The sequence below is a fragment of the Carassius auratus genome, chromosome 43 (genome assembly GCF_003368295.1).
Source record: "Carassius auratus strain Wakin chromosome 43, ASM336829v1, whole genome shotgun sequence".
NCBI lineage: Eukaryota > Metazoa > Chordata > Actinopteri > Cypriniformes > Cyprinidae > Carassius > Carassius auratus.
In genome coordinates, this window is record NC_039285.1 from 4,584,733 (window position 1) to 4,728,911 (window position 144,179).

Sequence of the window (144,179 nt, forward strand, 5' to 3'; positions counted from 1 at the left end):
AGAATGTTAGAACATCAAGCATTTGTTCATATAACCCTGAAACTGTTGTTCATAACTTTGAGAGAACCTTGCCAGAACTTTAGGGAATGTCTTGAGGTTGTTCCTTGTTAGCTGGGGTGATGGGAAACACAGAGGTGCAGTTGTTTTAATATTTATTCTTAATTTATTATTTATTTTGGTGTTGTTCGCAAAGCTTAACATCAAGTTTTGTGGTGCCATTTAAAATGCTTTGTAAATTCCAATTCAACTAGGAAAGAAAGAAAGAAAGAAAGAAAGAAAGAAAGAAAGAAAGAAAGAAAGAAAGAAAGAAAGAAAGAAAGAAGTTGATGTTGGCTTGAGAAAATCTTGTTTTGAAACATTTGTCAGGAAAATCTTAAAAAGTTTTGAGAAGTCCCAATGTTTGAACATTTTAGACCTTATGTGCAAACAAATAACAGATATAGATGACTTGACGGTGCTAAAGATCCAAACCTTGGTTTTCATTTCATATTCAAAAGTGGGTGTTTAAAGAACACACACACACACACACACACAAAATGATATATATACATATATATACTGTATCATAAATACTATTTAACAAGTGGACCTCGGCATAAAAAGCTTAAATAAAAAAAATTAAAGTATGATATGAGATGACCTTATAATCTTATGGTACAGGTTATAATCAGGGCTTCACCCCACAGCAGAGCTAAAGTGCTGTCTCGTTTCCTTCTGTCTCACCCCCCCCCCCCCCCCAAAAAAAAAAACCAGTGGTATCCAAACAGTGGGCAGTCAGTCGATCAGCTCCTTAACACACACTCTGACTTTAACCTCATCCACAAACTGTTATTGGCATGTTTCCATACAGTTCTCCCACACAAAACTCGAGTCATTTTTCAGTTTAGTCATTACATTGCTCCCTCTTTACTAGTTATTTAAGATGTGTATGTGTATATTAACACTCTATGATGTACTTTCGAAAATGCTCATTTTAAATTGTGTGCTTGTGGTGGCTTCAGCCAAGCATTTTTGTTGTTGTAAAGTCATTTTCCAGCAGCTCCGGAGGGATTATATGGCATTTGTGGCCCAGGTGATCAAATTTTCTTTTTCTTTTTTTTATTGGAATAACTATGATTATAGTTATATTATTATTGTTGTTGTTTTATACTACTAATTTTTTTATTATTATTATCATTATTTATTATTAATAATAAGATTTCTTTATTTATTTGTATTTATTTAAATAGTTTTTTTATATATATATATATATAGTTATTATCCCACTTGTGTATCCCAAGTTCTCATCAGAATGAACAAGGATCAGTATTTCTCCGTCCCATTCCCAGTGGGCCTGTTGGTGTCACTGCAAGGCTCATTGACCACTCCGTGCACAGATGCACACATAACACAACCTCCCCTGCATCTCGTTATATCTGGCTGTGGTGTGATTGAAACAGAAGTGGGGCCGTGTCAGGGCCCCTATCACCATGTAACTGAATTTTTCTGTGTTTCTGGAAGCTGACCAAAGTGGTAGAAAGAAGGTAAATAGACAAAGCTTTGGTCTTCCGTACACACAAATCGAGGACTTGCTGCTGTTTGTGGAAAGCTAAGCAAAGATTGTCGCAAGGCACTTGTCTGGACTGAAAAAAAAAGTACTGTTGAGCATTTCCTTTTTCGATGTATGTGTGTACACAAACATAATTCAGAGTGTAAAGGGTTTGCGTTCACATAAGGAGACGTGCAGACAAACAGAAGTCAGGGTTGAGCAGAAGTCTGACTGTCTGCTTCAGACAGTACGCTGTAGGAATGAGTTCCGACTTCCTCCCACCCACCACGTCTCTACATGTTCAATTTGGCGACCGTTGCTTAGTGACAGTGTGCCGCTGGCCCCCTGCTATGTGGTTTTTGTGTCTTCGCCGAGTTGAGTCTACAGATCTCCAGACTCATGATAGGGAGCTGAAAAAAGTAGCCGTCTGTAATCTATCTAAGGTTATTTTGTGATTCAGATATACTGCTTTGAAAGCAGTCGAGCGTTAAATTGCTTTCCTCTGGGAGCAGGTCGTATTGAAGGGTGACAAAGCAGAGAGATTTCTCTCTATCACTTCTCCTTTCTGTATTGCCCTTTCTCTAGTCCTCTTCCTCTCTGTCTCTCCATCTCTCTCTCTCTCTCTCTCAGCTCTCTCTCTCTCCTAAATGTGTTAAAAGAGAGAGAGAGAGAGAGAGAGAGAGAGAGAGAGAGAGAGCTGTTCTTTGAGAGCTCATCGCAATGGCAGATATGCTGTAATTAGGACGGGTAATTGCAGGCGCAGTATGGTGGGTCATGGGGGACACAATGAGCTCTCAAAGGTCATAATAAAGGTGGGGGAGTGGGTCATCACGGAAAGATGGGAACCACTCTCGTTTCTCAAAATGAGACTCGTGGAGGAGTAATGGAGTGTGAGCCCGATGAGAGAAAATGACATAAATACAGATAGCTACATGCAATCAGAAAGCACACGCTCATACGCTGCCTGTCTAGTAAGAGGTAATAGAAAAGTAAAAGTGATAGAGCAGAAGTGAAAGTGAACAGTCTGTCAGTACAATATATAGTGTAATAGCTAATTGGACGGATAAGCTGAACGAATAAAGAAATCAAATTATTTTGTTTTAACAACTTCTTTAAATTGTAGGTTGTTAAACTCAAAGCTAAAGCTTTAAAGAATAATTAAATCATATAATTAAGCTAAAGTAGAAATAAAACTAAAAGTACAATTATTCAATTATATAGTGTATAATTAAATCAACCATATTATGTTATGTCATGTTATTTTGTGTAAACGTATGTTCAAGTGTAATGCTGTCTTACTTCTGAATACATTTTAAGATATACTTATGTATTTATTTTTGTATATAAATATTAATTTATATGTACAAATACACTCCTGTTCAAAATATTTTGTTCAGTTATTTTTTTTTCAGTCTCTTTACTTATTGTAAAAGCTGTAATACTGAAATATTATTACAGTTTAAAATAAGTTTTTCTATTTTAAAATATCTTAAAATTTAATTTATTATTGTGATGGTAGAGCTGAATTTTCAGCAGCCGTAACACCAATCTTCAGGAAATATTTCTGATTTTTTTATGGAAACTGTGTTTGTGTGTGTGTGTCTTTACTGTCACTTTTGATCCTTTCTTAATAAAAGTATTAATTTCTAAAACAAAATAATAAAGAAAATAAATAAAGAAAATATGAGTGACCTCAAATGTTTTGTGGTTGTGTGTATTAGGATACATTGATTTCTTTCTATTTTCATTTTCTGTCCTTTTTTTTATTATTGAATAAATTTTATGAATGCTAGTGTACACATATCATAATATCTCTTAAAATTAGCACTTTAAAAGCAACTATTTCAAAAACTAAAAACTAAAAGTTAGTAACTTATTCTTAGTTAGTAGTTATTCTTATATATACTTATATACTTCCCAACACTATTCTTTTTTTTTTTTTTTTTTTTTTATGTTGAGTGGTCTGATTGCTTTAGGAGCCACATATTAATATGTAGGGATATATGGACTTGTATAAACCTGCTTGGATAGTATGATTGAATACAAGATCAGAGAATATACTGATATTACAGCAATAATCAACAAAAGAAATGTCTCTGTATCATATTCAGTCTCATTGATAATTCTTTAAGTTGCCAATTAAATCTTTGACATTCGTGTAGAGAGTATGAAACCACCAACACTGAAAAATGAGAGGAAAGTAGAGCAAATAAAGGGCTACAGGAGAAGAAATATTCAGCTATACTTGTTTTAGGCATGCAGAGGCAGAATGTAGTTGGTGTCTCTTGGGGTTTTTAGGCTAAGCTGCTCCCCCTTTCCCCTTACATAGCCTGTAGTGATTTCATAGAGCTGTAGTGCTGCATGTGTTCTTCCCCTAAGAGCTCTTGAAACTCTCCAAGAAAAGCAGAGCTCAGTCCGGAGAACTGTAAATATCGAGCTTACTAGGCGATCCTACTGATTCACCGTCAGAATGCGTTCGGCTGGAATAACAGCAAAAGAGTAACAGAAGGGGAAACAAGGTCTCCAGCGGTGTGCTGTGGTCCCCAAGCTAGATTTCAGTCTAAAACAATCAAACGAAATGAAAGGCAAATGACAAAGACTTGCCTGGTGTCATTTAAGACTTTATTTAAGACATTGAGAGTGATAGACTATATTTTCAGTTGTAATGGAAAGTTTAATTGTCTTGGCATTAGGGTTAGAAAGTATCATGTCATCTTGTTAAGGAGCCAGTGTTCATTCTGGAGTGACCTTCATCTGGGCCGAACGATGGCAGGCGGATAAAAGACTGATTCACAATGGTGATGGGAACAACATCATGCACATCTGGGTAATCACCAGTATTCAGCACTAAAACAATTTAGACTACAAATCCATCCTGGATGGAAGTGGTTAGGAGGATGACATCTACTGTTTGACAGTAGATGCTTCAGAGAATATTATAGAAAAAAGATGTTCTAGATGTTAATCAATAAATGAGACAACTACAAAGCTTAGTTTAATTTAGATGGCTAAATCTTTATTTCACAATGGGAATGTTTGTTACATCCAGAACATTTATTTTTGTATTGGGTAACATTAGGACTAAAGGTGCAACATCCATGTATTGACTTTGTGGTAAAATAAGATGAATCCATAAGACAGAGAGAACCTTTTCTCTGAGCAAGAGGAACATCCCATTCCTTAATGGTTTCCCGATGCTATTGATATGCAAACAACATGTCTTTTTTCAACTGCCCTTGTAAGGAGGGCACATTTTTCTTCCTTGAGGCTCAAGTACCTAACTGTACGTGTGCAATGTTGTGGAGATGTTTTCTATTCATTCTCTATGGGGACTGTTGGAGTAGAGCAGACAGTAAGAGCATCAAAAAGTGCAAACTTTGTTTTTAAAAAATGTTTTGCCATCACAGGAATAAATAACATCATTGAGTGCAGAAAAACAGGAAATAGGTATTTTAAATTATAATCATAACTTGCAATGTTTTTATTTATATATAAATATATGTCATATTTAAATATACAAGTATTTGTAATGTACATTGTGTATATTTCACGTGGTCGTACACTACACTGAAGACAACGATTTAAGAAGATTGAGCAGATTTGCAGTACATGCAGATCTTAATTTAGATTTGTGCTGAAGATTATTGGTTCAGAGTGCACATCAAAGTTCTGTTCTTTTTATCGGGTAATTGTAATGAGAATATGTTTTGTTTTGCCCAGTGCTCATGACAGTAGATCAGCTTTCACGCTGCGAATGGACACCTAATGGACTGGGGACTAGAATAAAGCCAGTCTGGGATCCATGGGCTTTTCTCTTTCCCAGCATGACCAGTCTGAATGAGATTCATTTGAGGAAACAGAAGACGTTTTTATGTATCTCCTCCATTTTAATGAGGGGTCCCTTAAGAAACAGATGGCACATTAGTGGAGACAAACTCTCGCTGACATTGGTGGATTTCAAACAGACAACACCACTTGGCTCGAGTGCTGTGGTGCTCTCTGTGCAGATAATATATGCTACATATTGTTTCATGACAACACTGGAATTTCCCCTTTTTTTATTAAATGGACACAGCCTTTTCTGACCCTCGAGCAGGAGTGGAATATGAATGTGAAGAGGAGAATTTACAGCTGGCTCTGACTCTTTGCTTTGTAGCGCCAGCAGTAAAGATGCTGACTGGTTTGCTTTGAGCCCCACTTTACGTTAACCCTCAAAGGTGCATCGAAAATGTGCACATGCATGGTTTCTTTCAGAAAACTTACTCCATTTGCAGAAGTGCACATTTTTACATGTATGTCAAAAATTGTATATGCTCACCATTTTCACATTATCAGAGTTAAATGTATTATATCATTCTTTTTAGTTTGACCTCCACTATTAATTTGGCTTATTTAGCTTATATTGCAACATGCAAGTAAGCTATTTTCTTCCAAGAAAACTTCATTATCCACTATAAGTTAACAATTATTTTATTTCAATTGATGAAAGAAACTTAAATATCATATTTTTTCATGATATGATATTTAAAGTTCTTTTTACTTTTTGCATTTAATCATAGAAATATATTCCGATTGTTAATGCAGCTTTGTTACGCAATGCATGATACTATTCTAGCTTAAACCTGCATTGTTTCCTTACCCTTCGCACCTAAATGGAGTATGACAGCTGTGTGTGGTTTGTCAGGCAAGAGCGCAGCCCGAGTTGGTGCGTATATAATGAGGGTAATTAGCAAGATGAGCAGTGACATGTTTAGCGGATGCTCTGCGGTTGGTGTGCGAACACTTGAATGTGGAGTACAGTGAGTTGCCCCCAGCTGTGGCAAGGGAGCTCAATCAGTGAAATCACTCTTGGACCTATTGTACTATTTCATCCATTTCCAATGAGTCAGCCACATTTACTAATGCCATCCTATATAAAAATCTCCCACTTGCTTATGAAATTCTCCCCATTACGACCACATAATTTCTAATCAGGGACCTCCAAGAGGATGTTTCCCACACAAAATTGAAATAATATTTCTTGTGTTTTAAAAAGCTACTAAATGTCGCAACGGTGTAGCCGTCGAGGACGAGGATTGGAAATATTGATGAAGCTGACTCTGGTTGTACATATGTGCTCGGTTGGCAAATGAGCCAGAAGAATTGTGCTGAACTGTAACAAACTGAACCATGATTGCTATTCCGCACAGCATCTGTTATGCGCTCTGCTGATTGTAGTAATTTGTGATGGAGTAACCAGGAGATTTGGTTGTAAAGCACCCTGCACAGGTGCATGTCCCGTATCAGGAGGCATGCGAAATAGATCAACCGCAGACCAACACAGCTGTGGCATCCTCTAGATTCCTCCTCTAGAGCCTCCACAGCTGGTTTAGTCAAGAACAACTTTATCTCCGAGCAGAGTGAGGGAAACTTGTTCTGAAGAGCACTGATGCGAATGTTTTATGGGAAGATTTGCTTGGGGCCTGAATTCTAAATGTAAGCGCATTAGGTCACTGGAATAGCCACATAAAGAAATGAACAAATAAGTTTAAGGTTATGGTGATTCTGCTTTTTCATGCTCTACTGAGACCCTATTGATTTTCAAAGAGCATTTTTTATAGTCTCTTGCAGTCTTGCAGGCAGGCGGCAACGCTACAACCTGTGCATCAGAAAACACTTTATGCATTTTGCTGAAGAGTGAGTGTTGTCCATTTCAGTGTAGCATTTCATACTGCTGGTTCTCAGCTGGTGGGTCAAGGGTCTCTTCTTTCGGGGTTGCAGTTAACAGGGATAAAATGCAACTGGTCATGTAAATTTGCATTGTTTGTAAAGCAAACTACAGACATATATGTAATTATTTTTAGTTTATTATTACTGTATGTAATTTCACACACACACACACACACACACACACATATAACATTACAGTAACATAACAGTTTAATAATAATATATATGCATCTAAAGGGCTACTACTACTACTACTACTACTACTAATATAATATTTTAAGAAATATTACTGTGATTAAAATAACTGTTTTCTGTTTTAATATATATTAAATTTGATACCATATGTAAAATTGTATGCCATATGTGCATATTATTAATAGTATTATAATACATGTATATTGTTAAACTGTTATTAAGATTTTTGTAGTAAATGTTTCCACATTAGCTTACATCCAAAGGTCCTTTCCAATGCTCAAGGACCCACTGACAAGAAGTAACTGGCATTTTAATCATGTCTATTCCTATCTGTATACACAGCCACACACTTTGTCATTCATATCCACCCCTCACGTCAAGGTAAACTTCTGTTCTGATATGAGAGGGGCTCGGACACTGAATGCTTTTTAAGGTGCAGAGAGGCGCTCTGCTCATTCTGCCCCAGCCGGAGTTCATGAACGATGCGAGGACGAGTTGGCTGGTACTGGATTAAAGATTGTATCGCCATCAGAGGGAAAGCATAAAGATGATTGGCCAGATAGCCAATGATGCCTTTGCAGCCAGAGAACAGTTTATAATGGAGCAAAAGAACGTGTGAGCACAGGAACAAGGTTGGTAACTGATACGTTCCTGCATTCAGAAATGTCAGGTCTATTCATGCCCACTCAGATTTCTGAGTCGAATGAATATATCTTTGGAGCACCACTTTTTTTTTTTCGAAACTGCTTTTAGCAATACAACAATTGGATTCAGTGACTGTCATGTCAACTGAAATTTAGCTTGGTTTAGTAAGTAAGAAATAATTCATATTTAAGGATATAAACTTATGAAATCATGTTGTTTATTTTATTGTATTCTCTTGGCATTATATGCATGGGATTCAGTGTCTGTCAGTGTTTATTAATTTTATTTTGGTGTTGTCTTATCTTGGCCATTGATGACTGCCAATGGTACCTCCTTAAAAAAAAACTTCCTGCAGTTTCTTGTTTTTAATGTCAGTTCAAAGGTACAGTAATATGCTTTTTTGTCTTTAATGGTTATTCTTAATCTTATAAAATATTTTAACCTTAAATTATTCACAATCAAATGGGGCACCTTTTGCCATTTTACAGCCATTTGAAAGTGCTAACTGATTGGGCCTTTCACTGTTGATGTCAAGGACTGGACATTATCATATGCACTCCTTCTCAGAAAGGTGGAGATGAGATGTGAGAAGGAAATAAGGGTTGAAATGGCACATCTGCACAGAGGAGGCCTGCCAGATCCTTTTAGCCTGGCACTTGTCCTTCTCACACTACGCTGATGTAGTTGTCACCAGAGGAAACAGTGCTGTAAGGCAAGCGTGTGTGTGTGTGTGTGTTCTCTCGGAGCAGTTTTGAGTGAATGGCTGTACAAGTTGATCAGCTTCAGTGAAGTGGCATGCACAGTAGTTCCATGCTGTTCCATTGTTGTTGTCAGTTGATCTGTTGGCATTGATATATCTTTTCAATCCTCAAAAATCAAAGCCATTTCAGGAAGAGGCTCATCATGCTTTAAAAGTTAGCTTTATGATTAGTAATTTTATCACCCAGCAATTTTCTGTCTCGTTCTTTGTGCTTGTTGAGTGGAAACTGGCCATTAAAAAGAGCCCCAGTCATTGTAGCTTGCAGATGTTAGGAATAACAGAGCAAATTAATCCACAAATCAGTGCAATCATGTAATCCACTCACTATGTTAATCAATCTCTATTTTCCTTGGAAAGGGAATTTATAGGAAGGGTCATTAAATGGCTCAGAGCAACTGACCAGTTTTAGTGTGTGTGTGTTTGTGGTCCATCACTGACAGTTTCACCATAGTTTATACCAGTCAAAGCAATTTTCATAGATAGATATATGTGCGTTTATATAGCCAGTCGAGTTTCCAATTATTCATAATAGTTGTAGCACACGTGTTTAACCTTATCTTTTTTCAACTAAATTTCATTAGATTTAGACTTTGGACACACACACACACACACACACACACACACACAAACAAACAAAACCTAAAAAGGATGTTTATTAGAATATTTCTGATTTACAAGATAATAACAAAAAGTTACTGAGTGCACTTTTAATATTCTTGTACTGCTTAGTATTATTATCATTGCAAAATGTAAACTCTATTTTAAAAGTTGGATATCTGCAAATGTACAGTAAATAGTGTAAGGCATGAAGATATTAAGATATTATAAACATTAACATTATGGTTTTCTGAAAAGCTGCTTTGAAACTATTTGTATTGTAAAAACTTTACAAATAAATTTGACTTGACTTGGTTTACATGCTTGTCAGAATACAGAAAAATTAATCTTACCATTCCCTATCTCCATACAATTTAGAACAAGTTCCATTTTTAGTTATTTGAATTGGAAATAATTTTGAATGCTTCTGGTTATTTCCCCCCTCAATCAAACAACATTTTTAGATGAAATTTTAAGTGCAGGAGTGCAATTTTGCTTTGCCAAATAACTGCTTTTAAAAAAACATCATCCTAGAAAGATATCCTCAATATGTGACTGCAATAGATTGATAGTAAGTACCAAATCAAATGCAAATCATAGTGCATTTGCAATTACACAAGAGCTCAAAGTTGATGAAATGTTCAAATTAATATTTGAATACTGCTTTAAAAAAAATTTGAATGAATATGTTCTTTCTTATGTGGATTTTATAAATGTTCTTTATGCTTAACAAAACTTCATTTATTTGATAAAAATACAGTGAAAACAATAATATTGTGAATATATATATATTATTCCTGTGAGGGCAAAACTGAATATTCAGCCACCATTTATCCAGTCTTAAGTGTTACATGATCCTTCAGAAATAATATGCTGATTTGTTTCTCAGTTATTATCTATTATTAGTGGTGCTTCATTATTATTTATACTGGTTGTTATTATTATTATCAATGTTGAACTATTTCTGCTGCTCAGTATTTTTGTGAAAACACGATTCTTTTAAAGTTGAAAAGATAATTTTAAACATAAATGTCTTAACTGTCACTTTTGATCAATTTAATGCAAATAAATGTATTAACATGAACACATCACATTTTAAAATAGAAAAAATATATATTTTAAACTGTAATACTATTTCAAAATGTTACTGTTTTTGTTTTTTACTGTATTTTTTGTATCACTACAGCATTGGTGAGCAGACGAGTTTTTAATCCTTAATTATTCCAAACCTTTGACTCTAAGTGTATATTTTATAGCAAGCAAGTACAGTGTATAAAAAAGAGCCTTGTCATTTTAAAAAGCCTTTCACAGAGCCTTTCTTCATATATCTATAGCAGTATACATGTACTACTAATGTATTTCAAGACCAAGCATTGTGTATAATATTAAAGTGTGAGGCTGCTCTTTACGTACAGTAACAGTTGCAAGGGATTCCCTGAGCTTTCCTGGGGAGCAAAGATTTGATAGATGCGAACACTTCTCACAGCTTTGTCTGTTCTCTCCACTAAAAACAACAAGTAGTTGGGCTACAGATGCACAAGCACTTACTAACAAGCACTCAAACAGCAAGTCTTTCACGATTGAGGCATTTGTTGCCCTTACTAGATGAGGGAACCGGATAAGGTAGACGACTTACATTTGTTCATGCAGGCATGATGCCCGACAGTTAATGGAGCTCATAATGGCCAGAACATGTTTGGAAGAGCATCTAATGAGGAAGCGCATTAGGTATTAATAGTATTTTAAAGGCCTTGGGAGAGGGATCAGGAGGGATAGACAAGCCTTCCCTATTGGATACCAGACGAGAACTGAGGCACATTTTAGGTTAATGTAAAATTACGAAAGAGTATGAAGTGTAATTACAGTAAAAGTAAATATTAGATGTGGCTTTTGTGCATTCCAGATTAAATGTTTTTGATTTGACCAGATTTATCTTAATGCCACAGAACACACAAAATCGAATTGATTTTTCATTATCATTCCGAAATGAAATCTACCTTTTAAGGTGGATTCATCTAAATCCAGATTAATCAAGACAGCAGAAGCCGTGTTTCTCTCAGAAAAGTGACACAGTCAGTGGTCTCTTTTAGTCTTCCATACTGCCTACATCCTTTGAAGCTGCATTAGCTTTTACCCAAGATACTGGAGTTTTTTTTATTTTTTATATAGCAGCTGGAGTGGTGGGTCGAGGTCATAGGTTTGGTTCTTTCTTTGCTGTAGAATGGGAAGTAGGTTTTCTGGATACATCTCCCTTTTTTACTTCCCACATGGCTCAAAGGATGCTGGGAAATGATTAAAGACAGGATTCAGATGAAAGTGTTCACTGAAGGTAATGGACTGTACACTAGCTGCACTATGGGATGTGCTTTAGAGCAGTTTTTGTTTTGTTTGATGTTAATGGAATGTTTCATAATGGTTAAATGTATAAAGCACGGTTGTGGCGGTCAGAATTTCATTAGGAACGTTTTTTTTTTTAAAGTTAAACAAATAAATAAATAAATTTGTGTAACTGTATTTTTCGTTCCTTTTCTAAATGTTTTTGAAAACTTCTCTTATATTCACCAAGACTGCATTCATTTTTTTATGAAAAAAATGAAAAATATTAATATTGTGAATATTATAACAACTTATTTTTCCATTTGAATCTATTTTAAAATTTAATTCATTTTCTTCAGCCTTTACTTGAGTCTTCTGTGTCACATGACCCTCCAGAACTCATGCTGAAATTCTGATTTGGTGCTTATGAAACATTTCTTACTATTATTGTTGAAACCATTTGTACTGCTTAATATTTATTTCAGATTATTAAGTGTAATTTCCCCACTTCAAAAAATGAAAAGAAAGAAAGAAAGAACACGATGTTGGATTTTGCCTTTCACACCTGAAAGTTTTTTTTTTATATATATAAATCTTGCATCAGTTTTTCATGCTCATGCACCCAAGGACTATCAAAAGTATATAATTCTTCAACTTTTACATTTCATCCCCCTATCTTTTCATCTGGGCATTCCTCATTTTTTTAGATGTGCGGCGCGGTGTCAAATTTATCATGGAGACCAGCTTTGAAATGAACAAAATCACAAACAAATGAAAGTAGGGATCGATTGCAAGTGTCTACCAGAATGATGAACTGGCACTTCTGTGAAAAATCAATGGCTTCTCTGTCCACAGGTCTCACATTATGCTTGTGACGTGTGAGCTCTCGTTGGCCTTAGTTACCCTGACATCTTTTCTCAAATTATGAATTTTAAATACTATTTTGCCTGGTCTTATATTTCTCTTTCAATCTCAAATGCATGGCAGTTTGATTTGTGCAGAAAGCCCCTGGCAGTAATAGCACATAGGATAAGCCGTATAAGTTAGTGCAGCTGGATGTATTTACAGTCATATTGACTTTGCCTGCCTTTATCTGTCTTGCTTTTGTTGCACATGCTTATTGACTGCTTGTCTTAGAATTCTATTGATCTGCTATATATGTTGCATCTCTGTAGGCAAGCCTTTATTAACAGAATCCATAAAACAGACACGTGGCATTCCCACAGTGTGCAGAATTTTCATATCATTCATAATTTATGTGTAACCTTCTAACCTTCAACCTAAATATAACATGAATACGTTATTGACTTCATTATAGATTAACATGGTTGTTAATTCTGTGTACTAATGTGATTGCACCTGAAATGAAAGACACATTATGGTCATTTATTTTAAAAACATCTTGACAGCATGCACTTTGAGTTTATGGATGAGACTTTGTAAGAGACAAAAGAAAGGGTCAATGTGGTTTGAGGCTGACAAATAATGATTATGAGAAGATAGCAGCAGATAACATCTTTTTTGCTGCACTTTAGTAAAGTTCAGTCTTCAGTCTTTTTATTTTATTTTCTCCTTTCCAAAGAAAATCAGTCTTAAGTTCCAATTTGACAGCAGACCTATCTCTGTATTTGTGTGTGTGTGCGAACACAAGATAATTGATAGAGAGAGAGTGAGAGTCTGTAGTGACGGTTTGCCTGTCAGTTATGTGAGAAAGAGGGAAATCTTTGACAGTTTGAGAAAGTTCCTTCAGTTTCATCAGTGGTGGGAGAGCATGCTGTCATAAGGAAATCTGCAGGCTGAAACAGGTATCCATCACAGAGAAAGAAAGAAGAGTGAGACGTGTGAAAATGCTATTTCCTATCTAAAACAATAGCAGAGGACACAAGGAAGGATTCTCTGTTCATCTGTAATCTTTCAAACATCCTTCCATTATAGAGTTTGCAGCAAACAAAATTGGAAAAGGAAACATAGTTCTCTTTATAGCAGATATGCAGTCTTGGTTTTGTCATAAAAGCAGTCCAGTCCCTGAATTGCTAACCTGAAAACTGGAACTCAGAACAGAGCTTTAACAAACAAAAATGATTAGAAATACTTGGCTTAGTCTGAAGCAGAACTGAGGAGTACCAATGCATTTACTCTGCTGATTTAACTACATTTTTCAGTAGAGTGACAGTATCTCAGATATTTTCAAAATAGTGAAACTTTTCCAGTAACAAGCTACATTTTCCAACAAGCAGCAATGTAGAGCACTGGCTCCTTTTTTTCTTTTCTTTTTTTTTCACATTGTACTGTAGGCTGCATAGCCATTCAGTGTGTAGTCCTAAAACATGAAACATAATTTGTTCAGCTCTGGTTACAATTACAAATGATTTTGCTCATTTACAGAGATAGTCCACGCAGAAAATGAAAATGTATTCACGTCATTCCAAACCTGTATGACGTTCTTTCTTATGTAGAAAACAAAAGAAGACGGCTTGAAGAATCTCAGTATTTAATTATTTAATTATAGTAAGTGCTTGTGTGTGTGTGTGCGTGCGTGCGTACGTGCCTGTGTGTGTGTGTGTGTGTGTGTGCATGTTTTTGTGACATATCAGGACACAACTTTGTATGATGACATGGGTGTGACACAGGTATTACAAGGAGGGTGACTTATGAGGACATAACCCATGTCCCCATTTTTCAATAAGGGTTGGTATAGGGCCATAGAATATAAAGTTTGTACAGTATAAAAACCATTACACCTATGGAATGTCCCCACTTTTCACAAAAACAAACGTGTGTGTGTGTGTGTGATGAGTTTGTTTCTTCATTGGAACAGATTTGGAGAAATTTTGCATTACAACCTTACTAGCTCACCAATGGAATCTCTACAATGAATGGGTGCCATCAGAATGAGAGTCCAAACAGGTGGTAAAAGCGTCACAATAGTCCACAAGTAATCTACACGATCCAGTGTGTGTTTGTGAGAAACTAATTTGTTTAATAAGCATATATATATTTCAATACTGTTTTGGATTGTTTACACTTGTAAATTATGTTTTATCTGTGCATATTTTTATCCTGATAAGATGAGACAATCGTATTTAGGAGGAAGCTAAATTTTGAAGTTACAAATTTTTTAATGATGGATTTACTTTGGATTTACTAACATGCAACTTTTAACTTCAAAAGACATTTATTAATGAACTGGAGTCATTTGGATTACTTTGTGGAATGATGTTTTTATGAGCTGTTTTGACTCTTATTCTGACGGCACCCATTCACTGCAGTGGATCCACTGGCGAGAAAGTGATTTAACACTCAAAATTTTCTCCAAATTTGTTCTGATGCAGAAAATCATCTATATCTCGGATGGTCTGAGGTTTGGGAAATTTCCGTTTTAGTGGGGTTAAACCACATTTGTTAGTAGCCTATTGTGTTGCCAACATAACTTTCAAAATAGTAGCTTGACTGTAGTCAAACTTGTTTCTTGGTTGTAGTTTACCTCTGGTCTGTAGATGCAAACATCCTACATTGAATAGTGCATCATGACAAACCTGTAGATGTGTGAATCCGGAATTGCAAAATTACACAGGTATCAGGAGAACTAAATGCTGTAAAAACTCTAAACTTATTGTATGCTATGAGCAATTATACTGTAAAAATTATTATAGAGCTTTTTTTTTTTTCTTTTTCTTTTCAAGGTTGCAGTTTATCTTAGTCGGCTGAAAATAATAAAACAATCACCCTCTAGGGCAATGTAAACAGAGAGCTCATAAAAAATTGCAAAGTGATTTAAACTATCCAGCTTCCCGAAAAAAGAATGGATAGGATTATATTGTCCTTACACTGGGCAAATATCCATATGGATTTACAAATTTCCTGAAGCAAGGTCCAAAGCTGAATGTCTTTACTTTTGATCAGTTTAATGCATCCTTGCTGAATTAAATTATTAATTTCTTTAAAAAATTGTGTATTTCATTCTAAACTGAAAAGCACTAATAAAACATAGGTTAGTGCTAGAGAAAATGGATTCCTTCAATATTTATATATTTTTTTCTACTTAGCATATCACATCACTAATAACTCTATTTAAATCAATTGTGTGGTGTTGAGTCTTCTGAATGGCTCTTCATATCAACTTACATACAAGTCAAATATTCATAATTTCATTTATTCAATAGCCATTATGTGTTTTTTATTAATCACTTAGAAAGGAATAGACTAATTCAGAACATACTTAGGAAATAAGACACACTGTAAATTGTGGCTTAATGATCAGCACCATGGACAGCTCCCTGCTGTCTCATAGTTTTTTTTTATTATTATTATAATAGGTTTTACTGATATAATACATCATTATAAGCTCACACACACTGAAGTATAAATATCTATAGTATCCACCAATTCCCTTAGGAAAAATAAATAAGCATTATTTTCTCCTTTGTCTTAAAAATATGTGTTACTTCACATCATTATCACATTTTCAAGTTCAGCTAGTATGTCCTAGCTAGTGGGAAGGCGCTGTACATTTACCTAGATGAGCTATCATTGTTTAAAATGACAGCTCTCTTTGTATGCTGTTTTTCATAATTTGGCTCATCTGTGGAGCCAGCAGTAGCACTTTAAATGAGGAACTCTGACCGTGCAGCTCAGGGTTATATGAGCCTGTCTGCAATCAGCTCCACAACCTTATTTCGCAGTGCTGGCACACATTTACATTCACCGTCGCTATTGTATAGAATCCTTGAATCTTTATTTTAGTCGACATATGTTGTTGTGTTTTTCTGCTAATTTGTGCAACTATTCTTTTTGAGATCAAACCCTGAAGGTCGTGCTGAGTATGTTTCTTTTCTGATTTGCATGTAGGAATACAGCATGTGAGGTTTATATAGCGAGCGAGATATTGTAGCGAGCTTATATAGAGATTTATATAAAGATCAAAAGACCACAGATAATTTTTACTAGAAAAATACATGAACTTTGTTACAAAACAAATTGTTCTGCCTTGCAGCTTGCTGCACACAATGGAAGTTATTAGACAGCATCCAAAATGACATTGAACCTCATAAGTGACTTAATATGAGTGGTTTATTTATTTATTTTTATTTAGTTTTTGCTGGGATCATCAAAATGCAATGAGCTGATGCAATGTGATGACCTGAAGGGTGAATGTGATATTGTGCCTGTAACCCTTGACTCTGTTGTGTGTGTCCAGACTTCATTCAAGAAATATAGATGACTTGATTTGCTGTCATCCTGATGAATGTGATTCTGTAACCTCATATATTTTTTCTGTAAAACAGAGTTTTGCTTATAAGCTCTACATATGGTTGGTTATCGGTTATAAAAATGTATTTGTCAATATAGATGCATAATCCAGTTCTTATTGGAATTTTTGGAACCACATTTTATCACATTCTTGTTCATGAATGCAAATGAACTAGTTTCCATCACTGGTTTGGTAATATATGTGCATAATGATGGCAGGTCCACTTTCATCTCAGCACATGAAGCCCACAGCTGCTCAGCTTATTAGCTCATTGAATTAGACCAATCATGAGCCAAATGGAGGAAAGACCGGACACAGTATCATGCAATGCTTATAAATCAGTCTTACATGCTAATGTAACATGGCGATTTTAGCTCTTCTTATTTGCCAGTTGATCCTTTTCACAGACATTTAGGGTAAGATTTACTGAAGAAAAGAGGTAAAATTGGCGATGGTCTTTAAGGCAGGAAACTAATTTAGTTGCAGTGGAGGAATGCAGCTCCTTTAAAAAGGAGGCCAGCTTTCTTTAAGGTGTTTTATCTCAAGTCCTTTGCGGGCGGGCTGCGACCGACAGAGCAAGCGGTCATCAGAAAGGGTTGTAGTGCTTCTCCCGACTCTCTGCATGCCTGGTGCCGACTAAAGCCACCCTTTTGTCTCACCACTGACTGAGAACACACCATTAACAGAGCCACAGCTCGACAAGAAAAAATGAAGAGAGCTATTTTCTGTGGCCTCGAGTGCCAGGCTGAATAATGAGCAGACATTCTTTCTCTCTTTCCCCCTCCATGGATTCACTCCTCCTTGTGAAGACCCAGTCAGAGAAGAATGTTTCTATCTCTTCCCCCCTTTTTTTCTTCTCACTCTCTCTTCCATTGCCCTGATCTGTGACTTATTTTCCTATAAAACCAGGGCAGGAACAGACTGTGTGTGCACATCACATTCAAGATCTTTGAGAGGTGAATTAGATAAATGTCTAGTGTTGTCTGATTTATGGATTTGAGGATCAGATTTTTTCATCCAGAAAGTCACACACATTAATACTGAAATCAAAGCAGGTGTCTTACAAAATTAGAGACTTGTTTAGTGTATTGTTTTGTATTCTAATGGGAAACAAAGGTCAAACAATTTGCTTTAATGTCTCAAGTGTTTCTCATAGTAAGCTAAATATTAAATGGAAATGGAGTTTTAAAGAAATCTCACTCCGGTGTGCCTCAGATTTAGAAGGCATTTCAAAAACATCTCAGATACCAAAGTCTGCATTAAAAAAAGTTGAAATAACTTGTACTGCCAACTTGATTATACAGTGTTCACTTGCTGCTGTACATTTTTGAGTTGAAGTGGGTGGAAATAATAATTCATTTTAATTAAAATGGCAGTTTTTTTATTATCAGCTATAATATGACAAATCATTTTCATAATGGTATCTGCCCGAGTTTTAATATCAGTGAATCCTTATTTGCCTTCATAATGAATGTCAACAATTGAATCATCCTAAGGCATATATGGAGAAACAGAGAAGTTGATACTTCAAATGAAGTGAAAGATTTAAATTAAGTGAATGAGCAATATTATTATCCTCTGGGTGTATTAATGGAGTCTAGCGAGTATATAAGCACTTCAAAGGTTACAACACACATGTCTACGCGCACAAAGACACTAAGAGAAAGAAAAGGGCATTAGTCAGATCCTATATTCTCAAAGTGGCCATGTTCCCTGCAGACACCTCCTCCCCTACCTTTGAGTGCTAATAAAATGATGTGAGGACCCGTCTGCTGTGCAGGCAGCATGAATTCACAGCCAGAGAGCAGCCAATGAACCGCAATGGGTGTTTTTTCCTCACTGTGTTCGTATTAGATTGCGTGTACAGATGTCTGAGTGTGTTCAAATGTGAATTTGCTTTTGTGTCTGTTACTTTTGAATGCAACTGTTCATCTCTTTCTCTTGTGTAAACATGTTGTTTGTGTTAATATTTTCTCCGAATGAGTTGGGATATGAGTGTGCACACATGAGGGGAAGGCAACTGCGGCAGTAAAAGTTCAGCTGGCTGTTAGCTTGGGCATGGGGTTTGTGATATATGGTTATGGCCATTCATTGAGAGCCAGTTAGGCCTCCTCTGTCTTTGAGCATTATGGAATCCCATAATGCACTACTCTCCAGAGCACCCACGGCTGCCTCCTCCAATGAATTAAGAACAGGAAATAGAATTCTGAACGGGAGGATTTGGTAGCTCATGTTTACTCACTCGTCACAGCAACAGTAAATGAGCAACGTTCTTCTCTTCTTTTTGTTTCACATAGATAACAAGCCATTTTCTATGGATCCACTGATCGTCATCTCCTCAAACCAAAAGGCTCGTTCCTACAAGCACATCTGAGTCCTGCAAGCAGGTAATTTGTGTTTCAATTTCATTTTTGTCCTTGCTTTTTCGTTCTTTTGAATTGGAGTCCAAACTTGTTCGCATTTGCTGTTAATCACACCACAACCTTCCTGCTTTAATCTGCCATTGTGCTTTACAAAAGGAGGGGTGAGAAGAGAACAGAAGATCTGCTGTTATGCAGAATCAAGCACAGGCTTTTATCCTTTCAAACGCCAGCAACAATTGTAAGACAGTCTGACCTCTTTTCTGATGCTGATTAGTGTGGTATTTGAGCTGACATTAAACATGGTGCAGTAATTATGCTAAAAGGTAACAGAGAGGTAAATGCAGCGAACAGAGGCTCTTCATTCTGATTCACTTTATAAACTCCACGGTCGGGTTAAGTGGTGGACTTTACAGATATGCAGCGGTTTCCAGATAAGGTATTAAAATTAAAGTAAGAAATCTCTGTCTATAGCAGCCTTTAACTAGTCCATAAAAGCAGTTTTGTAAGAACTAGTTTTTCTTTTTTTCTTTTGAGGGACCCTTTGGCAATCCTGGTCCAGACAAGGCATCAAAGAATTAACTCCATGTAAGAACTCCAAATTCTCAAATAACCTTCAGTTTGAATAGGCTTTACACTTCTAGACATTAACAGTCCATTTTCATGAGATGCATTATTCCAGTATACTTTCAGTGAACAAAGACAGATTTCAAAACATACAGCAGGCTCCAAATGAGAACGAGCTGTGGTGGGCTAATGAATGATAGGCGCTTGAAACTGCGAAGAAGATGGTACAGATGTACAGCTGGCAGAGGCAAACACCGACGTGAGTGAACATTAAAGATTCATTCAAACAGCTGTTCCTTATCCAGGACAGCACGATCCACCACCATGTGCTCTGATTCTGTAACAGAAGAGTGCAGGAAGTGAAAATTTGACTGAAGCTCAGGGTATTACACAAGCCGCAGAGTCAGCCGAGAGATCTGTCTGCACACTGTCTTCGGTGATTGAAGGGTTTACCTCATACTGAAAAACATTAAATCCATGGATTGAGAGTTGAAAACTATGACAGCGGCATTTCAGGATTTTGTTCTTGAATCTGACACACAGTAAAGCTCGGGCTAAAAAAGTTAAGAGTGAACTGAGGATGAACAGACAGACCATATCTGTGTCTCTTTTCCTCTTCCTGGTTTATAGTTTGATTATTTAACCAGATATTTACTTTGGAAAAAGTCCCGTAAAATACAGCTCCTTAATTATCATTATCAAGTCACTCTTAGGACTAATTCTCTGATGCCTTTTGTTGTAAATGCTCAGGAATGTTTTTTTTTTTTTTTAAATAGGTGCTTTTCTTCAGTAATTCACCAGTCAGTATCAGTTGCCTTATGTAAGTGGTCTTGGCTTCATTTAGGTGTGTATAGGGTGTTTTACGTGGCAAACTGTAACCACAAGTTCTCAGTTCATTGTTAGTGGGAGAAAGACGACAGAACAGAGGCGGGACTGAAAGCTTGCCAATCCAGCAAACATAGAGATACAAGGTATAAAAGAAAGAAGTTTCGAAGAATGTGTCAGTGTTTTTTTTATCCATTTAAAGGGGGGGTGAAATGCTCGTTTTCACTCAATATCCTGTTAATCTTGAGTACCTATAGAGTAGTACTGCATCCTTCATAACTCAAAAAGTCTTTATTTTTATTATATTTATAAGAGAAAGATAGTCCCGGAAAAACACGAGCGCCTGGAGGCGTGACGTGTGGGCGGAGCTAAAGAATCACGAGCACCAGTAGGCTTTTGCGTTGAGAGCATGTGGAAGCTGTGACACAGATCCAGAGGCTGAAATTTAACAAGAGCAGCATCAGCAAAGGCGTCTCTATGTGGTATGTACTGAAACGGTATATATTTGCTTAGCGGTTTTGGAAAATGACTAAGTTCCACTTTATGTCGTCTTTTTTTTTTTTTTTTTAAGCTGTACATGTGGAAAGTGCAGTTTGATGACAACATCGCATGTTGTTTACTTGATGTGCTTACACGCTGATAGCTAAGTTAACAACACAGAGATATTTGAAGCAGTTTTACTCACCGCATGCGGTTCCAACACACGATCGTGACCCTTTTTCGTTGGGACTGCATTATCCTTAAGAAATAAACGATGTGCTATCCGAAATGCAGGGAACAAACAAAAACACTTGCGCAACTCCGTTGACGCACTGTAAAAATAAACTCCATCCACTGGTCCCTTAATGCTGTTTCTCTTTTGGTAATCTGTGCAGGGTTGTCTTGCCCTGGCAACCAAAAACACACTTCTTTTGTGACTTTTCGCGATGCTCTCGCTCTGATCAGGCTGTGCTCAGCCTCTCAGTGCTCTGCTATACGGGAGCGCACTTAGGACCCATATAAGGAAATTCCGCTCCATCTAACGTCACACAGAGCCATACTCTAAAAAAACTTTCCGAAACTTGTGACAAACCGGAAGAGGTTTTTTTGGAACAAAAATACTCCTTCAAACCTACAACTTAATTTTTGAAACTATGTCCATGTTTAGCATGGGAATCCAACTCTTTAACAGTGTAAAAAACTCAGTATGCATGAAATAGCATTTCACCCCCCCTTTAATGTTTTCTCTTAGAATTACATCATACAGGTTTAGAAGGATATGAGGGTCATATGACATACTTTTCCTTTAATATCATGACTGAATCTGTTGTGTGTTGGATATTTTAGCTGAAATTGTTCTCAAATATACTGACAGAAATACTTTTTTAAAGCTTTTTTCATCGATTTATTAATTATAGCAGCTATACCAATCACATTTTCTTCAGAGTGGTTGAAAAGTACAAGCTAACTTGAAAAAAGCAAACAGTCCACAATGAATGTTCCTCTCCTTATTATTTTTTTATAACAAATCAAACAGTTTTTATGTGGTTATTTCAGAGAAGTTTAAGATTGCTCAAGTGCCTTATGAGGCATTCACTACAATGAATGAGCAAGCAATTTGCAGAGAAAGCTTTTAAAATGAATCATCTCATCCTCATCTTTTCAAAATCATGTCATTAAATTATTTTTTTTCTTCTGTTAAACGCAAAAGGAGACATTTAGCACAATGCTTAGATTACTGGTTTGAATGAAATGAATGCTCCCAAATTAAATGTTATTCATTTTGTATTGTTATTTTCAATGAAAATCCTGCCTTCTGCCCTTTTGAACAACACGAGGGTGAGTAGATGATGGCATTTAAGTTTTTGTGTGATCTGTTCCTAATAATGGTCCTGCAAAGTAACATTTACTCTCACAAAATTACAAAATGACAAATTCAGCATTGCAAATCTTCTGAAACAATATGCCCCTTTTTGCCAACATATAACTGACTTGCTGATGGCTTTTTCTCAGACTTTACCGGATATAATAATTTCATGGAAGAAATATGTTGTCCTTTATCCCTAGACCTTTGTGAAACACAACACAAAACACAAAACACATACCTCCCTTGCATAATCTCAGCTACACAAAATAATCAGCCAAACAGAAGAGCTACTCCCGCTGGAAATCACGGTAATAAGCCCACCGTCCCCTTTCGAAATAACAGCTGGTTATGTTTTTCTAATGGAGAAGCGCCATCACAAGCCATCACTTCTCGTTCATCAGCAGCTGTTAGCTGTGACTGGAGGTGCTGAGAGAAATCGGCATTATATTTGTGCGCTGTGTGCAGATCCAGATCTTCTAGAGATGAGAGCTGTATAGAGTTAAGGCCATGACCCTGCAGAAATGATGCCCTTGTCTCGTCACCCTCACACCTGGATTTTGAGGTGAGGGCAAGGGGTCTTGGTTGGTTAATAGTGACAACTCTCATGCTGATGATTCTGAGGTGATATGTGTGATTCACACCATCTGCCGAGGGGTCAGTCTGCCCAGACAGGGCCTGTTTGAAACATGAACGTGTGTCTCCATGTGTCAGGACGAGCGCTTGCTTCCCTCAGGCTAATTTGAGACTGGAAGACAGACAGACATTCCCTTCTGCCTTTTTGCTCTGTGCAGCCCAGACAATAATATATGTTGTTTTGTTTTTATTTTTGTCTTCAGCAGAGACGATTTCTTACATGTCACTGATTGCGTTAAAGGGATAGTTCACCAAAAAAGGAAAATGATTTCATCATCTATTCACCCTAATAGTGCCAAACATTACTTATTTTTTTCTTCTTTTTTTTTTTTGTCTGCGGAGAAGAAAAGATGATATTTTGAAGAAGTGCTTTTGTCCAATAAGTGTTGTTTTGTTAAAAAACAATAGTAATTGTGACTTTCTTTCTTGGAATTGTGGGGAGAAAAGTACTTCGGTACCAAGTCTGTACTAAAAAAATTAAAATGTTAAGGTACCAGGTTTATTTAAGTACCAGTGGTAACGAGTTGCACTATTCGAAAGGTGCGCAGATGCGCTTTCTTCTTAAATGAAGAACTGAACTGAGACATGGCGAGATCAAAAGGAGTAAACACACCAAACTAACAAAACACATTAAAGACATAGCCATAACATCATAACTGACCGCCATAAATAGATTTTCCAAAAGCGCTTTGCCTTCATTGAACAGACATGAGTACTGCACCTACCTTTATCAAAGTCGAAAACCAGTGCAGTTGTTTTTATATCACTGCATTTCTGAAGGAAGCCGGCTGTCTTCAAAATTTTTTATTTCATCTTGCTGTATTGCCCGAGTAGCATTTGTGAGCGCTGGCTCAGGCTTATGTGATTAAAGTCGTTACCAGGGAAACTTCTCTCACTTGCTCTACAAGCGCCTCCTGCTGGCAGAGAATTAATTTGCATATATGCAGACACCAATATTGTGCAAGGCATTTTGTAATATGCATGTTTTTGTGTTTTGCTTTGATACGGAAACTGGTACAGAGAACCGTGGATTTTCATCGGTATTGGTACCGAATACTGAAATTTTGGTACCGCAACAGCACTACTCACAACTCCTCTTTGGCTTATTTGAGAAGCTGCAAGGTGTCTGTCTGCAAAATTACAATTTGGACAAAAGCAAATTTGTTTTAGTGTTTATCGATGGAGTGTTCGTGAAGTCAAGCCAGAGTAGCCCGTTCTCATAAATGATTACATTGTTAGCATTTCGTACGGTTTAATGTAATGCAATGCAAGGATCCAAATGATGCTCCTTCAGCTCTCACACAACTGCGTAGGCCAGAGCTAAAACAAACTCCATCCCACTATAGACCAGTTTTAGCGCAAACATTCTAACAAGAGCTTTGTCTGACCTCGTTCCCCTGTTGTTTTGCAGCAAGTTTGACTCAGCTCTGCTGATGTCATCGAGTTTTCCTCAAACAATGAGGCACGGAGAAGACAGGAGGAGACAGCAGAGAAACAAAGAAATCCAACGTGGCATCATTTCACTTTTCAAACCGATGAGCCTTGCTCACTGCCCTCTGCTTGGAAAGAGTCAGAGAAAGAGCGAGATTAATGTAGATCATCTGTCATCACCTGGCAGCAGATCAAAGGATCTCATTGGCAGACAGCATTCGAAAATCCACTGGAGCTTCTTTTTGAGCTGTAGAGGCAGTTTCTCATGCACTGGGTATTGGCTTTAGGGAGAAAGGGGGAGTGGTGTGAAATGGCACTAGCATTTCTTGGAAAATTAAAAGCAAAAAGCAAGTGATGTTGAGACACACTTGTGTTTTGAGACATCAGGGAATACATTTTGTGGCGCGCCGAATGTAGATCCCAGAGCAGGGGATTTGGGCAGAATTTGAGTGTGGTACAAGGGTAGGGAAAAGAAGGAGAGAAAATCGTATTCTTCAGAAGAGCGAGAGAGAGACTCTTGTTCTTTGTTGCGAGAGCTGCACCCCAAGGCTTGTTGCTGTGCTGATGGAGAGGAAGCCGGTCCCTGTGTTGTTGTGTTGTGCTGCTGCATTTTCACTCCTTTTTTGTCTTGTTATGCATTTATTTTACACCTTCTTCTCTTCATTCACCTTGCGATGAGAATTGCTATTTCCAGGTCACAATTAAAAGTGTGTTTCACAGCTCAGTGAATCTTTTTACATGCAGGTATTTAACATAATTGCCAATTAAGAAATCAGCTTTGGTATCCTTAAATGTTTGATTTTAAGAACTAATTCTATACTTAAATATGGTAGCATTAGGTATACAACTGTTACAGTAAACTATTTCTGTTTGCATATGGTAAGAAATTCCCAGCAGGAGTAGTTACCCCAGAAATCTCCTTTACTGTGGCTCAGAATTCAAATTTGGCTTTGAGAATGTGACATTTGGTTATGAAACCAAATGATGTCCTTGGTGTCCAACCTGCATCACAGATTTGTTTTAAGAAGTAATTTTACTAGTGACTAGGTTTAAGTTTAAGTCCTTGCAAAACTACCAAAACTGTCTTTTTGTCTGGCTGTTTATTAATACTTATTAAACACATATTAATGCATTATTCTGCATGACCATATTCAAGATCCTTTAATCCTACTCCATGCCTAAGCTTAAAGGGGTCATATGATGCTGTTTTTTTTTTTTTAAGTTCATTTGTTTTGTGTATTTGTTGTAACAGAATATGTTGACATAAAAACACACATTCTTTTTCAAATACTGTACATTATTGTAGGTCTTCTACACCCCGACTCTCTCAAACACATCGTTTTCTACAGTCCCTCCTTCTGACAAGCACAGTCTGCTCTGATTGGCCAACTGACCCATTGCATTGTGATTGGCCCGAACACCTCAAGCACTCGTCAGAAATGTAACGCCCCTTTCCATAATCACAAGCTTTATCTTTCAAAATAAATGTAAAGACAGTTAATAATGTACTTACTTTTTCCATCATTTCAAGCCTGAAAGGGGAACAGAGTGGCGTGACAGACACAGTGATGAAGCTTGTATGTGTTTGCAGTAAACAAGCCACGGACAGTTAAGACAGCTAACTCAGTCTCTCTCTCTCTCTTACTCTCTCTCTCACACACACACAAACACGCACACAAACACACACACACACACACACACACACAGTGTAAAACTCCACATTTGAACAGTCAATAGCAAATACTTAAACTACTAACAAAACAGACTTACAATGGCTTATTCAGAAGCTCCAGATTGTCGTAGCAAAGTCAAAATGACCTCTTCTCCTAGGTTCACGAAAGGGTCGACCATAAAATACATTTCTGTTCTGTTTTTAACAACTACCTTACTAACTATTCATAAACAGCAAATTAGGAGTTTATTGAGGCAAAAGCCATAGTTAATAGTTAATAGTGAGAAATGGTCCCAAACTAAAGTATGACCATATATTAAATAATAATAATAATAATAATAATAATAATAATAATAATAGAGCAATATTTTATAAATAAATCAATAAATAGTTTGTCATGACATGAGGGTTAATAATGACATAATTAATTAGATTTTGTGGTGAATTGCTTCTTTATTTTATTTTATTTTATTTTTGTTTCTTTCAAACATAGTTGCTTAATGTGTTTACATTTACATTTACATTTAATCATTTAGCAGACGCTTTTATCCAAAGCGACTTACAAATGAGAACAATAGAAGCAGTCAGGTCAACAAGAGAACAACAACAGAATACAAGTGCCATGACAAGTCTCAGTCTAGTATAGAACGCATGTTTATTGCACAAATTGAGCCATCACAGAGGAAACACTGTTTGAAGTTATCTGGCCTAACCTTAAACTGACATTCAAATCTGTATTCTGGAAAATGCATACACCTGAGCAGAAAGAGTGCCTTGTATGATGTGACTGCACCCTGTCTCACCTCTATTTGCAAAAGTAATTATGGCAAACCACCGAGCGATGGCACCCTGGATTGAAGAGAAAGCAGCCAATAAAGGTCATGAAAAAAACACATCTCTCTCGTTATGTTGGAGAGGATACATTTTCCAGTGGAGTGCTGATGTGCAATGCCAGGAATACTCCTTTACCTCAGAGGTCCCCACCAAATGCTGTTCCTCTGCACAAAACCCCAAAATTCCCCTGAGATGAGACATGACATGAAGTGAGCCAGAGCTTCAGCGAGGATCATGGGGTGAGAGGAAGGTTGCTGAGACATTGTGGAAAGAGCATGGAAGCAAGTGAGAGGTGAGAAAGGGAAAGGCTGAAAGTGTAAGAGTAAGACTGTGTGTATTTCTGTGTGTATTAGAGGTGAGAAAAGAGGCAAACTGTCAGGTTTGGTGGTGCAAAAGCTGTATGGGTATGTGCAGCAATGAAACGAGTAGCCCTACAAATTATAATAATGATTGTTTAATCAGAACAGTGATTAAATTTAGATGAGTTAATATTGAGTTTCCAACATTAATTTTATTACTTGATTAAAACAGTTTTTCTCAACCCTTGGGGTCCACAGAGACCTAGTGTTCTGTGGTTTGATTTGCAATGTGTCTCTCATTTTTTTGGGAAAGTGTCTTGGGGTCTCATTTTGAAGGCCCAACAAGGTGTCACTCATACTAAATGGAGGGAGCATGCACTTGTAAGGGCTTTGTGAGGTAAGGGAGTGTGGTTGCAGTGGCAGCCTTGAAAGCCTGTGTCAGAGCCTTAAATTTGAAATCTGGCGACAACTGTGGAGTAAATCAGGAGAGGTGTGACGTGGGTCCTCTTTGACTGATTGAAGACTAGACATGCTGCTGTGTTCTGGATCATCTGTAAAGGCTTAGTCATGCTGAATGGAGGGATGACCAATAGAGATCAGCATATATTAGATGTGTTTATATTTTAAATTGACCACTTGAGGTGTCCAAAAATGTCATGTCATAAAATACTAATACTTTTATGCATATGCATTATGACATATGTCAAAATGCAGCATAACTGACCATGTAGCCAAATGTGTTGAGTAAATAGTGGGATGTTTTCCCACAGGTTTTGTGGTAAAATTGGATCTGATTTGCTTCAAATTGGCTTCATGATATAAATAAGCATATTCTGTTTTGCAGAAGCTTAATTATAATTGTATAATTCTAAAAAATAAACATTAAAAATAAAATAGTTGAGAATCATTTGATTAAAGTACTCTTATACAATGTAACATGAATAGATTTGTCTGTATTAAAAATGACTGAATAATTTCATGAAAGTTACAATTTGCCTTTTATTAGGCAAAAAACATTTTCTTTTCTTTGAGTTGATCATTTTAGAAGAGGATTCTGGTTTTGCTAGGCTTCAGCACACAGTCACAGTGAGTCTGTCTCTACTCTGACCTCTGGCATCTACTGGATGTTGACCTTCAGAGTGTGCAAGCTGCCCAAAACCATCCGGCTGCCGGCTGGCCCCTTCCCAAGGAGACTCGATCCAACGGATTATCCACCCAAGCTCCAGCACCGGCCAGCCCTTCAGATGCAATGACTGGGGGAAAAAAACAGCCTTTTCTTGCTAAGGGCCAGTTTTAGGGATTGATCGTTTAAATGAAGTGCTCCTGGGGGTGAGCCTTTGGAAAGTAGGGCTCATAGACAAATCTAGCGAACTGCTTTAATATGAAACTGGAGGTTCTGGAATACATCAATTAAACTGTAGTTTTACACTAACCAATAAAGCGATAGTTAACCCTAAAATGAAAATCATCATCTTTTTCTGACTTTAACCTTGTTGTTTCAAACCTGTATGAATTTATTTTTTGGAAAACAAAAGGAGATATTTTAGGTGTCAGTGTTGTTTTAGAGCCTTCTGACTTTCCCTGTGATCAAAAACTGTTTAGATATTCTTCAAAATGTTTTTTATATTCTGCAGAAGAAAGAAAGTCAAACAAGTTTGAAACTAAAAGAGGGTGAGTAAATGATGACAATACAAAGTTAAACTGTCCCTTTAAAGATGCTTACAGTATTTTGTGGGAATAAATAAAAGCCTACAAAACATGTCTAGATAGATTTGCTAAATTTATTCAGATTGGGAGGGAAATTGTTTTTTAATTGGTTTTCAACAAAATATTAATATTTAATTAAGATTAAATGTATTTAGTAATGAGCTTCCCAGACCACACTAAAACACAAAAGCCTATCAGTCTATAAATTATATCAATTACAACCTCAAAATTTGCATTTCAAAATCTGTTTGTTTTCAATAGCACATTTAAAATCTTCCTCAGATGTGCAAAGCAGTAGAAGGTAATAGATTCTGAAGTATATCTAATTAAGATAATGAGAGTTTTGATCTCCTATGTCAGAAAGTGCAACTCTGCAGTACAACTATATACATAAAAATAAAATAAAAACCAGCCAATCCATCTCCCCATGAAAACAACTCCCTGTGCAGCTCTTTTACCAAACCTTTAATTAAGTTTATTCAGGGAAAGTGAGAAAAGTTTGTTTCAGAGAAAGAGGTCATGACTACATATCCTCTTCATATTAATTTGACCTCTCTTTTTTATATCCATCTCAGAGAGCGCTGCTACTGGACAATGAATATACAATAGCACCCACTCACACACTGCACTGTCCTTCATGGATTATAAACAGATGGTAGAAATTCATTTACATTTGTATTGACAAGAGATTTCTCCAATTTAATCACCTTATTTTCTCATTTGTACTGTAGCTCTCCTCAAAGTCAGCCTACTTTTCACAGAATTTTCTTTTCTTCCAAGCTGGCCCATTTCCATTTAAATTGAATAGGACACACATCTTAATGTGACAGATATTTTTTTTAATGGCTGTGATGGCTTGAACAATTCTCAGCATCATTGGGAGCTCAGAAGAAATGCTGGTTCCACTTTTTTTTTTTTTTCAGTGAGCAGAATTAGAATTTCTCATTTATGTAATCATATGTTTGCCTTAAAGTGTCTTGGAACTCAAGCGTGGAAGTTTTGAGTGTAATGTCCATCAGAACCATTAAAGTGTGTAACTTCTGAATCATTAGCATAGCCAGGAGACTGTTTCCAAGCAGGTTTACCTTGAACATACACCCTGTCTTCTATTGGTCAAATCAAACAGATAGCCCCACCCCAAACTCATGCCATTGGTTCATCCACGGTAGCTATGTTGCCTGTAGTGTTTACACTTTTTATGGTACATGAATCTACAAATGGCTTATTTAGAGTTATCTGCAAATGAACTGGCAGATAAAATCACAATGTTGGAAAAGAATTACACATTTAGCTTCAACCGTGAACTTAAAACACTCATCAACCATTTAAAAAAACATTACAAGCTTTTTTTTCATAATAGTCACAGTAGAAAGCCCGGAATTCCTTGGACACCTTGATGTTTAATGTAACTTTCATGTTTGCCCATTAATATATTAATACATATGCTGACATGCATTATGCATGTTAGTTTTTCCAGCCAAGCCATTAGATACATAACTAATTTATTTACCATTCAATATAGTGAAATAATATTAACATTTAAAACAACTGTTTTATATTTTAAAATGTCATTTATTCCTCTGATGACAAAGCTGAATTCTCAGCAGCCATTACACCAGTCTTCAGTGTCATATGATCCTTCAGAAATAATTCTTATATGTGTATATTTGAAATTTAAATAATTTGTATTTCTTTTAAAATATACTGATGCGACGAAAAGGCAGTCATGACCCCCTGTTCGAGGTGTTCCAAGTGTACATTCACAAATAGTCGGGATTCACTAGACTGGACCTCCAAGTATGACCGGGACCCTCCACATGTGTTTTTGAGGGTGACAGAACTTTCATCGTTCCTAAATGTGGCAAAATTAGTCAGAGGGAGAAAAAGGAAGCTGCCTAGCTTTTGAAGAATTAATAAGGCTGTCTCATTTGCACAGTGTCTGAGACAGCCTCTGAAAGTCCCATTTTTACATTTTCTTGACAGTGCCTTTGATGAGCGCTGATAATGTACAGCAGCTCCCAGGGAGCTCACATCTTATAATAAAGAGTTTGGCGGCGGAGACGAACTATGCTGATCCAAGCTATGCATTATTATTTGTCTTCCAAGCAGAAAAGCAGCTCACATTTATGCCTCCCACTATTTATACACTGTTATTAAGGCTGAACGTTATCCGATTGTTCATGTGCCAGCCTATAAGCAAATACTGCTTTTGTTCTCCCAGAACGGTTTACATAAGCGATGGTATTTAACGCCTGTTTGGTATCTGGCTTATACATTTAAGATTCACCATATTAGCTGTTTTCTGTGACAGCTTCTGTGCAGCCGTTTTAGAAAAACATCCTAAGTGCCTTTCCTTAAGCGAGTGTTGGGAGATGAGCGATCACCTCTTTTAAGAGTAGCAGGTCAATAAAGATGGAGTTTAAAGGGGTTTTCTGCCTTTTGTGATTGGCTTTTTCTCCATCCACGTGTATCAGATGGCTTCACGTTGACTAGGTAGGCCTGTGACCCATTTTTGAAACACAGCCTTAAGCTATGCTATGCATAGATAACGTACAGTATGTTCTCACCTAGGTTACTAAAAGCAAGACAGTGAAGAGGACAGAGTTTGAAAAAGGAGTAAAATCATAAAGGCTGGTCATTCATAGCTGGTGGTCAGGGATTAGTGTCTCTGCTGGTAGATGCAGTAACTACACCATCATGGCTTGCCTGTTAATGGCTGTTCAGAAGTATTTTGACTTGATTTTTTATTTTGCAGCAACATATGTATTTAATTATATTATATTAGATGTTTTACCAGTGAAAGATAAATCAGAAGAATAGTTCAACCAAATTGTTCGCACTCAAGTCATATATATATACCTTGATCAAGTACACAAGTCAGAAAACCAAGATGGACATTGTTAGTAATATTCAGTAGAACTCTGAATGTCTTACTTGAGAATGGAAATGGAACAAATGGAATATACCATAAATGTTCACTTGCTTCTTCGGGTGTTTCTACAGATCAATGCAAAATATGTATTTCTGCCCCCTACTGGACTGGAATGTGAAACACTACGCAGTGAACAAGAAAGCTTTATCGGTTGTACATTAATTCACTGTATTACTGATTTTACTGTAAAAATTGTTTAACTTTTTTTTTTATTATTATTTAACCAAAACTTTCCTGAAACTGAGTACTTTTTTGATACATTTGGTCACTTTATTAGCATTTTGCATTTGAATATATATTAAACATTATCAAAGATTGCTTTATTGTGGCTGAATTGATGATTAAGTATACCTCAAAAATTGCTCTGTTTTTTTGTTTCCCATTTGCGTCATTGATCAGTTGCCATTGAGATTAATGAAAAATGTTAACAGATAGTTTTCTCCATGTAAAAAATGCTGTCCTTCAGAGCACATAAACAATATACACTTTGGAAATGCTAGGTATGTGATGTTCATTTATGTATTTCAACAGGACACAATACCAGTCAAAAGCTTTTGAACAGTAAGATTTTTCATGGTTTTGTAATGAATTGAACTTCTGCTCACCAATTCTGCATTTATTTGATCCAAAATACATAAAGTTGCATTTGCTAAAGCAGTAATATTGTGAAATATTTTTACTTTTTAAAAGAACTGCTTTCTATTTGAGTAAATTTTAAAATTGAATCGATTCCTGTGATCAAAGCTAAATTTTCAGCATTATTACTCCAGTCTTACTCCAGGTAAATAAATACAATAATCATGTTAAAAATGATGCTGTTCTTCTGAACTTTATAATCATCCAAAAAAAAAAAGAAACTGAAAAATTATTCATCAGCTCTTTTCAACATTAATAATTATAAGTAGCAAATCTGAATATTTGAATGATTTCTGAAGGATCGTGTGACTGGAATAATGATGCTAAAAATTCAGCTTTGATTATTCCTAATAAACTGTTTAACTGCACTCGCAAGTGAATCTCAAGTAATTTTGTGGGATAATTAGATATATATTAAATAAACTACAAACATAAAAATTAGGGCCGGGACTCGATTAAAAAAAGTAATCTAATTAATTAGGGGCTTTGTAATTAATTAATCTAAATTAATCGCATTTTAATCGCATATAAATATTTGACCTGAGAACAGTGAGAAGTAATTTTTTTTCACATGGATTTATAGTATACCATTGAATAATGACTGAATACATAAGCTTAAGCAACAAAATATTGTTTATTTTTGTTCAACCAAGTCTAGCAGACCAGTGCAATTTTTTGCCATGAAGTGTAGCAATAGCATATTTAGAAACAATTTAGAAATAGTACATTTCAGAAATTCAGGAAGCTTATAGGTGCTGGAACCTTCTGTAAAGTGTTTTTTTTTTTTAAGTAAAACACAATACTGTCAATTACATTCAGAACATTGGAAACACTGACTATTAGAAAATATCTCTCTGTTGCTTCAGAGGCCATAACATACTAAGTCCAGCTCTCAACAACCTTGGCCAAAACAATAAAGAGTTCAACATAAACTGTTGCACCAACAAAATAATACATAGTTCAACATAAAGTGTAAAGTCCACGCTAGCTGCTATATGTTTTGCGTTGAGGTGATCCTTGAGGCTCGATGTGCTGCTGCGGTGATATGCGAACGCTAGTTGGTGCTCCAGTATAATCGGTCCCGCCGAAACTCATCCAGTGAGAAACGTTCCGCGGTGCAAAAATAAGTTATTAAAAATGCGGGATTTTTTTTTTCCTGTAATTAATTAATCTTAGTTAACGCATTATTTTTTGTGTAATTAATTAATCTCAATTAACGCGTTAAAGTCCCGGCCCTAATAAAAATATATACATTTATTTTGTCCTCACATGCTTTCTTGTAACTCTTCCCTCTCAGTCACACACCTGACTGAAAGGCTCATTATGCAGCTCATTATGCAGTCCTTTGTCTTCTCAGGTGTAAATCACACTAATATTCATGGTCATTCACATCTACTCGCATATGCCCTTTAGAAACAAAAAGTGTCTTAGAAATTTTTAAAATCAATCATTGATGAACAAATGTCTTGTGAACAAATGTACTGTATGTGTTTTATGACTTCAGTGATTCAAATTGTTCTCAAAAACAAAATCATGTACATACATGCTATTTACATATTATTGTAGCCCAGTTTGTACTGAATACAGTGTTTTTTGAATTTTAGCCATGTATATGTTTATAAGCAACTGAAAAAAGCACAAAAGCCAGGGCATGTCAAAATTTCTCAAAGGGTTTAGCAGTTTGGATGATTGGGATAGGATATTTTCCTCAAAACTGGCTGGTGTTCTGTAAGTGGAGGTAAATGATCAACTTAACTATATCAGTGTAATACAGGGGTGAACATATTCAGAGAAACAGGTTTTCACCACTATTGGGGGTTGAAATGAATTTTCATTCAACGTTCTTATGCTTCTCAGGCAAAGAGCTAAAAATAAATTTGAGTCTTTGTGGAGAGGGGGAGTTGGAAATGAATTTCAAATGCAACAGTAGTAGGAAAGTGTGTGTGTGTGTTCAGATCTCACATTTCTCTTTCAGACGATGAGCTTTGGATCCATCCACAGAGTGTTTGGTACAGACAGCTAGCATTTCATACAATCTGCATTTTCTGTCTTGCTAAGATTGTGTCTTTCATTCGGCAACCTGTCTATTCCTCTCCATTTCTTATCTATACCGTTCCTGGCTTTTGCTGGGTTATATTTCACTAATGTTGTTTTCCTGAAGTCCTTGACAAACATTGGTTTATTTCCCAACAGAGACTGCAGTTCACACCCCTTCCCCTTGTCAAAGTATCATCATTGCTTCAACGTCTCTCCCATGGCTTTTGAATTCTAAAAACTGGCATTTAAAGCAACAAAATCTCTTGGACTTCAGATATTGTACTGTACAGATGGCCATTACTCCAATTAGCATGCTAAATGCTCACATGAACTGACAACTTCTCTCCACGCTAAGAGTGCCCAGTGTGGCATTCAGTCTCCCCATGCAATCATCACAACTGCTCTTTGATGTAGCTAAAGGGATCAACAGTGTGATGCAAGGACTCTTTTTGAACCAGCACTTTCCTGGAGTGCTAATGAAACAGCAGGTCTGCTCCACCCCGCTGAACCCTCGATTGGAGCTCTTTTTGTACATTTCTGGGGCTGTGGTGGAATCTAAACCGAAGTGACACAGGGCCTAATGGAGATATGGAGGAACAGGCTTTCACAGGGAGAGGGAAACATTTGAATAGGTAGATTGACAGGCGGTGAGCTCTGCGGAGATGGAAAGTGTGTGTAGTTCTTTTGTGGTGGCGAGGGTCATGAGTAAAGTGTTGCAGCGTCGGCAGGATGACAGCATTTAGAAGTGACACACTGTCAAGTGTTTTGCTACATCTACGTGGCGAGAGCAAACACAGCTGGCACCTTGTGCAGGATGCTAATGCCTGGAAGTGCGAGGCCTTTTGTTCCCAATGTTTGTTTTTATTTGGATGGCATGTTTGACTTGAACATTAAATGGCAGGACAGAATTGCAACCACTTTTACTACTGAATTCACAAACAGGCATCGTAGAACACGCATAAAGCTTTCTACATTAATTTCATGTAGCATGACGTTTTTGTCACACAGTACCTTTTGAGCTCTATAACTTTCATGTGGGAAATAAGTAGAGCGTTCATGTAAAAAATATGAAAATGCTTGTTTTGATGCTTGAAGGAAGTTTTTATATAAACATGTATGACTTTCTCTCAATCTTAAACGAAAGTTACCTTGCATGGAAATTAATTCTAAAATACTGTAGAGATGCACCATGAATGGACATTTTTCATAATGCCTTTTTAAAATGTCTGTATGAAATCATATATTTTTCTGCAAGGATATTTTTTTTTCTTACAGTAAGTATAGAATTTGAGTATCGGATAATTTTAATTTCAGACATCGGGTTTTTTGGCTGTAAGCTGGTCAGAGAAGTTGGTAAGAGAAGACTAACATGATTTTCGTGTTTACGAATTATGTATATTATATCAAGACATAGGCTGTATGATGAGAACATAAAAGGTACTGCAAGTCAGGAATCACTCCTATAGATTGCAGTTTTGCCTGAAGGAATGGCCACAATTTTTATCTTGCTTGTAATAAAAACATCATGCAGTTATTTATTTATCTAGAAAGCTGGGACCCCAGCCAAAGCCATTAGGAATCATGAAAGCATTGCTGATTTATTAAATTTTTTTATTTGTTTAATTTCCACTCATTTAACATTTGGTTATTGATTCCCACAGAGCAGTGTAATACAAACCAATCACTTTATGCCACATAATCAGTTCTCCTCTGAGATTAATTATAGTGGATGTCCTGATTAATTAAGCATGAAAAGGAAGAATGGTTGTTTGGAAGCAACAATTCAAGGTCAATTGTTTGAAATAATTGTGCTGAGAATGACCCAGTGATCCTTAAAGAAACTTGGGGTAAAAATGAGATATTGTTGTTACAACAACGATTCTTGCAGATTTGTGTTCCTAGAACTCAGCGAGTAAAGCATTGTGTTGTCAAAGCCACAGTCACTGGTTAAATTCCCAGGGAAGTTACATGCTGAGACAAAATAGGTTTGGAAATACAAAACTGTTAGGACGCAACAAAAATGCATATATGATGCACAAGACTTAATATTTCTTAAAATGACAGGGTAGTACCTCTGAATGGTGAAACTCACATAAACTTTCCTGTTTCTTCTGTTGTTTTTGCTTTTTTTTCAATTTCAAAGCCATGCCAGGAAAGTGCACTATTAAGAACAGAATGGTGAATGACTTTTAAAGTCCTACTAAATTCCTGAATTCAAGTTGAGGGAGCAAAAGGAAGCGGAATTTCAATTCAAATTCAAACTTAGATTTAAATTCCAATCAAGTACTGTAGTTTAACCCATTTTTAAACCTTGTATGTCAAGACAGAATTTCTCAACCAAGGTATAGCAACTCCCCAAATGCCAGATTTCTTTGAACTGGAATTCAGTAAATCCCTTTCCTGTCATTCCATTTCAACTTCCTGTCAGTATGGCCACTGTAATTCAAATTCACACTCATAAACTGAAATGGAGCTAGCTCAATTCTGAATTTTGCCCAAGCGTGGCTCATGCAATTTCGTCATCCCATTTTTGATGTGCTACACCCTAATGGCAGACACAAATGCATTCATAAAATCCGCCACAGAATGACAAGTCTGCCACAGTGAAGCATGGGTCATTTAGATTTACAAAGCATAGCTAAATACGATCACTGTTTGCAGCGAGCATGTGTACTCATGCGCTTCTGTGTATTGTCCCTGTGTGACAGACACTGTGTGAGAGGGCATAGACAAGTCAATGCTCAACACTCTTATCAGTCCAGCTGCCACCAAATAATATTTTAATTTAAATGACAAAATCCATTACCCGAACCCGGGGCTCTAGTGAGAGCATTTAATGGCCCAATTAAATTCAACTGCCTAGTATCTATTGAGCAATTAACCTTTGATAAACCAATTAATGTTTAGCGTTTGATGACAGAAGTTGGACCTGGAAGAGTCATATTGGAGTTTGATGGAACAACTCCCAGTCTAAGATTAGCTTAGCGCAGCTATAAAATTGTCAGAAGCCCTTGTTTCCTGCTATATTGATTCTTTTGTGCTGAGACATCGCTCAGCTTTGCAGATGAAAAAGGGGAAATTACCAGAAAGATTGCGGGAGAACAGAGGAGCTGTCAGTTATTATAAAGCCGAGTTCGATGAATTATTGATAGCAGTGTGAACATGTCTCCAGACACTGCTTGATTATTTCCTACATGATGTGCAAGTGCTAGTTTCCTTTGATGTTTGTTGCTTCATTGTCTCTGGCAACTTCCTCTCAAAGATGCCACCTCTCAGGTCACTATGGAGACTGTCACCACACAAACATAGGCAGACGTGCTGAAAAACTAGCTCTCCAGCTGCCATCCTTTAATGTGGTCGTTGTGGCTATAAAATAAGTATAAACACGTCAAGAGGATTTACCACCTGTCTGGAGGGCTAGATAATGTGCGTTTTCTGAGATCATAGGGGATCTCGACAGAGGAAACGGTTTGATATCTGTTCTTGCTATCATGATTCGGTTGAATGTTGTCATCACAGGCGCACCGCGGGTCATAGTCGCCCTGTCCTTTATCATCAGTAATGTGACTCAGACAAACCGGACAGTCCCTTATCCCATTCGCCATTAGCAAAGCTCCATTCGTGAATTTATCTTCTCTTAGTCTCCAACAATATCATTTTCCCAGGCTTGACAGCCCTCAAGCCTCCCGAATGCAATAATAAAGAATTGATTATATTCTTTATGGAGCGCAGAGGGCCCAAATGTGTTTTGTGTTCCTTCTCCTATAAGCTGTAATGAAAAAGGGAAAAAAAGACAGGAGAGTTGATGAATGTTTGGATTGCGAATAGTTTGCAGGAGCTTTACATTACCACCGAATACCATCAGTCTTTACGCTGAAATATCTTCAGTGACAGACACCAAGACACTAGGCTTGCAGATGGTGGATTTTGTCACTTATCGATAAAAACAGAATAGGAAAAACTGTAGGTAGTCTATGTGCTGCACTGTAGCACATAATGAATTGAGAGTCTGGCTGAAAATGTGTTTTTGTGGAAGGACTCTCACGTAAGTTTTAATTTCCTGCTTTCCCCACGTTTGCCATTAGCATCTGAGACGATACAAGCGTTTAATGAAAAACACCCCACTCCCTCCTCCAGACTAAACTGTCATGGCAAAAAATAATGAAGCACACAAAGCACTAGGAAACTAATAAACCTCGTATTTCTTCTGACATCAACATGAAATCATATGAAAATAATACTTGCAAGAAAAGACTCTGGTCGTAATGCCACCTCCGTATTGTATTTCAAGATGAGATGGTTGAAAATAAAAACCCGGATACAGTGAGGTGTTGATGGGTCTCTATTATCCTTGAAATGAGCTTAATTTTGCGGGACATTTTATCAGACCTATTGAACAAGGGCTGTCATGTGCGTCAGCCACCTCAGTGCTTTAAGATGACATATCATCACTTAAATCATTAGGGGTGAGATTTGAGGAGGTGGTGTGAATTATGATATTTTGCCAGTTCCTCATAATCATCACACACTAGAACATCTGTCATCAAAGCCTATCCCACGAAAACCCATAAACCATATTAATAATTTATGCCTGTTCATTTTTAATAATCCATCAGTCCTTGAGAACGAATTGAGAAACCTGATTTGAATTTAGTGAGGTGCGATAAATTCAAACAGACTGGGGTATGATATATGTTTTGAGATCTTGTTAATTTAAAGGTAATCCTTCATGCAGAGCAGATGTTGTGTAGAATCAATAGGCGGTGAGCGTCAAGATGTTGATTGATGTGCATTTGAATTAATTCAATTATGGAATGATTCAGAGACAACAATGCAGTTCCATGTTGTCATAGCAAATAAAATTAACGAGCTTTCAGTGGACGTCATCACGGCATGTTCTGTCAAATGATTACCTCACATTTACGTAAATATAACTAACAGCACCACTCTGCAAATTCAGGGTGAGAAAGCCGTATGAAAACATGAGGGGAAATGAAATCAGCCACTATAAAAAAAAAGAGTATAAGATGGATGTTACTGTCAGCAATATTTGATATTTACACAATTAGATTATGTTTTTGAGACTAAATGCAAATTCCTGGTGTGCCAACATGCAACAGCTAACATCTTTGCAATCTGGCAGGCTGTCCTGCTTAGGGAATGCTTTTCTGAGCTGTTTAAATCTACCATGTCCTGTTTGGCCAGAAACTCATTATGGGCTACCATCTGCAAGTGATGAACAAAATCCAGATTTTAATCTCCTGGCACCCTCCATTAGTCCTATGGGATGGAGAAAGAGTTTAGAAAGACCAAGCTGTGTAATGTGGCTTTAGATCTTTTGTACCAAAGAGATGGCATGTTTGCATTATGCATTCTGATACCAGTAGCGTCCGACACCATAAATGACAAATTCTGCCCATGTAAGGTTTTTAAGAACAAGCTGGAAGCTGTGAAGTCATTTCTTATATGGGCCTGCATGCATCATCATCTGCTTCCTGACTGAAGACTCAAATCCAGAGATAATTTCCCAAGCATATATTTTCATTGGTCAGTTTTGGCAACTTGTGTGATATGATTGTATGCTTTTTGTCCCCTTGGATGGTTGTGCTTAGCTGGTGGAACTCGTGGGATTGGACTGCAGAGAAGGACTGGAGGGGAGGATTCCCCTCAGCAGATAAGCAGGATTTGTGTCTGGGAAACTGGAGATTGCAGGCATGTCTCTCTGAGAATTACTACAGCCACTGAATGCAGCCCCTACTCAAACCGTTGTACAGATCTCACAATAGTGGTGTTATCACAGACATTAGCTTTTAGAATTTGTTTATAATTTATCATTTAAATCTACAATTTAAATGGTTTAATTTGTAGAATTTATAGTGGAATATATATTTTACTAGGAAATTCAGATAAAAGATTTATCATCATAAAATAGAAAATCAAAAAACTGTCCTTGTTGTGGAAAGCAAAAGAATATGGTGTAAGAGGGTATTGATGCATGCATAAGATTTCATGTTTTGATTATTATTATTTTTTCATCGTTCCATGGACTTCTGAGGATACTGCAGTGAATTATAGCAATTATTTGTCTATATATATATATATATATATATATATATATATATATATATATATATATATATATATATATATATATATTTATATATATATATATATATATATATTTATATATATATATATTTATATATATAGATAGATAGATAGATAGATAGATAGATAGATAGATAGATAGATAGATAGATAGATAGATAGATAGATTGTGTGTTTCGCCCTTGTTGACCAAAAAAATAAAATAAATAAATAAATACACCCTTGGTCAACAGACATTTTCAGATGAGATTGCAACTGTTTGGAAACACACATGAATCGGCCACCTGTGCAATAGAGGGCAGGCATCTCTTGATATCTTCTAACCAGCTGAATGGAGTTTGCTGAGGCCTTTTTTTTACATTGAGCAGAGTTGTCTTTAGGCAGAGAGGATGTGACAGGGTGCATTAACTTGATATGTCTCTGTTCTGAAGGATTAAATGGGTATTCTTATACATTAGCCTTGAGCTAAATGGCCATCAACCCTCTCACATATTGTTCAGTCCGCACTGTCAGCGTCAGTCAACACTAACTCTACACCCGGTTAACCATTCATGGTTTTTTTCTCGAAGGATTAAAAAAAGAAACAGCTTTCCAAACTGTAAATCGATCATGCCTTGTGAGCGGTAAGACCATATCAGATGCTAAGGGGGGCAACCGGATCGATCCCTTTCCCTCCGCTCGACGAAAACAGGGAGACACAAATCTAAATTGAAGTCCCGGGTGATTTACCAAAGGGGGAAAGAAAATGAAACACTGCAGATGTCAGGGGGAACACGGAGATATAATTCAATTACCTAAGTGTGGAATGACATTTGATTTAATCTGAACTATTAATGCCAGTGAGGTCAAGCCAAAAGAAAGGGCACTTGTCTAGTTAGTCGCAATTAGAGTGTAAATCTCAAATGTCTGTAAAGCGGCGGGGAAATGTCATTTGCGGAATAACTGGCTAATAACGTGGTTCCCCTCACCTTTGAGTAACCAGGCGGCGCGGAGTGAATCTAAATCATGCAAGACTAACAGTAGAGTCATTTGAGAAATTTGTCCGCCTTTTGTCATGGTTGGATAAGAATTAGTGGGAGCACTCGATGAGTCGGTACAGAACGCCAAGCACCCACTAATCCGTGCGAACAAACACTGGGAATTAGGAATCTTGGCAAGAGCTTAGAGAGATGCTATAAGCGCATTGTCATGTCGTTCCCCTTTCACCTAATCATCCGTGTCACTTCAGGCATCTTAAAGTGGCACATCGCTTATAACATCTCAGTTAGAATTAAGATTTATGTTCTGGATGATGCGCTGCAGCTAAATTATACCGCAACTGCATCCTACAAAATACCAGTGGATGTTCGGATAACTATACATAAGATAAGCGGTCCGATAGTTTATTGAATACGCAGCTGTATGTTCTGCAAACCAGAACCTGTATTAGGCAGTTTTATTTGCAGGCATCAGGCTCCATCAGACACGCTTTTACTGTCACCTCAAAGGGGGCTCCATGCATGTAATTGTCTACTATTTTAAGTGACTGCCCACTGGGTGGTGCAGAGAGTGAAATGAGAAGAAGTTTGGAGTCGTCAGGCTCCTACAGCGCTGACGGTGCTGCTGTGACTGATATTGTGTGTTATCCTTCTGTCCAGAATAAAAACTTTTCTCCCTCCTGCTTGCACACAAAAAAACAGACTAACATTCCCCCAAATGCCAGATCTGTCACAAGTTATACCAAACTAATTGTGACTAGAAATCCTTTTATGTTAGTTAAAATTGGCTGTAAAAGAACAGATTCAAGATTTTTATTCCTCACATACACATATTATATAGAGCATATATAAAGAACAGTGAAATGTGAGTCAGGTCTGCTCCATGGACAGTGCAATTATTAAAGAATACAACACGGATGATAATATACATAAATGTAGGTATGAAAGAATGAAATAAAAGTGAACAATAAAAATATAAGAATAAAATACAAAAAATACTGTAGAATTAAATATAGAATAGAAAATAATGTGATTTGTCTGCCTTATTTTTAATGCCAGTGTGTTACAAATGTGTTATTGTTGTAAACGTACAATTCTGTGTTAAAACAACATCATTGCTCTGTGCATTGCTTGTCATTCTTTTTAACCTATTTGAGACTATGGTGATGTAATTATACTTTTTATATCTCCTCAGCCTGATTTCATATTGGCATATTTGAAAATGCATGACCACAATCCATGATATATGGAAGATAGAAAAGCCTATAGAAAATTGTATATTCTCTGGATGCAAATAACAATAGCTGCACTGCAAATCTCCAGTATTTTTCCTTTGATGTTCCAATCTGTAAATCCCGTCATTAAGCATTGATTCATGCCATGAATCATAGTGACAATACACAGCCACATCCACCCTCTCTTAAGGCTGGGAGGCGTTATGAGAGTGCACACAAGGGGAAATGGAGGTCATTCCCACTCATCCTGAACACGTTCACAATGCGTTCACAATCTATTCCAGAAATAAAGCACCAAGACAAAGTAAAAGCCACTGTTACAGTATGTACCACCTGTGAGGGCAAGTAGCAAAGCTGTCAGTCAGTGAGGCAGTTTAGAGATTCAGCCTTACGGTTTTCACAGGGCTGAAAGGGGGCTTTATAGACAACACTGGGTAAGAAGAGCACCAGGTATTGTGAAAAGTAAAAAGAAATAGTACAGTGACATCTGGCACTTATTAAATAAATACACAGTTCATGTGAAAATGTTTTGAATCAATTACAGAAGTACAGACCAGATAACTAATATACCCATGTGCTTGCATAGTTTATTTATATATAATCTTTATTTAATGACAAACAATATATTCAGAATCATAATTCAAAGGTACAGACAGTGTAATGTTTCACAATACATCTATGTGCTTTCATTACTCTTGTCATGAAGTATGAAGAAGTAAAATCACAGTCTGTACTGATCATCCATAAACATGAATAAACATGATCTGATTTGCATTAATGAAGTGTGAAGCATGAGTGTACTGAAGAAATGCTCAAATAAATAACAACACGTTGTTTAAAATTAATGTTCTAGTAGTCATTTAGCCAAATTAATTATGTGATAATAGATTACAACACTTCACTGCATTACTTAATAGTTTTGTTTTTAAATTCACCATTTATTATCCACGCATAAACAGATGGGACTTGTTTCGAATGTCAGATTAAAGGAATAGTTTTCCCCAAAAATAAAATTAATCTGTGTCATTATTTATTCACCTTTAAAAGCAATGACATTTGACGACTGCTGAAAAGCTAGTTGATTTAAAAGCTAGTGAATTATGACTTACACTTGACAGACCTTGCCTCTGTTGCAATTTCATGAAAGAAACAAAAGAAGCATGGATGTTCTACATAAAATAGCTGCAAATGGGTTGAAGACATGAGATTGAATAAATAATGACACGATTTTCTCTTTTTTTGGATGAACTCTTCTTTTAATAGGACCAATCAATAATCAATGCCTTCTATCAAAATCATTTTCCTCTCTATAAATGGAGGTTAAAGACACTTCATCAGTTTAAGCACTAGATTTAAGCACTACATTGTATGGGTCATAAAGGAAATAAACTGGACTGGGCTTTACTAATGACTGCTGTTTAGTCCATCTATTCATCATTCCTCTGGGTGGCTGTTGATTGTAGGGTGAACAAGAGCATTCAAGAAAATGTGATGAAATAATGCCATGAGTGATGGCCTGATTGACTATAATTATTCCCAGGATGAGCCCTCCACATCATGTTGTCGTCGCCTCATGATCTCCTGTAGTTCTGAATCCCCACTACCTCTCTGAGAAAAAGAAAGACATTCATGCCCGCTTTTGGACTGCATTTGAATGTTTAATCTGCAGAAATTCAGAAATTTAATCAGTACAAATTCAGTTCTGTGACAGACCTCTATCTGTGCTTTCTGCACACTGATCTGACTGAAGACACGGGAACCTTCCTCTCCGGACACAGTTTTAAGCTCATCCTTACTGAGTGAAAATAGTTGAGCCCCGTTCAGAATACCAAGACATTCCACCACTCTGGAATGTGAAGACATTAATAGATCATATGAACAGCTGATAATAACTGTGGAACACACTACACTATTTATATTTATATACACATACACTTATTTATCTAATACACATACTTAGCGTACACTTACATTTTTTGCACATAATATACATGTACATACATAAATGCTCATTGTAATATACCTGCCATACATTGTCATTTGTATATTGTCATTCCTTACCCACCTATTTGTATTTTATTTATTTATTTTTCCTTATTGTGTTTCTTGTTCTGTTGCTGTTATGTTGCACCGCGGAGCTTCTGTCACGAAAACAAATTCCTCGTATGTGTGAACATATCTGGCAATAAAGATCATTCTGATTCTGATACTGATTCTGATTCTGATAGATCACATGGAGTCATTTTATTCATAAACTCCTCCATATAGTAAGTATACTGGGAAATTTCACTAAACCGATGTGCAACTTTCTTGCTACAGTTTCCAGGCACTAAACCACCTAAAATAAAAAAATAAAATAAACCACCAAGTTTGCTGACTTGGTTTAAACTTTTGCTATTTTGTCATTATTTTTATTTGTTGAGTTGAGATGGAAAAAGCTAATCTTTTTACATTTGATGATCATCAACATTCTTGAGGTTTGTGTGTCGAATGTTGAGGCATAAAGTATGTTCAACCATTTAAAATAATATCTTCACTTTGTCGGGAGCATAGTTCACTTAATGTATCGAGTTTCCTAAAAGACTAAGTACTGTATATAGCTGTCAAAACAATACATGTATTCTGTAACTAAAAGGAAATATTTTAAACAAGAAATTTGCTGTTGTCTTGACAAATGTATTGGCTGAATGTGGCATTTATATTTACACTGAACAAAATTATGAATGCAACACTTTTGTTTTTGCCCCCATTTTTCATGAGCTGAACTCAAAGAACTAAGACGTTTTCTATGTACACAAAAGGCCTGTTTCTCTTAAATATTGTTTACAAATCTGTCTAAATCAGTGTTAATGAGCACTTCTACTTTGCTGAGATCCATCCACCTCACAGGTGTGGCATATCAAGATGCTGATTAGACAGCATGATTATTGCACAAGTGTGCCTTAGGCTGGCCACAATAAAAGGCCACTCTAAAATTTGCAAAAGGTTTTATCACACAGCACAATGCCACAGATGTCGCACATTTTGAGGGAGCGTGCAATTGGCATGCTGACTAAAGAAATGTCCACCAGAGCTGTTGCCCATGAATTTAAACAAAAACAAAAGTGTTGCTTTGTAATTAAGTATGTTAACAGCACATCTTTATCATAGTCCCTCTGGAGCAACCTGGGGATTAGTACCTTCATCAAGGGTGCATGGTTCATCCCCTTTGGGGTTTGAACAGCTCATATGTTTAACCACCTTTATATGTATATTAGTGAAAGTGTCACATGTCAGAGCTCAGAGATCACTTACGGTCTAGAGAATCCCTTTGCATTGAGCCAAGCGTGAACCTCAAAGGGCTGGGATTCATATGTGATGGTCACGGATGTCCTTGAGCCCTCCACCCGAAAGTTTCGAACTGGGGGCTGGGCCTTGTTGTTGGTTATCCTCTTCAGTAGTTCATCATTTACCTCCTTCTGTTGGTTGCGGTCTAGAGAAATAGACAGAAGAAGCAAGAGATAGAGAAACAAGCACTGGGACAGGGACAGTGAAGAAGATTGCAAGACAGGAGCAATGAGCTCTGGTGGGAATCTGCAATTTCTGTACATAAGAGCGCTCTCACACCAAATTCATTTCCCACTTCTCTGCATTTTTTCGGCAGATTCTCCCCACTTTCCATCTCACAGCAAATACAGCGAGCAGATAAGAGGTACGTACTATCTTTATCCCTGGAGGATTTATTCATCTCCAAAACCTGAGTGTGATTTACAGGGGCAGTGGAGGTACCTTTGTAAGGATTCACAGCCTATAGAGATAGAACAAAAGCCAGGGAAAAAACAGAGGGGCAGAAAAAGAAAGAGACAACATCTGCCATGTAGAGTGGGATAATATATGTGTGCACTTTTCATGAAAAGGGTACAGAAAAAGCCTGAAAGTCTTTTATTTTTCTCTTTTTCCACAAGTGTCAGTGAAAGAAAGTGCTTAACCTTCAGAAAATGGTCTGATTTATTATATTAAACTATTTCTATTCATTTTCCGAGGTGTGCATTTTTTTTCAACCTGTGAGCAAAATAGGGGCCCATCTAAATACAGCTCAAAATGTCTATGTAATTTTCTAGCACTAAATATTTTAACCATTAAATAAATATAAAAATTAAAATCTAAATATTAGAAAAAGAATATATATATATAGTATTGTATTTTTGTAAACAGGACAGGCCAAAATCATAATTCAACTAACATAACTACTATATTGAACTGCAGAAACATGGTATTTGTGTCTCTAATAATAAACTAAATGACCTGAAATATTGTTGTGGATATTTAAATAAAGTCACTGTCCATTTTTTTTTTCAGCACAAATATGCCCCCTTTCGATGTAAATTGGGCTCAATACAGTTTGAATGTAATTCATAGAACTATAGAACTTATTCAGGGTAGCGCCATATTTAATTTTTGACAGGACTGAAAATGAGACTGTGAGGGATATAAATGCAGTGCACTGAATGGACTGCATTGCTGTTAACCTGACAAAATGTATTTTCGAAAAGGAAAAATGCCTTAAAACAGCTTTAAAATTCACAAGTTGTGAAAATTATGTGAAACAGGACCTTTTTATGGTGTGTGCCTTTGTAAGTACTGTAAGCATATCCCTCACAGCTACCTTTTCATCCGAGTTAAATTCAGTATACCGTCCAATCTGATTTAAGTCTATTTGCCAGTTGTAGTCTATGTTAATGCCTGGGGTTAAAATTATATTTTCATTTAAAATAGATGTTTGCCAGATCTTAGTATGAGCCTTAGTATGAATCAGCTTAGTATGAATCAACTTTTTAGTGAAATGAAATGTGCCTTGTAGAATGCAAATAATAAACCAGATTGTCTGATGAGCAGTGTTACAGTGAGAATTTCGGACTGTTGGCTAACCTGTCTGTTGAAGAGAGCAGCCCGGTTGTACTGCTGCTGTCCTGGTTTGACCTCTTCTAGCACATTGCACGGCACGTAGCCTGACTGACCGCTGCGGTTCCTCAGCAGCCGCCACTGTTTATGGTTTTCCAAGACCTAGAAGCACATGAGATTCACGTCTACTATTAGTACTGTAAACAGAGTGTGCATAGAGCAGTATTTTCTTTGACAAATCTATTCTTCAGTCTCTTCCTTGCCCATTCAACATGTTGTCTAATTTTAACTAAAAGGTTTTGGTGCGGTGGTTTTGTCATTCTGTGTCCCAATGATGCATCCTACCATTGGGATCCTTGAATGAAATCCCAGTGATACTAGGCTCAGGCCAGGCATGTCTTGAAACACGATTATCCGTGTTTCCAGATGGATTAGCCAATTGGGGGTAATCCCTCTTGATCACTTCAGTAGTTCTCATGTAAATAGAGTGCCTCAGGGCTCGAGGCTGTTCTGAGAGAAATGGCAGACATCTGAAAGTGACAGGGTAAAAGGATGCCTTCCTACATGATTGACTTCAGCTTTCTAAATTGTTGTGGGTACTGTGCATTTGCAAGGGCATACACTCTAAAACAGGCTCTAAAAGGCTCTTTAATGACATTTACGGTTCCATGAAGAACAGTGTCCATGGAACATTTTCCATTCTACAACCTACCTAGAATGGTTCTTCTGTGGTATTGTTCTCTTTTTGGAAGCTTTATTTTCACCCTATGTAGTTCACCCAAAAATGAAAACTTGCTTAAAATGCACTTGTCCTCAGGCCATCCAAGAATTGAAGAGTCTATAAATGATCAAGAAAACTTCAATCCATCAATTAAAATCTTATGAAGTGACAAGTTGTATGTTTGTAGGAAATAAATATATCATTAGGGCGATATAAACTGTCACTTCTGTCACTTTTTTTATATAACACCCAAACTGAATAATTAAAAACAAGTTTAAATGGGTTAAACTTCTATACATATTTTTGTATAGAACACTATACAAATGGACAATGCTTATTCTGTGCATTTTTAGCACTCATTGTGTGAAATCACATTTATTTTGTTCACTAGATTTGTCTTGTCCCTTTAAGTGAGCGTGAGCAGAGCTGCAAAAATAGACTCATGCAGAATCCATCGCTTCAACACTGCTCACACAATGCTCCTGCAACTGATGCTGAAGCATTGCTCATGCTCCCGATGTGAATGCAATAATGTATTAACATGCATGGCGGAAAAAATATGCACTGCTCACGCGCCACTCACACTTGCAGTGTGAAACCTGAAACCTTAGACTGTTTTTGCTTATAAACAGTGCTTGATAGTACATATTTCTATCCTGATCAGACAAGGCAACTTCTTCACTGGAGAAAGCAATATTATGGATATAGGATGCATATTATAGCCAGAAAAAAAGGTTTGAAATTAAAAATTTTAATGATGGATCTTTTCACTTCACAAGACATTGATTGATGGACTGGAGTCATGTCAATTACTTGTGATGTTTTTAGCAGCTTTTGACGGCACCGATTCACTGCAGAGTATCCATTGGTATCAAGTGATGTATTTCTCCCAGTCTGTTCCAGTGAAGAAACAAGCTCATCTATATCACTGGCTGAGTACATTTTCAGCAAATTTAAATTTTGGGGTGAACCATTCCTTTCAGAGTGAACTAGTATTACAATCATTAATGCATAATAAAGTGGGCAGAGCTACATTTATGTATTTCAATAATTTAGATATGTTGTGTTCAGTCTGGTTTCCCTCAGGTTTTTGTACAACAGGATGTTTTTTTTTAAATAATTTATGTTCAAACATCGGCCTACAGAGTCTTCTAGACCTTGAGCACTGAGTGAGCGCTGTAGTCGTGTTTTCTCTTCTTCTGCCTCCCACATGGTGTATTTGTCAGACCTGTTCTGCCCCGTTCCCCATCCTCCTCCACCTTTTCACAAAGGGTCATCCATACCTCCAGCACCTCACCCGGCTGCACGGAGAGCTCATTGGCGTTACATGCCACGAAGTGATAACGGATCCTGACATGTTGGAGGTTGTTGTTAGACCTGTGTAGTAGAAATAGCAACACAGCACAAAACTTTGAAGTTCATTCATAGGTGACGCTACAGCTGACTACAGTCACATAGTCAGCACATTACATTATTTTTAGAAGTTAGATTAATATTTTTAGCCTTAGATTTGTTAATGTGGTCTCTGAACCTCCTTAAGAGTTGGCTTTTGGTGTTTTAGTTGATGTAGACACTTCACAGTCATTAAAACCAAAGAGAAGCCATGTTTGCAACCCATTCTACTCTTTGTAATTTGATGTATTTTAGAGAAACAGGATGTTCAATAGAGGGAAAAAATTAAATCAAGGCTTGTGTTAGTTTGACAAAACAGTGCCTAAATAGCTTTTTATTGATGCTGATTAACATTATACAATAGTTGTTTCAGGGGGAAAGTTGTTTCATTTTAATTCATTTGGAAAACTGTGCACCAGTGAACCATTCAAAATAATGCAAGACCAATGGAAAAAGAAATTAAATAGGGTCAATTTTGATTTCATGTTGACTTTCAAGGAAATCCAGCAGACCAAACAACTTTGTCTAGAGGCCAGTCTATGAACAGTTAACTCATTATAACTAACAAGCTGACATTACAAGCTACCTTGGAAATCCTAGTTTTTCCTATAAATTGGTTAGAAATAAACTAAACTTTCTGTTTTAATGATATGTTGAAAAATCTGGATTCCTAAGTTACAAACTTTAAAGCAACATCTATATGGACAGAAGATACATTATAATAATTACCTATCAACAGGGTGTATTTGCTGTGTATAGTTCCATGCCTTGTAAATCTACTTTGACACAAAACAAGCTATAAAACACTAAATAACTCTACATGATAAACACAGACATGCAGAACCGGTTTATTATAATAGACAACTTACGACTCAAGCATTCTTTTTCAGAAGAGACTGCTGTTGCTTTGCTGCAAGCGTGCCATGAGCCGCTGCACGATCCGTCAAGGTGGAAAGTAACTTGACGTGCTGTAGTCTGCACATGCGGTGTGGCTCATGCATATTTCAGTGGCCAGCACAGAGCATGGAGAACTTTAAACTGAACGTACTGGTCTCCATGCATCTTTAATGTGCTGACCTACCTCCCTCCTCCTCGTCCAGTCATGGAGCGTTAAGGATAACCGCAGTGGCCCAGTGTCCAGCCAGTGCCAATACCTTCTTTCTTGAAGACCATAAATAAATAAACGCGCTGAACGCTGGAAACTGGCACTCCACTACACAACAGGCAGATTTGTTTTCACCTGCAATCGCAGTTTGTTTTACACGCTCCAGATAACTGACCATATATTTGAACAGTCTCATAATTGTAGCCCTTCAGCATGTCACTCTTAATAAATTACCACAGTAAAAATTTAATTATCTACTTTATATATTTATATACTTATAAAACAACTGTAATAAATTATTATCTAAATAAATTATTAAAGGGTGAAAAAAATAATCCATGACAGTTTAGATCTAGCATCACATCCTGCATAATTGAAAGTAGCTTTTAAATTTTTCTAGTGAACACCATCAGAGGGTTAATATGTCAATGAAATATACATGTAAAAAAAAAAAAAAATTATAAACCAGAAAAGGATATTTAGCATTTTTTTCTTCATGCAAAAAATAGGTTAACACTCATACTCTTTATATTGTGGAGTTATACTGAAATATTGAGCATTTTACCATTTATAAATCACCCCCTTTACTACCTACTAAATAGAGTACCTTTCGGCATGGCATGTTGACTGACAGCATATCATCAAGGCCATATCAGTACATCGAGCACTTCTGTAGCACAGAATAGTTCACATCACAGCCTGAAGCAACACTTACCTTTCCGCAGTCCTCAGTTATCGACCCAGTCTGTGACCTGTAATGGTATAATAATGTTACAAGATGTTATCATCCCAAAGCCGGTCATGGGAGGACCCCGTTTTTACTTACAGTTGGATAACACAAACAAGATGACGCCATGCTTCTAGAACATGGACTGATGTTTCTACTGGTGATGTGTATGGTAAATCTACAGGCTCGGTGTAATCCTTTGCCTAAAGCATCTACTCCCACAATGCCATCTTCATCTTGCTGTAAAGCATAGCCTGGATGCCCAACATGTGTATCCAATTTCACATTTAAAATGCATATATATTTTAATTTACATTGGTTTTTGTTTTTCTGAATGCATATCTCATTTGATAGTGTTATACAGTCAATATGTGTTGTTGCTAGTTATCCGCCTTATTGTGGGTTTTAGCATGTTGCAGTACTTTTCTGGATGGTTTATTTAATTCAAATAAAAAAGAGTGATTGGTTATATTCCAGTAAACAAAATCAATTTACTTGTCATCAAACAAATGAACAATGGTGTTTACCACCTTTGCTGAACTGTCTTTCTTGTATACAACATACGCAATTATTAAAATAGCATCTAATTAGAGGCATTGAGCAGGCATTTTACATTAATTGCATTTTTGAGAGCACTTTTTCTTCATTATTATTCTGCCATGCAAATGGATTCACTGCAACTGTAATGCATATTCATTTTCAGGAAGCTTGGAAATTGTGGGAAATTAGCCAAAGGTGGATCTGGGCTTCTGTGAAGGTACAAGCAGAATGTGTAATAGAGGAGCACTGCTTTTACTCCCTGAAGTCTGGACCTCTTTAACTTCCATCCTCAACTATTGTGGGCTTTGCCTCAAGACAGAGTCTGTGCAGGTTGTTATTCTGTGATATTTAAAGGGGACACATCTTGAAAAAGAATATTTCCTTGCTCTTACAAGATAAAACCCAGATGAAAAGGAAATATCTTTAAATTGTGCTATTTTGGACATACTTATTAAATTATACTATACTAGATGCATATGTATTATTTTGAAACAATTGTAAGTATATTAAGTGTATTTCAAGATTATTTAAGATCAGTTTTAAGCTATTTGCCATCTAAATTAATAAATTAAATTGTGTTTAAATTAGCGTTAATGCATACATTGTAAGAATGCACTTATAGCATATAGCACATATAGATAATGTATTTATGTGGTAGTGGATTAATGTGCTTTGTAAAATATATTAAAATGTTAAAAATGTTTTTTACTTTTGAAACGCAGACCTTAGCATGTTCATTGCATAAATATTTAAAATATATTTCAGTAGGCCTACACATTGTTATTAAGTACTTAATCATTTTGCTATTTTCTTACACAAAGTACACATAAAATATACTTTGAATAACAGTAAAATAAGTATGTTTTCTGTAAATACACAAAAACTTCACTTAAAATATGCTTGCGATAATCATAAATCTTAAAAGCTTAACTAAGCATATATTTATTGCCAAAGTACTTTTATTATACTTTTTAGAAATATATTAAAGTGTCATTCAATTTATTTGTAATACAGTTCAAATAAGCATGTTGGGAATACAGATATTTCCACATTCTGTTTCACCCAAAAATGAAATTTTGCTGAAAAATTACTCTCCCTCAGGCCATCCAAGATGTAGTCTTTGTTTCATTTGGAGAAATTCAATCATTCTGGCCCAGAATGCCCTAGTCCATAATCCATAATAAAGCTTCCTTCAGTGAAAAAACTAAATCCACTGACAATTTTGTTTAGCATAGTTTTCAGTCATGTGACTGGCTCCAAGACCTGGCGGGCAAAACATCCATAGAACTGCAGCACAAACCTGTCAATTTCCAATCTTTCCCATTAAAAAATAATTAGATCAACACTCAAAATAATAAAACAAGGAACTATGAACAAAATGCAAGTTTTGGCCATTAGAAATCCATATAAAGCACTCGCAGCGATATTTCAATCACTAAAAAAAGTGGTACATTCTAAAACATTTAAAGTGAAAACACTTAAAGTGGCTTTAAAACAGTAATATTAAAAGATCAAATTCTGTGAAAAACCTTAGTGTTGATGTGTGCTTTATGCAGGCAAGCAAATGAGCCCAGAATATGAACGCAATGCACTAAATGGTTAAGTGTCTTCTTTATAATGGTGTTTCAATGGGAAAACGTTTAATATTAAACTTTGTGCATTGCATTTATGTTCTGGGTTCATCTGCTTGCCTGTGCAAAGTATGCATCATCAATAAAGTGTATACTGAATTTGGCCTTTAAATATCACTGTCTTACTACATTACTACTTAATGCAAAAATAACTGGAAGTTGTGTGGATTATTTGTGGATTATTGTGATGTTTTTAGCAAGTGGTGTAATGCTAAATTTCTTTGAATCTGTTGTGATGAAGGATCAAATGTATCTGTAACTTGGATATCTTGAAGATGAGTACATTTTCAGCAACTTTTGTATCACTGCTGCTCCATAAGCGCCACCTGCTGTCATTTTCATTCAGTACGTTTGCTGTTTTATTTTGTGCAGGTGTCTTATGTAGCATTATTCCAAACATCAAAAGTTCTGTTTTTGCTTTAAATCTTAAAATGATACAATCTGTTTAAAAAACACAGTTCATGCTACATGTAACATTACTGTCTGCTCAAAATAAATAAATACATTTCCTGTTTACCAAACTCGAACAATGACAACAAAACTGAGGTCCGTACCGAACCTTGACTTCTGTGAACCGTTACACCCCTAATATTAATTTTATAGGAATGTTAAGGGTTTAACATATAATGTAAGGACAGTGAAATTAGAGCTAGAAAGGAATATTCAAAAAAGAAAATATCTAAATATAACAAGGAGCTCATCTCCAATTTTCTAAATCCTTTCTGTTATCATCAATAATTAATGAATCTTGGCTTGTACAGCTGTCTGATTCAATATTCTGTTGTGCTTGCAATAGAACAGGCCATTGTTCTTCTTTTCCACCATTTTCTAAAAGGCTGGAAGACTATGAACTAAATTGATTCTTAGAGAAACCAGGGAACATTTGCTGCATGTGCTAAACATCAGAAAGATGCCAAGCGTGCGCTCTTTCTGTGGTTTGAAACTCCACTCAAAGTTTACCTTTGTTGAAGTGAAAAAAAAAAAGTTTGCCGTTTTATTTTACCTCAGGCTTGCTGGGGAACTTCAAAGCAGACAGAAAGACTGGAAGCCAAATGAAGAGGCAGCAGCAGCATGTTTATTCTGAAATGTTTATTTCTTCTTTTTTTTTTACTTGCAGTGTGTTACGATTCACAAGAGAATAACTGACAATACTTTCACTCTCCGCAATATATGCAAATCAAAGACTGATTTCAATCATTAATTTCAATTAAATTTCAATTTAAAGACAAAAGCATTTATTGAAGTTGGTTGGACTTTCATTCTGACAGCACTCGTTTACTGCAGAGAATCCATTTCTGAGCAAGCGTGCTGTTTCTTCATATCTGTTCAGATGTAAAAACAAACTGATCTACATCTTGAATGTCCTGACTGTTAGTAAATTTTCAGTTTCGAGAGAACTGTTCCTTTAAGACCAGACTGGCCATTTATGATTGTCTTGGGTTGTAATGGCCATGACTTTTTGTGTAAGGTTGTGATGTGACAGCGTTCATTTTAAAAGTGTGATTGGGGAATTGAACTGTAAACGGCTGAACTGTTGTGTGAAAGTCAGAACATTATTCCACACAGCTACAAGCATAAATGTCAGTGAGCAGAGTTGTGCTCGTTAATTAAGGACTGATTGCGTTACAAATGGCTTAGAGCCTCATTTGACTCCATATGAACATCTCCCTAAGCAGGCATTACTGAAGGAGATAAGACTTATATTTCTGCAGCATTGGAAAAAAATTATATTGCAATTTGTTTCCCCTCAATTTTCCCAGTTAGTTTCGCTAAACGGCATAAATCAACAGTTTGTAAGTCATACTGTATCATTTCTAATTTCCTCATATTTCCATCACTCACACAATTAAAATTAAATGAAATGAAAAACATCAGTGTAGCTCATTTAAATAAGTAATAGAGAAAATGTCATGTAAATAATGAAGAGTAATGGATTAGTATGAATAATTTTGTTGCATAAAGCTAGGTCATAATTCAGATTTGTAGAGAATGAATACTTAATGAATGCCCACTGTGATGTGGAGATGTTTTCCTCACCAGTTCAGTTGGTTCAACAGCTTACTTTATATTGAAATAATAAAATAAATCTGGACCTATCCATTTCTTTCCAGATTTATGCTAATTGCATTCTAATTAGGCACTTTATGCTAATGACTTCAGACATTATAGATTTAACTTGCAAGGAACATAATATTTAATGGTGGTTATGCAATAGAAAGAAAAAAAAAACCTTGTTTATACTGCAATCCAACTGTGTGTTCTTTATTGATGTATGATAAGTCGGACTATGTTCACACAGTTTGGTTATTCATAAGAGTTATGCACACTAAATCTTTTGTTATTTTGATTGGTCATATGAGGACTTCAGTACTAATATTACTATAATATTGCAATAATGCAGTGTTCGTCATGTTGCTAAATCAATTCATTTGTACATTGTTATAGACAAGTACTGCAACAATCTGTAACTAAATTTTATATTTCTTGTCTACATATGTATTTATTTGGTGATCTTGCTCTTCATCAGGGTTTATTGTGCAATAACTGTTTATTAGCTGTACATTATTCATGTTACAATTCCATTTGATGTTTACACAGTTTCATATTTTTTTACTCTAATTTGTATTGCATCTGTGAATGTCAGTATTGTTTTCTTCACATTAAGAGTTTTTGTATGAGAATGTTGACTGCTTATTCAAGGCATTGACTTCTTATTGTTGTTGACTTTTTATTGAAGGTTGTAAATTAAAATGGTTAGACCCGCCCTTTTGCAAATGAATCATGCCAAATTAGAAACAGCATTGTTAAGCCCATTTGGAGCATTTCTCTTGACTTTAATGAACAGTGTCTATGGTAAGTAGATAAACAATGAACTGTCCATCATTTCAGAGAGAGAGACAGAGAGCAAGAAACAGTCTCCTTTGCGAATCCTATAGCATTGGGTTTTCTTTTGCACAAAAATGTGCTGAGAGGAGATAGTGCTTTCTCATGTTATCTGCTACTGGATGCACACCTCACAGCCATTTTCCCATTTCTCACTTGTGACCCAGCGGTCACCTTGGCTTTTTACAGAGCTTTTAGGAATGAGTGCTGTCCCACCATTCCTCTCTCACAAATGGAGAGGGAGGGATGTTTTTCTCAATGGCATGGCTTTCACAGTTATTCTTCCTATAGACCCAATGGATCAAGCACCCTGCAATGTCAAAAAAAAAAAAAAAAAGTGTATATATATATATATATATATATATATATATATATATATATATATATATATATATATATATATATATATATATATATGGCTGGGGGGGGGAAGAAAAAAAGCATGTAATCACCTGAGGTATGAACAATAACTTACTTTGGAATTTCTTTATTTACTACGTTTTCTTATAAGGTAAATAGCGATAGCGATTTAACTTTTTTAACATTAGTTAGTGTGTAAGGTTGCTGTTTGAGCGTAAACAATATTTTGTTTTTTTCCCAAGCAAATATAATAAGAACACAATTTTCTGACAATGGAAAATCTTTCTTCAACAGGAAAATAGAGAATACAAATTAATTTTTTTTTTCAATGAAAATATAATAAGAACAATTTCTAGACAATGGAAAATGTTTCCTCAAAAGGAAAATAGAGAATACAAATATTATTATTTTTTATCTTTCGAAATATAAATCTAATTTTTAAAAGTGCAAATGCTTCTTTGGATGTCGAATCCTTAGTTGAAGAAAGTGTTTTCTTTGCTGGAAGGCACAAATTGCACTGTTCAACGTTGTTTGCAATTTCTTCTTTTTAAACAAAATAATTTTTGCAGCAGTGATTCAATCTGCTTCTGAGGAGATTGTAGACAGCTGTTATTTGCGCATGCACCAGCGGGTGGCACACGTGACTCGCATGAGTCATTAATCAAGCTGCACTTAATATAGTGTTATTATGCCAAAATACTGATTTAATTAGTTTTAAATGAACCCATTGTAATCCTGAAAGTATTCCCCCTTTTTTCAAAATGTTACTATAATCTGATTACTACGTTTTTTGACATAACTGTAACGGATTACAGTTACTGGATTTTTGTATCCTGATTACTAACGCCATTACATGTATTCCATTACTCCCCAACCCTGGTAATGAGAAGCATTATACATGGATGCAAGTATGGTTGCTGTGCTGTATTAAAGCTTTAATCAGAATAAAACCGTATATTAAAAGCTAACAGAAGCAGTAACAAAAATTATGTGTAAAAATCATACAAACAACGAAGCATGAACACATGTTAGACTGCACCCCATAAACACAATCAAGCCTAGAAAAAAAGTCAAAAGTCAAAGTCAAAAAGTAAATATGCGGTCACATTTGCTGTTATTTAGCCGTTTTGGGGGGGGGGGTGAAATCAAGTAATTTCAATAGAAATATTTCCTCAAGCAGATTGCACAACAAGTATTCACAGTGGGGACCAAAAGAAAGCTACTTGGTTTGAAGTGATATGTGCTTCATAAATTTATATGATATAATCTAATGACAAGAACATGATAGCCAATCAGAGCCAGTATTTTTACACACATGCCGGCACACGCGGCAGCGCCAGCGGCGCCAAACACACACACGCAACAGCTACTCACAGAGATTCGTAGCAGCAGCAGAAATGGCGAGTCAGGAGCAATCCGATGAAAAGTTGGCATTTTCAAGGTGGAGATATAAGCACTACTTCAAATTCATTGTGGTCAAAGGCAAGAACGTGCATGTAATTTGTACATGCAATGTGTGACAGGCATCTACAAAGCTAGTGGCCAAAAACACTTTTCTTACAAAGATAATACTTGAAGTGCAGGATAAAACTCTTGCTGTCTGTTGACGTGCAATAAATATCGAAAGTTATGTACGAACACCTGTCTGTTCAACTGACTTGTGAAAACTGAAGAAAAAAATAATAATTCTCTGTCATATAGCAACTTTTTTTTTTTTTTTTTACAGTAACGCAAATAGTTACTTTCCCTGGTAATGAGTTACTTTTATTCAAGAGTAATTCAGTTACTAACTTTTTGGAACAAGTAGTGAGTAACTATAACTAATTACTTTTTTAAAGTAACGTTCCCAACAGTGAATGTGACATAAGCAGATGAGATTTCAGAGAAAAACAGCATGTAGTTGTCTGCCTTGTCTCCATTATGCTTTCACTGGTGTGCTACATGGATGTAATAAGGGTACATTCATGCTACACTTATGAGGCAAATCAGCCTGAATACATTAAAATGGTGGAAGTTGATATTGCCACTTTAGCTTATATCTGAATGTAAATTAACTTGAAATTACTTGATAATATGACCTATGGTTAGTTGGTTCAAGCAAGCACTTCATCTACATGTTTATACATGGACATTTTTTTTTTTTTTAATCTTCTCATTTTAGAAATCCACATGGCACTGTCACACACATACTGTTTTGAGTGGCTATAGGATCTTTTATGTTTGAGAGAAAGGAGAAACGATACTTGTTCAGTTTTGTTTGAATGTGCTTGAGGAAAATGGAAGCGAAGCATGGAAAAGAAGACAAGGAAGAAAGTGGAAGCGAGTAAAAAGAAAATGATAATATTGAACCAAAGAATGAGAAAGTCTGTACCATGTATTTGTGGTTTTTTAAGTGGAAACGGGAGAAGTCATATCGCTGAGGTCCATCTCCAGAGCTCCCTTTTGAGGTTTGGGTTGGTGCTATAATCTGGGTCAAAGTGCTAACTGCTAAGAGGTGCTTGTGAGAGGATCGTTCACACATGAATCATTTCTCATGCCTCTCTTCCTCATTACACTCTCTGCTGATAGAATTTCAAAGGCCTCCGTGTCTCTGACTGACCTTAAAGGTAAAACTCTGCCTCACGGCAATGACAGAGCATCACTCAACATCCTTGTAAGATGCACCACATAACTAAAGGCACAGAGAAGTACAGATTTGAATAATAATTAGTCACTCATATTTAGCATGAAGCCATACTGTGTTTTTAAAAATGTGTGAATGTCAGATAACATAGACCAGAACAGTTTTCACATATTGTGAGGTCAGTGGCTCAGTTCCAAAAGCATTTTAAGGCATCACAGATATGCTCACAATGCAAAGGCTGTTTTTCAAGCATAATTACACTGCCTTCTTCACCTTATTTTCAATGTGAATGTTTCCTGTTAATGTGTGAGACTTCTGATTCATTAGCCACTATAGGTGAATAACTGTTTATGATTACAGTAATACATTAAAACATTTTTATGAAAACAGCTGACATCACAAACCTTGCATATTCAAGTTGAAAATGCAGTTTACATTTTTACATTAAAAATAAAGATGATAAGATACTTGATTTTGAGTCAAAATTTGTGGTAGCATCACATATCTTTTGCAGATAAGGCAATAGATTGTTCCAAGCTTTAGTATTCCATTCAAGATTATGGACAAGATGAGAGAAATGTGCACAATTTTATATTTCGTATCACATATATTTCACATATATATTATTTATTGTGTGTGTATTTGTTTGAGTGTGTTCAGTCACAAGCTGTTGCCATTCACCTATTTCTATATGAAGTTTGGGATATTACATTAAAAAATTCTGTATCGAAATGCCAAGATGCACATGAATTTAAAAAAAGTGTCTTAACGAACGAAATAACATTTTCAAGTAAAAGAAATTTGCATATACTATGATGGAAACACATTCACCACATAAATCCCTTGATGTGCAACAAAAAAAACTTTGTTTCAATAGAGGATATGACTGGATAACTGGACTCATCGGAATCATTATAAGGGGTTTGTTGTTACATTTTTAATGGACTGTTACAACTATCCACAACCCAAACAGCCATAGCATAGCTGTCACAGCCACACCATCTCCACTCCCTGAATCGGACACTTACGCCACGCCCACTCGTTCCCAATCACCAGAACTCTGAACACCTGTGCATCATCACCAGTGCCACACATAAAACCCTCCGTCACCATCACCCATTGTCTAGTCTTGCAACGATCTCCTCACACTTACCTGAACGCCATCATTAGGGCCATTTGCACCGCAGGAACCTTTTTTATAGTACCAGAACTGATTGTGGAACTAGGAGCCGCAGGAACTAGGTGCGATTTTAGTACCGGACTGCCTTTTTCAAGAACCAAATTAGCTCCCACAACCAGCACAACTGGTACTGACCAGTAAGTAGACACTGATTGACCAGACACATTCGAAAATGCCCTGTAAACAACTTATTTTGCAAGTATGATGAACAGCGATAAATATATGGACGCTGAAGTGCAAGCACGTGTAGCAAATGTAGCACTGCCAGTTGTCGTTCGAGATTCTTAGTCCTCCTTTCCGTTCTTTCAATCGTTCACATATACATTTCATGTCCATTATTGTGAAGCCCGTGAGAAACAACAAAAACATAGCTCCAATTACAGCATCCTCCATCCTCCTGTTGTTAAGATTCCTCTTCTTTGTTAACGTTGTTGAACGCTGCGCACAAATAACATCTGTCGACTGGCTTACGTCACGTCCTAGTACACACGGTCGGTGCGAATGCAACCCTTTAAATGATACTGGGAAATAGTTTGCCCAAAGTCGTTTAGTACTGTACTTTTTGTTCGGGAACTAAAGCAGTGCAAATGGCCATATTGTAGGTTTGTTACCACATACTGCTAAGATACATCATATGCAAACACCGTCTAAAGGGGAATTTTGGATCCAATGTCCCCATTAATATATATTTTTTTTACTTTCTTTCCTGAAAATCTTTTTTTTTTTTGGTCATAAAATCTACAATGTTGTTTGAAGTAACATGCCACTTCTTCTGTAAATTCAAATATATCATATGATCAACACAGCTCTTTTCTGACTTGTCAACTGACACTGCGTGCGTCAAAACACAAAATTATGTTCTTGTCATTAGATTATATTATATTTTAAAATGTTCATAATCAGATTACAATTTCTTTTCTGTAGATTACATTATGACATATTTATAGAATTGCAGTACATTATTCAGAATTGATTGACTCATAATTTCTTTTTTTCTCCTTTAATTTTTCCTTTCTAAAACAATTCTACTTAAATGTTTTATTTTATTTGTTTTATTTTAAAGCAAGTTAATTAGTTTAATTTGAAATTGTATTATTTAATTAATTAATTGCTTTTCATCAACTCACAAACCCCCTGCATTTCAATCACAAACCCTATTTGGGGAAACCCTGGATACTGTAATGTTCAATACATTTTATGTTGTTGATAATGATTAATGGATACGATTGTTTTAGAGTTTTAGAGTTTGGTAAAAAACGAATCTAAAGATAATCCAAACATATTAAGAATACATTACCTAATATGTGTAATCCAATCAATTAGCTTACAAATGACAATTTCAATCAACAAACTGGTTGATTCATGATTGATTTGTTGATTAATTCAGACATTTCTTGAAAACGTTATTTTTATTCTTTGAGGACCAAAAGCTTGGAATGCAATGGGAACCGAAAAATGAATCATGCAATCACTCCTATTTGCTCAGTAATGCAATTCTATTCAGTTCTAGCATGTTTGGCTCCCTTATTGTTACATTAAGGAAACTGGCATATGTAAACCATTATAGAATTTGCTTTGTTTTCAGCATCAGTCAAGCTTTTTACACAGCTTCCAACATGAAGCTAAGCCACCTGTACAGCTGGTGCCTGCTGCAGCCTGGACTGTGCCCAAATCTAAGCGGGGCACTGGATTTATTCATACATCAGAACAGAAAGACATTCGGCAGCTCCTCACAGTAAAGCAGCACGTTGGCTTCTGTGCAAGAGAGTCGCTAAAAATAGGCTGCCACCAAGACTAAGGATGGGGATATAAACAAATGTATTCTGTTATCTCACAGAAAGGTTTAAGTATGAAACTTCATGCAACAGTGAGAAATGTCAGATGCTTTAGAGGAAAGTTTTAGACCTAGGTGTGAGGAAAGAGATCCTTTGTATTGTCATCAATTTCTAGACAACAAGTGTCCACATTGTGTTTACATATTGTCACTTGCGGAGAAACAGAAATCCTACCTCGGCTTTCTCATCCTGCTGCAAAGAACAAACAATAAATATTTTGACTAAGCAGTGTTTAGTGAAAATTATGACTTGATATTTCCTGTCTTCTTGAAAGAAAAGGGGAAATGTGTATGTTGGTGCCTCTGTTGTGTGTGTTCTGTGTCTGACAGTGTCAGCAATAGCTGAACAATGTTTTTCATGTGTTTTAGTGAAGATTCTGCAGTAACGAGCTTGCAAACTCTCCAGAGAATATCTTATGCCTTAAGAATGTGTTGATGAGCAAAACTGATGTCAGGAAGTGTCATTACAGCAGGCACGTACAAACGCTGTTATACACACAGACATTTACCGGCAGTCAGACTGTTGAGAAACAAAGATGTGCTGTGGTAGTGCTACATAACAAAAGTATCCTGAAATACTGCTAAATAGGATGAGAGGTTTATATATATATATTAGTGGTGGGCCGTTATCGGCGTTAATGTGCTGCATTAAGGTGAGTCTCTTATCGTGCGATAAAAGAAATATCGCCGTTAATCTATTCTCAAAGTTGGGTTGGGAGATGGGTGTATACTAGGCGAGCTATGATGACTTTCACCTATTTTTGCGCAGATGTATACCTAGCTGAATCTGTAGAGGGCGAGAACGAGTCTTTAAACCTGTATGTATGCCTACTGTGAAATTACCACATCAAACGTGACATGCTAACATGGATGCAGCTAAGATGCCGCTGGGTTTGCTTCAGGGAATTTTTTTTTTTTTTTAAAGAAGCTTCCCAATGGAAACCTTGACAAGATGCACGCCTGTTTCACACATAATCCGTCTGCATTGCGTATGCAGTCCGTGTGCGTAACGTATGTGGTGCTGAAGCAGCACGGACTCATAATCGATGTGCTTTCACACAGGACGCGATTGCAGTCCGCTACTCAGTACATAAACGATTGCTGCACTGCTGCAGACGCAATGCTCCTGGAACGCACTGACGGACCACAACAGCGTGAACGCTGGAACCCGTTAACATGGGTGCGTAAAAAAAACTACGAAATGCATACGCACTGCAGACGGAGTATGTGTGAAACAGGCATAAGGTTGTTTGCACCTTGTGCAATGTGGAATTCATTTACAGCTTTCTCAAGCAGTTTGTGATGCATTTTGGAAACAGTAGATGAGCCCCTGGTCTAATGCACCACCTGGTTTGAGAAACCCGTTCTTGAAAACTTAACGTTACTTTTAGTCATCATTTTTATTTGGGTAGCACACATATTCTGAATGCCTTCGGCAAAATTCAAATGAGCCATTTTAATCTAGATGAATCTAGATTAATTCCAAGATTACAGTGAGATTAATCTAAATTTAAAGAATTAATCTATGCCCACCACTAATATATATATATTACCTACTACGTAGGTTAACTTGGGGAAAATCAGTTTGCTTTGTAATGGAATACATAATCAGATATTCAGTGTTTGGATTAAATACTTTTTACAAGTGTTTTTGGGTTTCTACTTCTACAGTACTCTCCGGAATAATTTGTATAGTTAGCTGACATCATTCTAATTTAGTAGATTGTGGTCATTAGGAGTTAATAATAAGCTTTACAGAATCACACTTATAATTGCACTTCTTTCTGATCATTAACAACTGCAAACAATTAATGGCATTGTTTAGTCAGTACCCTGGGCAATTGCTAATTATTAATCAATGCTTTCATATGAGCATGGTTAATTGCATTAGTCATAAATCATAACCTTTTATTTTCTACCATGAAGAACCAGACTTTTTTCTCTCTCTCAAGGGTTTTGTTTGCACATTTTCCACAGAGATCTAGGATTCTTCAAATAATTGTATATTATGATTTCTTTTTTTTTTTCTTTTTTTTTTGTAAATAAGACTAATGGCAGATTTCAGTAAACAAGGCAGCAATGCGCACAAATTGATTAACACAATGAAATCCTTTTAATTATCAAAAGTTCATTCACAGAACTGAGGCCCACAGTGTTCATCTAGAGGCGGTGTTTCTTATCGTCTGAAGCCGGTACTCTTTTTCTGCTTTTCAGCTCTTTTGTTGAGGAGAAAAATCTATTTAAGTGGCTGAAGCTCTGACACAAAGCAAGAGCAGAAAGCTGTAGAATCTGCTGGCTTAATTGATTATTTGCGCAGAGCTGTATATCAGCGAGGTGCAGCATACCCTTGGGAAATAATGTAAAACAGATAACAAGATCAAATGTGGAAGACTTGCTTTCTACTGCCAGCTTTATTAATCTGTTTCTCTCTTAGTCAAAATGGCTTTTTTCCCCTCTACTCCATGCAGGTTTTCGCATTAAGGCAAGTTACGCCTCTTTGTCCCAAGTAGAATAAAAGCTACAGCTGAGGGAGGTTTTATGAAGCTGTTTTGATTTGAAAGAATATGGGTGGCTCATGATTTCAACATTAACTGAGCATTTGAGCTGCAAGCGTCCGTGTGGCAGGAAAATTGAAAGGGTTTAGCTCTGTTTTGGCTTGCTTTTTAAGAATTAGAACTGGAATTATTCAGTGGCAAGAGGTTTTAGAGACTTAATTTACTTTAAAACCGAGCTGTAAGGAAATCTGCGGAATCACACATGTTTGTATTTTGGCCTTAAAGGATCAGGCTTGTAGAAAATACAAAAGACTCCCTTGCTTGCTGCAGTAATTTTTGGATTGCAGATTTACACCAGTGAAACAGCCGCAATACACTTGTATACATGGCCTTGTAGGTTCTCTCTTTATAGCCGAGATGCTGTGAGTGTTTGTATTAAATCCAAATCAAACCAAGTGTTCTCTTATTCCACATTCTCCCATACTGCATTTACATAATAAAAATTGCATAGCAGTCTCGCAATCTACTAGACATCCTTCCTCAAACATCTCTCTAAGCCATTTCCAACTCTGTAAACTGATTTGTTTTTCTTATTCATGGGGTCTAGCGGCACATCAGACATGACTGTAATTGCCTTGCTCTCACCAGGGAGCTTCTTGTTTCTCATTCTGAAGTTTATTCTCTATTTCATGTCACCAAGGCAAAGAGAAAGACTGCACCCTGGGAGAAATGACACTCTCTCCGTCACCAAGAGGAGAGTGAAAAGATAAGAACGGTAGATAAATATCTGCAAATGTGCAGCTCGAAATGATGCTCGCCCATGTTCTCATTTTAAAATAAATGGGTGTTTATAAGTACACTTCCTATGGGTTTGGTCAAACTGTGGCAGTTCGCAAAAGCGAACGCAGCGTAATGCACTAACAATTCCATGTTAGTCAGAGGGACCAGCAGGGTTGCGTCTGTTTTTATGAAATCAACTCTTGGGATTACTCCTCTCGTTCTCTAATTGAGCTGCTTCATTTAGCATGGCGGTAATGCTCTAAATGGCCAGTTTATATTGACTGCAAAAAGGGCTGCTCACCCCAGGAGGTATCTACAGAGCGGCAGGAAGTGGGAATGAACCGAAGGTTATGTACGTCAGCCCTCCTTCAAATGAGATCCTCGGCAGCTGTGGATGGTTCTGTTTCTTCTTGTAATTTTAGCTCTTCCAGAATCAGACCCTGTCAGGTATAATTACGTAATAGATGAAGGTACCAGGCAACTAAATCTGTAGCTTTGTTCTGGAAAGAAATGCAGTTATTATACGAGTTTTAGGTTTCAGAGCTCAGAACGTTTGTTTTTTTTTATGTCAACAAACGCCTTCCTCTGCATCCATGAAAGGAGGAGGGATAATGTCAGCTCAGCTTAGTACATTTCTAATGAATGTTTTATTTTCTGCCCGAGGTTGCGTCTGAAGTGTTTGGACACTTGGAGATTTGAGGGGGTGGAAGAATACCTGGGAAATGCAGACAGTTTTGCAACAAGATATTTGGAAAAATTTATAGTGCCATTTTAACCTTCTGACTGCTTAGTTCAGGAAAACAACTTTGTTGAATTTTTTTTTTTCTTCTTTTTCTTTTGTTACATTGACGTTACAAGAATCCACCTGCATGTTTCAAAATGCTAAATGGTTTGAACTGGAAAAGTTAAAAGGCAGCCACAAGAAAGTGAAACGTGCAGTACAGCTATCAGTTTGGCGACATGCTTTTCTGCTGTCTGTTGTCTTGTAATGAGTTGGATTAAAAAGTTAAAGTGTTCTATGAATGACAATAAGTGCATATTATATATTTAGATACTGACATTTTCTGCAGTATACAAATGGTACCAATAATGCAGTTTGTCATTAAGTACAAATGCACAGCATTTTCTTTTGTCTTGAATAAAAGTTTCTTTGACAAGGAAGAATTAGACTATTAAATATATATTTAAAAAAATGCATTTAAGATGTATTATGTACACTACCATTAGAAAGTCTGAGGTCAGTCAGATTTTTAATATGCTTTTGAAAGAAGTCTCTCAAGCTCACCAAAGCTGCATTACTTGATCAAAAATACAGTAAAATGTATATTGTGAAAGATTATTACTATTTAAAATAACTGTTTCTATTTGAATATATTTTAAAATATAATTTATGTCTGTGATGCGAAGCTGAATTTTTTAGCAGCCAATGCTCCAGTCTTCAGTGTAACTTGATCCTTCAGAAATAATTATGACATGCTTATTTGCTACTCAAGAAAAACAGTTGAGCAGTTGAGTTTTTATTTACTATTCACTGTCTATTTAATGTCATGTATTTTGATCAAATTAAAGTATTCTTGCTGCATTAATGTATTATTGTATGTTCAAGTATTTATTTCTTCAAAAAAGACCCCAAATCTTTGCTTGATAGCGTATAATAAAACCCCACATCTGTAGTCTTAATGTGTTCACTACTTTTTAAGTACAAGCAAGAATAGAATTTTGGTTTGACAATCCCCAGTTGTAACAGGTTGGCAGAGGGCAGAATCGATATGCATCTGGTTATGGGATCGGCTGTAAAGTTATTTTGTATTCCATTAGTAGTCTAAGGTGCTTAGCAGTAGTCATTAAAAAGGCTGATACATGAAAGCCTTCCAAAACACCTGCGTCCTTCTTTCTATTCTTGGATTACTCTGTGCAATTTGAGGTTAAAAATAAAACTGAATTGTTTTTTTTTTCTATTTCAAAAACATTCACTCCAACTATGTATCATCAGATGAAGACAGCTGAAACTGAAGTGGCATTTTTCATCATTCTTCGTACTTGAAGCACAGACCTCAAAAAGGGCAAAACAAAAGCACTTACAGGGTTCATACTTTGCTAATGTCTGGTGAGCATGGTTGAGATATTAACCTCACAGTGTGTTCTTCGGCTGAAGTCTGTATTATACCTACATTGTTGTCAGGTTAATTACTGTGCTTAGAGGCACACAAGCCTGCTGCTTATTTTTAGTGTGACCTAAGAGTAAATGCCCTGTCTTATATGGAAAAAGAAGTGCTTCTCTGATTGCTGCACAGCCAGAAATCGGTGGCAGTTTCTCCGGAATAATAAAGACATGATCCTTTTAGGCAGCTGCACTTCATTTTTACCGTCAAGTTTTCACATCTGAAATATTTTTATTTAAAAGGAGACCCTGGAAATTCCACATCAGAACTGTACTTTTATCAGGGTTATGGAAAATTTAGAATTGAAAAATTGTCTCCCAATCACTTAAACCATGATTATGAATTGGCAAGAAGTTGAATTTGTATGACAAAATGGGAAATCTACTGAATTGCAATTCAAAGACAATGAAAACAGCAGTCTGAGAAATGCATAGCATATTTTTAGCCTATTAATGATACATCCTGATGTAGCATTTTATCTTTGTTTCTATCAGATTCCATCATGAGACTGGTGTTGAAGTACTTGGACAAGATGAGATGTTTCCGGAAACGTTCCACCATTCCTTTTCTGGTGGCACTCATTACCTTCCTGCTCTTCATAAACCTCTACATCGAGGATGGCTACGTTCTGGTGAGTTTGTTTACCTGTTGAAATCCAGCAGGTAAATTACAGAGGCCAATTTATTTACAACATCAGTGGAGCAGATAACAAGACAATAGTAGGCTTCACAACAACTTGGCTACTGTTGTTGCATGTGATATAGCATGAATTATCTCTGTGCTGAATAGTTATTTTGTTTATATGCTTTAATTACCAAAGGTTGCGTGTAAGGCTGCTGGTGCCGTGCTGCGCATGTATAATTATCAGAGCTCACACTGGAGCCTATTTAAAATTTCATGATGTAGAGGCAGTCCAAATGCAAGAGACAAATGTATTATTCATAAGGCCAACTTTATGATCAAAACTTTGTGATCATAGCATGTCGCGTGTGTTTGTCTGTTGAATTATTAAAAAATCTGTACCCATTTTGACTAAGTCACTGTTCCAAATAACACCCATTTAATTGAAATATAAACACCATCACAGCCAGGAAGAATTTTGTAAAGTGTGATCTGTTCATGTGTGGTAAAAAAAGACATTGAAGTATAGCAAGGATGCTATAATTTAATACAAGATAAGTTATTTAAAAAGTTGAGTGAGTAATATTGTGTGTACAATTAATTATAATAAAAAAAGGCCATCATTTACATTTAATGAGATTATACAAAAGTGTGCAAGAATATTGCCAAATCTAAAAATAATGGTCTGCAGCTTAATCTTAAAGATGCAAAAGGAATCGTGGCATATCGTGTACATATAATCCTGTCTTAGACATTTTTTCTTGCTTTATTAAGGCTCATTGAAATGTTGTGACAGACTTTTTACTTACATTGGACTTGTGACAATATTTAGACTTGGATCTTGGATGTCATGTGTTTCAGGAGGAAGACAAACGTCAGTTACGAGAAACCTCAATGCATCCGCTGAACTCAGAGCATTATGTTCATACATTTAAAGAAATCACCAATTTTTCTGGAACGATCAACGTGACTTATCGGTACCTCGCTGGAACACCTTTACCTCGAAAGAGTAAGACTTAAGTCCTTTGTACACTTTAACAGTGCACACGGTTTAAAAAAATAAATGATTTATCAAAAAAAAAATATGTACAATGTGCAAAACTGCACAACTGTATAATTTATGATCAAGCATTTCGAGTTGTGCATTTATGTATATATTTAATTATTTATCTGTGTTCTTCTGTATATGTATGTTTAGGCACACACACACACCCCTATATATACATATACTGCACACGAGAAGGCACACAAAAAATGACAATTACATATTACATCATTTTGCTTTAGGTAAATGTATATTGTTTTAGTAATATTTGTATATTCCTCACTGGACTGCATAACAAAATTGATTAAGATTAAAAGTTATTATTGATTAAGAACTTTTTTAGTTTTAACTTTTATCAGTTCAAGGCATAGATTCTCTTCCTCCATAATTTTTCATGTACTTTTGCAGAGTATCTCACCATTGGATTGTCGTCTGTGAAAAGAAAGCGAGGAAACTACCTGCTGGAGACCATCAAGTCTATTTTTGACCAATCTAGTTACGAGGAGCTCAAAGAGATTGTTGTGGTTGTCCACTTGGCAGACTTTGACCTGGCATGGTGCGAGAGCCTAGTTCATGAAATCTCAAGGAAGTTCGGCCACCATATCATTGCAGGACGGCTGCTAGTTATCCATGCACCTGAGGAATACTACCCATCCCTGGATGGGTTGAAGAGAAACTACAATGATCCGGAGGATAGGGTACGCTTCCGTTCCAAACAGAATGTAGATTATGCATTTCTGCTAAACTTCTGCACCAACCTGTCAGATTTCTACATGATGTTGGAGGACGATGTGCGCTGCTCTCGAAACTTTCTCACCGCCCTAAAGAAAGTGGTAGCTTCTAGGGAGGGATCGTATTGGGTGATGCTGGAATTCTCCAAACTGGGCTACATAGGGAAGCTGTACCACTCACGAGACCTTCCAAGACTTGCCCATTTCTTGCTCATGTTCTATCAGGAGATGCCTTGCGATTGGCTTCTTATCCACTTCCGAGGCCTACTGGCTCAGAAGGATGCGATTCGCTTCAAGCCTTCCCTTTTTCAACACATGGGCTACTATTCCTCTTATAAAGGGGCAGAAAACAAACTTAAGGATGATGACTTTGAAGAAGACTCCCTTGATATCCCAGACAACCCACCTGCCAGTTTGTACACAAACATAAATGTTTTTGAGAGCTATGATGCTGCCAAAGCTTACAGTAGTGTGGATGAGTACTTTTGGGGCAAGGCTCCATCCACTGGGGACTTTTATGTAATAGTGTTCAACAAGGCAACAAAAATCAGCAAAATCAAGATCATCACGGGAACGGATGATCGGCAGAATGATATTTTGCATCACGGAGCTCTGGAAGTGGGGGAGAAATTAGTAGGAACTAAAAAGGGAAGGCAGTGCTCCTCTTATATAACTTTAGGGGAGTTTAAAAATGGAAACATTGAGGTTCAAGATGTGGACCACAAGATAGCGTTTGATATTGAGTGTGTTCGCATTGTGGTAACAGCAAGTCAGAAAGAATGGCTTATCATAAGAAGCATAAGCCTCTGGACTATTCAAGGTGCCGGTCAATGAGAACTTTTTTGAACCGTAGCTAAAGGCACAAGTATCTGTTTATTTATCTTTTTTATTTATTTCTGCAATTTATAAATTATTTATTCACCTGAGAAATTGACCTTTATTTATTCAAATTTATTCAGACTAATTTAAAGGCAGTACAATATTTGACACATCTAAGGCATTTCAGTTAATTCCAAACATGAACGATTCAGACAATAAAGATACATATATATATATAATATATATAAAAACATTAAGAGTACTTATTTGTTTCCCTCGTTTTTCATTATTAATTCATAATGTGTACTCCTCAACAAAGAACTCTGAGAAGCTACTCTGTTTTGACTCTTCTTTGGCCAAGGTGTACACTGCACTTTTTGCCCCTTATTTTCCTTAAACCAGACCTATTTATATCATTTTTATTTAGATTAATTTTAACAACTTTTATTAAATGTTTTTCTTGCTTGAAGCAGAGATCTATTAAGGTTTACAAAAGAAAAAAATATTTCCCATTGAAGTAAGATAAACTTAAATTGAGATGTTCCTGATAAACAACTCTTAATGTCTTGCATAATTTTGCTTTAAGTAAATGTGTCCTTCTTATATATATATATATAAGCAATGATTTTTCACAGTGAATCTGTTTTCCATATTTTAACAAACAGGCATCTCCAATTATAGTTACTGAAAAAGTTGCTTGAAACTGAATTATAAGCACTTCATTTGAGTTAAGTTATTTAATTTTTTTGGTTTGTTTACTCTTCTATACCTCTAAAATATTTGCTTATCCTGCTCTCCTTTCTGCCAAGTACACAGGGTCAATGTTGTCTTGAATATACAATGTATTGTGGCATGAATCTACTCCGCAACATTTCCTGTTATCTCCACACTGAATAATAGCAGAAATGTTATTCAATCAATCCTGGGCCAAAAGGGTCTCTTTAGTAGAGTTTTGTTTTGTTTGTGCATTTCTTCAGAGGCATGGACTGGGACAGTGTGGCTATTTGCCCATCTTCTGAAGTGTTGTGAATGGACAGTACAGTGAGAAATGAGGTAAACCTCCTTCCCCTTTTCAGTATTTTCCTCCTATCTTTTGCGCAGTGCAATTTTACCAGGGTAAACTGAATTTTGTTCGACTCATTCCCCCATAAAATGACACCAGCAAAAACCACCCTAGAGCAGACCGTTCTCATAGCAAACCCTGGCTGTAATTGTTGGACGCTCCATTTAAATGCAGTTTTCTGTCATTGTGTGAGTGTATGCTCTATACACCATATCTGTCACTATGAGTATTTGTTTACTCTGTTTACCAAATCACTTTTCCACAAGATGTTTTGAGAGACATTAAAACTTGGTTTCGCAACCATCTAATTACTCCGTCAGAGTGTGCATGTCACATGAATAATGCAATAATAAGACAACTGTTTACATGACTCTGTGATGTTGCAGAATGTGTTTATCTCCTGTTTTTCTTTCTTTATTTATTTTCCCCATGAAAACAACTGATTTTCTTTGGTCTATTATCATACTGCAGTTCACACGTGTGTAGTAGTTCACTGGATCATAAAAATAATCTGTACTTTGCATGATTTTTGCAGTTGTCTTTTCCAACACCCAAGATACAAAATGTACACTACATTAAGAAGTGCTTTGCACAAACTTATGTCAAAAGTTAACTCTGCCATAGTTATCAAGAAGCCATTACTACCACTATTTCTCAGGCTAGAAATGTGTTACATTGCATTCATTTCTTTCCCAAGTCAGAACTGCATTGTTTCTTTGTCACTGTTTTATTCAGCTTACTGGACGTGAATACCTCTTGCTCAATTGTATTTGTGAATGGATGCATTTCAGACTTTTATGGCTATTTAATGTCACAGTATGTTTTCAATAGTTTTCTAATGCTTTCTTGTGAGCAAAGCACAGGTCCTTTTTTTAAACAGCCAGCTAAACCTTAGGGCTGGGTGAGTAATGAAATGTTACAAATGAAAATATTGGAAGGTTTTGTCTTCCTAATAAAACAACTGACTAAATCATTGTTCATGCATGAGCTAAGAAAGAATGCCGCAGTGTTAGTACGCCTGTCGGTTTTAGGCTTTATGACTTGTTTTCAAGTGTCTTCTCTGAACTTGACTGGCTTTGTACTGTACTTGATTTGTAATTTAACTGTACTTATACTACATTACAACAACGGACATCTTACGTATCGTGCTGCATAGGTGAAGAGAATGTGTTATGATGTACAGTATGTTGTATTTCTCCCACACTGTTTGTCACATGGTACTGTAACTATATTGTAAAATTACATATATTTTTTTACATTTATCATTAGAACTGTTTGCCTTGTATATTGTACCTAAATATACATTGACTCAAGTGATGAGTTGACTAAAATGAATGCCATTTCATCATTGAAAATCCAGAGATTGTAAGGAAAAACACTTCTGGGGAAACAAAATTCTTTTTTTGTAGAGGTCTAAATAAATTTGCATGCAGATGAACACATCTCTCCTGCAGTAATCTGGCTGGACGCACAGTATAAGCCAGCTTGGATACATTTGAATATTCTCTGCCTTATAAGTTCCTAGGCCTGCTTTTGTGTCTATGCAGGTGAACACAAGTTCAAACAAGCCACACTATTCAGAAATCCCTTACTGCTGTGGAAATAAACATTAGCTTGTGTGATAAAGTGTATAAAGGAATTTTAGAGTCTTGAAATGATCACAGATGTCAGTGGATTCTATCAAACCATGGCCCAAAGCAGTAGCTGCCTCATGCATTATTTATTTGTTTATTCATATGCTTTGTGTCATGTTTATACATTCATAATGAATTTACAATGCTTAGGCTATATTTTGGCTGGATTTTCTGTTTCTATTCCGCAGTATATTACTTCATCATACAGTGTTTTGTAGAAACACAGGATTTTCTCTTAAATTATTTTGGTTGTTGCACAAGTTAAAAACAAAGGTAAACAAGGAAATATAAATTATACACATTGCCATGGTATAACAAATACTTCCCTGAGGAAATATTTCCAATTGCTGTATTCTCCCTCCAAGTTAGTCTGTAAGTGTTGCTCTTATGATTAGTGTCAAGGATTTTGCAACATAGTTGCTGATAGATTTCAGACTTCGGATGGATGCGACTGCAAAGTCCTTAACTGATGGATTGTGACATATTGTCATATCTGTTTCATATCCAAACAAAGCTTTTACAGGTTTGGAATAACATGGGGGTAAGTGATTAATGGCAATATTTTAATTTTGGGGTGGAGTGTCCCTTTGAATTGATTGTGAAATTGATTGCATGACAGACTATTCCAATTTTGTATTGGGCCTTGATGTCCAAGATCAAATCTGGCTCTTGAAACCAGTTCAGTTAGGTGCACTTATGGTACAGATCATGGTGGAAACTCGTTCCTTTGCAGTAATTCTTTCTTTCTTTCCTATTGTTTTTAAAATTTTCCCCTCTCCACAAAACATTTGAAATCAATTTAAGTATCGCGTAGGCTCTTTGAGATGTCAATCACAATCAATAACAGCTATTGTGAATCACCCCAGTGAAGCAGACTCTCAGTAAGTAATGCACATTTCATAGAAATTTCATCAAAGTTATTACTTTTTGCTCTCACATTTTGATCAAGTACTACATGTATTTTACAGACAAAGGTTTTCAAAGAAAATAATAAAAGTAAAACTGAAAATTGTTTTTACAGCACTTAGCAAATTCTTTTCTTGTATAATGAAATTAATTTTTACCATGATAAATGATGGGTACGGTAGGAGAGACTGCAGGCAACTGTAACATGCTTAACTTCAGTCACAAATAAACCAGTGATGAAACTTAATTCAGCAGATGAAAAATCCTTGAAAAGGAATGTTTTGTGAGAATATTTCAGCAAAAAAGTGATGTATGAAAATTTATTTGCTTAATTTTTCCACAATATTTTTGGATGATTGTGAATTTTAACTATGTATTACTTTTCAAGTTATCATCAAATCATTCATTTTTTAAGCCTTTTTACTGTTACAGTTTCCTTTGTAACATATTCTTGTTTTTCATACCAAAGGATTGCAAGTAAATTGTCAAAAATCTGTTCTTTATGAAGGATAATATTACAATTGTCTTCTTTATAATTCATGTTTCTACATAATTCAATTATGTATACATGAACAACTATCTCAAATGATCCTTACATTAAGTTAACACTGAGTGTTCCCTAGAAGGCCTATTTTTGTTGCAGACCCAGCAATTTCCACAATTTCAGTACAGAAAATCTGAGGCTACAGCAGCACTGCCCTTCAAAGTGGAGTGGAACTAATGCTGAGGTGAGTCCATATGGCAGGCGAGATATGTGGGAAACCGTAGCTAATATGCATTTTAAAAGGTGTCAGAATGGTCCAGAAAAACCAATATGCCATAATAACTCCTGGCCCCGCGCAGAGCATCACCCAATCGATTCAAGGTTTCCATGGCAGCCAGTCTGCGTAAATAAGGTACCAAACCATACAATCAGATGATGCGAATCTGAAGCGGAGAGGCTTCTCATATCATATTCCCAAATGATCTGCTGTGCACAGGATCTCTCACGCCATCTGATTCCCAGGAAAAATCATTATGGATGTTAATACCTTCAGTGAGGCAGGCAGAATATAAAAGGCAGGGAGTGGGAACCAATCGATTGTTTTTTACTCAAAAAGTTCAGCTGAGTTTCATATGAAAGTAATTCCACTTCGATCTGTCTCAAACTGCAAGCTGATTAAGCCCCAGAGCTCTACAGTGAAACTATAGATTTATCAGTACCTCAATATTACACCGTTAATGGGACAGCATGGGGGTTGAATTTGGAATAGAAGAAATATTTCTGGCAGAGCTTTGGCATGAAAGATGTGTCGCTTTAAGATAGAAATATTTGCACATTTGCTTCAGGGAAGTAGAAGAGCTAATAAAAGCTTTTAAATAGTTGACCCCTTTTAGGGATTGAAAAGCATTTACATCAAATCACTTAAACATTTGTGATTGAGCTATAAGAAGGATAAACGCGGGCAAACATTGCACAAACCCTAAGTGTGTTACTGCAATTGCCTTAACACAAGTTCCTTGATGAAACCATGATTGACAACAAAAAAAGTATTAAACAGTTTTACCGCATTGAAAGCATTTCAAAGTAAAATGCCTGCAGTGCTTGAGGTTTATTCACGCCTGCAAGCCAAGAATTTTTCAAATATTACCCTTAGATGAAATTGCGGATGACAGGTGTGGAGGAAAAATATGTTGAAACGTGTGAATTATGTGTTTTTATTCAGTTCTATTGAACCCAACACCTCACTTATCTCCAGTGACTTGGTTTACCACCAATCTGTGAATATTTTAAGCCATTTGTGGTAGAATGGTAGCTGCAGGAAATCAGAGATTACATAGCAATTAAATAAACACAAAAAAAACTGCTAACCATTAACTTTTAAATAGCTTGTCTGTAAAATATAGTCTCCACTTAATAGCTGTCCTGCCCCTATAAAGAAATCAAGGCATGATTGTAATTGTATTTGATCTGTTTTGTGTTGCAACATCCAAATCCAACAAAGGAATCCTGGCATGTATATGGGTTTTTGAATGGTTTAAGGGCCTAGTGATATGGATGTCAGAGAAAGACGTGATGAAGAGAATGGAAAAGAAAAGCATGAACAGATTGATGGGTAAACAAAGGAGCATAAAAAGTTGTTCCCCAAGGAGCGGAGGAGCTCAAAACAGAGATGTGGGTGATGAATGGCTTGTAATAAGCCGGTGACTGTCTGACGGCCACTGATCTAAGGTCCCTTTGCGATTAGATGCTCTCACGCTCACGGGGAATCTGCGATGACAAGGATGTGATCTGTGTGTTGATGTGTTTGGGGGCTGGTGTGTCATTGTGAAACAAACTGTCGCTGAGACAGAAGGGCCACGTTCTGTCAAACCACGTCTGCACTCCTATTTTAAAGAACAAACATGCTACATAAACTTGATGGAACAATATGGAGATCTGGGCCTTTTGGACCCGTTAAAGTCAGCATGAAATGAAACAACACAGTCTATGCATGTTGTAGATATCATTGTGAACATTTCATCCATGCATATATTTAATTTTCTAAAAATGTTTTGACCTTGCAATGTTTATTCAAAATGGCATCAACTGGACATCTCTGTTGACATTTGCAGGATGTCTCCAATCATTTATTCTGTTTAAACTTCACCCTTGCAAGTTTGCGTTCATCTTACTTCAGTTTTGAGTACAATGTCCAAAACACTCAAAACATTGGATCTGCGTAGAACCAATTTCAAATACTTTTTATTTTTATACTTGGATGCACGTCACAGTATGAAAGAAAAGATCTGCCATTGGCCATCTGACTGGCATATAAAGCTGCCAATCATCATTTGTTTTATTCAGAATCATGCTTAGGGACGTGAAAATTTTAAGTCGATGTCCCTGCAAGAACATCTCCTTAAGTCCTCAAGAGTCTATCATGTCATTGTCACAGTTGTAAACACAACCACTTTCTTCTTCCATTAAAGCTGAAGTAGGTAACTTTTGTAAAAATGTATTTGTGAAACCATCCATTATGTCCTGACAGTAGAATATGAGATAGATAATCCTTGAAAAAATCAAGCTCCTCTGGCTCCTCCCAGTGGCCCTAATGCCATTTGCAGAAATTCATCCACTCCCGGTAAGAAACAACCAATCAGAGCTGTGGTCCGTAACTTTTTTTTGTGTTAAAGATTTACAAAATGTATATAATAAGCGAGTACACCATGAATCCATTTTCCAAACCGTGTTTTTAGCCTTTCCTGAATCATTAGGGTCCATCTATAATAAGTGTTTATATTCGGACTATTTTAGATTGCTTCGGGGGTACCGCAGCGGAGTAACCCAGTACTGTTGTGATTCTTCATTGACATAAACAGAGAGAAGTAGCTCCGGCTACAATGTTCTTCCACAAGACACAAGCAGTTCTGTTTATTAACCGCTAGAGCGTCAAAAGTTACCGACTGCAGCTTTAAGGGGTTGGCCTCACAACGGTTTTGTTTCCAGGCAGAAATCCTGTAGAATTCAACCAATCAGATCACTGCCGAAATATTTCCCATTCTGTGTGCTTTATGTTTCTGACATTCAGTCAAAGGTCTATGGGCACGAGGCTTAGACTAAAGGGACAGCTAACCTATAAAATAACAATTCTGTGATCATTCAACTCACACTCATGTCATTCTAAACTTGTATGACTTTCTTTCTTTTGCAGAACACAAAAACGTTTTACCCCACAATATAATAGTTTGTGTAAAATGGGTGCACTATCCCTTTAAGATGTGGGTGCAGAATTACAATTCCATGTATCACTGACCAAGCTCTGTGCAACAGAGCTGTGCCATTTTTATAGACAATCCTGAGTCAATTACAGCATGGATGCAAGTGGTTTAGATGAATCCGGAGGGGAGGAGGATAAACCTGGAGTAAAACAAGACCTGTAGTCCCTGTCCGATAAGAACAAAGGATCCGTCTAATGGCAATCATTAGCTGGTTAGCACACTCCTTACACTGATAAGCAGGTGTTCACCTGTGGGCCCAGAGACACAATGCCACAGGTGTTGGAATGGACCAATTCTGGCTATGCTTACTGTCCCGTGGGCCACGGTGGTTTAATATCCCATCACTGCAATGCACCAAGGTAGAGACCCACATCTGGCTCTTCTTAGCTGCTGTCACATATCATGCTAGGGGCGTTGGAACCAGATCTACCCTCATCCAATAATTAGTCTCATTTATCCTGCTGGTCCCCTCAGAGTGTTGCTCTGGGCTCCTGCCTGCTCCTCTGCACCGCTTTCATCAGTAAACCATTAAAGTTTCATAAGTATTAACTACTGTCTGATGACACTCTCCCTCAATGGAGCAGCTTTATGAAACGGATGGTGCCCATCACTCTGCAGCAGTTGATAGATCCCGCTGCTGCCTGTGCCAGAGAGAACAGACATGAGATTTTGTGAGAGGGATATGATTGTAGAACTGATTGCAAATGGACTCTAAAATAAAGGCCCTGAAATGGGTTTCGCCATTTCAGTGATAGAAGAATCTTACATTATTTGGTACACCTATCTCTATATTGTACGTACTAATGTTTTCACAAATATGCTGTTATTGTAAAATTGGTTGAACCTAAAATGTTGCAAAGAACCTTTGAAGAATCTTTATTTAAATGTGTGGAGACATAAATGCATCTGTTTTAAAGGTTGATTAACCTGTCCAGTGTAGAAGTTGAGAACAGAAAAAAAAACTTACAGTGAAGTATGCTCAGTTGCTAATGCTCAGTATGCCAATTGGTGCAGAATAATTTGCTTTTGTAAAAAAATATGAAGACAAATGTGACCCATGCTGGCATAATGAGTAGGAATGCGCACATGCTAATTTTGAGCTTCAGGCAAAGAGAGTGAAAGAAATGTTGATTTTAGTCGATTTTGAGGTTTTCACAAAAATGAGTTCATTAAGCCCTCATCTTAGCGATCCCAATACTCCAAATAATTTTAGATGTTTAATTGCCTTTATTTGTACATTTTCTGAGAGGAGTACCTTTTCTCTGCTCGTTTCTCATGCTGACTGTCATCCGAAGCACGTGCATAAAGAGCTTCCCACTGCACATGATCCCGATAAATAGGCCTACACATACTCAGAATTACAGTATTTAAGTATACATGCAAACATAATCTTATGTCATAAGTGAACAGTTAGGGAACTGTTGGGAAAAAAACATCTGATGTGTAACATTATATTAGATCAAAGCTTTACATGCTTTACTATATAGGCCGTCTGTCTCATTAATGTTAATCTAATCTAATAAAAGAAAAGAGGGAATCACTTGCTGCTCTTGATTGAACTGCTTTTGTAGTAAAATAATCCATTTATTTGTAATTAACACGCTAAAGGGATTTTTACATTTGATTATTTGTTTTTCTTCAATGCTTTTATGTAAAATGAAAAATTGCAATGAATTGTTTCTTTCTTATATTTGTTCTACAGTTTTTTTGTTTGTTTGTTTGTTCATTTGCATTTGTTCTCATTTATAATAACAAAGATAATATATTAATTAATATTAATATAATATAATAATATAAAAGGAGGAAAAGATGCAGTGTTTCGCTGTGATTTTGCTTTAGAACATTCATAAAACTTTACTGACTCTATCGACTTGATTCCAACAAATCATACATAAAGTACATACAAAAATAACTTACGTGTTTTGGTTTAGGTATGAGGATGTATACATAATTGTTGTTTATAATTATATATTTTAGCTCTACTTGTACTTGGATATTTTTATGTTATTTTGCTAGGTTGTGTCACTAATATGGTGGTAGTGTTTATTTTGGTCATGTTTCTTCCATTTTTGGTCTTTGCAGGCTTTTGAGTTAGTCCAGTGCTTAAGAAGTGCTGTTGCATTTTATTAATAAAGTGTTAATTGGTTAAATTAATTTGATGAGTTAAAGCAATGGAAACACATAACTTTTTGCAGAATGCATAGTGTTTTTGGTAGCCAGTGTTTGTAATTCAATTATGTTTGTTATGGAGAGTGTTGAATTTTTTGTATTATGTTCATTGAAAAAAAACAACTTTAAGATGATTCAACTATTTTGCCCTTAGTTGAATAAACTCATAAACTCATAAAATTTTAAGTTGACGTATATTTTTTTTAAAAATATGTGGCTTATAATATGAATCTGTGTTACTGTACATATAACTTTAAGCCAGTATGGAAAGTGTTAAGGATCAGTTTGCAAGCAATGAGCCATTAGCCAAGAAATTAATCAATGTTCTCTCTGTGAGTGTGTAAACAGTACACCAAACAAATTGTCCTCGCTATTATGAAAATATTATACATCCATTACATTTGCAACCTTGTAAAATAATAATATTTGGGAAAGTTCAATACACTGTATAACAATAGCAGAATTATCCTGATATTTGCTGAAGTGGCACGGCTCCTCTTCAAAGTCTGTTAGATGATGAGAGGATGTGTTTTTGATGATGATTGAAAGAGCTAATGTACTCATGTGCTGTCTGTCTTCTGTTGTCATAGCGGACCCCTTTGCTCTCTGTCTCCTATTACTGCACTGTCCCTCTCCATTGTAACAGCCTTAATTATAGATTAATGGCAGGGTTTTCCCTGCATGTAGTGTGGAGATAACTCTTTTCCCTAGGCACGTCTTTAAAAGCATTGCACTGCTGGGAGCATTAAAAACGAAAGAGACTGCGGTGCTGCGGAGAACAAAGGCACTCTGGCCTATCCCCTCTCCCACTTTCCCATTGCAAGCTATGTAATAACTGAGTGCAGGCCTTGAAAATAGAGGTGAGATGTTTACGGTAGTCATTTCAATTTTGGCAGCCAAAGAGATGCAATCAGCTCATTTAAAAGCCTGCTTAGTGGCTACCTTTCTTTCCTCCCATGTGACAATTACTGCCGCCTTCTCCATCAGGCTCTTAATGGCTCTGCTTGGAGCCTGTCGAAGACCATCAGGCTTCTTTCTTCCTTTTCTAGAGGGAGCTTTAAAAAGAGCCAACACAGGAGAAGAACAAATTGGATAAGTTTGCTTTTTCGGTGGAAATGTTGCTTTTTCCTCTGCCATTCAGTGTCAACGGGTGTACTTAATGACATTAGTTTCTTTGCTTTTCAGGGTTTTTATATTTCTTTGTAGAATGTGTCATTACTTTAAAGTAAGATACATAAAAATGTGAAAGTTCTAGCTATCCCACACATAATCCAAACTCTTGACAATACTTTTTCTTATCATGGCCAAGAACCACCTACTTGTCAGAAAGAGACTGTATGACCCAAGAAACATGTAGACTTTGTAATGAGACTTTATTTCCACAGAGGTGGGGGGGGATGCATATTATTTAATTGACATTGATATCTGTGGTTCCATGAAGACCCTTTAACATCAATCTCTCCATTGCACAAAAAAGTTATTTATAGTGAAAAGGTTCTTCAGAGTATTAAAATGTTCTTCACATTAAGAAAAAATGTTCCTTTTAAGAGCTGTTAATTGAAAGGTTCTTCTGACAACCCAGAATGGTTCTTCTATGACATTGCTTCAAAGCCCAGTCCCTTTTTGAAACCTTTATTTTTTGGGAGAGTAAGCATCCAAACCAAACTCTAAACATATTTAAAAAGTTTAATGGAGAATTTTATCAAATCCACAGATTAATTATTTATTATCACACTGTAAAAAAAAATTATTTAGCAGTTTAGTTGTTTCAACGATTGTTTTTATGTTTACACAACTTGCAGTTACTGAATTTTTTCATTCAACTAAAAATTTTAAGTTTTCACTGTCTCAACTAGCTCGAAAGTTGACTCAACTAGATTATTTGTTCTCTCATCTTAAATTTTTTTTTGAATCAATGAAGTAGCAATATCACGTTCTCAAGATCACTTATCGCGATATCTAGTCATTCTCCTGAAGGCCATTGCAGACCAGTGTTGCCAACTTAGCAATTTTGTCACTAGATTTAGCGACTTTTCAGACCCCCATAGCGACTTTTTTCCAAAAAAGCGACTAGCGACAAATCTAGCGACTCTTTTTGACAGACCTTATTTAGTCTCTGAGACTCTCTGGTACTGCCGCACGAGCTCTCTCTCTCTCCCAGCGCGCACACGCCTTTCTCTCTCTGCATCTGCTCTGTTCAGCGAGTAGAGAGGAGCAGCACTTTCAGTTAAAAAAAGATATTCTATTGCTTCTAACTCTATTTTACATACAAGTACAGGCGAAATCACAGTACAACCATTGTCTTAATCTTATGTGTATGTGTTTTAATTAGACAATGTCGTGAATAGGATTTTAGTGCAGAGACTAACATCTTTGAGAGCTGGTTATGTAGTCTTAATGGACCGCGTTTCAGTCATTATAATATTAATTCTGTTGTTGGACAACAGAAACATTAAAATATAATATAAAGAAAAAAATATTAAGAATTCTGGCTGCATTAAAATGCAGTACATTTGCACAGAAAGGGCGAGATAACATGACAGACTTACGTCAATAATATGCTAATTAGCATATGACGTCAATGATTAATAAATGTATTGTTCCATGTTCATTTGTGTAACACGCGCAAGGTTTATGAGCATAGTCCAAGTCTTCTTCTCTGTTTTTAGTGTATCTCTGTGGCAGAATTACAGTGCCACATACTGGTCTGGCATGTATACTACATCATTTTGCGGTTTCGTGTGGACGCGGATATTTTTTGAGACGAGGAAAAAAAAGATCGGATTGGGGTAAGCTCCGTCTCCGTGTGGACGAGGCCTAAATATTTGTATTTATTGGCTTAACGTGTTAAATTACATTTGTTGTCTTAGAAGAGTAAGTATGGTTTAAAGAGTCATATTTTCTGTATGTATGTAAATGTTCGTTTCGCGGCACTCTGAAGCCTCAAAATACAGGCGGTTCCACAGGATTTTCCTTATAAATATTAAAACAAATATTCTCCCATGCGGTACTGAGCTGAACTTATGTGGAGAACGATAAAAATACAGTTTGTATGTTATTATTTGAGCCCAGCGCCGCGTTAGGGGCCGTTCAAACAGAGCGCAACGGATCACTGAATGGATTCAGAAAGGCGGGAATAAAAAAAAAAAGGAACTGCTTTAAACCTGGCAGCATAAAGACATCCGTCAGAATATACATCGACGAAATATTAAGGAAAAAACAAGATGACTACTCGAACTGTCTCTTCTCTGCATTTTATAAGGGAAACGAATGAGCACCATAGATGAGCACCTACCTCAGTTATTTTGAAACGCATAACATTACATTTGATATCGCTGACATACGCTTGGTTCAGATGAAGTTCTGAAGGTAACGTCACAAACTCTTTCTTCAGTTTTCTGAAGTAACGTTAGTCATTCAAGTGCCTCACCAGAACTCAGTGTAATGCGTGTATATCTGTTTTTATACAGTCTATGGTGAATATACACTCCAAATATATTTTAGAATAACAGTAATAATAGCATAGCTATATCTTGTATAAATAGCCATACAATAAGGATAGACACAAATGTGTGAAATTTATTTATTTATTTCCTGTATTGTCATTTAAAAGCATTGTCTGGATGGTAAAGTTTGTCTTTGATAATTAAAACAATCTTGTCAATACATTTGACTTTCTCTGTAAAGATTTATATATTTATGTTTATAGTTTTACAGTGTTTTAACATGTTTCTGCATTTTTCATGTTTATTATATTTTGGAATGACTGAAGATCAGTGCAGAATTCAATAATCCTGGATGGACCGCAGCGAGTCCTTTTGCAGTTGAATCCATCAAAATGCTATGCAGACATAATGGAAATAACATTCACATTGTAGAGCTTGGACAAAGTTGTAAGTAAATTTATTTACTTTATAAATGCACATTTATTGGAGTCTATAAGCTTTATGATTGTAAGGCCCAGTTTAATGCTTCCCTTTGTTTTTATTAAAGCACACAGGCTCAGAGCAGGAATTCATCAAAGACATGACTGTTGGGATTACGGTTGTGGATGACCAATATGAGCACCATCAGTCTGCAGTGCCGTGGTTCAGGTAATAGAAGAAGAAATCTTGGTGATCTGAGGTTGTAACACATTGTGGGGTTGTGTACTGTGTTAGATATCTGGGACTTGTCACAGAAAGAAACTCATTCAGGTTTAGAACAACTTGAGGTTTAGTAAATTAAAATTTTCTTTCTTTCTTTTTTTGGGTGAACTCTTTAAGAAAAATGTTGATATTTGCATTGAAAAACAGCTTCAAAATTTAGAGAACATAATTTGATGTATTATTTTCCATTCAGTTTATTCCTTGAATTTTCTATTGGCCCCCTCCTGGCACACTGTTTGCCCTTGCTTGCACTTACCTGACAGTGGAAAAGTGGCTTATGACTACTAGTTTTTATTTGAAACAATGTTGTTCATTGCAGAGCTCTAACCAACGTAGAAGAGCAGTTGTCCTTCTTGGGCTTCCTTACTTCCTTAAAGAGGAACCTCCAGGTTCATCAGAATTTGTGAGGTATATAAATATCATATTTGTTTTAAAGGGTTAGTTCAGCCAAAAAGGAAAATTATGTAATTAATAACTCACCCTCATGTTGTTCCAAACCCGTGAGAACTCCGTTTATCTTTGGAACACAGTTTAAGATATTTTAGATTTAGTTCGAGAGCTCTCAGTCCCTCCATTGAAACTGTGTGTACGGTCTGCTGTCCATGTGCAGAAAGGTAAGAAAAACCTCTTCAAAGTAGTCCATGTGACATCAGAGGGTCAGTTAGAATATTTTGAAGCATCAAAAATAAATTTTGGTCCAAAAATAGCAAAAACTATGACTTTATTCATCATTGTCTTCTCTTCCGTGTCTGTTGTGAGTGAGTTCACTGCTGTCTAGTGATATCTGGTTCGCGAATGAATCACTCGATGTAACCGGATCTTCTTGAACCAGTTCACCGAATCGAACTGAATCGTTTGAAACGGTTCGTGCATGATGTGTCGTTTAAGCATCGATATCGTGATGTACGAATCCACGATAGTCACATGGCACAGTTAAGTTGAGTCAACTTAAAATGTTCATAAAATAATAAATTTAGTTGAGTCAACTTAAAATGGTTTGTTCATATAACAATACATTAAGTTGAGTCAACTTAAAATAGTTTGTTCATATAATATAAAATTAAGTTGAGTCAACTTAAAATAGTTTGTTCTTATAACAATAAATTAAGTTGAGTCAACTTATATAGTTTGTTCTTATAACAATAAATTAAGTTAAGTCAACCTAAAATAGTTTGTTCATATAACAATAAATTAAGTTGTCAACTTAAAATAATTAAGTTGAGTCAACTTAACATAGTTTGTTCATAAAATAATAAATTAAGTTGAGTCAACTTAAAATTGTTCATAAAATAATAAATTGAGTCAACTTAAAATTGTCTGTTCATATAATATAAAATTAAGTTGTCAACTTAAAATAATTAAGTTGAGTCAACTTAAATTGTTTGTTCATAAAATAATAAATTAAGTTGAGTCAACTTAAAATAGTTTGTTCATAAAATAATAAAGTTGAGTCAACTTAAAATAGTTTGTTCATATAATATAAAATTAAGTTGTCAACTTAAAATAATTGAGTCAACTTAAAATAGTTTCTTCATAAAATAATGAATTAAGTTGAGTCAACTTAAATTGTTTGTTCATAAAATAATAAATTAAGTTGAGTCAACTTAAAATAGTTTGTTCATAAAATAATAAATTAAGTTGTGAACTTAAAATAATTAAGTTGAGTCAACTTAAAATAGAACTTAAAATAATTAAGTTGAGTCAACTTAAAATAGTTTGTTCATAAAATAATAAATTAAGTTGAGTCAACTTAAAATAGTTTGTTCGTATAATATAAAATTAAGTTGTCAACTTAAAATAATTAAGTTGAATCAACTTAAAATAGTTTGTTTATATAATATAAAATTAAGTTGAGTCAACATAAAATTGTTTGTTCATATAATAATAAATTAAGTTGTCAACTTAAAATAATTAAGTTGAGTCAACTTAAAATAGTTTGTTCATAAAATAATAAATTAAGTTGAGTCAACTTAAAATTGTTTGTTCATAAAATAATAAATTAAGTTGAGTCAACTTAAAATTGTTTGTTCATATAATATAAAATTAAGTTGTCAACTTAAAATAATTAAGTTGAGTCAACTTAAAATAGTTTGTTCATAAAATAATAAATTAAGTTGAGTCAACTTAAAATTGTTTGTTCATAAAATGATAAATTAAGTTGAGTCAACTTAAAATTGTTTCTTCATATAATATAAAATTAAGTTGTCAACTTAAAATAATTAAGTTGAGTCAACGTAAAATAGTTTATTCATATAATATAAAATTAAGTTGTCAACTTAAAATAATTAAGTTGAGTCAACTTAAAATAGTTTGTTCATGTTATAATAAATTAAATTGAGTCAACTTAAATTTGCAAGTTAACTTAATCCCTTTGATTGCTTGAATAAGTTGATACAACATTTAATCTTAAATTAGGACAACAAAACAAAGTTATTCAAATAACAAAAAAAAGTTGAAACAACAAAATGACTTGTAAACACACATTTTTAACTTAAATGAACTCAAAATTTTTAGGCAACCAGGTAACTTACTTTTTTGAGTCAAACTAACAAAATTTTTTTTACAGTGCATACTGGTTCTTCCAAATGGATCCAATCTACTGGATCCAAACACCTGAAAGCTGTGTACCACCAGCCAATCAGATTGAAATGGCGATAATGCCATTTTTGTGTGCCATTCACATCAGGTTTTCAGTGAACTGCAACTCAACACCTATCCCAACACTTTACGATATTTCTAGATGTGGCAACATGTGATGATCACATGCCCTGTGGTGTCAAATGTCAAGGACTTGGCTTGTTTTTTATGAGGATGAGGGTCTGCTTTACTTTGGGGAAGATCACTTCAATTTGATTCATTGCAAGAAGACAGTAAGTTCGATTAGTTCAGTTTCTCTTGTTAGAGGCTGTCACTTCTGTGCTGGGTAATACTGTCCATATGCAGGCCCTAATTATTTACTCTGCAGGCAGAGAACAAGGTCATGCTTGTTATACCATCATCCAATTCACACAATCAGATTCAATCCACACAATCAGATTTCTCACAAAGAGAACTAATCTCGTTCTTTCACAAGCAATTATCTTGATGTAACCGGCTGGTTGGAGATGCACCGCCCAGCCCAGATGAAGGCAATGACTTTCATTTTGCATCAGGCCCAGGATGTGGTAGAGATCCGTGACTAAGTTAAACTGTCAATCTGTGCTTCTATTGGAAAATTTGAGCTAAATTAAAGAGAGCTCCAGCACTGGACTGTGGCCAAAACAATTAAAGAGCACTAGCGTGGACACAACAGATGATGCTTAGAAGGACTGCAGACATTTTTATGTATCTTTTTTTTTTTTATAATATTTCACAATATTACTTTATAATATATATATATATATATATATATATATATATATATATATATATATATATATATATATATATATATATATATATATATATATATATATATATATATATATATATATATATATATATGTATACACACACACACACACACACACATATCACTTTTTTTATAATATTTTGAGGACAGGAAGGACAGCACACCTGCCGTTTTGCTCAAATATCAAACACATTGCAGCATACAAACTCAACCATCAAATAATCAGTGTTCTGTAAATACAGAGATACGTGGCTGTCTTCCTGTCTGTATTGTGTGGGACCTTGTCGAAGGACACGGATGTTTTTCCCTAGACTTCAGCAGTTTGCAATAAAGTGAGTGACAAACAAGACAAGCAGCCATATGCGATCAATGCCTGCAGAAAATGGTAAAAAAAAGAGAGAGAGAGAGAGAGAGAGAGAGAGAAGCCCTCTCTGAACAGGACCGCACACATGAGCATCAATAAAAAACATCAAAAAAGTGATGCTTGGGATGTCTTTTAACTGAAAATATTCACAGATGTCTTACTATTTAAAATCATCTCAGTCATAGCAGCATAACTAGTGCATAAATAACAAAACTTTTTCCATTATCACATTTAGACCATTTAAGTTGAAAGAGCCAACTTTCTTTATTTATTTTACAGAATTACAAATTATTACTCTTCCCTATATAAATAACATGTTCAACTTAGTGCTTAAATACTTATAGCTTTAAAAGATCTGAAAGATTTTGCCACTACTTAATCATAGAACCAATAGTACTCTTCTTTATATGCCAAGTTTCTTTTATTGCCCAATTAATTACACAAGTGCACTGACATATATAATGTTACTTTACATAATTATATAATGTTACGTTGTTTAATATTAGAAATTGAACGATGAAAAATTGTTCATAACTTAGCACTTGATGCCTTTTGAGAGCCTGTGTTGCATTAGACTGTACTGCCATCTACTGGTGAACAGGCTCTGATTACTGAAATATCTGTAAAATATTGCTTGTGTACATTTGTCATTTTTGTCATATACAACTAGTATAACTAACGTGCATTTGGGGTTTGAATTTATTGATAATTGCATCAGGATAATTTCTACTGCAGTAGCCTGCAGTCAGTGTCAAAAGGCCACAGAGAAATAATATGTGCTATTTAAGTTGTTCAGCACTTTTCAAAGCTGATTATTTAAATGCATTAGTATTTTTAACCAGAAGTGGTCAATTAGAGAAATTTAAACCAACAAGCTTTCTTTTAAATTTTTAATTAATGAAAGTGATGTTCATATAGCTGGGGGTTTGACAAATCTTTGTGCATTCATCCCTGTTATTTTCGTAATTGCTTTGACATCTCAGCTAAAATCAAAAGGAATTGGACTATTACAGACCACTTTTTAGACAGATTCTCTACGGAAGGCAGATTTACCAAAATATAGCTGTCTTAAGGATGTTGCACTAGTATGGAATTACAAATTATGTGTTTTTGGTCATATCAGTCTTAATCCAACTTTACCTTTAGGTTCCTTAAACTGAATGCACAAGCACAATTAATAGATAACTTCCTGCTCTTCTTGTTGTTATGAAAAAAAAAACAAAAAAAAAAAACTGTGTAACCTGTGAGAATCTTGTGATCCATTTTTATTTATTTATTTTCTTCTGTCATGTGATTGGTTAAAATCTGTTTATGTAGTAATTATTTGTTTCATGACAACAGTTAGACTATTTTGTTCTATGACAAGAGTTAGAATATTTTCCAAATGTTTTTACAAGAAAACTATTTCAGTTTAACTTGAAAATTTAATGCCATTTTTTTGTAATGTTTTTGGAATTTACTAGCAATTTCAGAGTAAAAATTGTTTACGCACCAAAGCTACTCATTTCAGAGTTAAATAGGCAGTAAAAATAGTTCACAAATGTTCTTGTCATTATGGAGATGTGAAAAAAATACTTCCTTCTGTGAAATAAGGATACTAGATGTCTCATGAAGAGTTTTTATAAGTATGATTTAATTAAATTGGAAGAAAAATAATTATACATTAAATAAATAAATATAATAAACTCTTGAATTGACTGATAGTCAATCTCATAATGATGAATAAGGCATTGACTCCTGGAACACATAAATAAACAAAACTTTAGCTAAAACAGAACATACAATTATTACATTGCTACTGTAATACTAAGACAAATAAAACATACACCTATTAAAAAAAAAAGTAAAATGTCTTTCCATCGGTGGATCTTGAGCATCAGTAATACACACTTCTCTTCAGAATGTACGGCCGTCTTGATTTATTGGTGCGCAGTTGCCTTTTAAGTATATACGGAGATTTCCTCTTCATTGGACTGTCTCTGTTTTGGTCCAGCTCCAGATATTCTTGGTCGTCTTGTAGCTGAAATGAAAGGCGGTATGCTTAAACTATTTTCCCCAATGCCCCTCATTTTATTACAGGGCTGAAAATCACAGCAAATGGGTGGACAATGCTGTCAATCAACTGCCATGTCCTGACTGATGCTCAGTTCGTCACCTGGCTCTTTCTATTTCTATTCCTCCTCAGAGCTGCACTGGAGTGTACTTGAATAAGATGTATAATTATATATATAGTTTGATATGAACGAAAAAAAAAATATATATATATATATATATATATATATATAAACAAAAAAAGCTAGGAAATATTTCCCATTTTCATTTAGTTAAATTTTATGTACTAAAATAACTCAAACTAAAACTGAAATTAAAAAATTATAAAAAATTATACAGCCAATTAAAATGTCCATAAACTATTTAGCCTCTTTATGTATGCAATCTTTTTTTTTTTTTTTAATGCCTATGTGTGTCATCTGTTACCTCTCTAGGCTGCAGGACCCTGCAGAGGTTCCGGAGGTCATGCATTTGGGTGAGGGTACCCGAGACCCTCTGCTCATACTCGGCCTGAACCTCCGTGTCCTCCTGCTCCTCCTCACTGCCCCAGGCCTCCTGCCATGACTCCCCTAGACTGTTCATCATCCTGCACACATCCTGGAGTGGCAGCTGCCACAGGGGGGCGATGTGCTTAATCTGCTTTACCTACACACAGTGAGAGAACAAAAATGTTTATGTGCAATGACTCAATCTCAGCTTTATTTCAGGTTATAAAATGGCACACTGTCTTCAGCCATTACTATATTCTCAGTCCACTTACAGGGTGCCAATACTGGATAAGCGGATTTTAGGTTTTCTCTAGTGTTTTTATTGGCCTTCAGAGGATGAATCTAACAAGATGGTGTGATATCTGGAAATCTGTTTTCAACCTGCTGGCTCTAAGTTTGTCTAAGTCTTAAATTACACTGTTCTTAAATGACACAATCACATATGAGTTCATAAGTTTGATATGAAAAATAAGTGCAAATAATCTTAGCAATTCAAACAATTTTCTTATTAAATAACAGGAAAATGTCACCTGTATAAGACCTGCAGGCTGTCTGCCATTAAAGTAACTATTGCACTACATTTAATTAGACTTGGCCAGCTGACATTTTAAAAGCATTAGCCTTAAAGACATCATTTAATGTCAGTTTTCAAAGTCATAATTATTCATTAACTGTGCAGTAGAGAGGATGTCTATATGGAAAGTTACAAAAGCCAGAAATTGTGGTCAGCAGTCAAAAAAAAAAATTGGAAAGAAAATGATAAACACCATGATGCTACATGATTCTCTATTGATAATGGATAACAGTCAGATGTACTGATGATAGATAATGGATGTTAATGCGGTACAGAATATTGCTGAATGAATGAAGGCAGCTGAGAATCACTTCGGGCAATGACACATAATTTGGTCCACCAGTAGATTGCAAAACCTTCATCCATTTTCCTTTTTGAGTACACTGCTTCTAAATTGGTTCCCTGATTGAAAGCTTTGTTTTTTTCAATCAATAGTTTACAAAAAAAAAAAAAAAAATTCACATTACGTTTAACATCAGTTAGCATCTGCATTTGTGGACTGCTGTGCAAAATGGCATTCATGAAGATTTTATGAAATGCTGAGTGATTGGAGCACAAACATAATTTGACTATAAATTCCAAAACCCTGTGCTATTCTGTTTTCACTGTGAAAATGCCTCTCCAGATGTCTTAAACAGATTTAATGCTTGTGATGGTAAAGTTAACTGGTATAGAATATTCTTTAATTTGTTTATTAATTCTGTATTATTATTGTTTTTTATTATTATTATTATTTTGTATTCTCAAAACTAAGAAATAACCGTGACTTTAATTTAAAATTCAGCTGCCCCACAGTCAAAGGGAATATCTATATTAAGGCACCATATAAGGCCAGTATTGCCCCCATAGGCTCTCACTCAACAGGTGTTTTAAGAGCAAGTCTGTACCTTTGAAGTGAGGAGACTTCTCAGTACTTCTTCCTCTGTTGCCCTTTTCCCCTCGTCTGTATCTATAAAGAGGACGAAAACACACAATGCTGACATGTTTTAAGAGTAGGACTATACACATGATGAGTATACACATACATCTAAGTACAGAGAAACAGACGATTTTCTTTTTTTGTTGTTGTTGTTGTCTGCAGACAGTAGTGAATCTGTTTTAATTCAATCAGGTCTGAACAAAAAAAAAAGTTAATTGGTTTTTATTTTTAATATTATTCATATATTCCAAGATAGGTAGAACCGTAAGATACATCACCGGCATTATGTTTAAGTCCAAAGTATAAAATGTCTTAATGACATTAGAGCATTAAATGAGTTACTTTCTATATTTCAAAGAGGTGATTATGCCATATACTATGGCGATACAGCCATTCTATAGCAAATGTAGACAAACATTTCTATCTATCTATCTATCTATATATATATATATATATATATATATATATATATATATATATATATATATATATATATATATGATTCCATTCATTTAAGTTGAATTTTAAAGTTTTATCTTGCTCGACAAACTATCTAATACTCAATTTCTTATAAAATGATTTTTTGCTGGTGAAAATACTGATTATTCTTAATATCAGTTAGATAAAGACATAGCAGATAGTTCAAAACTAAGTAAGGCATTAAGAGACATAATGTGAACATTAGCTGTCAAAGATTCTAATCAAGTATTTACCTTACAAAAGACTGGTAATTTTGAATGGTAATTAAAATGTGCTTTTTTAGAAGTAAAATCTGTATAAATTGATAAAAGTGCTCCTACCTGAACAAAGTACATTACCCAATAAAAAAAGGAGCATAACGGAGATCAGCTGCATCTGCATTTTCTTAGTAGTCCCACAGTTTCTGCACATTCAAGCTGGGCCCAAGTCCATAGGATTAAAGGTTGTAAAATGGTGTGAAAACAAATGGAAGAATACAAGAGATACGTTGTAAGAGAGTTACAGAGACAGAGAGGTCACGATGCTGTCTTGGTTTCTTATCCAAACTGTTTACTGTGTCTTCTCTTGGCTTTCTCAGAAGTGAAGTGAGGAATGGCAGGCTCCATTCCGACCGGTATATAAGAGTCTCTATGATGTCAGAGGAGCGCACTATCGTTCCTACCCCTCCCGTATCCATCTCCATATCTCTCCCTTTTTCCATCCCTCCCTCTCTCCATGCCCTCTTGTCCTGTCACGATGACATCAGCAGACACCTCAGAAACCACTTTGATTGTTGACGTCAAAACTTTCGGAAATGCTCATTTGGTGTTCCTCTCTTCATTCTAATGGAGGGAGGGGAGTGAAGAAGTGAATTTATGATTAGTTCTTAGAAGCAGAATGATGAAAGTTGGAGTGGATGCGCAGTGCCTTCATTTGTCTTCAAGAATTACCAATCTTCACCTGTAATGTTCTCCATGTCAACCCAATTTTAACTCTTACGTCTGTCATGCTTTCCATAGATATGTGTTGCTCATACAGTGCTGAGATAAAATAAAGATCCAATGTGTGACGTTTAACCTTGAAAGGTTCTCTTAGCACAGTTTGTATTGAAACAGGCTTTACTTTTGATAGCTGACGAAAACATTCTATCCAGATGCAAGATAGTCAATGCCAAGGTTGAATTACTATGCATTAAAATGTATCATAATATGGAATTAAAGACAAGGGAGTGTTGTAACACTGTCAGTTTAACCAATCAGAAATTGGTTACAAGAGTGAAATCACTATAACATATGACCACCAACCTCCTGAGGTAGATTCTGTTATAAAAACATGAAAGACTTACAGGACAAATAGAATCCTTTTAAAAAATAGTTATTTTATTTCCCATGAAATTGATTATAGCATTTTTAAATCCGATGTTTTAACTCAAAAGAAAGTGTGGTATTAATGGAGAATGGCATTACATATTTGCCACAATAAAAGTAATTAAAAGTTAAGATTACGAATGTGGAATATTTGTAGAACATTGTTATTATTGGTACGACCAATTCAAGTAGTGAGGTATGTATGTTGTAACATCAACGCTCTTTGTAATTTATTCAACAGTGACCTTATCGTCTAACTGATTCAAACTGTTGCAGATAAATATCTGAGCATTATATCAGAGAGACACAGCGTGAGGGACGCTTTAAAGCAAAACGTGTAGCAACACTCACCGTTCTCCAAAACAGCACAGAGATGCTATCATCACAATCCTCATCTTGTCATCTTCACACATCAACAGGCGAGTTTTGTCGCCTCCCTCCGTGTGAAGTGGGCCGGCCCTGCTTGAAACTCATCATACTTTGAAGTTCGCAAGTTGTTCTTACAACTTTTTCCAAGAGCAACACTTCAGTGGCACTTTCCTGATTAGGTTCACGCGCTCCGTTCTGTTACACGATGTCTTCTGACCTGCGATCATCATACTGACGCGCGATGGCTCCTTTTGGAAAAAACTTTCTGAAGGCGCGTTTGAAGAACAGGTATGATTCACTCCACCCATTTCGTTTGAGATTACGCAGTCTTCCCAGAGATATTAAATAAATATATATTTATTTAAAAAGTCGAAACATTAGTAAAAGGTAGATATTGTGAGAAACCATTGCATGTTGTTGTTTTAGTTTTTTGTTTCTTTCTTAGAATCCTGCGTAATTAAACGCATACACGCTGTAGCCTGCCAAAAACACTTGCTGTCACTGAAATGTTTATGGTCGTAGAGAGTCGAGTAACACTTAATGCTGTTGTTCTGCGTGCATCGGTGCCTCTCTTGGATGCTGGTAGCTGGCGTTAAGGAACGCAAAATGAGAGTCTCCAAAATTAATAGTTTTTTCTAAATTAATTCTTGCATGACGGATGTGCGTAACGGTACATCCACATCCACAGTCTTGATGAAATTAACTGAAAAGGCTAAATGTTGTAGTGTAGCCTAGTATTTAATATAACTTTACCTATTTCTTTAGTCTAGGTTACTATTATTATTATTATTATAAAGGTTAGTGCATGTAGCATTATTTTTGTCCTAACGTATTGTTTAGAGAGTATTTGTAATTTTTAAGTCTGTTTGAACTGGGCCATAAATTACTGCCAAAATTATTTTTTTTAAAGTTTGCACTCTTTTATGTTCATGTGAGGTTTTATGTTGTTTTTTATCTATTTATGCGTGCTCTATGCAGACAATTTATTGCACAGCAAGACATTTTACTTGTCTTTTTAAGCTTGAGACACTCTAGGGGGACTTTATATTTTTGTGATGCTGTAAAATCACCTTTAAAGCATAAGCCAACTGTAATTATCTCAAATGTTTAGAGTGAAATCTAATCAAAGGTAATCTAACTCTATGTCTGCTTTATTTAATGTGGTCTATGCAGAATATCATTCTAACTGTTGATTTATTTATGCTACCTCAGCTTCCATAATTGTGTGGGTATTTTGAAGCACCAAACATAATGACACTCTGTTAAGGCTTAATAAATAAATAATAAAAATCTTTTAGAGCAGCTTTACAATTTTTAACTTGTACTTTGCTTTGCTAAAGCTGTTGAGACAAACTCCTTCACCTAAACATGCAGTGAAGATGTTTTGTCTTCTCAGTGATGCATATCAAGAGGACTTTCTGAAAACCAACAAACCACAGTGAAAAAAGTTTTTTCCTCAAACATTTCCCATGGTTTTTAGATAGGGCACAGGAAGCACACTGTTTTTGTCACTGCCTCTGTTTTACTGTGGCCACACCATAAAGAAAAAAAAATCTCTAATAAATTACTTGTAAATTCCATAATTATTTACAAAGAAGTAACTTTAAGTAACTTTAAATGAAAAGTGATAAAGTTAAGTACTAAGTATTTTCTTGCAAAACATGCTTCTTTAATCTTTATTTATAACTTAAAAAAATACAAATAAATACAGTATTGATCTTATGTTTCCTTTACATTATAAGGTGAACATTTAAATTATGAATTCCTTCCTTCACTTTTGCCTCTCTCTAGTTCACATGTGCCGGCTAAAATCTCTCAGATACCTGTTAATGAATCAGTTGAGACAAGCAATATCCATAAATTATGACTTTATATCAGCTCTTAACTTACATGGTCACACATTACATCTGCTTCATAAGGATTTATTATTTAATCAGTATCTACAACTTTGATTAAATGTACTAAAATAATATGAAAATATTATTTTTTTGTGTGTGATATAGCACTGAATGATCTGCCATCTTTATTAAATCACTGTTTTAATTGCCCAAGCATATTTCTGTACAGCCTAATAAACCATGATAGACTGAGTTCAGGAGATTATGTCCAGTCACTGTATTAAGTCTGTAGAAGGATACAGTGTGTTCTCTGTAGTACAAGGATCAAGTCTGGCGGTCACATGTGTGTTTGTGTTTGCTCTGTGAGTTGAGAAGCAGAGTGTTCTGTTCTTTTCACCTTCAGTGGTTCTCTGATAATGTCTCTGGTGTTGTGTTTATTAGGGTCACTACAGATGCATCTAATCTACATTTCAAACCAGGCTTTTGTTTTATGCTTGTACATGTTTGTTGTAGTGCTTCACTCCATTTGTTTTCAATATATCCATGAAATGGAATTCATAATTTTCCATTACCTCACAATACATGAACTTAGTGGCAGGATGTATGTAGCAGGATGCTGCTGGTCACCATTGATTTTCCCATAAGACAAACACAGGTGCTTCCATTCCCCCTCTTTTGTTTCCTGTACTCAAGACAATTTGGGAAAAGGCTAAATAATATTGACCATTTAATTTGAAATTCACAGTCTAGATTATCCTGACATTTCATGTTGCTCAGACTCCTTCAGCAAGCTCTTAAAATTGATCCAAATTGTATAGGAAGCCAATAAAGCACACTGTTAACCATTTGAGTGTGAGCGCTTGTACTGTATTGTAGCATATTGTCTGTTTCAGTGTAACGTTTCTGACGTGTGGACAAGCTTCTGTGCTTATTATTATGTAAAGGCCAGGGTTGCACACTTCTGTTATGATCTCATGTCAATGATGTCATGTAGAATTACTAGCACTGGTGTGAATGTGGGGTTAACTGTTAAACATAGCATTGTATACAGTAAGTGGCCATTTTTCATTTAGTTTGTATACTTTCAGTCTAAGATAAAGGACTGTAGCCCTACAGAATATAGTATATTAAAGGATAGTTTGTCTTTCTGTATACCAGTGGTGTATTGGGTAGTCTGCTATGTGAATTATCACAACTATTTACTTTTCTGTAGAGTAGTATCAGGGTCTTATAAATATTAACTAACCTGCGTTCTTGCATATATATTGCATTTTTATGAGGTCATTCATTAGTGACTTCATCATCATTCAATCATGTTTGCATGTACATGAGAGAAGGCATTGTTGATGATGTAGAACATAGGCAAACAAAATATACCACTTGCATTTTGGTCACCCTTTTTACAAAATGTCAGCAATCAAACTATTTATTAATTGCTAAGAAATAAACATTACCTCTGTCAATTTTACATTCAGATTTGCTTCTAGCTTTTAACAGTTTAGTCCTAATTAGCCCCTACAGGTCTGAACTAAGAGAGATAATTAGTCATACCCGATTTTATGACCTGAACAGAATGAAAAATTACTAAACAACCAAATCAGATAATTGAGGCTACGATGCAATTGTCATGAAGCCTTCTGCTCATCTGGGTAATGTGAGCCATTTACTGTGCCATTTATAATCTGAGCTATGGATGTGAATCCGTCATCAGCAGTGTCAAGTACAGCTATGACTAAAATGACTTCTGAATCATAGATGAAAGCTACATGTATTTCACCTCATTCCATCTTGTATGTGTAAGAAATAAGCCACTCCATTCTGTCCATTACAGTGATCTACAATGGTTATGGGGTATTTTTAGACATCTAAAATATAATCACTATATTCATACACTACAGTGTTACTGTATTGCTTTTATGCTAGCAACTGCTGTGTGATACAAAACACTACTGTGTAATGAATTCTTCATCGTTATTATTATTATTATTTATATATTAATAATAATGAACAATTTGCATAGTTGATATAGTTTATGGTTTATATATTGTAATTTATAGTTATCCATTTTGTAATATATGATTATTTGTCCTCATAGTATAAATTGACCATATTAGTAGTAATTTTAAGGGTTTTTACACTTGTGATTGTTGTTGTTTATAGTACACACTTGCTATATCTCTTTACCAGGTCTAAGGTTGTAGAGGAAACACCAGGGAAGGAAATCCAGGTTCTTGTTTGTCGAGAAGAAAAAGTAGTCTGTGGAGTGACCAAGCACACAACCTGCGCAGATGTGGTCAAGGCTTTATTGGAGGACCACCAGACTTTACCAGATAGTAAGAGGCTATTACATGGGGAACCTAAAGACTTCTGCATCCTTGAATGGTGGAAGGGCTTTGAGAGAGCACTGCCACCTCTCACTCGAATTCTCCGACTGTGGAACGCTTGGGGTGATGAGAAACCTTTCATACAGTTTGTCCTCATGAAGATCAGTGATTTTGTGCCATCATCCATAGGAGCCAAAAGAGCCTCGAAGTCTCGGGGAGCGAGGTCCAAAAGATGGGGGCAAGGAACTGCACAGTACCCCAAGACTGTATCTGCAGAGAAGCAGAAGCGCATGGTGAACAAGGCCTTTCGCAAATTGGAGAAGATCCAGAAAACAGAGACATCAGAGGGCTCAGAAGATCTCAGTAAACTGGTGCAGCTGATCATCTCACAGGATCAGACCATCCGGCAGCAGATTCACCAAATGCGTGAGCTAGACTTGGAGATTGAAAATGCAGAGAAACAGCTGAGGAACAGCCCCACACCTCGCTCCAGCATCGCCGAGAGTGATGGAAACCAATCGTTGTCCCAGATTGACAGCCAGCTTCAGGAGTACCTATACACCAGTGATGGACTTGAGCAACTAGCACTACATGTTTGCAGCCACCAAGAACTCATTGATCGGCTCTCTCGGGAAATCGACCTAGAACTGAGGAACCGGACTTCAGATTTAGGAGACTTGAAAGTAGCAGCAGCTGCCAGTCCAGAATTAGAGCTGGAACCTAACCTCGCATTGTCCTCCTCAGATCTCTTAGAGCTGAAAAGCTTACGCAATGAACTTGAGTTAAGCATGAGTGCTGGGCTTTCCCTCCATGCTCAAATGCAGGAAATTGAGAAGGAACTACAGCGAAACAAAACAGCCGTGCAGTCCCAAAAACAAGAATACCAGCATCTGGTTACCCAACTCAATGCGCTTGAGCTGGGGGCCTGTTTGGACCAGTCTAGCCCTGTTTCTCTGAAGAGCCAGATCAGGTCCTCCGTCTCTCAGCAGACAGCAGGCAAGGTCAGACTAGCATGCTCCACTACAGATGCGACAGATACAGACTCTGACACTGGAATAAGCTCCACTCATAGTCAGGACTCGCTGTCTCCCTGTGTGGACAGGTCGCCTCCTCTGGATACTGATGTTTAAAGTTGAACTGTAACCAAATGTGTTTTTTAGACATATTGTATTTAATGACTCCAACAAGGAAACATACAGCGGAAAGGGATATTCCACCCAAAAATTAAAATTCTGTCATCATTATAGTCGTATCATCTACTGTATCATCATTCACCTTTATCTCATTCCAAACCTGTGTGACTGATGATGAATCACAAAAGGTATTTTGAAGGATGTTGTTAACCAAACAGTTTTGGTTACCATTGAGTCGGTGTATGGACAAAAGCACTGAGTTCTCAAAACATTTTTGTCTTCCAGAAGAAAGGCATATGGTTTTTGAGCAATATGAGGAGTAAATGATGACAGAAGTTTTTTATTTTTTTTTATCCCTTTAGCCTCTAGTGTGCTATTATATACTATACTGTGTGAATTCATGTTTATCATCTTATGTTTTTCTCTCTGTTAGAATTAAAATGCACTTATATTCTGAATTAAATATGTAAAATAACATTGTCAGTAAGCTGAAAAATATTTAATTTTGGGGTTTCATTCATCTTTAAAACTACCCCTGATTTTGTTTATTTTAAATCCTGCAGATATTTATTAAGCCCATGTTTTCAATTTTAAAATATTTTTGCTCACCTAAATACAAAGTTTATATATATATATATATATATATATATATATATATATATATATATATATATATATATATATATATATATATATATATATTAAATTGAATTAAAATAATTTAATATAATCTTTATCAATAGCAGTATTAAAATGTTAATAGCCATATGAACAAGGTAGATAAGAGAACATTTTGTTTTATATTAAAACAAACGACAGACTTTGTACATAAAATTTACTTTTTAACCTCTTTCTCTTTTTTTTAAACATACCGTATGAACAGGTGACTGCTTAAATTGCAAAATATAGAAAAAAAACTTCTCACATAGGCATCAATTATTTTTTTTTATCTTATGTATTATTTTCAACTAAATTCAAATTAATTTGCAGGTTGGAGCCTTTTTATCATAACAATTTCCCTCAGTGTGCTTTTGCGATGCAAGATGTGTTATCAGCTATAGTTTGTATGCTGTGACTCATGTTCCCTTTACAGCTAAAGTTGGTTGAGACAGCACTCGGTGAGAGAATCCATTCTGACACTAATACAAACACAAGGAATTTTTGAATTCCAATGGGAAAACCTTTGACATTCAATCCCTTTTGCTTCAAGTATTTGCCTCATCCTTTCTTTAAAACCTGTGAACAGCTGAGACTTAGCAGTCTTATCAGACTGCGGTCTCATTGGTTCATTGAATTAATAAAGGGTCTTTAATGCCAAGTTCCTGGAGAGTAAAAACGTGTTATGCCGTTGTCATTCAGCGTGACTCAGCGTGATAAAGAAGACTCTATTTTGTAATGCAAAACAAATTGGTTTTAAAAACTTGCATTATGCAGCAGGCCTTATTATTCAGAGGGTGTTAATGAAGACTTGCTTCACTGGCTCCTTCAGAGTTTCGGCTTTGCACTGAGATAATAACCAAATTCCCCTTCATTGGCTCTGATCCCACACAGCACCCCCTGCAGGGTGTTGGCAATACAAAGTCTGTGGGCTCTTTAATGTTTTCACTGTCAGTGTTGTGACTTGTTTACCTCCCCTGTCAGTTCAAGAGGAACCAGAGAACTGCCAGGACTCTTGTCACGGCCATAATTTCTTGTGTGAAAACGGTAATTACTGACTTTTATCTCTCGCTACTGCTGCAGTAGTATTTCCAGCACTAACAATTACACCGGCCAATTCTTGTAAACGGTCCTTTTAGATTGTGTTGGCAGCTCCCCCATGCTGAACTTTCAATTACAAGGACTATGGCATCCTCACAGGCCAAAAAAAAAAAAAAAAAAAAAAAAAAGGTGAATTGACAAAAAGTTATGAGGGTTGAACTTTTGCATAGCAAATTATTTTACCCCCAAGGCTATATAACAAGAAACTTTTATTTTCTTTCACTATGTCAAGGAAGCGGTCCTGTTTAACTTTTTACATTTCATAAGCACATGATGTAGTTTTTGATCCAGCTAGTAATTGGATCATCCTAAACCAAAATAATCCTGTCGCCTGCCTGTCTCATTATCTTGTCAGTTTGCCTTGACATTTTCTGAATGGTTGGGAGCTTTTTTTCTGTTCAGCCAATGATTTGTATGTTAATGTTTCTATCATACATACTCTCAAGTTTTGAACTTGTACTAAAAAGGAAATAAGCTAATTTTAGGATCTCCTTTAGACTGAGTCACTGTATTTGTTTGCCATTATTCAGAAGAAACTGTGGGTGAGGGTGTCTTAACAAGATTACTGAAACTGCAAAATTGCTTCCTTGACAGAAACACTGTTCGTAATCTCATGATTAAATGTTGGATGGTGAAATATTTTATATTAAAGGGTACCATTTCTGTACATAACATCATGTTGTATGCAAACACATCCTTGTGTGAATGACTAGCAAATTCAAGTTGATGTTAAGTTCTCAGTTAAAACAGAATCAAAATGCTTTAAATGTGTCGAATAGAATAAAGCAGTGGTGTTGTACTTGGTGTGTTCAAGTTAACTTCGCAATCTTAACGATATGCAAACATGTTTTATGGAGTTTTCAGCCTCATGGCAAGAATGATGTATTCTTGTATGTACGTTAAAAGCATTCAGGCAAAACTGTGTGCACTTGCAGAATCGTGTCAGGGAACAGGTTCTTCTTTTTTTTCTTTTTTAACCTCATAAAAATAACTGCATCTGAAAAGAGCTCACTGTGTCTCTACCCCACATACACTCCGCATGTCTGAACCTCTCCCACAGTCTGGTAATTGGCTGGATAAAAGCAGTTTAATAAAAGGATGATGCATTTGACCAAACTCTTTGATTTAAAATAAAATTAGTCGATTAATCAGCCAAAGCAATCATGGCTTGCTTAAATTTTATATAATTTGATCTGATAAATTTGTATGCAATAAATCTTGGCATAAATTTATTGGGAACTCTCATTAATATTTTAGTTATTAATTTAAAAGAAGCTCTAAATCATGTAATGGGTGTAGTTTTCTGTTCTGTGTTGATCTGTTTACTATGTAAACTGTAAATTTTGGTGGGATGTATCAATAAATGCTTAACCCATTTTTTAATGGGCAATTCAAATCCTAAAGCGCAATATAAGTCAAATGATTTGAAATGCTTGTTATTCATTGTTTGCAAATGGACGGGCAGTTGCTTGGACAAAAAATCTGTAATGTAACAATTCAACAGTCTTTTTTCCCCATTATCATGAAGAGAAAGTCTGTAACTTTTAAATCATATACCCTGATCAAATTTATTTAGTCAACTTTCAGCAGGATATTGGCTTTAGACCAAACTGACATAGAGCCATAAAATCTGCAAAACTCCAATTCTAGCTGTTGAATTGTAGGATGAATGTATAAAGTGCAGTGATTTTACTTGATCACAAAGCCAAGCCTTCAGGGTTGTCATGCATTGGCAATCCATCTTGCTCCACCAGACGTAGAGGCACAGCAGTATTTTTATTGCAGTGCTGTAAATTAATTTGTATGAAGGCTCTGAAAATGCCTATGGTTTGAAACAATCATAGAAACACACACACACAGTGAGAGAGAGAAACCTCTCTGGGGTGGTCTATTGTCTCCAGAGATCATTCCCAGAAGGTGATGGTGGGTTTGAAACAACTTTATGTCTATATTTTTCTTGGTCTTGCCTGGCTCAGACATTAATGTGCTCTTATTACGGCTGTTGTTTCTCAGAGCACTTGCTCTGCCACAGGTGTTCACCAAGTCTCATCAGAAAACCTCTTATTATACTGCCAAAGCAGAGAGAGAGAGGCAGGGCGGTTGCATATTGATGTAGAAAAGAGGAAGTAAATAGATTAGGACATTTACTAGCAAGTGCCTTTAAGAGAACTTGACAGGCAGCTACAGTATAGTCCCTTGGCGGAACTAGCGTTCAAAAATGCTGGTTAAGCAGAAGGATTAATGCAGTTTTTTTTATTGTCACCATGCGTTTATCAACAGTGATCTGGAAAGCAAGATATTTATTCTTTCCATGTTGGCTGGTAAGAAGGATTTGATGTTTTTACATGGCTTTGCATGAAGGTGAGTCATTTTCCTGTTCACCCTCCTCCTTTCCACCAGCCCTCATAACCCTGGTGTGTTTCACTGATTAGCTACTTATATAAACATTGCTTTTGCCACCTCACCTCTCTGTGCTTGAATCCTCCTCCTCTTCCTCTGAGGCCCTAAAATCAGTGCTTCTCATGAATATTATTTGTGAGAGAGAATATATTAACTTTATTTCAGATTCCAGCTGAATTTAAGGCTAAATATTCTCATGTATTTGCATGTTTTTAGGTCCCATTGGCTTTAAAAGCCTCAAAATCTCATCAAGGCAGTTTAATCAACTTCAATAGCAAATTGATATTATCCTCATAGATGAATTCATCTTCAAGATGAGCATTTCTTCATTTGTTTTTAATCTTATGTTTCATTCAAGATCAAAACACGAGGGGATACACCGTTGATTGAACGCTCAAACACAGATGCCCATGCCTTTGTGACACCAGGTACAGTATATTCAGAAGTGTCTGTGATGAAGACTTTGAACTGAAGCCTTCACTCTCACCACTTGTAAGGTTTGAAGTACCAATTACAGAAAGCCCATCCTTGCATGGTTGAGATCTTGTACGGCAGGCCTTTGATCACATGGATGCCCTGTCTAGCTCTCACACTTCTCCTAGCTTCCCCTACATTGGACCGGGAGCAACACTAATCTTGATGAACTTCATCCTTCGTCTTCTGTTCTCTCCTCCACCAGTTTGTTTATAAGATTGATGTTCATTTCCTGAGAGCATGTCTGTAGCTCTCATCCTGCACACTAAAACCCACATTTTATGAATCACTATGGAAACCAAGTGCTTCACCTTGATAGTATACTATGGTATACAGTGCAAATGTACATAGCTTGTTGGTTCTGTGGGTAGAATACTAAAGCAAATACAAACCTTCTGCTTAGCCTTTTTTAACCATTCAGAGTCACTTGTGCTTACAAAGGTGCATTTGCTTAAAAAGTAATGTGAAATATTAATAAGATTTAAATGTGAAAATATTTCATGTTCACTTATTCATGTGATGACAAAGCTAAATTTTCAGTGTCTTCAGTGTCACAAGATCTTTCATAAATCATTCTAATATGATGATTTGCTAGTCAAGAAACAAAAGTGTGTTAGCCCCAAAGAAGAGTTTAGGTTTGACAGTAGGCAACAAATCAATGTCCTACCAGGTCTGTGAAGGCCTTTATATCTCCGAGATATACTGATAATATAGTGATGTTTTTTCGTACACTATATGGGAGTGGTTTCCTTTGGAGTCAATGGTCAACATTTCCTGTTGAAATCCAAAGTCAGAGCTTAGAGAAACATTTCACAGTTCAACCAACCTGACTATCACCAACAACAAAACTGCACAGTGAAAATAAGTCCAGCATTTATTCAAATGTATTGCTATTTTGTCAGTCTGGTTTTGAATAAAAATCTGGGCAAGATGCAAGATACTGTATGCCAAGAGTTCGATGTCAAGATGGTTACTTCACAATATACCTTATATGATTATATAAAAGTTACTGTGGCTTAAACAGCTTTAATTAAATCCAGTGAAAATCTATGTTAGTAAAAGCAACTAAATGTCCATGAAATGCAAAATACAGACCAAATAAGAACTAATATGGGAGTTCTTCAGGAGTAATGGAGTTCTTAATTTGGTTTGCAGTACAGGAGTTTCTTCATCTCAGCAGTCATAGAAATAAATCACAAAGCCTTTTGAAAAGGGACAATATTAAAGTGTGTCATTGATTAGTTCAAGAAGCATGCAGTATATAGTTAAGACATTTTTAGTCAAACCACACCAAAAGCAGAATACCTGAGGAGGGAGGGTGGGGGTTCTGGAGGCAGGCGTGGGGCAGGGAATTGGAGAGGACCCAGGGTGGAGTAGGAGGGAGGAGCCAGGCAGGAGCCCGGAGCAGTAAAAAACAGATGGTCTTCCAGAGACCAGCCAGGATGATCCACTGTGGAGTCGACTGCGGGAGGAGCCATGGTGGAGAAGGAGCCAACGACACCAGAGGGCTGACTGACAGAGACTGCGCCGGTGGGTGAAGAGCCTAAGATGGAGCAGAGCAGCCGCAGAGCCAGGGTGACGCAGAGGGTCCAGAGGTCCAAGGCAGAGCTGAAGGCACTGGCGACCAAGGTAGAGGCGGGGCTCCGGAAGCCCGCTGCAAAGTCGGAGCGACTGAGGACGGAGGTGGAGCCGGACAGAGCCAGAGGGATGGAATGATGAGGTGAAGCCATAGGAGTGGAGTCCCGAGGTGGCGGATGGTCGACGTCTGACCAAGGTGGAGCCAGAGGGAAGAGGGAGCCCGGTGGAACAGGTGGGATGACGGGCCACAGTGAAGACGAGGGAGCAGGGTGCCAAGGCGGAGCCGCAGGGTCGAAGGACTAAGGTGGAGTCCAGGGCTCGGAGGCTGGAGGTGGAGACAGGGAATCCACACACCAAGGCGGAGCTGGAGACTGGAAGTCCTGCGGTGAACCATCGCGCCCAGATGAGCTGCGGGACTGACTGGCACCAGCGGAGATGAGGTCGAGGAACTGGCTGGTCTAGGAGGAGATGAGAGGAGGAGGCCGGGAGGACACACAGGAGGACCAGGGCTGGACCGAGCCAGCGGAGAAACCGGAGATTCAGGGCTGGGCAGAACCAGCGGAAATGGAGCAGAGGAACTGACTGGTCTAGGAGGAGGTGGGAGAGGGAGGCTGGGAGGGAACATTAAAATTTATTCACTTAGCTGACGCCTTTATCCAAAGCGACTTACAATTTGCTATACGTGTCAGAGGTTGCACGCCTCTGGAGCAACTAGGGGTTAAGTGTCTTGCTCAGGGATACATTGGTGTCTCACAGTGGATTCTGTGACAAGGCATGTGTCTTATCCACTGCGCAAACACCACCAGGGAACACAAGAGGATCAGGGCTGGATGGAGCCAGCGGAGAAACAGGAGATTCAGGGCTGGGCGAACCAGCGGAAATGGAGCAGAGGAACTGACTGGTCTAGGGGGAGGCGGACAGGGAGGCTGGGAGAGAACACAGGAGGATCAGGGCTGGATGGAACCAGCGGACACAAGGGAGAATCAGGGCTGGACAGAACCAGCATAAATGGAGCAAAGGAACTGACTGGTTTAGGAGGAGGCGGGACAGGGAGGCTGGGAGGGAATACAGGAGGATCAGGGCTAGACGGAACCAGCGGAGAAACAGGAGATTCAGGGCTGGGCAGAACCAGCAGAAAAATAGGAGATTCAGGATATAACTCCACAAACCACTCTACAAGGTCCATTAAGTTCACCATATAATTCACAGAAACCAGATGCAGCTCACCCTCAGTCGCAGGAGTGTGGGCAGGGCTTTCCTCCACGCCCTCGATCTCGACCAATACTCACATGACGCACGGTGTTGCTGGCTCACACACCTGGTCAGTCGCGCTCTCGTCTTTGCTCTCTGACAGTGATTCACTCAGGCTCTGCAGCGGGCTCTGGCTTTCACTCCGTGCAGCAGGATGGCGGCTGGCTGGTCTCTGGTTCGGGAATGGGGCTGGAGATATCCTCTTCAGCGGTGCAGATGGTAAACGAAGATTCATTTTTCTCCAGCACCCAGTTGCTCCAGGCACAGGAGTTGGACTGCTCGGAATCGCCATTCCGGGAGAGGGAGGAAAACAAAACAAAAAAGAAAGAAAAACACCGCTAAATAAAGTTTTGGGTCCGTGATTCTTTTTACAGGCTGGTGTTGTGTCATTGAAGATACACTAAAGGGTACTTTTAATAATCTTGGGGGCATAAGGACACATCCAACATCACCATACTATAAGATACAATAATAACTCAACTTACAACATCACTACATCAATCACGGACCAGGAAGAACTAAAAAGACAGGGTATTTAAACACGAGGGAAGTAATCAGGTGAATGGAGACAGGTGGGGATTAATCAATTAACCAAACAAGAACAGGAAAATAACCAAATAAGGAAACTCAAAGTCCATGAATGTATCATGTACAGTCCCAATGCTACTTTTTAAATATACATGGCCAGCATTATGTGGACACCCAAACACCTCACTTATATGTGAATGCTGAACACTTATTTTAGGATTTCAGCAAATAGCAACATGTTGCTTTTATCCACCTTGTTTTAGAATGTGGAAGTAAGCAGTCTTCTTTGAAATTTGCAATACTTCTGATTCATTGCTATAGGTGGGCTAAATGACTAAGAATAACAAAGAGCATTTATGACTATAGGAAATAAAAATTGAAATAATATGAGAACAAATATCATGCACCATAGCAAACTGTTTTTGTTTGTTGTTGATTTTTGCTGGTAAAATATTTTAATGTGGATGACACCAGAAGCCTTCTACACTGAGGTTAAAAATGGTAACTTGCTATTACTTAAAAATAAGGTAGATACAACACACACATAGAGCAGTGAACACACACACACACACACTGTGAGCACACACCCGGAGCAGTGGGCATCCATTTATGCTGCGGCGCCCGGGGAGCAGTTGGGGGTTCGATGCCTTGCTCAAGGGCACCTAAGTCATGGTATTGAAGGTGGAGAGAGAACTGTACATGCACTCCCCCCACCCACAATTCCGTCCGGCCCGAGACTAGAACCCACAACCCTTCGATTGGGAGTCCAACCCTCTAACCATTAGGCCACAACTTTAAATATTAGGCTACACATCTCTAAACAACACATAGTGAATTTGTGTTTTTCAATTTGGTTGAGTGATTCAATTCAGTTCACTCAAATAGTCACTTGTCACCACTTACATGTATTGCAGGTGCAGCTTTGTAACCTCATAAAGTCACTGAAAATCTCAATCAGTTCTGTTGTATTGCATGTGCTCTCTGCAATATATTGTACAGTTTGTAGAATCAGTTTGGGAATGTGTAATGAAATTGGTATCATAGTGAATGGTTGACAAAATTCTATTATGTTCAGTAAGTAGCTCGCCAGACATAGGCAAAACACACACACACACAAAACATTATTTGTCTTCCTGTAATTTTTACTTTTTACAAAACACCAAAGTACATAAATAAGTGGAAAATGCCCTGAAGACACTAATTTGTTTTTAAATGTAATCCGATTCGGTAACCATAGATTGATGTAATGTTTCCTGCCCTTGACTGGCACAGTACAGAAATGTTCCTGGAGGCAACCGGATCATGTACTTTATATGACTGAACTAGATATGAACAATAATTCCCTTTAAACAATTGGACCACTATCAAGGAAATTAATGACAATGTTCATGTACCATTTCCTGGGATATTGTGAGCAAGTCAAATACAGGAGTAGACTGTCCCTAGAGTAAGACAAGGCCAGCCTCTGGAGCAGTGGCCCAGATTCCCCCTGTAAAATAGAGGATTGATGTAACCCTGAGGGACTGTAAAGATAGGATATCACTGGGAATGGAATGGAATGGATTGTGTATTGTAAGAACACTTGCAGAAGTAAAACTTAACAAACTTGTAGACTTAAATTAGACTATGTGCATTATGTTGTGTTTCACTGGCAATTTGAAATGAATTGTTTTTGTTGTTGTTGTTGTTTTATATATATTTTGGAAAAACAAACAAAACTCATTTTACATTAGCTCTAAAATACATTTATACTTTAATTACATTTAGAGATATTTAAATGTAACTGTATTTGTATTATTAAATTTGTATATTATATTATTTAAATATAAATAAATATAAACCTAATATAAATAATCGTAAACTTAATAAATAAATATAAACCTAATAAATATAAATAAAAATTAAATATACACTTAACCTAATACAATTTTCTGGAAACAAACTTAATAGGCATTTTGTGTGTAGTAAAATTGGTTGCTTCCGGAGGATTGTGGTAGTTTAAGTATGTCCTGTAAAAAGTATTTTTTATTGTGACCTTTCTTTCTCTGCTGCCTCTAGTTTTGCTTTTTTTGGCAGCTGATAGGTTCGAAGTGCCTTTGTCTTGGATGGTGATGTCAGCTGGGTTACTGGGAACACCTGCTGAATTACGCACCATGCTGCCACAAGAAGGGAAAAAGGTTGAGACCTATACCTTCTGTGAGTGCATCCAAGTACCATTGTGAGTGTTCATGCGTACACATGTGCAACCCTGGAAACAGAAACCAGGCAGGCATAGGTTTCAGCTTATTAAAAGAGGCAGCATGCTTCCTCTTCTTTCTGAACTCCCTCACCATCGTTGTACCTCATTTCTCTTCCATCACCTTTAATGCCTCTTAAGCAGAGGGTTTAAACTAAAGAGTGAAAGCCTGCATTTAATGAGGACAACACCCCTTCAAAGTGTCCTTTATGGTCTGACCTTTATTAGTCATGATACTCACACATGGTGATCAGTCTAGTTCAGTCAAAAATGGAAATGTTGTTCCTGCATGACTTTCTTTCTCAGAACTCAAAAGAATAAATGTTGATGAATGTACTGGCTACTCATTTCTAATGAAAATACAAGAATAAAAAAGTAGTCACACAACCATTTCTCATACATTTTCAATTTCTTTTGAAGCCATAGAAATATCTTTGAATTTGAAACATGAAGCCTTTATCTCTATAATATTTTCCTCTGCTGATTGCAAAGGATTTTTCTTTCATTTTGGAGTACGGCATCCTAAAACCCCATTCTCTTTCATAATATGGAAAATAAACTTTGAACTAGATTTAAGTGCCCTACTTTTATGAAACTTATGATGTGTTTATTTTTTTTATTTTTTATAATTGCACATTTATCTCACAATTCTGAATATTTTTTATCTCACTGTTCTGAGTTAATATTTGTAATTCTGAGATAAAAAAAAAAAAAAAAACGCAATTACATTTTTTATCCAGTGGCATAAATGGGCTCAATTGAATCATTTTAAATAATATTCTAACTTGAGAAATTTCCCGTCATGCTTGCTTGCTCGATTCATTAATCTCAAGCAATTTGCTATTTGCATGATTATTTCACTATAGTTTAAATATTTCACAAGTATAAATATTAATGTTTACTTGGGTTTTCAAGAGTAATTTACTACCTGATTTTACGTTCACTAACACTGCTATCTCTTTCACCCTTTCCAGCCTGATCCAAAACATGTTTGGTGCCCAAAAAAAAAACATTCCATTTCAGTAAAGAAACAAAATGATCCAAGGAATAGTTATGTCTAGAGTTTTTTTAATTCCTCAACCCTCCTTCAGACTTAATAGTCAACCGGGTAGCGTTCAAGGCAGGTGAGCCTGAGGGTAAAGTGGGAAGTCTTTGTTTTGACACTGTGGGAAAGCAAGCTTTGTTCTTACTTATCTTATTCCTCAGGGTTGCACCGTGCTCTTTCTAGCCACCCTGAGTGCAGACATGCACTCAGAAGTGGAGGCTTTCATGTGGCTGTATCAGCAAACATGCACAGATCCCCCCATCTCCAGCCAAGACTTGGAGCAATGGAGGCATTTTTAAAATAGTGTCTGGCTTTTGTCGCAGTTTAAGTTAGTAGAGTGTTGAATAATGGGCCTTTTCATGTGGCATATTTTAAGCTTGACCAACATACTAGTATATTGTATAAAAATAATGTGAGAGAGTGGTTAACAGTAAATACCAAGAAGAAAAGAGAACACTTTTCATAGTTTTTGTTTTGTTTTGGTTTCACATTTTACTTGAGTAAACTATTTTCACAGAGTGAAATGCTTCAGTAAATTACTGGAAATTAATTCATTGTTATATATTCATTATTTATTATAATTTCATTAAACTGACCCTTTTTGATTTTGGGGCACAAGCTATCACGGAGGAACGGTTGGGACGGTTGGGGCAAGCTATCACGGTTTTCTGCAAAAAACAAACAAACAAACAAAAAAAACACAGCCTATCACAGGTTTTTCAGCCTTAAATTACATTTTTTTAATTAAAAAGGTTTCATTTAAATTAAACTGAAAGGCCTATGAGTGTTATGATTAATATTTTTATTGAAAAACAATTACTAAAAACAAAACTTACTGTATGAAACAAAATAATGCAAAATGCATATCAAGATAACAATTTGACCAACAAATATTGTAATATATAAATTGAATAAATATACTTTATTTACTTGAATAATATTTCATTTAGCCTATTTAGTATTACAGTATTATATATATATATATGTGTGTGTGTGTGTGTGTGTGTGTGTGTGTGTGTGTGTGTGTGTGTATATATGTATAAAAATGTAAATGTCACTTTTTTACATATGTTTAATATTTATATTTATGCAAATCATAGAGTCATTTCCTATAGGTTGTTATTCCATGCATTTTGCACATGCATAGCACATACTGTGTTCTGTCCTGAGGAAAAATATAAGTCACGTGTCCATGAAAAGTCTCAATGTGACAAGTAAGCCAAACCGGTTTTCATCTAATCCTATCGGATTTCTGAGAGAAGTGTGAAACATGAAAGGATGATAAAAAGAGGCCAGTATAGGTTAAGGAGTTAAAGGAGTTCATAACTGCTGGTCACATTCATAGGTCAATGCGTTTTGCAGACCAGATATTTTGTAGATATTTTTCATATTTGAGTTTCACATGATCATATTTTTCCTGAACATTTACTAATGTGCACTAATGTCTTTTCCCATTAAATAGGAAGGTGTGCTACCATCTCCCTTGGTATGCATTTCCAAATTACTTTTGCCTAAACCTGATATGAAATTGTGTTTAAATGCATGGTTGGAGTACTGAAATGGTTCCAGGGTCTTATTACTTACACCTTACTAGGAAAAAAAGCATTGAAGTTTTCAATGGGTAAGGTGATCTTGAGAGGAAAGATTAAGCTGCCTACATTACAAACCAACGTAATGTTTTCTTTGCTTTCTAAAGAGTTCTTACAAGCTGCAGATTTTATTCACCTAAAAAGACATGAAGGATCTTTTAATGAATTTCATTCATCAGACATGTCATGAGAAACATGTCCGTCTTTATTTCTGTGGGGAATCATATTGTAGGATGGCTTTGACCAACTGTTGAATCTTAGACATGTGCTTGAATTACAGTCTCTTATATAGTTTTTTTATATAACCTTTGTTCATTGATTTTCTGTGAAAAATGAATGCATCCATTTCTGTTATAGTCTAACAGTTTGTGAGATGTTGTTGGTTGGAAAGTCTGTGACAGCGTGTTTGTCTATTCCAGAGGATAGACATTAATGTGTGGGCTCCCAGTGCAATGATAGGTTACATAAAAATCTTACAACCTGCAGGAGACATATTTGCACATTTTACATTCCTAAAGAAATAATCCATCTATACCTATATATTCCTTATATTCTAATTTAATATTTTCCATTCATTTTATTTTGTTTCAATTTATGTACTATGTATTAAATGATGAATGAATTTGTCAGAAAAAAAAAAAAATTCTTTTTAAAAAGAACTTTCATTAAAAAGAAAAGTTCAGGTCATTTCTGCCCTTTGTTTAAGGAATACGGACACAAAAAAATTCCAGAAAAAAAACATTTCCACTAATAAGATTACTCAGCCAAGCATCAAAAATGTTAATTCAGTATGAATGTGAATGTTATTACATTCACTTAATCCATAAATGTAATGCAATCTTTAGGAAAGCACATTGAGCAAAAATACATGTAAAGGGGACAACGGATACCCATTTTCCACGAGTTGGTGTGATTCTTTATGGTCTTTGTGAAATAGCTGTAACATTCTTTGGTTAAAATTCTTAAGTGGCCATGTAAAACAAAACGCTTTTTACAAGCGACACATTTCACTGCATTATTTGAATGATAATGAGCAATGGCTCACCCCACCCCATGAATATATCCATATATGGCTCATTGGGGGTCTTATTCAAAACTAGCTATCTATTTAGAAACCGGCTGCAAATTGAAACAGCTCACTGGATCACCATTTCAGACTCAGACAACCAAAAAATGAACTGGTTGCATGGTTTCTTTGAAGCTTTTCTGAGATGGCAGACATGCCAAAAACCAAATGAAAAAAATGTTACATCCGGAAATATATTTAGATTGTGATTGCATATTCCATTAATTTTTTTTGGGTTATCAGAATTATCTCAGTCTGATTTCAACCAACTCTAAATCTAACCGGAAACCTAACTATTTTACAAGATGGTGATTTCATATGAATCCGAAAAATGTGAATCATATGAAAAAATTAGCATGAAGGTCCACCCTGAAACATAACTGTCAGTGGTGTATAAACAGATTGTATGAAAATGTATAAATCGGATTGTACGAATTAGCCACCAATTCATTAATTCACCATGAGATTGCATTGTGTAAACCAAAATTTATAAATCAGTTTGTTGAAGATTTAAAGCAAGTAATCAAGCCAAATCTCAGATCCGTGCATTTCAATGAGTCCTTCATTTGAACCCAATGGAAGATTTTTTTTCTGTAATATATTTCTGCTCGTTTCAGTATGACTAAATATGGAAAGACTGACCTTTCACATTTGAAGACAGGCCTGGGTTTTTGTGCACCAGACATACTAATGGTCCAGACAAGATGATGTGACATTACAGAATATTTCCATTAATTATTGTAATGTTGCTCTGTTCAGACCTGTTATTTACAGAGGTTGATGAGCTGAACCAATTACATGTTTCTTTAATATAATATAACTGATGAGTGTGTTTTAGATTCTTTAAAGGGCACAGACAGTTTAAAGGCATTTCGTATTAGCAAACTGCCAAATATTAATCAAATATAAAACCTAAAGGACATCATGCAACTTCTAATATACGTTTAGCCTTAGTCATGGGCTTGCGTTAACCTCCCTGCAAAGATGGAGGACGTTTCTTCGTGGTTTCCTACCAACAAGTTTAATGAACATTGGCTCTTTTGAAATTGTGGACATTTCTGGACAAGTACAGTGTTAAAACGAGATTCAACATGAACTTCTGCCATATCCCATATTTCTTTCAGATCCTCCTTGCATTTCCAGCCTGAAACCTGGCAATAAAAATGTTTACTTGCAAGACATTGTCCATTTTAAACAGAGAATGGTGTTAGGATTTTAATAGCAATTAGTGAGTGTTCGGCTGAGGAAATTATGTTAATTAAACAGCACAGCTGTGCGCTACAAGGGACATTTTAACTAACTGATGTTAATATTGTCTGCATACAAAAGCATGTGGAGTGAGGCACACAGTATGTTCACTATAATTTTCTGGTAAAGTGAAGAAGAAAATTTCATTAGCATTCAAATGCACAGAGCTTTTGCTAAAGCAAACTGAAGAATGTGACCACTTCTTATTGACATCCATCGAGATTCCTTTCCAAACTGTCTATATAGGGAGAATTGTGTACAGACCTGTACCTTACAGATTTTCAGTTATGATGCTGAAAGCAACAATGCTCCCATCCATTGTTCAGCATGTAAACATACTACGTCTTTATGGACAATTTGTTTTGTTTTGGCAGTTGATTTGCATGTGTTTCTTCTGTTTTTTTGGATCCTCATCTCTATTTTAAATATTCAAATATCAAATCAAACCAAATGCTGATTTGGTCCTCAAGAAACATGTGGAAAATTGCACCAATGACTGCCAGCAACTCAATTCACCAATCTTGATACTCCATTCCCTCGCCTCATACCACAAGTTCAAGTGGCTTTTATAAATATGTTGTCTTCTAGTTAAGCTGCCAGTAATTAGCAATAATTATATAGACATTCACATTGGTATATGAGGCAGGGTGTGCCCTGCAGGGCAACAATAAGATGATCAACTCCTTCATTACCCATTGGAAACACTTACATCTCTATCCATCATAGGAAAGCTCGGGCTAAGACAGCAGAAAAACTAAATAGCAGGCATGAAACAGACAGCAGATGCTCCATTTATGCTTCTCACTCCTTCTGGGAACAATTGTAAGAACAATCTTTTAGGTTTTAGTTTTATAACCTTAAAATAACATTCCACAAACATTCCAGAAACCAAAAATTGTAAGCTGGATCCGTCCTTCTTCCCTAAAGATAAATCTTAAAAGGCATGAGAAAAAGCTCTTCTGAAGTAAATGCAACTTATATAAAGAATTAAAGTGCTAGTCTGGCTGGCCACCTTCTATGACTCAAAAAAATGATAGTGTTAGAATGCAGTATACAACAGAACGACAGAAAAGCATGCAGAGGTGACTGATGCAGTAGTCAGGAGACCATTATATGCATCACAGATAAGGTTAATGCTGTGCCAGCATATAGGGAAAGACTAGAGCCATAAATCTCCTCAAAAGGTCAATCATATTCAGCATGCTTTTTATATTTTATTTATAGCTCCTGTTTGATGGCTGGATGGTCATGTGGCACTTGCTGAATATTTTTACTTATTTTTTTAATGCTATTGAAGACTGCCCAAGAGTCAAAGCTGTTAAATCCGATCCAAGGATCCGAATACAAAGCTTTGAAATAAAGATGGCAAACTATTCAATGACTCAGTGTCCTATACCCATTAAATCAACCAAGCGTAACTTACATATCTCTGCTGGGAGATTCATAAGCTATTTTTAACAGGAGCAATTATGTGAATAGCATGCACTCTTGACTCCCCTGTCTGACTGTTCTTAAATTAATTTGGTTCACTGTGGATCCTACGTAAACGTCCTGCATATTCAGATGGCAGCTAAGTGTTTATTCACTTTTGGACAGGATGTTAAGAGGAGTTATTGTTGTGCATGGGGGGCTGAGTCATCCACAGGTAAACTGCAGAGGTACAAGGAAGTTCAGATAGCTAAAAGAAAATACTTCTTGTGAATTAAACGTGTACAAACATCAGGCAAGAATTACCTCTTTCTTCCTAGAAGGTCTTACATTAACATTTACATTTATTCATTTAGCAGACGCTTTTGTCCAAAGCGACTTACAGATGAAGACAGTGGAAGCAATCAAAAACAACAAAAAGAGCAATGATATATAAGTGCTATAACAAGTCTCAGTTAGGTTAACACAGTACACGTAGCATGGGATTTTAACTAATATAATAAATAAAAAGAAAACAGATAGAATAAAAAAATAAAATAATAGAGCAAGCTAGTTAGAGGTCTTTACACATATACACACACACATACATATACAATTGCATAATAAATGAAAAGAAAATAGAATACAAAAATATTAGAAAGGTAGTTAGATTTTTTAAAGAATAGAATTAGAATAGTGAGTGTTAAAGTTAGAGGGTCAAATAAAGATGGAAGAGATGTGTTTTAAGCCGATTCTTGAAGATGGCTAAGGACTCAGCTGCTCGGATTGAGTTGGGAAGTTCATTCCACCAGAAGGGAACATTTAATTTAAAAGTCCGTAAAAGTGACTTTGTGCTTCATTGGGATGGCACAATCAAGCGACGTTCACTTGCAGAACGCAAGCTTCTAGAGGGCACATAAGAAAGTTACGAATTTAAGAAAATGGGTGCAGAGCCAGTGGTCGTTTTGTAGGCAAACATCAATGCCTTGAATTTTATGCGAGCAGCTATTGGAAGCCAGTGCAAAATGATAAACAGAGGTGTGACGTGTATTCTTTTTGGCTCATTAAAAATTAATCTTGCTGCCGCGTTCTGAATTAATTGTAAAGGTTTGATAGAATTGGCTGGAAGACCTGCCAAGAGGGCATTGTAATAGTCCAGCCTGAACAGAACAAGAGCTTGAACAAGGAGTTGTGCAGCATGTTCCGAAAGAATGGGCTTGTTCTCTTTGATGTTGAATAAAGCAAATCTGCAGGATCAGTCAGTTTTAGCAATGTGGTCTGAGAAAGTCAGCTGATCATCAATCATAACTCCAAGGCTTGTAGCTGTTTTTGAAGGAGTTATGGTTGATGTGCCTAACTTGATGGTGAAATTGTGATGGAACGATGGGTTTGCTGGAATCACAAGCAGTTCTGTCTTGGCAAGGTTGAGTTGAAGGTGATGGTCCATCATCCAGGAAGAAATGTCAGTTAGACAAGCTGAGATGCGAATAGCTACCGTCGGATCATCAGGATGGAATGAGAGGTAGAGTTGAGTGTCATCAGCATAGCAGTGGTATGAAAAGCCATGTTTCTGAATGACAGAACCTAATGATGCCATGTAGACAGAGAAGAGAAGTGGTCCAAGAACTGAGCCCTGAGGCACCCCAGTAGTTAGATGTTGAGACTTGGACACCTCACCTCTCCAAGATACTTTGAAGGACCTATCTGATAGGTAAGACTCAAACCATTGAAGTGTTGTTCCTGAGATGCCTTTCGCCAGTAGCGTTGATAGGAGGATCTGGTGGTTAACCGTGTCAAAAGCAACGGACAGATCAAGCAGGATAAGTACTGAAGATTTGGATTCTGCTCTTGCCAGTCTTAGAGCTTCAACAGCTCAGTTGAATGTCCACTTCTGAAGCCAGATTGGTTGCTGTCAGGGAGATTGTTGTGTGTGAAAAATGTAGAGACTTGTTTGAACACAGCTCGTTCAGGTGTTTTTGCAATAAAAGGAAGAAGGGAAACTGGTCTGTAGTTCTCTAAAAGAGATGGGTTGAGGTTGGGTTTCTTAAGTAGTGGAGTTATACGTGCCTGTCTAAATGATGAGGGAAAAACACCAGTGTGGAGGGAAGTGTTGATGATGTGAGTGAGTGCAGGTACAACTTCAGGAGAAATGGCTTGAAGGAGATGAGATGGAATTGGATCAAGCGGGCAAGTTGTAGGGTGATTAGAAAGGATGAGTTTTGACACTTCTGCCTCAGAGAGTGAAAAGAAGGATGTAAATGAGTGTAAGTTTGCTGGTGATATGAGCTTGACTGATTGTGGTGTGGAAAACTGTGCACTAATGTGTTTAATTTTATTAATGAAAAACGTTGCAAAGTTGTCAGCTATTAGGATAAAGAAGTGAGGAAAATGTTCTTAATTCTCAATTACCCTTTAAAACGGTAAACACATAATGCCAATAAATGGTTAATCATTAGTTAAACTAGCTATCATTTAGGAAGTTGAGTAAATACTATAGGCTTGAAAGACTTCCTGGAATGTGAGGAATGTTCAAGTTCCTGTACACAAAGCTAATTCTGTGTCTAAAATGTAAGATAATTAACCTCTTATTTACTAAACTATTTAATGCAGTTTACATAAACACATAAAGCTTAAAACGGCAATAAATGATACCAGTCATAGTTTGGTTTTGTATTGTTTTTTACTCAACCAAGCAACCAACTTCTACGATTCATATAGTCTACTGTAATATTTTCGATAGGCCTATATGAATTCGTAGGTAAAAGTAAAAATACACAGAAGCACATTCGCCTTCCAGTGTTCGCATGCGTGTTTTAGCCCTGCTGAAATCATTCCTCGCCCAGGAACGAAACTGTCTGTTTTATAAAATATTGTATAAAGTGGGTTACATCCCAAATTACTCATACACATTCTGTTTTTAGTAGACCTAATACATGATTATTCAAAAGTGTGGGGTCAACTTTTTGAAAAGTATACTTTCAGATAATTAGGCCTTGTTTGAACTTTGTTCATCACAGAATCCTGAAAAAAAAACGTATCATGGTTTCCACAACATAATTAAGGAGCACAAATGATTTAAAATTCGATAGTAATAAGAAATATTTCTTGAGCACATTTGAAAGATTTCTAAAGGATCGTGCAACACTGTACTGGAGGAATGTCTTCTCAAAATTCAGCTTTTCCATGACAGGAATAAATTATCTATAAAAATATATATTTTGAATGGTATATATTTCTTAATAATAATAATTAATATACTTAAATGAACTATATTTCAAGAAAAAGGGATTTGGGGTTGAGGCATTGCCAAGATTAACATATATAGTACTAAACTAATCTATAAAATTATTATTCACTTATAGGCTATAAACGTTCATAAAGGCTTTTCCTTGACAGATTAAGATTGTCAGTGAAGCCACATAAACTGAGCAGATTTGACCAGTAATGGCAGACTGGCAGCTGAATACTGATTAACTGATATTTGAAAAACACAATCGCCCCTGGGACCCCCTTCTCTACGCAAAGCAGAAGAGGTTGGCAGAGACCACAGAGCATGGCCTCTCATTTCCGAACACTAGGGAGGCTTTAATGAGAGACAAACACCAGGCGCTCCCTCAGGACCATAAAGAATAAATTCATGCTCAGTGATTAAAAAGGAAGACAGTTTGCTGGATGTCAGGGACATCACAACTTTCTTGTGCTGAGTTGAAGGGTTTCATTTTGAGTTTAGTTTTAGGCTCTTAATGTCTTCCGGGTAAACGTGTTAGATTGGCATCTGTTGGGAGCTGCATAATAAAACTGCTTAGCCTGAATTTGTTTGTGGTCACAAATGAAACAGAGTCAATGAAAGAACAATACATACTTAATCATATTTTAGGTGTCAGGGTGCAGTGGTACACATAAAATAACAAAATAAATGTTTGAAGTTTTTAAAAACGTATTAAAAATGACTAATCCTATTTATCATTTTGTCTGTTTGGTGAACTTTGTACGTTACAACTGTGTTGTTTTTTTGCCAGGAGTGAATCAGAAGACTGCTCATTGAGGGAGAACTAACAGAAATGATGAATCACAGCATGGGGTCTGGATGTAGCATGAAATCACACAAGCAAACACACACACCACCAAAATATGTTCACAGAATATGAACATTTTCAGTTTTATCCAGGCATAAAAAAGACAAATGGAACAGAATGTTGTTGTTGCAGTGAACCCAAAGACGAAAGCTTTGCTCATTGTGGCAGAATTGATCATATTTCAGTCTATTGACTTTCAGAGATCATCCGAGGATAGCTTTCTCACAGTGTTGCCTTTACTACGTATTATAACTTTGAAAGAGAAAATCCAGCATGCAACATAATTTGTAAATGTTTATATGTAAAGACAAATCTGCTATCATACCAAGCAAATAATAAGATATACACAAGTGAAACTGCAGCATTGGTTCAGGTTAGATACACAAAAGTACTTTTTTTTTTTTTTGCATCCCATTGTGATTAATTTCTCCCCCTGTTCTGCTCAGTGAATGAGTCTTCTATTTTAGCTACTTTTTTAATGAGGAGTGCTTCTTTTGCAGCCTCAGTTGTGCTGTCTCTGCATCATGAAGAGAAACAGTAAAAGTACCCTGAACCTGGTTACCGTACAAATGGGTGGTATTTCAAAGATTTCAAGTTGATTTTCTAATCTAATTTCGCCTTCCCTTCAAAGATGAAATTGTTTTTAATTTACCAGCTCAATTCCCCTGCCTCTAAATGCAGCGTCTTACCCTCACACTTGAGGCTGGATTTCTCAAAGGGTTTATTAAAATATATCATAAAAGATTTAGTTCAAGAAACTCATGACATGTGGATAAAAAAATATAAATCCTACCTCCACCCTTCACTCCCCTTCTTTTATAACTACATATTTTTACTTATATTGAACAGGGTTATGTGTTCAGTTTAGAATATAGAATATTTAGTCCATTTTAGATTTTTTTTTGTTGTTGTTGTTCATCATATGGTCATATTAATGTAACATGCTTTCTCTAGAATAAGGAAATAATGAATAATTTTCATATTCCAATTAAGATAATATAATTATAGTTAACAAACTAAAACTACATTTAAAATCATTAAAAAACATTTTGTTACTTGAATTATAATCAAATAAAATGAAATAAAAATTGCTAAACTGAAGAAAAAAAAAACTTTCCTTAAGAAGGACTGTTCTTGTCACCTTACATTTTCTACATTTATTTCTGATTGTGGAGGCAGAGACCTTAAACCTTCACTCTGATAAATCATCCTAGTTTTTAGGTAGGTTTATAGTTCTTTTAAGGTTCCTGTGTTGTTACTTTCAAATAGAGAATCAAGGAGACGCACAACTAGCAATCATCTACTTTAAACAGAATTTTTCATGATTGTTTGCACCTGAGTTTGCAGTGTTACAGTTCATTGAGCCAATCGAATCAGTTTTCTGCTGCAATTAATCAGCATTAAATGACTACAGGTATTCAAATCAACACAACGGATTGGGTGCCCAAACTGTTGCACAACCTAATTTTCACATTCCGCTTAACTCTGTACTGATACACTAAGAATTTATGTCGGAAAAAACATCACATTATGCATATCAATATGATATTTTCTTGTAAAGAAAGAGCAAACTATTATCCCAGACTTTTGCATAAAACTGTATATATATATATATAATAAAAAAATGACAAAAATACAACACAATTACCTCAACTTAAACTAAATATAAAATGAAAACGTACAACAAAAACTATTTATATTCTCATTTTAATAGCGTGTTGTACTTATCAGTGAATAATATAATGAATCATTCAAAAAAACTTTCTTTTTTTTTATCCAAAGCTGACAAACCATCAGTCACAATATCAATTTTTAGGCTAACCAGGAAATCGAATTTATCTTATAGGGGGAAAAAAATCTTAAGGCAATGTTAGCCATAGATTTTTCTTATTTTTCTCTTAAACCAAAAACCACCATTCTAAAAACCCATAGGAAATTGTCTCAAAACTGACTCGAAAATGCTAAATGCAGTTCGAGGACTGCAACAGATTTTATGCATGTCTAATTCCTCACCAGCAGGTGGCAGGATGCAACACTTGTTTAATTTTTATTTTTATTATCAGACCCAGATTTATTTTCAGTGGCTATACTATACCTATTCTGTTTGGTGCGATCCATCTGACAGAGCAGTTAGCTACTGCTTTATATTTGTTCAAAAGTATCAAATGAGACTTTTAGATAAAGTGCAACATGACCTTCAGTTTCCCGGAGAATAATCGCAATAAAAACAGCACCTCTGCTAAGTCCATCAGACTCTTGATTCAGTGCACCCCATGGGGTGAAATCCCAAAAGGACTCCAGTGGGATTCAGCTTTAGCTACTTAGCCCATCACCCTGGCCTAATAATGAGAGTCACAGGGGGGTGTTAAAGCTCTTTCCTCAGACCTGATTAGAAGAACTCATTGCACTGTAAAAAATAATTCAGTGGCTTAGTAAATTTCACAAAAATAAAGAGCTATATTAACTTAATAAAATCTTTTGAAATCATTTAAGTGATATTTTGAGTGGGTCAGATTAAAAATAATAATTAAAAATCCAACAAATAATTTCTCTAAAATTTACATATATTATTTAAGTTTATGTAATGAAAATAAATAAGTATTTAACTAACTAATTATATTTTTAATATACCTTCAATATTTCTGGTGAATTCTAATAGAAATATTTGATAATTATTTACTTGTACTGATCTGTTTTAGAAACTAAAATTATTAAGTATTTCCTACCAATTTTCCTAAATAAAGTTCCAGCTTAATAAATGAAAGTTTAAATAAATTGAGTAAATTTCGCGGCTAAAGTGATCACGTGTGCAGCTCCGCAGGAAAAAAAAAAAATCTGCTTTCCTCAGCAGCGACGTCGACTAGCCATACACCTCACAGCTCCTGGTAAGTAACGTTAGTCAGCTAATCCTACTTACGTTTGTAACACTTTATTAAAAAGTTAATAATTATTAAGCATTTCCTAACAATTGTCTTTGTATTTTACGTCATATTCAACAAGTTTCGTAGCTTAATCGAAGTCACCTGAAGGACGGCTTTCCTCAGCAACGGCAAGGCCCGCACTCCTCTCATATTGTGGTACGTTATGTAATTTATCCAGCTAGTTAATACTAATTATGTTTGTAATGTTTAATTCAGAAGTTAATTATTAAGGATTTCCTAACAATTGTGTTTGTATTTTGCGTCATCTTAAGAAGTTTAACAAGTTTCGCGGCTCAAACAAGAGGCACCTGTCACTGAAGGACTGCTTTTCTCAGCTACGACGTGAACAGCATCACTCGAATTTCCTGTAAGTAACGTAGTCATTTTATAACTATGTATATTTGCAATAATGTATTCAAAAGTTGATTAAACATTGACCGTGTGTACGTGTACATAACAGTGTAGTTTTCTAAGTTAGTCAGTGGAGCAGCCATATGTATGTTAGTTTTTTTTTTTTTTTTTGGAGTGGGTTAACGTTCGTACTTTTTGGATCACCGTTTATTTCAACCGCCATTTGAAAGTCTAACGATAAGTGTAACCGTGGTCCAGCAACTATACATGCCCAATGGAAAACGATTTTGTACAGGTTCCCCTTTGGGGTCAGTGGCTTGTCAAAAGGGAACACATCATTTATGAACTTTCAAATGACAACATTCTGTCTTGTAAAAAGCTGTCACGTTTTTGTAAAACATCATAATTAATACATGAACTCAGGTATGAGATCTTAAATCACCACTACAAATACTCCATGCAAAAGTATTTAAAATGGCGTGGACATAACATAGACTGGTGCGTTTTAATCAGCTCCCACTATATGCTCCGTTGTAAAATCATTCTAGTACACTGAAACTTATGACATACAATATCGGTCAAAACTTTGAAAACATTAAGCTTTTTAATGTAACAAATCCAGACCTAGTGGGTATTGAAGGACAGCCGAGGCTTGGTGAGGGGTACGTTGTTTTAATTGAGTGAACTTACTAAATTTCTTAAGAGTGTGTTTAAATATATTCATTTTGATTTGAATTAAGTAATATTTTTGTTCCCTGAAACAGATCAGTTTAATTTTCCATCCTTAAATAGTTTGATAGAAATTTCACAAATATATTATGTGTATTATAAATGAACAATTTGTTAGTCAAATACTAAATTGTTTTAGTGGAAAAAATAAAATATAACTGTACATTTTAGATAAAATAAACTGTTGTATTTTTAGTCAGTTAATATGTTTACATTTATGCATTTGGCAGACGCTTTTTTCCAAAGCAACTTACATTATTTCCTCAATAAAAGCCTATAGCATTGATTTACAGCATAGAAGCTCGCAGTTGGTCTCTTTTCATTTTTCTTTTAGGGTTATTGTTAAAAATAAATGTCCCTATTAGGGATGTCAACGATTAATCGATGATCGATTAATTGTCGATAAGAGATGCAATCGATTAAGGCTATCGATGGTCGGTTAACCGATTCAATGTTGGGCTGCGTGCGGCTCATGCGCACTCAACACGTGCGAGCGGCTGTGAGTGACGGTGACGATATATAAAAGCATCATCATTCATTCACAATGTACAAATTAAGCTTTTAATGTGATTTAAACTTTAAAGTACATTAAAATAGAAACAACATAAAAGTTCTTCAACATTAAATGCAATAGAAATGTAGTTACTAATCATTTCATCAGATAACTGTTTTATATCGTGCGCTTTGCAGGGCTGCGGGACACAGTGACAGGACAGGTAGTCTATTCATTCCTACAACTTGTTAATTCATTCCTACGAATTATTAATGTGGCAATTGTGCATGTTTCATTAATTTTGTTCCCTAAATAACCCATGATTTAAGTGAAATAAGGGAACAAATTAATAAATCGAACGAATTCTTAATTCATGAAATCTTTAATTTCCCTTCCCATGTTTACCACAGTAAGAGATGCGAAAACAGTTATTAAAAGCGAAAGATAATAAAATAAACCTGGGAAATTAGAGGGTTAGACTATGAAGATTTAGGAAAAGAAACAATGCCTAAATATACTGAATTTGTGGAAATTCGTGACCAACCGGCAAACCAGAACAAAGCCGCGTAAATGAAGACTATGGGGTCCAAAAGCATGGTCGCGATGTAACATTTTCCAGTTAACCTATTATTCCTCTAATAAACAAAGCTTTTATACCACACTTGTCATAATCAGATCTTATCATTTCTAAATAAATAATTGCTGGATTCAAAACAGCGATTCATAGGCGCTGTGACCGACACATTCCTGGAGCATTCAGTTTAAATAGACCGTAGTATACCGGTCCACTCTGCTGTTATGCCAAGGACGTTTTTGCTCATATGAAGAGGATCATCTTTTCCGTCTATATGCGAATGCGTGTTAAGTACAAGCCTAGTTTACATTATAAATAATAGTTTAACATTCAAATACATTGCGAATATGGAAACATTTCGATTTGTGCCGAATGAGACATGAGCAATAACCTCCAAATAAATCTAGCCAAATCCGCGCTCGCTCATCCTCGTCTGCACGCATGCACTGTCACGATCTAATGCGCTGTATGCCGGATTTTAAAAAGTCTGACATTTTCTAGGACAGAATCCAGCAGGATCAAATTAATGTGAGCAACAGTGTGTTTTGGTGCAGCAGCGCCGATGTACTTCACTTAATGTGCAGCGCAGTCACACGCGCTCCACATTTCGGATAATTTTATACAATAATGTCAGTTGAAAACATCGCAATTGTGCTTTAAAATACAACAATGAGCACCACAAAACCATTTAAAGAGGCGCGTTCAGCGTTCTCCGTGCGGGATTGGAAACTGTCAACAAAGTAAAATGACCTCAAAAGTATGGCGCGCTCTCTTCATTTTATCAAATGATCATAATCGCATCTATTCATTTTATAATCCTGCTACTAGCATTTTATTCAGACTAAAACCTCTTTAATTCAAGTGAGAAAGCGTTTTGTGTGTGTGTGTGGCTTTTGCACATCCTGTCATACCGCTGACTGTGTGCCTGCAATAGACGCATTTTGCAGTATTATGGTTAACGATTAATCGATTAATTGATCGTTAATTTAAACGACGATCGATCATGGAAATAATCGAAATTTGACATCCCTAGTCCCTATGTAGAAAATTAACCTGTCTTGTTGTTAAGAAGAATGCTGTTAATTTTTGCAACTCCTCCCCCTAGTAAACTTTGTTTGAGATTTTACCTATCATATGGTCCAACAGAATGTTTGCTTCTTCAGGTGCTATTTGTTTTGTGTATTTGTCACTGTCTTGTAACATTCAGGTTTGAATGTTAGCTCTAACCAGTTATCTTTAAAATTTGCCTGTAGGGTTCAGCTGATCTACCCATCTTCGTACAAGCAGAGTTGGCAGAGGAGGTCATAAAAATCTACATCCTTCGGGACAATGATGGGGCAGTCAGCGATGTAATCTTGGGAATCACAGCAGAGCCTGCTGCCATCTTTTGGGAGTCACATTGGATTTGAGATATCCCAAGACCCACAAATACAGGTCCTTCTCCAAAAATTAGCATATTGTGATAAAGTTCATTATTTTCCTTAATGTAATGATAAAAATTAAACTTTCATATATTTTAGATTCATTGCACACCAACTGAAATATTTCAGGTCTTTTATTGTTTAAATACTGATGCTTTTGGCATACAGCTCATGAAAACCCCAAACTCCTGTCTCAAAAAATTAGCTTATTTCATCTGACCAATAAAAGAAAAGTGTTTTTAAATACAAAAAAAAGTCAACCTTCAAATAATTATGTTCAGTTATGCACTCAATACTTGGTCGGGAATTCTGCAGAAATGACTGCTTCAGTGTGGCGTGGCATGGAGGCAATCAGCCTGTGGCACTGCTGAGGTGTTATGGAGGCCCAGGATGCCTTGATAGCGGCCTTAAGCTCATCCAGAATGTTGGATCATGCGTCTCTCAACTATCTCTTCACAATATCCCACAGATTCACTATGGGGTTCAGGTCAGGAGAGTTGGCAGGCCAATTGAGCACAGTAATACCATGGTCCGTAAACCATTTACCAGTGGTTTTGGCACTGTAAGCAGGTGCCAGTTCGTGCTAAAAAACGAAATCATCTCCATAAAGCTTTTTAGCAGATGGAAGCATGAAGTGCTCCAAAATCTACTGATAGCTAGCTGCACTGACCCTGCCCTTGATAAAACACAGTGGACCAACACCAGCAGCTGACATGGCACCCCAGACCATCACTGACTGTGGGTACTTGACACTGGACTTCAGGCATTTTGGAATTTCCTTCTCCCCAGTCTTCCTCCAGACTCTGGCACCTTGATTTCCGAATGACATGCAAAATTTGCTTTCATCCAAAAAAAGTACTTAGGACCACTGAGCAACAGTCCAGTGCTGCTTCTCTGTAGCCCATTTCCTGCACACGCCTGTGCACGGTGGCTCTGGATGTTTCTACTCCAGACTCAGTCCACTGCTTCCGCAGGTCCCCCGAGGTCTGGAATCGGTCCTTCTCCATCTTCCTCAGGGTCCGGTCACCTCTTCTCGTTGTGCAGCGTTTTTTGCCACACTTTTTCCTTCCTACAGACTTCCCACTGAGGTGCCTTGATACAGCACTCTGGGAACAGCCTATTCGTTCAGAAATTTCTTTCTGTGTCTTACCCTCTCGCTTGAGGGTGTCAATGATGGCCTTCTGGACAGCAGTCAGGTGGCCAGTCTTACCCATTATTGCCGTTTTGAGTAATGAACCAGGCTGGGAGTTTTTAAAAGCCTCAGGAATCTTTTGCAGGTGTTTAGAGTTAATTAGTTGATTCAGATGATTAGGTTAATAGCTTGTTTAGAGAACCTTTTCATGATATGCTAATTTTTTGAGATAGGAATTTTGGGTTTTCATAAGCTGTATGCCAAAATCATCAGTATTAAAACAATAAAAGACCTGAAATATTTCAGTTGGTGTGCAATGAATCTAAAATATATGAAAGTTTAATTTTTATCATTACATTACGGAAAATAATGAACTTCATCACAATATGCTAATTTTTTGAGAAGGACCTGTACTCACTTAAGTTGTTCCAAAAACTGTTTCTTGAGCTGGATCCTCCAAAACTCTGTTAATGTTCAGAGGTTAAAAAATTATCTTCTTGCATAGTAGTGGTTCATGATCATCCCACAGAATGGGTATTCCTGATGGAAGTGTTTCTGTTATCGGATTAATTCTGTTGAAGACATAGTTCACCCAAAAAGATGATTTTGTCATAATTTACTCTCCCTCAATTTGTCCCAAACCTGTACGAGTTTCTTTCTTCTGTTGAACACAAAAGATATTTTAAGTGACGTGACATTCAGCCAAGTATTAAAGAGTGTTGGTTAACGCAGTTAAAGGTTGCCATTGACTTTGCATAGGATACTTTTTTTTTCCTACCATGGAAGTCAATGGCAACTTTCAACTATCGGTTAACCAACATTCATTAAAATATATTTTGTGTTCAACACAAGAAAGAAATTCGTACAGATTTGGGACAACCCGGGGGGGGGGCGAGTACATTATGACAACATCATCTTTTTGGGTGAACTATCCCTTTAATATTGATGTAAGTGTTGCTTTTATTTTTTTATGGTTTAATGTTGAGTGTGACTGCAAATGGCTGGTATGCACCAGGAACAAAGTAAGATGTCATTTCTCTTATGTATGTCTTATCGTATTTTACATGTAATCTACTTGAATACTAAGATGGATGAAATGTTTCATAAGGTTTAATCATTTCCCTTATGGCTACTTTACAGTTTTAATTTTTGCAATTTACTGGAATATTAAAATGGATAAGATGTTTCAAAGGTTGATTTTAGACTTTGTCTTATGTTTAATTGACAAATAAATTTTCAATAAAAAAATGTGTTTCTTTCTTTATTTGGTTTTATTATATTAATTATAAAGGGTAAATGGTGTAAAAAAAAAAAAAGTGAATGCAACATTTTGATAATTTATAGTCCAATATTAAGTTAAATTCACTTTTACATGTAGTAAACGTAGCACATTTTTTTGGTTAAATTTCATCCAATATTTCAATTATATCTACTCAATATTTTTTGTTTATTTTACATAGAATTACAGTTGTGGTGTTTTATAATTTTGATTATATCTAATTAATTTTATTTCTCATATAAAGTAATTCAGTTATTCAGATTTACTTAATTTTTTTACTGACAATTACTCAATTTAAACAGTATATTTCAATGATTTCACAGCTTTAAAATTTACTCAATTTTTTTGAGTGTAAAAATGTTTCACCAAAAAAATTGAGTAAATAATAGTTAAAACTTTTTACAGTGTGGTTATCGAAGAAGCAGAGCTGTGTTTACAGTACAGTGCTCTGGCAGGCTCTGTTACATAACCCCCTTCAGAGTAAACCTGTAAAATCAGCAGTGTCTCCTGAGAGGGGTCTAGCTTGAGGTAAGAGCCCACTGTCAGTCGGCAGGTGATTATGTTCATCATTAGGGAACAAGGAGAGTAGGGAGAGAGATGTACAGTAATGCTTAATTTCTCCAGATCTGTTCAAATGAAGACGCAAACTTCTAAAAGTGTTGGACGGCCTGAAGATGGAGTTAGGAGTTGCTGGAAAATAAATATGTAGTTTACAAATCTTTATTAGTTAAAGACAAGTGCAAGAATAATTTTACACAAAGGGCATGTCATGCTTTATGTGAAGCTTTACGTATACGTGAAGTCCAAGCTTTTAGCTTGCGGAGAATGAACTTCAAAGCCAGTAGGAGAAAGGAAGAGCCGTGTGGGAGGACGTGGCTGTAGATGTGGCTTCAAATGCCCACAGGGTCAGCAGATCACATCAATATACTTGATAAGAAACCAACATTTCTGCAATTAGTTCATGAGATTGTGACAAGGTGATACATCACTGTCTGCAATCTACAGATTACATTTGGAGGGGTTTGAGATCCATGGGTTTTATCATCAAAGGATGACTTACTTTCTCTTTTAAGACACCACGTTTATCTTTAAACTAATGTCTGTCTTTTAGAATAAAACCTTTGATATTTGACTGCTGCCATTACTTTGAATGACCAAGATGGATCTGGTCTCAAAACATCACATGTTCAGTAATTTATTTAATGTAAGTTGCATTTAAACTTCAGTACCATGACTAACAGAAGTAAACAAGAAAGGTCATATAGATGTATGTATAAGTAACTCGCATATTTTCACTTCACTATTAGCTGCTTTTGTAGTGGTTCTTCAGATCAGTTTGTTCCTCATAGGGTTTAATATTGAAGCTGAGGGAAGTGCTTCTTGAGATGTTTAGGCGGATGAGCCAATGCAGATGATGGAGATTGAGGGTTTTAGAAGGTTCTCTCCTCCTGCTGGGATCTCAGTGAGAGTCCAGTCACTGGAGAAGAGGCCACACTTGTTTGTCATTTGATACGTGATTGTGGTTTTAGGATGAGGTGGTTTGAGACCATTTGCTTTGCGGATCATTAACTAATTTGTGTTGTATGCATGTGACCAGGGTTATTATTGCTAACTAAACCCACGAAAATTACTTACAAAAAATTACCATAAAATAAACATTAACTGAAATAAAGTATGGTACAATTTTAATTTTTTTAAGTTCAGTTAGTCAACGAAACTAAAATTAAAACAAAAAAACTATAGACATCTTTTAAAAAATTATAATAATAATAATGACAAAAACAATGAAACTTTAAGTAGCCTATCAAATGAAAACATAAAATGTAAAAATCAAATCAAATTTTAAATATTTGCAAAATCTATAGTATGATGCTAAAATAACATTGCATGTGACGGAATCATTTAAATGTTTATTTAAATGTATGAACCGGTTCTTTTTAATGTTTTGTTAAAGGGATAATTCACATAAAATTTACAATTCTGTCATTTTACTCACCCTTGAGTTGTTTAAAACCCATACAATTTTAAATCATCTGCAATACACAATTTTTTTTATTTTTTTTTTTTATTTTTTTTTTATGAAACCCGAGAGATTCCTGTGCCTCCAATGAAAGTCCATTCTACTGAAACTTGGATGGTTGAAAAAGCTGATATAGACCTACATAATTTATATAAATCAAACAGTTTAATCCAAGTTGATCATATCAATTGCATTTTATGATGAACAGATATAATTTAGGTTTTTATTTACATATAAATCTCATTCAATGCACAGCTGATCAAAAACAGTAAACAGAAAATCAAACATACGTCAGAAGACTTGATTAAACCGCTTAATTCATATGCATTTATTTTACAATCTTTTTATGAAATTTTATAGTGGAAGGTGCTGCACTCAGTGGAGGCCTCTTGGTTTTCGAACGATTCTGTAATTTATCAACAAACAAAAAAATTGGCTTAATCTGATGTTACATCATAGGTGAGTTTCAAACAAAACTCAACACTTTAAACAGTTAAAATATTTTGAGGTACTAAGATTTCTATTTGTTCACGTTTACATCAATCAGAGACGCCAGCATTGTGGCTTCTCCTCAAGATCTTTATGTTGCTCTCTGAATGAGTGCAAAGGTAATAAAAAAATCACTTCACACACAATAACTCACAGGGCTTCTTTTTGCGCTGGAGACTGGGTTCAGGGAATGCTTTCATTAATCATGAAGCCCAGTACGAACTCCAGCACCGCTTCTCCTACTGAACATACATAACTGTCCTGGCTGGAAGAGCGATTGCTGGCCCCACACTCGGCACAGGGCTAAAAACATCACGACCTGCTGCGTGCTGGGAGATTTTGTGAATGATGGGACCCAGCTGAAATGTCCATCAGTGAATGTATGTGGCATTTGGATAGAAGGAAAACAAAAAGTGTGACTTACTTAAGCTAAGAGTGGTGTATTCTTGTATGGCTGGTCTTCAACTCATTGAGCCATAAGTGCCCCAGTGGTCCTTACATGTTGCTTTATCCAATATTTCACAGCAGGCCATGTTTTCTTTTGTGTCTTGTGATGATTCATATTAAGTCTGAGAATATTCAGAATCATAAAGATGAGTATTGCAGTGATCCATGCTTATGCTGTTGTTTGCTTTATGAGCTCTTTGTTTATATATTGTTTCTGACAATTGTTAGAGACAGGTCTATTGTGTTAATATATGTAAAATAATATTATAATGTCATATGCTATATATTGAAGATGAGCAAAGAATATGACAAACGTCATCATCTAACAATATACTGCAATTTTTTTACATTTATTTTCAGATTAACCCACACACATTCTCTGTATGATCAAAAATACAATTATATTGTGAAATATTATTAGAATTTAAAATGGCTGTTTTCTATTTTAAGATATTTTAAAATGTAATTTATTTCTGTAATGGTAAAGCTGATTTTCCAAGTTTAGTGTTCTTAGGACAGGGGCAAATTTGTGGGGGTTTATTTTTTATTTATATTTCTTGGATGTAAATTCATACATTTTCGAAAATTAGAGCATTGGTTTTCACTACCTTTAAAATTTCTGCTGTTTAGTTTAGTTTTGTGTTTCATAATTGTCCTACTGTTAATATACAATAGGCTGTTTAATGACTAATTTCATTGTGACTATGAACACAAAAGGTAAGTGTGTGTTTAATTAACTGTATCTCTTTTTTAGTGTAATAATGGAGGGAATATTGCGTGTGTGTGTGTGTGTGTGTGTGTGTGTGTGTGTGTGTGTGTGTGTGTGAATTTCTCCATTTTCCAGTCTTTGGACAATAATCATGAAATCCATCAGAGTACAGAGTTTGTGTAATGTAATGTGAGTGAATGATTGCACTGAATTGCTAAATTTGACCATTGGAATTGCCCCTGATAACTTCAAATAATTAAATAAAATCTAAAATTATAGTTTGAGATCTAACAGTGACGCGAAATGTCTGACGAGTGCTATTTCCTTTGGTACAACACCCGTTGGACGTGTGGGTAGAGAAGACTGAATAAGGCATCCAAGAAATACATACTAAATGTGTTTACTTGTGTGCCGTAATTCTAAAGACCACTTTGTGCTTGAATGCAGAGTAGGGCCAAAAATGTCCATCAAGGAATCGTCTGGAGGAGAGCCATTCATAATCAGGACGTAAATTGTCGGACAAGCGGCATCACATCACATTCCACACAAAGTCCTGTGTGTCTTGTTTTTGTTTTTGCTGTTGCACTTGCCAGCTTACCTTAGAAATGTCTTTCACGAAACTCATGCCTCCAGTGTACAAGTCAGATTTTTTTTTCATTCGTTGTGTGTACTTTATAATGGTCAGTGAGTTAGAAAGTATCCTTTTAGTGATTTTATACTAATGAGCACAAATGTAATCACCCTTATTTTTCGGACTATAAGTCGCACCTGAGTATAAGTCGCATCAGTCCAAAAATACGTCATGACGAGGAAAAAAAACATATATAAGTCGCACTGGACTATAAATCGTATTTATTTAGAACCAAGAACTAAGAGAAAACATTACCGTCTACATCCGCGAGAGGGCGCTCTATGTCTTCAGTGTAGACTACAGGAGCACTGAGCAGCACAGAGCGCCATCTTGCGGCTGGAGACGGTAATGTTTTCTCTTGGTTTATTTCTCTTGGTTCATGTCAAATTAATTTTGATAAATAAGTCGCAGCTGACTATAAGTCGCAGGACCAGCCAAACTATGAAAAAAAGTGCGACTTATAGTCCAGAAAATACGGTACGACCAAGTAATTTTTCAGTACCTCCTAATCACAATAATAGAAATCTGTTTGTATTCTCCAAGAGGAAATATTTAACACACAGGTACATTTTTGTAATAAATGTCCTTAATGTTTAATTTTATTTTTCCCCCCAATTGCAGGTCTGAAGTATTGGGCACCAGAGATATCCGTCTCTTTCACATGTCTCACTCCCCCAAGCGTGTGAGGGTCTTTATTAATGAGCGTGGCTCACCCCAGAGGGTCAAACCCATTTGGTCTGCTGATGGATCTCATCTGCACCAGAGTGTGGTGGGATCTTCTGCACCATCAGTCTTACTTTGAAGCTGTGGATCCGGAAAAATGATGGACCAGTGAACCAGAGATGGATACAGAGATTACACTGTAAATATAGATACACAAATATTAACAAGGGGTCATATCACAACAGTCAAAACAAAATACTAAGAATGTAAGTGTTATATAAGCTTGTATCAAATTAAATTCTTATTAGATGGTTTTAAGCACATTATAATTATACTTTAATTTAATTATAATTATAAACATAATGTCATTTTTTTTCTTTTTTTTTTCAACTATGCATCCCAGTTCTATTTTTTAAATAAATAACTGAAATTTACTGGGTTTATACAAAATGTGTACGTCTAAAACACCTTAGTGCTACTTAAAAAAATGAAAAACATTAGAACAGTAATATAAGTTTAATGAACTTTTTGAGTTTACTGTTACTCCTCAGAGTTTAGTAACTTGATAAAGTTTTTTTCTCAAAAGGAGAAATATGTCAGCAGAGGAGCCGAAAAGGGTCAATACTAAACCAGAATATTTATAACATTATTATACTCATATTTACTCAAAAACATCAGAAATAAAATGTAATAACTGTAATAAGGGACAAAAGCCTATTGCTAACCTTTTTTTCTGGTGGAGTGAGGAGATAAATGATTTTACTCTCTCACAAAAAAAAAAAAAACTAAATAAATGTGATTCTTTTAAACTTTCTGGAAGATATCAGATAACAGAATTATTTCTGAAAGATCATAGATCATGTGAAACTCCAGGCTGACGCCATTAAAATTTAGCTTTACCATCACAGAAGTTAAATTTTCCAATATATTAAAACAAAGGAGCTAAGAGAAGGAAATCAAAAAGAAACACATTAACTATAATTTTAATGAATGTTTATTACCATAAAATAAAAAAGTGCTCCTCTGCATGTGGTACACAGCTATAGAGCGTTAAACAGCTTTGCTGCAAAGCACACAAACATACTGTTAGTATGTCGGCCATAACATCTCTGTGAATGTCATGAGAGGATAACACTGTCGAGTTCTGTGCTCTTCACATTCACAACAACAAGAGATGCTAAAACAAAATGAGAAAAATCATTGTTTAATTCAGAGGTTTCTTAATTAAATTATTTTTGAAAGGATGGGAAACTTTTCCAGAATTTTTGAAAAGGTTATAATCACGGCTGATATCAAAATGTAAACAAAAAAAACAATTCATGAAAGTAACTGGCTGTATTGTTATTTGGCAAAAAACTGCTCAGATCAGCACTATTAGAATAAGTTCGGAGGTCACATGGCCCAAGATATGTTGGCTGCATGTTCCTTCGCCTTCATGCGCAGCACAGCAATGCTGGAGGACCGCCGTTCAAACTCAGGTTTGGTCTCAAACGTGGTGTGACTGTTCGGTGAAGGAGCCAGAAGTGAATCTGAGAAGAAGTTATTGAGAGACACTCCAAACTGATTTTGCTGGTGACTGGGGAATCCCACGTAACCGTGCTCACTGGATCTTGGCGAGTGGGGGTAGGGAGGGGAACCACGCGGGATCATGCAGGACGAGACTACGGAGCTGCCTGCAGTGGGACCTGTCCATAAGTTGTTGGAAATCTGTGTGGTCAGAGGAAGGTAGAATAAAATGAAATCAAAATGCATGAAATCGTAAAATCCCAACACTTTAGGACTTCTCACACTGTAATAGTTAACCCTGCTCTCTCTCTCTCTCTAAAACAAGTACCTTTTCAAAAGGTAGGCTACACATTTGTACATTATCTACCCCTAAAGGGTGCATCTTTATACCTTAATGGTACATATTAATAGGCTCTGCTCTGGTGAAAGTTTTCTTAACCCAGGGGGAAAATGCACTACTAAGCTTGAGCTTGAGGCTTTAGCTGGGGCAGGAAGTCATGCAGCAAAAAAAAAAAAATCCATAATCAAAATAGAGGAATCCAAATGTTTGGAAATTCATGGCACATAAACATAGATTGCGTTTTGGAAAGTTAATTCAATTTTCTAATATAAATCAATGCATTTTACTATGCCTGGGAAAATGCTTCATGACAAACCAAGATGACATCATATCAGATACACCCTCAATCTACATCAAAATACAGTGACATTTATGTCAAGGACTTTAAATAAATCCAGACCAGGCTTTTAAAAACAAACCCTGCAGCCCACAAAAATGCATTTGTGTTCGCCTCAAAAATCTGAGCATAAGACAAACACAAGGCAAACCTCTCCTTACAACATGCCCGGTGCAATAAGGACCTGTCCTGTTAAGGCACAGGCTTTTTTTATTTGCCTATTGAAAACACACGAGTGAAAAATCTGCTGTCTGACAAAGGAAATTGTGTTCTGTGGTGCCATCTAAATCTTCATCTCCAGCCCTCTCAACAGCTTTTGTCAGTTAGCGTGAGACAGCTCTCCCACACCCGTCAAAGCTGTTTAAAGCTCGAAAGGCTAAGGGCAGTTGTCAACAATTCATGCATTGTGTTTGTGCTAGTAAGGACCATATGCGATGGACTTTACAGTCAAATTTTGTAATCAGATCAATAAATACAAAATAGATAATGAGACCTACTTACTGCACAATAACAATGATGGTTTGTTAAAAATACTAGGCCAGGCTTTTTTTTGCATTTGAGTAGTAGACAGCCATGCATTGGTTGATTTATAATTATTTTTGCAAACATTTTGTAACACCATGGTGCAGATAAATAAAGTAGTCACCTGTGAATAGCTGTCTGTCCGGGGCAGCATTGATATGTCATAGGTCGCTGCAAAGTGGCTTTTGGCCTGCTGGATCTGTCCGTATCTTTCTCGCTTCCTCCACTTGGCTCTTCTGTTCTGGAACCACACCTAAAGAAAATGATGTAAAATGATAATGATATGACATTTTATGTAAGCACAAATTTAAAGAATATATTTTATTTATTTTATTGTTGTTTTTGTTAAGTCCTGTTTTTTTGGTGTCATGTAAAGTCAAGCCATAATTAATCACAGGGCTGTGACATTAAGTTATCAATTAAGACAGGAAGGGTTACTAATTTTATCCATTGCAAACAAATACAGATCAATAACTGGCAGTTTTCATTATAAAAACTTAATTACATTATATTTTTAATGAGTTTACATACGTTAAACCTGATTTAAAATGGTTGGAAAAAGCGCAATGAAGTGCAGGTTGTACTGCATCTTTAGCACCACTTTCATTTTAACTTAAGGAAGAAATTAAAGTTGTTTTCAAATATAGTGACAATTTATGTTTGTTTGTTTATTCTAAGGAATGCATGCATGAGGACTCAGTTTTAAGTGAAAACTCAGGCTTTTCCTAAAATGTACCTAATGACGTTATTCTCAGACAGGCCTAAATTTAACATTGGGGGTTTTATATAAATCCAAAAAAAAAAAAAATACACTTACAGGAAATTTTCGAGAATTATCACAAATGAAAGTGAGCAGTTACCTGAACTCTGGCCTCCGTGAGCTCTGTTCTCATGGCCAGCTGTTCTCTCACATACACATCTGGGTAATGGGTTTTCTGGAAGACTTTCTCCAGTTCCTCTAGTTGAGCGCTCGTGAAGGTCGTGCGATGGCGTCTCTTCTTGCTGCTCGACACGTTGCTGTCGCATTTTTCGCCGATGTCGTCCAGATCTGTTTTGTCTGGTCCGGCTGCGGCTGCTGCTGCGGCTGTGGCCGGCGAGACTCTGATACTGCAGCAGTTCTCCATCGCGTGCAGGCTGCTGTCCTCCGTTTTAGGAGTGCAGTAATTCACGCCTGATAATTTTTAAAATATGAGTATTTCACATAAAATTACACAGTTTCATTAGCGCCTTATGCAGCACGTAAACTACATCGAAAACATTTTAACACTGAATAATCTGCTCATGAGGAACCGCATGAAATAAATATATAGCAGATTATTCAGTGTTAATATAGCTCTCTATATATATATATATATATATATTAACTATATATTTTTTTTTTCACATAGTATGATCATTTCAAAATGTGCAAAAAATAAATAAAAAAATTGCGAAAACCTTAATAGCCTACCATAAATATACCTACAAATAAGAAAAGGCTCCTGGACATACGTCAATGGACAACGGTCTATTTAACTTTACAATGAAAAGAAAGTGTAGGCTAAATTGAATATATATCGTATTCGCCCATTTAGTCCAAGTAGGTAAAAATGCAGATAAATAACACAAGGATGTTTATAAAATAAGATAAAAAAAGTTTAATTCCATGAAAATGTGTAAAAAAAATCAGCTTTTCTTTTCTATTTCACAACTTTTGAAAACGTAATCTTTTTTTACTTAAAAAAAAAAGTTTAAAAAAATTGTTGGGGAGCTGGACTATTTAAAAATATGGAAAATGTAACTTTAAAATTGTAAAAAAAAAAAAATCTTACATTTAAATATTGGTTAAATCGGCAATATGCAATTTTCAGATATAATTCTTACAAGTTATTTCATCTTAAAAGTGGCCTATACTAATAAGTACAACAGCTAAAAACATTTCTCATCGGAATTGCAAAGCTGGCGAATAGCTTCTAAATGTAATACATTTTGTTTTACATATAAACATAAAGGTTATTAAAATAGTTTTTGTAGACTGATGCCAGAAGAACATTTTAACTTGCACGAATAATTATTTATTGTTTATTAGAAAGTCACACAATCTAGACTCTAGACATTGACCTGAAGAAACCATTAAGTAGGCTACTTCATCAGAGAACATAATATCCTGACCACTTCTTTATAGAACCAATGTGCTGTATATATATATATATATATATATATATATATATATATATATATATATATATATATATATATATATATATATATATATATATATATATAATATTTCCATGTTATGCAAATGTTTTGTTACATAAAAAAAAACACCTTATGCCTTTTTTAAATTCTGACTTACTGTTTTGGTTGTCACACGGAGACGATCTGTCCATGGTGGTGTGTTGATCATTGCTCTGCATCGAGAAGGCCTGCACGCATTTAGGTGATGTCTTGTTGTAGTAGTGCACATTGTCTAAAGTCTCCATGACTTGGTCCATGTAGTAATCGCTGCCTTTAATCGCTTGACTTTTCAAGGAGAACTTGTTGCTCATGTACTCCATCATGCTCCTCTGGCCTCGTCTCAAGCATGGAGCGCGTCAGTGGACACCATCAATGTTTAGTTTTGTCAAAAATGAAGCAATGGGGCCAATTATTTGTACAAGTCGTTAATTCGTCTTGCCTTAAAGAGACCGAGGGCCTCTCTTTATACGGCAAAGAGCGAAAGCTTCTAGCAGCCTCCCAACTTCTGAATATGGAGAAGGTGAAACTCCACCCACGCGCATCCACAAGCTCTAAATAAGATTTATGAAACTCTGTGATGACCCGAGATGAAACAATTACACTTGCTTTCGCTTTCAGTGTGTTTGGATATCCCTAATGATTATTTAACTGATAAATCCGACTGAAGTAGACATTGCGCGCTATATAAAGTTTTAAACTGTGCATGTAAACAATAATTATTTCAGTAAACATTGCTGATTGTTTAAAGAACAGTTATAAAGTAAATCTTACATGTTAAGAATTTTTTCTTTACCTTTGAATTACTTCTTTGCAAAGTTAAAGTTTTTAATAAATGTTAAATCACGATAACTTGAAAAAAAAACTTTCTATCAAAGATATCAAACGTTTTTAGAAAAACTGTATTTCATTAGGCTATTATAATTACTGCAAATAGCTATTTAGCTACTTAACTTGGAAAATAACACCTTTGTTCCGACGCATAGGCTACTATAGGCTTTTTAATATTTATTTCAACTATTTATTTTGTTCATAATGGGTAATTTACGTTACTTTCAGCTTTCCGCTTAATTTATTTATTTGTTTATTTATTTTAATTTACGGCAGGCTATATACAAAAAAGGTTAGCCGCGGTTTCCAGAAACGCATTACGGACGGTACTGGTGATTAATTAATTTACTTTACATTTATTTAGTTAGGCCTATATGTCATAATGTTATTTAAATATCTTATTTGATATTAAAATTATTCGAATGATTATAAATTGATTTATACATTTTACTTAATCTTAACATTGCTAAAGTATGCATATTGCCTTAAATAAATATATAGGCCTGTATAAGTACATTAATATATACACATTCAATGAAATTATATAGTAAAGCACACTTTTACTTTTATCAAACAAACCAGTTTTACAATCCAGTAAAGCATTGTCTGCTATACCCTCTCTAAGCTCAAGATAGGCCATTATATGATCACAAATATGCTAAATATACCTAAAATTAGGACATGGTAATACACGCGTGCTATTAAAAATCGAGCCTTTGAAAGCGTAATTTATTGTGCCACTTTTATAAATTAGTTATTTCAGTGGACACGGTTGGTTTTATCCGAAATCCACTGATGACGCAAACAACGGAGATTTCCACACTCCCGACAGCAACATATATACACGCACGGTGAGCATGAGGTGATTCTTGCATGCGAGTTTGCAAAGTTCGGCAGCGAAATTATTTTACGACCACCTGAATGTCTGTATTTCGAAAGGCGTCATCTGATAGCACCCTCACTCTGAAGAGATCACACACATGGAGAAGCCCTCTTCTCTCTGCCAGCAAACCTCACCACCTGCCAGGCTAGCCATATCTAAGGGTCACTTACAGTGCTTGGGGTTTGATGGTGCCACTCTGAGCTAAAATGAAAATAAATAGGGGCATTTATGAAGGCTCTGAAATGACCTTCTGCTTGGACCCCTTGCTGTGGGGAAAATGTGCAAAATTCTGTGTGGTTTGTTGAAATTTTTTCAGCACATTAAAAGTAAAGCACATGAAAGTGCAGAAGATGCTGTAATTTATGGCATAATTTCACTCAGTTAAGTTGGTAAATAGGCTACTTGCAATAATGCAAAATCAAATTAATTAAAGCTTAATTCAAAACATTAAAGCTATTAAGAGATTTGAAACATTTACACATAACAGAGCAAGCATTCTCCAATTGGAGTCTTAATTACTTATTTTATCATTATTGTTTATTAGTTTCGATTTTGCAGGCATGAAGGCATTTTGACTTGTAAATCATTGTTTCAGACTGCAATTATTAATCACATGTGTTAAACTTAATATATAAAGACTAAATCGTTAAAATCGACTAAAAAAGTATTGATAGCACTTATTACAGTCCTGTTCTGCATGTACATTACAATAACTGGGTTATAACTAGTTACTAAACCTGAATCTCTATTCTAAACCTAACATAACCTTATATTATTTGGTACTTTCTTATAAGTACACTTTGAGTACAGGTATAAGTGCATATATACTGTGAAATAAAGTGGATCCAAAATATCCATAATGTCACCTATAATTTGTATGGAAGGACCCCTGTATGTCCTTGAAATAATTATTTTGAATATATATATATATATAGATGTAAATGACATGTAAATGACTGAGGCATCTTATTAATCTGAGCTTTGTCAAATTGGAACATACATGTAAATGCTTTTCTTCATTATGAAGGTACATTCTTAAATCATATTAATGGTTTAGTACAGGCCACATGAGGCTTTCGGGTCACTGACATGTTTGTCATTGTTTATTGCCTCTCTCTCTTTCTCACTATCTCTCTTATGTACTATAAACTGAATGAATCTCTGGTGAAAGTCAGAGGTCAGTACGAGCGTGTCAGCTGGGTTTGTGTGCATACGCCTTTGCAGTCGCTTAAGTGATTAAAATGATAATAAACGGTTTGCCAACAGCCACTTCTTCCAGCTACTGTGATTGAGCTGCTCAAATCATGCCAGATGCATTGAGCTTGCAAAGTCAAATTTGGTTTGAAAGGCCTCTTCACTTTAGTGTGAAGGATTATTCAGTGAGTGTTTATTTTCCTTATAATGTGCTCCTGGGCAGTTAAATACAATGTAGTCTATTAGAAACTCAAACAAACCAATAGGTTTTATATGACTCTGAAGGGTTTTACTAACCCTATTCAGAACTGCTCTTGCTGGAAGTTTAAAAGATTATCTCTCACGGTTTTCCTATGTTTTCTGTGGGTAACAACTGGCATGAATTACCTGCTGGCATCAGTCTGCAGATTCAGTCTTGTTATTCTGAGATTCAGCAAAAGTGGAAACTTGGAAATGTACTGTCTTTGGAGTTCCATTGTAACCTTTTTGCAGTCATAGTCTGTCGGTCTATCCAACTATACACTTTATCGATTCTACAACTTCAGGAAAATAAAGGTACAAAACTGTCACTGGGGCATTATCCTTTCAAACCTTGTCCTTTTGTACCTTACAGTACTGTCCCAGTGACAGCTTTGAACCTTTTTTCTGAAAGTGAATGTATATATAATTGTGAGTATGTATTGAGTTTACATAGATAGATAGATAGATAGATAGATAGATAGATAGATAGATAGATAGATAGATAGATAGATAGATAGATAGATAGATAGATAGATAGATAGGTAGATCTATACATATTTAGATATAGAATACAGAATACACACACACACAAATGTTGAATGTTTGAATCTGATTGGTTGATGAACATTCTAAGGTGTGCTATTATTTTCAGGGAAGCACATGGCTAAAGTAGTTCCAGGCAGGTCTTGACCACATCACATGCCCATATCACTTCACCAAAATGATTTCAGTTATTTCAAAGATCCTTACACCCTACGACAGCAAAAGAACCAAAACCCACAAAGACACTGACCAAGCTAATAGATCTAGCAAACAATAGTACAAAATGACAAATTATTTCAAATTTTTTGCCACAAAATAAAATTTTATTATGTAGAGATAGCGCATAATTTCTTTCTCCCACCTTCTCTCATACAAACGCACACATATATAGTACTGACACACACTCGCACACATGGAAACATACACGTGCACAGAAATGTATAATCCAACTAATCCTACACACAAGAACGTTTCGAGGACAA

General features: G+C 36.0%; 5 protein-coding genes and 1 long non-coding RNA gene across 7 annotated transcripts; 3 read left to right on the forward strand and 3 right to left on the reverse strand.

Moving 5' to 3' along the window:
• Nucleotides 1–19,297: 19,297 nt before the first annotated feature.
• On the forward strand, nt 19,298–71,730 carry LOC113061513 (alpha-1,3-mannosyl-glycoprotein 4-beta-N-acetylglucosaminyltransferase C-like). Its single transcript, XM_026230676.1, has 4 exons — nt 19,298–19,388; nt 68,909–69,045; nt 69,897–70,044; nt 70,489–71,730. The coding sequence occupies exons 2-4, from the start codon at nt 68,917–68,919 to the stop codon at nt 71,643–71,645; spliced, it is 1,434 nt and encodes a 477-aa protein (XP_026086461.1). The 5' UTR covers nt 19,298–19,388; nt 68,909–68,916; the 3' UTR covers nt 71,646–71,730.
• LOC113061216 (epidermal growth factor receptor kinase substrate 8-like protein 2) lies at nt 44,631–49,914 on the reverse strand. Its single transcript, XM_026230258.1, has 6 exons — nt 49,846–49,914; nt 48,009–48,143; nt 46,800–46,887; nt 46,395–46,572; nt 44,814–44,946; nt 44,631–44,708 (listed from the first exon to the last, which is right to left on the reverse strand). The coding sequence occupies exons 1-6, from the start codon at nt 49,912–49,914 to the stop codon at nt 44,631–44,633; spliced, it is 681 nt and encodes a 226-aa protein (XP_026086043.1).
• Nucleotides 71,731–83,880: 12,150 nt separating the features above from the next.
• Nucleotides 83,881–91,667, forward strand: LOC113061259 (uncharacterized). Its single transcript, XR_003278330.1, has 4 exons — nt 83,881–83,932; nt 84,916–85,036; nt 85,137–85,237; nt 91,533–91,667. It is a non-coding gene; the product is annotated as an uncharacterized LOC113061259 (long non-coding RNA).
• On the reverse strand, nt 90,888–94,037 carry LOC113061258 (neurotensin/neuromedin N-like). The gene is made up of 4 exons (XM_026230295.1): nt 93,880–94,037; nt 93,048–93,109; nt 91,525–91,743; nt 90,888–91,066 (listed from the first exon to the last, which is right to left on the reverse strand). Exons 1-4 carry the CDS (start codon nt 93,968–93,970, stop codon nt 90,923–90,925), a joined length of 516 nt encoding a protein of 171 aa, XP_026086080.1. The 5' UTR covers nt 93,971–94,037; the 3' UTR covers nt 90,888–90,922.
• A 1,390-nt stretch (nt 94,038–95,427) lies between these two features.
• LOC113061260 (ras association domain-containing protein 9-like) lies at nt 95,428–101,082 on the forward strand. The gene is made up of 2 exons (XM_026230296.1): nt 95,428–95,562; nt 99,300–101,082. Exons 1-2 carry the CDS (start codon nt 95,516–95,518, stop codon nt 100,564–100,566), a joined length of 1,314 nt encoding a protein of 437 aa, XP_026086081.1. The 5' UTR covers nt 95,428–95,515; the 3' UTR covers nt 100,567–101,082.
• Nucleotides 101,083–134,830: 33,748 nt separating this feature from the next.
• LOC113061514 (ALX homeobox protein 1-like) lies at nt 134,831–140,465 on the reverse strand. Of its 2 annotated transcripts, XR_003278376.1 has the most exons (5): nt 140,128–140,465; nt 138,650–138,960; nt 137,914–138,042; nt 136,086–136,791; nt 134,841–135,281 (listed from the first exon to the last, which is right to left on the reverse strand). XR_003278376.1 is itself a non-coding variant. In XM_026230677.1 (4 exons), the coding sequence occupies exons 1-4, from the start codon at nt 140,330–140,332 to the stop codon at nt 136,477–136,479; spliced, it is 960 nt and encodes a 319-aa protein (XP_026086462.1). In that variant the 5' UTR covers nt 140,333–140,465; the 3' UTR covers nt 134,831–136,476. The 2 variants fall into 2 exon arrangements, 1 of the variants encoding a protein (XP_026086462.1); XM_026230677.1 differs by having other exon boundaries at nt 134,831–136,791.
• Between the last annotated feature and the right edge of the window lie 3,714 nt (nt 140,466–144,179).

Excerpts from the sequence above, each read along its gene's own strand:
- LOC113061216 (XM_026230258.1), bottom strand. The coding sequence starts at position 49,914 with ATGTGGGAGGCAGAAGAAGAGAAAACACGACTACAGCGCTCACTCAGT. Across the intron at positions 46,573-46,799 it reads ATCCTCCAGGGATAAAGATA|ACCGCAACCAACAGAAGGAG; the intron begins GTACGTACCTCT and ends CTATTTCTCTAG. Across the intron at positions 44,947-46,394 it reads GCAAAGGGATTCTCTAGACC|AGTGGTGGAATGTCTTGGTA; the intron begins GTAAGTGATCTC and ends TTCACATTCCAG.
- LOC113061260 (XM_026230296.1), top strand. The coding sequence starts at position 95,516 with ATGGCTCCTTTTGGAAAAAACTTTCTGAAGGCGCGTTTGAAGAACAG. Across the intron at positions 95,563-99,299 it reads AAGGCGCGTTTGAAGAACAG|GTCTAAGGTTGTAGAGGAAA; the intron begins GTATGATTCACT and ends TCTCTTTACCAG.
- LOC113061514 (XM_026230677.1), bottom strand. The coding sequence starts at position 140,332 with ATGATGGAGTACATGAGCAACAAGTTCTCCTTGAAAAGTCAAGCGATT. Across the intron at positions 138,961-140,127 it reads TCCGTGTGACAACCAAAACA|GCGTGAATTACTGCACTCCT; the intron begins GTAAGTCAGAAT and ends AAAAATTATCAG. Across the intron at positions 136,792-137,913 it reads GGACAGACAGCTATTCACAG|ATTTCCAACAACTTATGGAC; the intron begins GTGACTACTTTA and ends CTGACCACACAG.
- LOC113061258 (XM_026230295.1), bottom strand. The coding sequence starts at position 93,970 with ATGTGCAGAAACTGTGGGACTACTAAGAAAATGCAGATGCAGCTGATC. Across the intron at positions 93,110-93,879 it reads GGGTAATGTACTTTGTTCAG|ATACAGACGAGGGGAAAAGG; the intron begins GTAGGAGCACTT and ends TCCTCTTTATAG. Across the intron at positions 91,744-93,047 it reads GAAGTCTCCTCACTTCAAAG|GTAAAGCAGATTAAGCACAT; the intron begins GTACAGACTTGC and ends CACTGTGTGTAG.
- LOC113061513 (XM_026230676.1), top strand. The coding sequence starts at position 68,917 with ATGAGACTGGTGTTGAAGTACTTGGACAAGATGAGATGTTTCCGGAAA. Across the intron at positions 69,046-69,896 it reads TCGAGGATGGCTACGTTCTG|GAGGAAGACAAACGTCAGTT; the intron begins GTGAGTTTGTTT and ends CATGTGTTTCAG. Across the intron at positions 70,045-70,488 it reads AACACCTTTACCTCGAAAGA|AGTATCTCACCATTGGATTG; the intron begins GTAAGACTTAAG and ends GTACTTTTGCAG.